The sequence below is a fragment of the Microcaecilia unicolor genome, chromosome 1 (genome assembly GCF_901765095.1).
Source record: "Microcaecilia unicolor chromosome 1, aMicUni1.1, whole genome shotgun sequence".
NCBI lineage: Eukaryota > Metazoa > Chordata > Amphibia > Gymnophiona > Siphonopidae > Microcaecilia > Microcaecilia unicolor.
Window position 1 is genome coordinate 378,862,522 of NC_044031.1, and position 144,179 is coordinate 379,006,700.

At 44.1% G+C, this 144,179-nt stretch overlaps 1 protein-coding gene across 1 annotated transcript; it reads right to left on the reverse strand.

Moving 5' to 3' along the window:
- Window positions 1–2,953: 2,953 nt before the first annotated feature.
- Window positions 2,954–118,870, reverse strand: TMPRSS6 (transmembrane serine protease 6). Its single transcript, XM_030210217.1, is given in 22 exon segments — window positions 2,954–4,614; window positions 9,426–9,536; window positions 9,538–9,563; window positions 11,290–11,561; window positions 12,966–13,045; window positions 13,047–13,135; window positions 15,641–15,667; window positions 15,670–15,742; window positions 15,744–15,757; window positions 16,510–16,623; window positions 22,373–22,471; window positions 28,052–28,194; window positions 30,928–31,037; window positions 43,111–43,223; window positions 44,032–44,168; window positions 45,439–45,643; window positions 46,495–46,536; window positions 52,565–52,746; window positions 62,198–62,265; window positions 91,508–91,644; window positions 104,704–104,857; window positions 118,586–118,870. Coding segments are annotated over 22 exon segments (2,436 nt in total). The 5' UTR covers window positions 118,667–118,870; the 3' UTR covers window positions 2,954–4,455.
- Between the last annotated feature and the right edge of the window lie 25,309 nt (window positions 118,871–144,179).

A 144,179-nucleotide genomic window follows, 5' to 3' on the forward strand; every position in this document is an offset into this window, starting at 1 on the left:
ACTGCATCTACCTACAGTTTTCCATCTGCTTTACCCCAGCCCTCCCAATCCTCTCTCTCTCTTTCCTTGGCCTCTCAATAACTCCCCCTTCCCCAGCTCCCCCTCATGCTTTGTGTCCAGAATTTCCCTCTCCTCTTCTCCCGCTCTGTATCCAGCATTTATCTCCCTTCCTCTTTCCCTTGTCTGTGTCCAGCATTTTCCATTCTCTTCCTCACATCCTCCCATGATCCAGCAACTTCCCTTCTTTTTCTTTCCTCTGCTCCATGTTCAGCATTTCTCTTCCCCACTTCCTGTAGTCCAGCAGTGTCCTTTCTTTACTCCTCCTATAGTCCAACATTTCTACTTCCCTTCCCTACTACCTGCAAGGTATCCAGCATTTTCTCTTTTTCTCCCTACTCCCCCCCCCCCCCGCCAGGTGTCCAGTATCTCCCCTTCTCTTCCATCCATCCAGGTGTCCAGCATCTTTTTCTTCCCTATTCCCCCAAGCCATATCCAGCATCTCTTCTCTCTTCCCTTTTCCTTGCCAAACATGTCCTTCCCTAGTCTACTACCATATGTGACTCTTTGTGACTCTAAGCAAGTCACTTAACCCTCCATTGTCCGAGGTACAAAGCTTAGATAGTGAGCACACTAGGGGCAGAGAAAGTACCTGTTATGTTATCTGAGTCTTATAACCAGCCAAATCTTCTAAAAGGAATTTGAGGCGGGGTAACAAAAGATTCAAAAGATTGTATATAATATGTAAACCATTTTGTTCTACATAAAGGCAGTATATCAAATAATATGACCCTTACCCCTCTTACCTTCTGCTCAGGCCTCTCCAAAGCATTTAAAAGCAGAGTGCATAGTGTGGGGCCTTTGAGCACAGTCTTGCACTGAAAACCTACAATGTTCCACCTCCTCTGATTTAAACATCCTGTTGGAGGGAGTGGGATATGGCAGGCCTGGAGCATGCACCCATGTTGAAAGGCCCCGTGATGCACACACTGCATTAAAGTACCCTGTTCTACTGCACTGGCTTTCAAATGCTGCTGCTCTTTAAACTCAGTGATTGTTGCTTGTATACTATGTATATAACATACATCCAAAGGAGCAGTCAACCTCTTGAATAGAGGAAGGCATCTGGGGCCATTCTCTCTACCCTTCTTTTTCAGTGCCAGGACTCAGGGAGGAGAATCTGGGCTTGTGGAGTGGGTCCTTGGACTAGGGAGGCAAGGCTTGTGAACAGAGATGTAGTTTGCCAGTTTACTTTGGATGGGCATGGGTTATGGAGGTCAAAGTGGCTACTGAAGGAGAGGGCCCAATTCAGCACCAGTGTCTGGGGTGCGTGTGTGTGTGTGTGTGTGGGGGGGGGGGGGTGCTGTCTCCCATGTTCTCGCTCTAAACTATGTTTATGCTTCTGAGTGTGTATATCCACAGGCTGAATTCTGTAATTCACAGAGTCCGTGAGGGCTCGGTAAACTAAGGAGTCAAAGAAGTTCACGGAATCATATCTAATGATGAGTGTGTCAATGAGGAAACTGCCAACTGAAAAAGCTGCTAGAAAAGTAGCAATGTACAGAGAAAAGAACCGCAGAGAGAAGTCAGTGCTTGAAGAGCAGGGACCCACCCAGAAGCAGGCAATTCTGTTGTCAACTAAACCGGTGGAACCAGAGACTGTCTTCACTTGTTTTGGGTAATATACCACAGAAATGTATCCTGAGTTTGCTCTTTTTTTATTTTGGAACCTATTCAGTATCCAACATAGTTCCAGGGGCAGGAAGGGAAAGGTTTGCCACTGTCCTGATCTGTAAGACTGGAATGGAAGTCCTAGCCACCCAGGCATTACAGAGAGATAAATACCTATACCTGTATCTATCTTATGTACAAGTCTCTCTCTCAATGTTCCCTCTTAGCTGTGCAGGAGTCCTCCCCTTACATTGCTGCCGGCGTGTGTGTGTTGGGGGGGCTGGCTTATGAAAAAATCTGTTACTTGTAATAAAATATACTAGTATATAATAAGTTCAATATTGTAATTTTCAGTATAAAGGCACTTTACAATATTATTTGACTTTCACTAGACACTCATGTGTTGTTTGTTTGTATATTGTAATTGTTTTGTTATATTACTGATTTGTATTGGTAAATTTCTACTTAAGAAATTACAATTTCAACAACATTTCCACACTTTTGTATTGTAATTTACAAACTTGAATAAAAAATTGAACTGAAAAAATATTGTGTTTTCAATCTCTAGAGACAGACAGGTCCTCTGGAGTCCTGCAGAACTCTCCTATCCCTCACTATTGAAAATGTGACATTGAAACAGCACCGCCACTGGCAGGAATGTATGTAGAGGACTCCCGCAGAGCTTAGAGGGAAGATTGCGCCCGCTTTCTCTTTTTCTGTATATATGTATGCATGCATGAGACATCTCAAATTTCTACCTTTTTACATTCATCAACCTGTCCTAGTTAGTTCTACTTACCCATTCCCTGCTCACTTTTTTCTGACAATTTAAATGATTCTTTATTCCAATTTCTACCTCCAGATTTTCCCCTGCTGCACAGCTATCTATGGAGATCATTGCAAATCTCTATGGTACCATCTTCCCTCAAAACTGTCTCCAAATACCCCGAGTAAGAGCTTCTGCTGGCCAGCACTACCATCTTCAGCCATTAACAGTAATTTTCAGAATGCACTTATTTGGATTTTGCTCACACCTTTTTCAGTAGTAGCTCAAGGTGAGTTACATTCAGGTACACTGGATATTTCTCTGTCCCAGGAGGGCTCACAATCTAAGTTTGTACCTGAGGCAATGAAGGGTTAAGTGACTTGCGCAGGATCACAAGGAGCATCAGTGGGATTTGAACTGGCCACCTTTGGATTACAAGACCAGTGCGCTAACCACTAGGCCACTCCTGAATAACATTCTGAATAGCCCAGAGAATGCTACAACTAAGATATCAGGTGGTGGTGTGAGCTCAAGGCTTTAAGGGGAGCTATGTCCAGATGGCTGTGGGCTGCAGTTTGTTTCACCAAAAAAAAAAGAGAATTTAATATCAATGTTATTACACTACATTACAATAGTCTTATATTTTGCAACATCCTCTAAGGTTCTGTGCGATCACAAAGTAATAAAAAAGAAACACCAGTCCATTCAGTTGAGAGAATACAACAATTTACATAACAGATCAGATTACAATTAACCTACATTTTGCTCAAGTAATACCGCTTTAAGTTGCTTATGAAATGTCAAATAATTAGATATCGAATGAGCAATTACTGGAAGAAAGTTCCACAATGAAGCAGCCTTGTAAGGATTCGAGGCCGAAAGCTGTCTGAAATATTTGACCAGCTTGACTGGTAGAAACTGTAAAAAAAAACTTGCTCTCTTAACAGCTGTATATTCAATAAAGGGGGGAAACCCCCCAACCAAATAGGAAGGCAGATTCCCCTGAAGAGACCAAAAGACTAATGTACATAATTTAAAATGAGATCTTGCAATAACTGGTAACCAATGCAATTTATGAAAATAAGGTGTCAACCTTTTCATTATTGATTTTGTGCAACCTATATACAAAATGTTGCAATAATCCACCTTTGAAAGCAACAGTGATTGCACTATTAATCAGAAAAGTTGTAATTAAAAAAAACTTAGGTATGGACCTTAACTTTTTCAATAGCAAAAAAGAATGCTTCACCACTTTTCAACTGACCATCCACCTCTACTCCTAAAACCCTTGTTACAAATTCAAATTTAAACTGCATATTGCCAAAAGGAAAAATTTTCCCTTCCTTAAACATCTCTCACAGATCCTAACCATAGAAATTTAGTTTTTTCCTAAGTTTTAATCGAAATTCTGTACAAATCTCAAACCATTAAAATGTATTTTTGTAATCCAAAATCAAATGATTCTTTTGGTGAAATAAAAAATACATTTTATGTACCAGCTTTCCAAGAAATGTTTTCTGCAGCTGAAGAAAAACATGAAAGGAGAGGGACAGAAGAAAAGACAAGCAAGGAGAGAGAATGTAGAAAAAAAGGCAGTGCAAGCAGGATGAAGAGAAAAGATGGAAGCTGTGACATGATTTTTAGCTGTTTCTACCCTGAACTTATTGATGGTATTCTGAAACATTTTTATTTATTTATATACCTTTAGGTAGTAACAGTCAGTGGACATCTGGACAAAAACGGGCAAGAAGTCATTTTTCCATACATTTTGACCAATATGCTTTTCCATGGATTATGTTTTTTTTTTTAAAGAAAGGCTTATTTTCAGAAGCAGGCAATAATTAACCCCTTCCACTTCTTGTAATAGGTGACCTAAAAGTCTTACAATGACTGCTAGCCACAAGCAGCTAGGCCTCAGCTGTGGCAGGTTTGCCAGTCCATTGCTGATAAGCATGACATGAGGCAGAAGGTGATGTTAGTCATCAGCAGGGGCTTCCCAGGATGACCACAACCAAAGTTCCTCACGATATAACTTGCTGAATCCAGTTAATCATCCTGGTAACTCTTGTGTACACACCATAGTATTTGGGAAGACCACAGCTGGCTCCCCAACTCACAATTCCTGCTAGAAACCATCTGCCACTGGGTTCCTTACAGACGAGGGGACCACCAGAATCTCCCTACAGAAAAAAAGGGACCAAGAAACTTCAGTGAAAATAGATATCCATCTTACATACAGTCTATCACCCTGACTCCTCTCTTTGTTCTTTTTTTCTGCTACTGCAGTTGTATTCTAACTTCATCTTTACATTTTTGTGTCTTCAGGTTAACCCAACAGGATTGATCCAGTCCTGGGTCACCGCATTGCATGTAGGGACCTGTAGTTCTGATTTTCCAGTTGTATTTCCTAAGAAATGCAAGCTCAATACCTATACCAGGGCTCTCCAGACTTTTCAAGTGAAGGGCCACATAGGATATTCATGACTGTTATGGCTGTAACAACAGGCTTCCAACAAATATTGAGTCAAAGGATGTGAAGACTTATAAATCAAGATATCTTGTTTTTTTTAATTCTTAATTACTTTTTAAATATTTCAATAAATTTTTTCACACTCTTACTTTAGAGGCCTTTATACTAAACCACTGTAAAATCTGCAGCTACCCCAGCTTAACATGGGATTTTAATGCATGGTAGCTACAAATTTAATGTTGCACCCATTGGGGGCATTCCCACTATTTTCTATTGCAGGTCATGCATAAATATTCATATTTGCCTGCAATACCTGCTCACGGTTAATGTGGAAGCATTTACCCTCAGATTCTATATATGGCTACTAAAATTGTGCATGCAGATTTGGCAGTGTGGCCAAACTGCATGCACAACTTAATTGTTTAACAAACCAATCGGCGCTGATAATTGGCCAATAACGAGCAATTATTGGTACTAATTGGAATTTACGAACGCAACTTTATAAGGGGTCCTTTTATGAAGCTGCGGTATAAGGGGGCCTGCGCTGTTGTTAGCATGTGTTTTTGACGTGCGCCGAGGCCCCTTTTTACCGCAGCAGGTATAAGGCAGGGAGGTGGCGGTAATGGCTCCCACGTTAACCCGGTGGTAACCAGGCAGCATGTGGTAGTGCCTGATTACTGCCAGGTATACACCGGCGCTACAAAAATTGAAATAGCACGCAGTGGGGTAGGGAACTACTGCCAGACTGCTGTGGTAGTCTGGCTGTACTTGCCTTTTAGCAAGCGGTAAGTCCATGTTGGGCTTACCACCACTTTGTAAAAGGGCCCCAAGTGTATTCTGTAAAGTGGTGCGTGTAAATTCTAATGCGTTGATATCAAAAGGGGGTGTGGCTATGGGAGGAGAATGTGTGTGCCTATAAACTACATGCACAGTTATAGAATATGCCCGATCTGTACCTAAGTTAGGCACAGGCATTTACACCAGGTTTTAGTTGGCATAAATGATTGCACCTAAATTTAGTTGTGGGTCTGGGCACTACATGTATTCTATAAACCATGCCTAAAGTTATAGAAGTGCTAAGCACGTTTTATTTGTGCTGATTATTTCAGTGCCATATATAGAATCTATTCCTTAGCGCCTCCTATTTAGGAAGTGGTAAGTGGTCCTGTATTAACTTCATCTAAGGCAGTTAGGGTGGAATTCAGTAAATGGTGCCTAAAGATGGGTGTCGGGATGATCTGTGCTAAGCTGGTATTCTATAAATGCTGCTCCATGCAAAGCGCCATTTATAGAATGCTAGCTTAATGTGGATTTCACGCCTAACTTTGAGCGCCAGCATTTATGCCTGCCAAAATCTGAAGTAAATGGTGGCACCCAATTTAAGGTAGCTGGACACACATTCTGTAATATAATTGGGCGCTAATTGTCAAACAATTTGAATTTACACGTGCATGTTGCTAGGTGCTATTCTATAAAGGTGAGCGTCTAAATTTTTGAGCATGCAACTGAAAAGGGGGCGTGGTCACAGGAAGGGCATGGATGGGTGAGGGACATTCACTCGAGATGTATGCAGTACTATAGAATATTGGAGATCTGTGCCTAATTAGGCGTGAAGATTTACACCAGGTTACAGTTGGTGTAAATCCTCGCACCCAAAATTAGGTGCGAATCCTGGTGCTAAGCATTATTCTATAAATGGCACCTAATTTGGTTTATTCTATAAATGGCCGTTTATAGAATAACACTCTGCTCATTTTTTATTAGCGCCCAAATTTGGGCGCCATTTACTGAATTTAGTCCTTTGTGCTCAGTGTGGTTTGGTAAAAGGGCCCCTTAATGCATTTTGAATTGAACGTTTTACACAGCAGAATGTGAAAAATGAACATGAATGTGAAGACTTTTGTGAGGGATTTGTAAATGCTTTAGAACAGGGGTTCTCAACCCAGTCCAGTCAGGTTTTTAGGACACCCACAATGAATATGCATGAGGCAGATTTGTATTCAATGGAGGTTGTGCATGCAAATTTAGTTCATGCATATTCACTGTGGATATCTTGAAAACGTGACTAGGTGTATCCCAAGGACTGGGTTGAGAACCATTCCCTCAATATGTTGATATGTTCACTGCAACTTCTATACGACAGCTATAAGTGCCATTCCTAATAACAAATGAAAAAGAAAACCAAAAAAGCAAAAGAAAAGCCAAGCTGTAAGTCAAGGAATGCAAAACAAAGTTACTTTCCTGTAGCAGGTTTTCTCTGAGGATAGCAGGATAGATAGTCTTACATGTGAGTGATGTCATTCTGAAGGAGCCTGTGGGGGATACTCCCCAACTTATTTACACAATTTTTAGGAACATTGCACCATGCGTGTGCACACTTATCCCAACCTGTTGCTGTTGCGTGGGAGCTAACCAATCACATTTTTTAGCTTATAGAATTCAACTCCAATAGGGGAGCAGAGCTGCTAAGTTACTCCGTTCCACGAAGGCAACTTTTTGGCCACTTCTGGTTTTATACTTACATTCCAAAGCAATATAGTATTTGTAGTTCCTAATTATATCCATTGAAATTAATGCAGCAGGGCTCATAATACATCATAATGAGGTTGTCAGAAATCCAGGTCTGATCTAAAATCTCCCTCCTGGAATTGGGTAACTTGGAAGCTCTGGGGGAGGAGGGAAGTATGTAAGACAGAGAACAGATGTTTTAGGTAAGTACAGGGCCACTCAGAGCGGGGGCAGGAGGTGGCAAGAGATTCCCCAGGCCTTTACACCAAGCTTCAAGCCACTTGTTGAGTTCTGTTTTACGTAGTCTTTTCTCTCCCTTTCCATATGTAGGAATAACTTCAAGAATAGCTGCAGTCCAAACCAAAGACTTGAGTCCTTCCCCAAGCTTCTGGAATGCTCCAAACTTGCTATTGTTGGCCAAGTAATTTGTCCCTAAATGGATTACAATATTAGTATTAGAATCTTTACTCTCTTCTCTGACCACATTCAGTGTTTGGTTTGTATTTCTGGTATCAGAAGATCCTGGAAGGTATTTCACTAGGTTGGGACCCTTGAACTGTGTTCCTAAATTAATGGCTCTTAAAATGGAGTCTCCCAGTAGTAAGAATTTTCTGCTTTGAGCTGATTTGTCATTGTTTTGTGAATGTCTTTTGGATTGAGTTACATTTCTTGTCTCTTCCTCCACCTCAGTACTTCTTTTCTGAGCATCATAATGCTCCATTGTAGCAAAGGAATTATATAGGGGCAAAGGCTGGGAGGGTGAATGCCTCTGTGACACAGGTCATAATCCTCCATTGCCCCAGGTATTAAAAAAAAAAAAACCAACTTAGATTTTGAGCCCACTAGGGACAGAAAAAAGTGCCTGTATAAAACTACCTCCTAAATAGGAGATGCTAAGTGACTCTGCACTAACTGCAACCTGATTATTGTGTGCTAATGCAAATGTTAATGCATGGCCTGCAGTGGAAGATGCTGGGCATGCCCCCAAATTGCCGCATTAGGTTTGCAGCTACCACACATTAATTTTCTCATTAAGCTGTGGTACTTGCAAAATGTAACAAATTTTAGAAAAGGACCCCATAGTTTTACTTATGCAAATGCCAGCTCTACAATGTGATCCAATATCAACACCAAGCTCCAGGCAAATTACAAATTCTTCTCGTAAATAACATTTATGTTAGTAGTACTACTGGATCTATCGGATGTGCAATGACACCACTACTATGGCTCAATATATCAAGCCGAACATTGCTTAGAGTGGGCATGTATTTGTCATTGATCCAAATTTTATTATTTTTTTACTTTAAATCTATCTATTATCAAAAAATCTTATTTTTCAAACTTCAAGTACTTAGCTTAGAAGGATGCCTAGTGTTAAGCACGCCCATGTGTTAAGCATGCCCCAGTCCCGCCTTTGCTTTGCTTCCGACACGCCCCTGTCAACTTTGGTCGTACCTGCGACGGAAAGCAGTTGAGGATGCCCCATCTTTCGATTTGTGTCGAAAGATGGGCGCCCTTCTTTTTCAAAAATAAGCCTGATGGGAGCCCCCTCCATTGAGAGAAGTTAAGGATACTTTTAAATTGGAGCTCTACAGTGTGAAGCATAAAGTAGTAGAAATACCATGGCCAGCTAGTCAACAGTAGCCAGAAATTCTGATTTGGCCATTGATTTTCAGCTATAGGTAGTCAACTAACCATTGTCTATCAGAAATTCCAGGGTGATAAGCCAGCAATGACCACAAACAGATTTGCTCACTGTTTTTCATCAGTAGGTGCCCAAATGGCCACCAGTAAAAGGAATTTTGATTTATAACAAAATATGAATCTTTTGCTGAGATGCAATCCTCAAACAAAAATTCTGCATCTCTTAGGGTAAAGAGGGATCCAAACTGCCTGCAAACATCAGGACATCTAGCCCTTCTTTCTTCTGTACAAGTCATTTAGATGGCAAACATAGACTCAGCATGTTCCATCAGAGAAGATACATGAGGCACAACAATCATGATGTATCACCTGACAGGCATCCTTTTTGCCTTCACGATAGCCAGCACAGAGCATTCTGGGAGAGATTTGGTAGTGATAGGCTTCAATACAGTTATCCTGATGAATCAGCTGAACATCCACCCTTTCTGAGAATGTTGCTGATGGGTCCTGTTCAGCACAAGACAGCACAATAAATAAACATAAAGCAAGGTGCCAAAGAGCACATAAAACATTTTTGTGTACATCCTCTCTCTTTCCCTCTCTGCCACTGAGTGAGAAACCCCACCTCACCTGACAGGGAGCTATAGGTTTACAGACAATCTTTGGTGCACTAAGCTATACACTGTCTGTGATGCAAATGCTCATTGCTGTCTGTGTCTTTTTCAACAAGTAGTGTAAGGTAACGTGCCTGCTTATTTTCGAAGGAGAAGGGCGGCCATCTTCCGACACAAATCGGGAGATGGCCGGCCTTCTCCTAAAGCCGGCCAAATCAGTATAATCGAAAGCCGATTTTTGGCCGGCTTTCAACTGCTTTCCATCGCAGGGCCGGCCAAAGTTGAAGGGGGTGTGTCAGCAGTGTACCGAAGGCAGGATGGGGGTGTAGTTAAGAGATGGCTGGCTTCGGCCGATAATGGAAAAAAGAAGGCCAGCTCTGACGAGCATTTGGCCGGCTTTACTTGGTCCCTTTTTGTTCACAACCAAGCCTCAAAAAGGTGCCCAAACTGACCAGATGACAACCGGAGGGAATCGGGGATGACCTTCCCTTACTCCCCCAGTGGTCCACCAACCTCCTCCCACCCAGGAAAAATACATTAAAAACATTTTTTTACCAGCACTCTAATGTCATACCCAGCTCCAGCACAGCACTATGTAGGTCTATGGAGCAGTTTTTAGTGGGTACTGCAGGGCACTTCAGGCAGCAGGCAGACCCAGGCCCATCCCCCCTACCTGTAACTTGTGGTGGTAAATGGGAGCCCTCCAAAACCCACCCGAAACCCACTGTACCCACATCTAGGTGCCCCCCTTCATCCCTAAGGGCTATGGTAGTGTTGTACAGTTGTGGGGAGTGGGTTTTGAGGGGCTCAGCACCCAAGGTAAGGGAGCTATGCACCTGGATCATTTTGTGACGTCCACTGCAGTGCCCCCTAGGGTGCCCGGTTGGTGTCCTGGCATGTGAGGGGACCAGTGCACTACAAATGCTGGCTCCTCCATGACCAAATGGCTTGGATTTGGCCGGGTTTGAGATGGCCGCCATTAGTTTCCATTATCGGCGGAAAACCAATGGCAGCCATCTGTAACGCCGGCGATTTCTAAGGACGGCCCAAATGTTGAAATTTGGCCAGCCCCGACCGTATTATCAAAATGAAAGTTGGTCGGACCATCTTGTTTCGATAATACAGTTGGGTACGCCACTTAACGGGGCCGTCATTAGAGATGGCTGCCCTTATAGATGGCCGGCCCCGTTCGATTATGCCCCTCTAAGTTATGCTGCATATTACTTCCTCTCATGTGAAGCTATGCAATAATGGCAACCAATGGATGCATTAAAGGCTTCAGACAGAGTGCTCTAGATGAACTGTGACTGCTCAAGATCAAAGGCTGAATGTCTTCACTACTCAATAGAAATGTGTCAAAATTCTTTGCTGAACAACTGCACTTTCTAAAATGATTTGTGCCCAACTTTTGTTCCTTCCCAACACAAATTTTGCTTTTAAAATAAGAAAGCAACTTTTAATCCATTTTTACAGAATGCACAATGGAATCAGATGAATTTCTGTGATTGTAGATCATGCTATCTCTCAGGAAGCTAGATGATAATGAGACACAGCTTGCAGTTAATGTTAGCTGTACTATTCTGCTTCTCTCTCCCTTTGAAGAATTTATTTTTTCTTACCATCCTCCTTGTCAGCTCCCCATCCAGTCACCCAGCACTGGATGCCTGACTTGAAGAGGTGTGTGCTGGCAGGAAGGCAGACAGGCTGGACAAAAGGTGAAATGATGACTGGGTGGTCAAGCTGCACTAGTGCCATGTCATAGTCATGGCTGTCTTCATCAAAGTATGGATGTACAATGATCCTGATCACCTTAAATGAAACCTCATTCTTGCTGGTTGCACTCTGCTTGAATTTGCCGAGATAGACAGTCCAGATTGAAGGAGACGCCAGACTGATGTGAGAAAAGAGATGTTGGTAAGACAGACAAAAAACAGGTTTCTCTTGTTTTCTTTCTGTACATGAAGCCTAGAATTATACCAATCTTTTTGCCCAAATCAGGGACAGACTGAGGGTGGTCTGGGGCCCCGGGCACTGAGGGTGCTTTGGGCCCCCCACCCGGCCTCTGCCCAACTCCCCTTGCCGCCCCCTTTGCCCTGGTCCAACCTGAGGGGTCCTGGTAGTCTGGTGGCCTCTGCGAGGGGGTATATTCTTTCCTGGCCGCTGAGCGCTGCCGCTATCTCCCCCCGCCTGTTCGCACCGCCATGTTTTCAAACTGGCAGCCGAAGACTTCCGCGGTAGTCTCACGGGTCTGACCATCTTGCGAGACTTCTACATGGAGTCTCGGACGCCATTTTTTTAAATATAGTGGTGCCGGGTGGGGGGAATAGCAGCAGCCAAGTGGGCTGGGCAGGGAAAGAACATTCCTCCCCCCCCCCCCTGCTGAGGCCACTTGATCTCCAGTGGTGCAACGGGCATCCGGGCAGAGACTCTGGGTCCCCTAGAGGCTCTGGGCTCTCGGGCACTGCCCGGTTTGCCTGAATTTTCAGTCCGCCCCTGGCCCAATTTAAAAAACAATGTTGTTTTTAGTTGATCAATATGTATTACTTAACACTTGTTTGGGTGCCGTTTATAGAATAGCGCATATCACCGGGATCCACATCCAACTTTAGGTCAGAGAATTTACTGAAACCGGGTGTAAATACGCCTAAATTAGACGCGGATCCCCCGAATTCTGTAACACTGTGTGCATCTTTAGTGAACACCCCTGACCTGCCCATTCTCTTCCCATGGTCATGCCCCTTTTTCAGTTGCATGCTAAGAGGTCCTTTTACTAAGCTGTGACAAAAGGGGGCCTGCGCTAGCATCAGCACATGTTTTTGACATGCACTGAGGCCCCCTTTTACTGTTGCGGGTAAAAGGCTGGCTATTGTTGGGGATAAGAAATGGCAATGCGGTAAGTAAATCATTTCGGGGGGGGGAGCACTTACCACCACCCATTGAGGTGGTGGTAAGGGCTCCTACGCTAGGGGCGTATCTGAACTTCAATGGTAGGGGGGCCAGAGCCGAGGTGAGGGGGCACATTTTAGCCCCCACCCCCGGCGCCGCTGACCCCCCCCCCACTGAAGACGACGACACCACCACCACCACCTCCAACTAGTTTAAACCCCCCTCTCACCGAAGACGACGACGACACACACCAACACCTGGCTCCAATTTTTGCCCAAATTTAATATAACAGATGAACGATGTCCCTTGAAGATTCAACTGCTTCCTCACCTCCAGCACTATTAACATAATGCAAATTGTTACCTGACTACCTCAACAAGGACTACCCAGCACTCCTCTGTATGCTTACCTGTCTTCATTGAGGCAGTGAGCAGCAGTCACTACCCACTGATCTGAGATTAGAGAGATCCTCCACATATGGCGACTCCTCGACCTGCAGGCTGGCCTGCCATGGCCACTCTCCTTCTACTGATAAGACCCCACCTACAATTCTATTCAATGGGGACTGAAGTCCACAATCTGAGAAGAGAATAAGGAAATGTAGTTGGTCTTGAATAGGAGCAAACGTACCCCCATACATTCACACATATGCACTTATCAACCCACCTTACACATAGGACTTGATCAGTCAGTTTTTAGTAATCCAGAACTCCATAGTGACTAAACATGGGATTTCCTGAGGGAGATATGACCTAGTGAAGTGCTTTCCAGATATGTTTTGATGATGCCACAGCTTTTCCAATATCCAAGAGGCAAATTTGCATTTGCTGAATCTACAACATATGTAAATATATCTCAATTGATATTCACTGTAGAAATATGAAAACATAACTGACGGTGGGGTCACCAGTACATGTTTGGAAAGCTCTATCCTAGTCATTAGGATAGAAATGGTGAATTTGGTGTTTGAGTGCAACAAACTGGTCTGGTTTTAAGGAAAGATCATGCTAATTAGATTATTGGATGAAAAATATAGAAATATAGCCATGAATATTCTTTAAGAAAAGCAAAGATCCAAAGGATGTCATCCAAGGATTATGGCATTGTATTACAACAGAGACACCCTCTGAGGAAGTGTGCCTATGCAAAACCAAATTAGGGGGCCTGTTTGCTAAGAGTGGAGGAGTGGCCTAGTGGTTAGAGCACTGATCTTGCAATCAGAGGTGGCCAGTTCAAATCCTGCTGCTGCTCCTTGTGATCTTGGGCAAGTCATTTAACCCTCCCTTGCCTCAGGTACAAACTTAGATTGTGAACCCTCCTGGGACAGAGAAATATCCAGTGCACCTGAATGTAACTCACCTTGAGCTACTACTGAAAAAAGTGTGAGTAAAATCTAAATAAATAAGATGCACTAGCATTTTTAGGCGCTCTTGGTACTGCTTAGTAAACAGTGCCCTAGGTGAGCTATTCCTAGAATGTGCTTTCTGGGGTGTTAGGTAGGGTTACCTACCTCCGAATTTCCCTAGACATGTCCTCCTTTTCAGGTGACTGTTGGGGTTAGATGGATTTTTTTCCAGCCAGCCCATTTGTACCAGGTTCTGGGCGGGTGGATGGATGGATGGATGGCTGGCCTTCTCTCCCCTGAGTATACCGTAGTGCATCCTGGTGGTCTAGTTGCCCCTTTTGGGATAGGGAAAGAACTCCACTCTTTCCTGCCCTGACCTCCACACTACCACCACTTCTTCAAAACAGCTGCTGAGACTTGTGGCCTTGTGAGACCACCAAGGCTGCAAGGTAGGCCTGGGAGGAGAGGGGGCAAGATGCTCATGGATGGGAGGGACAGAAGGGAGCCAGCTGCAGAAGGATGGGAAGGAAGTGAGAGGAGAGGGGGACATGCTGTACATGGAGGGGAGGGAAAGGAAGGGAAGGGAAATGGAGAAATGCAGCACATTAACAGAAGGGAATGGAGAGGAGAGTGGGACATGCTGCTCATGGATGGGAGGAAAAGGAAAGGGGAACATGTTGCTCATAGATGTTTGCTTTTTATGGAAATGTACATCTTTTCTAATGTTATATTTAGACTAAGGAAGAAAATGCATTTGTGTTACTTTTACCAGTATCTTCACTGTTTATTGAATCTGACTTTCTTGGAGGATCAAGGTGACTGTGCAGCAGGGGCGGGGCCAGGGGCTTGTTGCAGCGGGGCGGCATTTTATTTTTTGTATCCCTAGTGTTAGGTCCTGTCTGCTTCTACAGAATTCCTTCAAAGGTGAGCAGACTGGATATGAGAAACAATGAATATTTATTGTCCCTTCACAGGATAAAATTCAAAAGAAACGGGAAAAGAATACCAGAAGTCACAGCTGCACATGAGAGACTGGCAATATTCTATAGGGAAATGGTTGTGTTGTGGCACTGTAAAATTAGTTAATAAAAACATCTTTATGAAAAAAAGTTTATTTATTATCCGATATTCAAAGGCATTTATCCAGTTAGCTAATTGGATAAGTGCCAACAAGCAGGATATTCAACAGCACTAACTGGATAATGCTTCAGCATATTCCCTCTTGACCTACCTTGGAACTATCTGGACAGTGCTGTGGCAGTCCATGGGTGGAAATTATTGAATTTGTAATTGGTAAGCAAAATAATAAAGAATATACTTTCTCATATCCTGTTTAATTGGCATTGGTTTCTGTTACCCCTCCCAGTTGAGAATGGCTGGTTCATGCTAATTGGGAAGGGATAGAGCAGCCTTAACAGAGTACTGTATGACGAAATCATTAATGCAGAATTTCAGAGGTTATCCGATATAAATAGTGAAGATGGTCCATACTTCTTCACTTGAGAGAACATGGATCAGAGGAGGAATTGTGGAAAAAAATTGTTGCTTAATGGACTTTAAAATTCTTTTGTTCTCAGATGTGGCGCATGTAATAAAGTGATTCATCTTTGGACACAAGATGTGGCCTCAATAATTAAACTAATTCATTTACCTATTTAATTCCATAGTTTATCGGCTATGTTAGTTATCTACTTCTCTCCCCCTCCCATCCTCCACTAGTTCTTGACATTCCTCTTTACCACAGTGCTTCTCATCCGATGAATCTGGCAATCCACGGTAAGGTCACACTGGGGATTGACTTTCTTCAAGCAGGTCTTGTCTTCACAATGGTAAGTGAAAGGGGCCACACTGGACTCCTGCAAACATCAAAGGGCAAAAGCTGACAGCAACAACAGAATGCAGAAGATCTTCCTGTTCACTTTCAGGTAACCTCTTAACTATTTTATTTATTTTATTTTTGTTACATTTGTACCCCGCGCTTTCCCACTCATGGCAGGCTCAATGCGGCTTACATGGGGCAATGGAGGGTTAAGTGACTTGCCAGAGTCACAAGGAGCTGCCTGTGCCTGAAGTGGGAATCGAAAGTTCCTCAGTTCCCAGGACCAAACATTCATGTAGAAGTGGGCCCTTGCAGATCACCAATGTGGCCGCGCAGGCTTCTGCCTCTGTGAGTCTGACGTCCTGCACGTACGTGCAGGACGTGAGACTCACAGAACCAGAAGCCTGCTCAGCCTTCTAGGGAAACGAGACCAGTTTCCATACCACTGAAATCTGTCAAGTCTCAGTCGAGGGAGAATCCTGAGCCGGGACAAGATTTACAATATGTTTAACACCAGACCTGATTGTATTTATTACTTTTCCTCTCTTTTGGCATATCTTTCTATGTCTTTCTCTTACTTCAGTCTTTCACTTTAATTCTCACTGCCTCACTTTCTTTTTCCCTCTATCTCCCCGTCATCAGATGCAATAAAGGGACTCTACTTGCTAAATCTATGCAGACCCATCTGTGTTTCTTCTCCTTACCCTGTTCTTTCCTATTTTTCCTGGACCAATTTTTCTCTTGTTTCTGTTCTCTTGCTGTCCTAGCTTAATCTTTTCCATTCCTTACCTTCATTACAATGATCTTCATCACTTCCATTGCTGCAATCCAGATGCTTATCACAGACCCTATATAAATCCAGGCAGGTGCTGTCTTCTTCGCACTGAAATGCTGCTGAACAAACTGAGCAAGAAACAGGAACAAGAACATGAAATGAGAAAGAGGGTTTCCCCTGTGAATAAAGCCTGTTTGCTATGTTGAAGCTCAGGGATATAGAGAGCTGGCCTAGCGTTGACAAATATTTGGGACACTGGAGCCTCTTGACTATAATGAGGCCGTTTTTCAGCCGATGCAGTGACTAGATTAAATTAAATGCCAGGGCCACCATTAATTATCTATAGGTAATGGCATTGGATAACAAATACAGTCATTACTCCAGCACTATTCATTTAATTTAGATCAGTACATACGTATTGCCATACTGGGACAGACCAAAGGTCCATCAAGCCCAGCATCCTGTTTATCCAGGTCGCAATACCTGGCAAGATCCCAAAAAGTACAATACATTTTATACTGCTTATCCCAGAAATAGTGGATTTTCCCCAAGTCCATTTAATAATGGTCTATGCACTTTTCCTTTAGGCAGCCGTCCAAACCTTTTTAAAACTCTGCTAAGCTAACCGCCTTACCACATTCTCTGGCAACGAATTCCAGAGTTTAATTACACGTTGAGTGAGGCAAAACTTTCTCCGATTCATTTTAAATTACTACAGTGTTTCCCAAGTTGGTCCTGGAGTACCCCTTGCCACTCAGGTTTTCACGATATCCACAATGAATATGAATGAAAGATATTTGCACACAATGGAGGCAGTGTATGCAAATCAATCTCATTTGTATTCATTATAGATATCCTGAAAACCTGAGTGGCAAAGGGGTACTCAAAGACCGACTTGGAAAACACTGACTTAGACCTTCTGGGTATGTATAGGACCGAAAAATAGGCCCTGGGAAAAATCAATGCTATTCTATAAAGGCTGCTCCAGGATGAGCACCCTTTATAGAATAGCCCTTAGTGGGGATTCACATGCCCAACTTTGGGCATGAGGACTTCTACAATGTGAAATCTAGTATAAATCCTGGCACGCAAGTTGGGTATGTATCCCCAGAATTCTGTAACACTGTGGATATATTTTTGTGAATGCCGTGACCTGTTCATACCCTTCCCACAGCCATGCCCCCTTTTGGGTTGCACTCAAGAAGATTTGGGCACAGATATTTGTGGAATTGCATGCAGCCAGATCTGTGCACAAATCCAAATTAGTGCCAATTAACGTCAATAATTGCTTGTTAACACTCAATTATTGTTTGCTATCTAATTTATTTGTGCACAGATGTCAAAATCATAGGCAAATTGGGCACCCCAAATTTGCATGTCATTTATAGAATCCAGGGTATTGTGGCTGAATGTCGCTTTTATCTGAATAATTTTTTTAATCACTGTCCATTTTTTTTTTTATATTGGTTCATATTGAGGGCCATAATCGAACGGAACCGGCCATCTATAAGAGCGGCCATCTCTAATGCCAGCCCCGTCAAGCGGCGTACCCGACTGTATTATCGAAACAAGATGGCTGGCCATCTTTCGTTTCGATAATACGGTCAGGGCCGGCCAAATCTCAACATTTGGCCTGCCCTTAGAGATTGCCGGCATTAGAGATGGCTGCTATTGGTTTTCGAAGATAATGGAAACTAATGGCGGCCATCTCAAAATCCAGCCAAATCCAAGGCATTTGGTCTTGGGAGGAGCCAGCATTTGTAGTGCACTGGTCCCCCTCACATGCCAGGACACCAACCAGGCACCCTAGGGGGCACTGCAGTGGACTTCACAAAATGATCCCAGGTACATAGCTCCTTTACCTTGTATGCTGAGCCCCCCAAATCCCCCCAAAATCCACTCCCCACAACTGTACACCACTACCATAGCCCTTAGGGATGAAGGGGGGCACCTACATGTGGGTACAGTGGGTTTTTTTTTGGGGGGGGGGTTGTAGGGCTCCATTTACCACACAAGTTTAACAGGTAGGGCGGATGGGCCTGGGTCTGCCTGCCTGAAGTGCACTGCAAGTACCCACTAAAACTGCTCCAGGGACTTGCATAGTGCTGTGATGGAGCTGGGTATGACATTTGAGGCTGGCATAGAGACTGGCAAAAAAATGTTTTTATATTTTTTGGGGGGTGGGAGGGGGTTGGTGACCACTGGGGGAGTAAGGGGAGGTCATCCCCCATTCCCTCTGGTGGTCATCTGGTCAGTTGGGGCACCTTTTTAAGGCTTGGTCGTGAACAAAAAGGGATCAAGTAAAGTCGGCCAAATGCTCGTCAGGGCCAGTTTTCTTTTTTCCATTATCGGCCGAGCCGGCCATCTGTTGACCACGCCCCCATCCCGCCTTCGCTACCCTGCTGACACGCCCCCTTGAACTTGGCCGGCCCTGCGACAGAAAGCAGTTGAAGCCGACCAAAATCGGCTTTCAATTATACCGATTTGGCCGGGTTTAGGAGATGGCCAGCCATCTCCCGATTTGTGTCGGAAGATGGCTGGCCTTCTCGCTCGAAAATAAGCAGGATAGCAATTCAAATGGCCTGATACTGTCCAACTGATATTTAAGACCATTTAGCTGGCCAGGAATGGTTCTTGGCCAGTTAAAAGGCACTTAACTGGCTATCTGCCAATATTCAGTGGGAGAAAGCTGGCTGTCTCCCGCTGAATAGTGCCGGTTAGCACTTAGTGGATAGCCAATTATATCGCGCAATATAATTGGCTATCCGCTGATATTCAGCACATTGCGAGCTATGTTTGGTGGCCAAATTAGGCCACCAAAATAGCAGGCCTATCTTTGGCTGAAAATCAACTTGGCCAGTTAAGTTGAAACTGGCCAAAAAACACCCAAATACTCAGTGCCAGTCACCTGAAAGAGCCCAGCTTTGAATATCCAGGCTCAGCGCCGCCCACCAGAGGCAGCCCGGCTACCTTAAGTGGTCTGAATATCAGCCCCTGTGTGTATAAGTTTATAGATAGGTGAGTTAGATGTTCACCAGCTACTGGGGAATGTATAACTCATTTTGAATATTAGCCTGAATATTTTTTCTGGCTTTAAGTAGTAAGTGAAAATTTTGCATCTTTACTCAAATTAGTAGAGGTTAAAATGACCCCCAAGGATTAGCCAAATGGCCCAAATGACAGCTGTTCTTGCTGCCATGTGACCCCCATTTCATGAGCAGTGTGGTGCCCATCTGAATTACCTGGACAAAATGCAGCTGGTCCGAAGGGCAGAATTTCAGAAGTCAAAAATTTATCCAAAGCTACCTGGACAAGTCTTTTGAATACTGGCTTTTGAAACTTCTTGTGCTGTTTTCACCACAATCTAAACATACCCACAGAAAAACTTCTTTTTTATAATCCATGGTGGTGTATACTTGGAGCTTGGCAAAAAATGTCAGTTTTCAGCCAAAAATGCTCTTGCTGAGGCTGAAGTGTTAAGAGAAATAGAGGCTGCAGCAAATAAAAGTCCACGGCACCCAGCTTCAAATTCTAAGTGCAATCTGGGCATTCATTTGCAAGAATATGGGAAAATGTCAACACTGCATGTCATTATCAAACGAAAACAAGCAAACCAGAGAAATCCCACAAAAATTAGTGCTTCATCATTTGCCAATAATAGTGTGCACTCTTTTGAGAAAGTGTGCACCATTTGCAAAGAGGGTACCCATTGCACTTGCACAAACCACTGCACAAGCATGTATAGGAGTAAATTCTAGGCTGGAAGAAGAGGTAGATGAGGGGGTTTATCTGTGATATGGATGTTGTGAGATGGTGTGGAGAAGAAAGATGCATGGGTGAGATGAATGGATGAGGGGGGTATATGAAAAAAGCCGATGCAAACTGGGCTTCACATACTGTGTTGTTGGGTTCTATGGTTTAAATTAGATACATCGTATGTATTTGACAGTGTTACCAGAATTGTGGAATGTGGCCACAGTTTTTATTTGCGACAATAAACATAAAATAATTAAAAAAAAAAAAGTAAATTCTATAAATGGCGCCTAAAAAATCAGTGCCAAAACCTCTTGCTTAAGCGGTATTCTATAAGCCCCACCTAAAGTTTGGCGCGGTTTATAGAATACACGTTTAAGCGGGAAGTCACACGTAAATTTAGGCACGGCCATTTGCACCAATGAAAATGTGGTGTAAATGCCTGCAACTAAATTTACACATGGAGCACCATTATTCTGTAATTACATGGGTAGCATAAAGTCACACCCTGTTCCGCCCTGAAATGTCCATGACCCTCCCATTTTCGCACCCCCTTTTTTGGATCACGCTTAAATTTTATTTATTTATTTATTTTATTTGTTACATTTGTATCCCACATTTTCCCACCTATTTGCAGGCTCAATGTGGCTTACATAGATAGTACCGTAGAGGCGTTTGCCTTCTCCGGTAGAGAAACAAATACAAAGAGTTAATGTGGTCGAATAAGGTTCCTGTGTTATAGTCACATAGGGGAATCGGATAGAGGAAGAGTTGTACAAGGTCTATTACAAGCTTTGGTTTTGTTGTGTTGCAGGGTTTAGGCACTTAAGTTGAGTCGGTAGGGTATGCCTTTTTCGAACAGGTTGGTTTTTAGTGATTTCCGGAAGTTTAGGTGGTCGTACATTGTTTTCACGGCTTTCGGTAGTGCATTCCACAGTTGTGTGCTTATGTAGGAGAAGCTGGATGCATAAGTTGATTTGTACTTCAGTCCTTTGCAACTTAGGTCGTGGAGATTTAGGTATGTTCGAGTTGATCTGATTGTGTTTCTTAATGGTAGGTCTATGAGGTCTGTCATATATCTCAGGGCTTCTCCATAGATAATTTTGTAGACCAGGGTGCAGATTTTGAAAGCTATACGTTCTTTGATTGGTAGCCAGTGTAGTTTTTCCCGGAGGGGTTTGGCACATTTGAATTTTAGGCATGGATCCCGTGCTAACTTTACACACATAGGCCCCAATTATGTCTAATTAGTGCCAATAATTGTTAAAAGCCAGTTATTGGCACTAATTGGCCTGTTATTCAATTAAATTGTGTGCAGAAACTTTTTTATTTTTCTTACATTTGTACCCCATGCGGCTTACATATTATATACAGGTACTTATTTGTACCTGGGGCAATGGAGGGTTAAGTGATTTGCCCAGAGTCACAAGGAGCTGCCTGTGCCTGCAGTGGGAATCAAACCCTAGAACCAAAGTCCACCACTCTAACCACTAGGGCCACTCCTCCACAGGAACGCGCCTAAATTTGTGTGCGCAATTTTTGGCAACCTTTACAGAATCAGGGGGATAGTGTGTACTCTTTCAAAGCACGCCCTCTTTGCACATGTTGTGCCTTCTTTCTAAAGAGTGCGCATTCAGGGAGGTCTTTTGCTAAGGTACGCTAGCGTTTTTAGCTTGTGATAAAAATCAGCTGGTGTTAAATGCTGTGACGCCCATTATATTTCCGTGGGCATCTCAGCATTTAGTTCCAGCTAATTTTTAGCATGAGCTAAAAACGCTAGTGCACCTTAGTAAAAGAGACCCCCTCAATGACTGCTTCCAAGACAAAAAAAATGGTCAAACAAAAACAAATTAAACAAACAATCCTAGAAAACGTCATGGGAAACAACAAGAAATGAAAATTTTCTTGCTGCCCATCCCTAAGTTTGATTTCAGCATGTTCAAACTGTCCTAAAAGCCTATGATTCAGAGTTTGATTCAGGAATGGTTGGAACAAGTATAACGTAAGCTACATTGGTAATGGGGACGAGAGGGAAGTTCAAGGAAAGAGGAGAATGTCTTGGTGACGTAAAAATTAAGTGCTCTTCAGGGAACAGGGAAAGAAGAGGTGAGTAAGATAGCATACCACAATTTCTTTCATCAAGTCCATTTGAACAATCCTTTACTCCATCACAGGCAGGGACGCAAAGTCCATTCACAATACATAAGAATTCTCCTGGACAGGCTGCAAAAAACAGGTATATATACGTTATTAGACCCATCAACTCTATTGTTGCAGGGGTGATTGCCTCACAAGGGGGACAATCCCCCTCCAAACTATGGCATCAACATCTTGGACTAGATTCAGTAAATGGCACCCAAATTTGGGTATTATCCTAGGGTATTAATAACTTGTTGGTTTCCAATATTAATTGATAATAAACACCTGTAGTAACAGCTTACATACAATATTATATATTTTGTTTGTTTGCTTTTTTATAAACATAGGGCCCCTGTGTAAGGCTCTATGCACGCCCAGCATGCGCAAAAATAAACTTACTGCCCGACTATCGTGTTCCTCTTGCGGTAATTTCATTTCTGGCGTGTGTCTGCTATGCATGTCTGGAAAATATTCTTTATTTTCAGATGAACGTAGTGGACGCGTACCAAGTGGCATCTGATGTGCGTAGGTCATTACCGTGCAGATTCCTTACAGCCAGGTCTATGGCTGGCAGTAAGGTCAGACACCCCCTTACTCCCCCAGTGGTCACTAACCCCCCTTCCACCCTCAAAAACATCTTTCAAAATATTTTTTGCCAGCCTCTATGCCAGCCTCAGATGTCATACTCAGGTCCATCACAGCAGTATGCAGGTACCTGGAACAGTTTTGTGGGTTCAGTGCACTTCAGGCAGACAGACCCAGGTCCATCCCCCTCCCTACCTGTTACGTTTGTGGAGGAAACAGCGAGGCCTCCAAAACCCACCACAAACCCACTGTACCCACATCTAGGTGTCCCCTTCACCCATAAAGACTATGGTAATGGTGTACAGTTGTGGGTAGTGGGTTTTGGGGGGGGTGGGGGGCTCAGCACACAGGTAAGGGAGCTACAGTGGTGGAAATAAGTATTTGATCCCTTGCTGATTTTGTAAGTTTGCCCACTGACAAAGACATGAGCAGCCCATAATTGAAGGGTAGGTTATTGGTAACAGTGAGAGATAGCACATCACAAATTAAATCCGGAAAATCACATTGGTGGAAAGTATATGAATTTATTTGCATTCTGCAGAGGGAAATAAGTATTTAATCCCTCTGGCAAACAAGACCTAATACTTGGTGGCAAAACCCTTGTTGGCAAGCACAGCGGTCAGACGTCTTCAGTAGTTGATGATGAGGTTTGCACACATGTCAGGAGGAATTTTGGTCCACTCCTCTTTGCAGATCATCTCTAAATCATTAAGAGTTCTGGGCTGTCGCTTGGCAACTCGCAGCTTCAGCTCCCTCCATAAGTTTTCAATGGGATTAAGGTCTGGTGACTGGCTAGGCCACTCCATGACCCTAATGTGCTTCTTCCTGAGCCACTCCTTTGTTGCCTTGGCTGTATGTTTTGGGTCATTGTCGTGCTGGAAGACCCAGCCACGACCCATTTTTAAGGCCCTGGCGGAGGGAAGGAGGTTGTCACTCAGAATTGTACGGTACATGGCCCCATCCATTCTCCCATTGATGCGGTGAAGTAGTCCTGTGCCCTTAGCAGAGAAACACCCCCAAAACATAACATTTCCACCTCCATGCTTGACAGTGGGGACGGTGTTCTTTGGGTCATAGGCAGCATTTCTCTTCCTCCAAACACGGCGAGTTGAGTTCATGCCAAAGAGCTCAATTTTTGTCTCATCTGACCACAGCACCTTCTCCCAATCACTCTCGGCATCATCCAGGTGTTCACTGGCAAACTTCAGACGGGCCGTCACATGTGCCTTCCGGAGCAGGGGACCTTGCGGGCACTGCAGGATTGCAATCCGTTATGTCGTAATGTGTTACCAATGGTTTCGTGGTGACAGTGGTCCCAGCTGCCTTGAGATCATTGACAAGTTCCCCCCTTGTAGTTGTAGGCTGATTTCTAACCTCCTCATGATCAAGGATACCCACGAGGTGAGATTTTGCGTGGAGCCCCAGATCTTTGTCGATTGACAGTCATTTTGTACTTCTTCCATTTTCTTACTATGGCACCAACAGTTGTCTCCTTCTCGCCCAGCGTCTTACTGATGGTTTTGTAGCCCATTCCAGCCTTGTGCAGGTGTATGATCTTGTCCCTGACATCCTTAGACAGCTCCTTGCTCTTGGCCATTTTGTAGAGGTTAGAGTCTGACTGATTCACTGAGTCTGTAGACAGGTGTCTTTCATACAGGTGACCATTGCCGACAGCTGTCTGTCATGCAGGTAACGAGTTGATTTGGAGCATCTACCTGGTCTGTAGGGGCCAGATCTCTTACTGGTTGGTGGGGGATCAAATACTTATTTCCCTCTGCAGAATGCAAATAAATTCATATACTTTCCACAATGTGATTTTCCGGATTTAATTTGTGATGTGCTATCTCTCACTGTTACCAATAACCTACCCTTCAATTATGGGCTGCTCATGTCTTTGTCAGTGGGCAAACTTACAAAATCAGCAAGGGATCAAATACTTATTTCCACCACTGTATGTACCAGTTGGTGTCCTGGCATGTCAGGGGGACCAGTGCACTACAAATGCTTACTCCTCCCACGACCAAAGGGTTGTTTCTGAGATGGTCGTCCTTGGTTTCCATTATCGCCGAAAATCAGAAACGACCAAGTCTAGGGACGACCATCTCTAAGGACGACCTAAATTTCAAATGTATGCTGGACAGGGCTCACCATTCCTCCCCAATGGTTTGCAATTCCTAACGCCACCTCTGGGCTGGTGTAGGGTTTGCCGCGGACAGCGCGCCAATGTTTGGCGTGCTGCTTGCTGATCATTTGGGAGGAATACATTTAGCAAGCATTTGCATGCTACTTGCGCTAAGAGCCCTGTTTTGCATGCATTTGCATTCTAGTTGCATTCAGAGCCTTTGAGCACATTGTTTCACACGCTTGTGGGCTCAAACACAGGCGCTAATATGGTGCTAACAGCCTCTAGCGCCTGTGTTTGCTTCTGATCATCGACCCATGAATTAGAAGTGTGCCATGTTGCTACAGCAGCTCCTTAGGGAATACTGCCATACTGTTTTGATAGATCTATAAAAGCTAGGGACCTCTAGCAGCAGTATAGATTTCTTTTTTTAGCTGAGAGCTGGAGGAACAGGAGCTCAACTGTTAGTTTCTGTAGAAGCTGTTCCTTTGGCAGAAGATAGTGGAAATGTTATCCAAGTTTATGCTTTTGGTGTTAAGAAAAGCAGTTTTTGCCTACCACTCCATTCTTGAAAAGAAAGAAGGAAAAGAAAAAGAGGTTGCTCTACCTGATAAACCCATTTACATCATGTGCAAGAGGAAAAGAGGAAATTAAAGGTTGCCTAAGTGGTATCTGCAGGACAGGAGACAAAGATATAGAGCTGCAATAAAGGTATACAGCTACAGGAGAAGTTGGAGAGTCATCCAACGAGTGCCTCCTCTCTGAGGAAGGAGATCAGGAGACGTAATGGAAGAATCTGGAGGAGAAAGCACAGTACCCTAGGTATGAAACAGGAATTGTACCAGAACAGAAGAGTCAGAGCAAGATGGAGTACGAGTAGGAAGTCAGTGAGGTTGTTCCTCAGAACCACCTCAATTTCGCTGATTAGATTTCTATTTGAGATTTTCCATGCCCAAAAGAAGGGTTTTCCCAGCTCCCTCTACAAGATCTGAGTCGGGTCTGATGGATCGATTCACTGTCCGAGGAGTGTTGGTTGGGCAAGATGCTTTGCAGCAGGGAGGAGTGGCGAGAGGAAAACCGCTTTCCCCGTTTGAAGGGGACACCACACTGAGCCCTGAAGAGCGGAGTCCTCCGGTGATGCCGTCAACAGTGCAAGATGGACGCCCCAGATCGCTCAGACCCGATGAGGTGATGACTGATCTGGGAGCAGGGGCTGCCACGCGCAATGGATTGCCGAGTGCAGCAGTGCAGGGAGGCACTGCTGGGAGTTACACCGGCGGTTTTGGAATGGAAATGAGGGAGGTGGAGGCCGTGTGTCATGGGAGAGCCCAGGAAGAGACTCAGCTGCACGTTAACATTTCGGCGGTGAGGAAACCAGAAAAAATTACCCTGGAAAACATCTGGGATGCTTTGGTTAGTCTTGAAAATACTTTTACACAGAAAATTTCCTCAATATTGATGGTTACTCAGACACTCCCGGGCAAAGTGGTAGAATTGGAGAAACAGATGCAACGAAGTCAGATTTTTGAGCAAACAAAGAAGATATAGTTAAAACTAAAGAAATCCAAGTGGCATTGATTAAAGAAAACATCTTATTACAAAGGAAATAGAAAACTTAGAAAATCAACAAAAGATGAAAACTTTTTTATAAATTTCCCAAAAGTGCCAGCTGTGGCTCCTTTATTAACTTTTAAGAGGTATCTCTCAGAAGTCTTAAAAATATCAGAGGAACTCTATCCACCAGTTTCGAAAATCACCCTATACTAAGAAACCTTTGGATCAAATATTAACAAATACAGAGATACCATTTGAAGAGTTAAATTTATCTCAAATTATAGAAGAAGATTTATGGGGAGTACAACCTGCCATTTTAATTGTGGATTTTGTTCTTCAGCCGGACCGGGATTGGATCCTAAAGTCTTTTTTCAAATATAGACAGGAAGTTTTTCTGAATTGTAAAGTTAAAGTTTTTCCAGACATTTCCAGACAAACTCAAAAAAGACATCAGTCTTTTTGAAACTCCGATTAAGAGTTTTTCAATTGGGAGGAACTTTCTGGCTCAATTTTCCCTGTAAATGTGTTGTTAAATTGCATTCAGTTAAGTATGGTTTTTTTGAAAGTGAACACTTGCAGATTTTTCTGGACTCCTCTAAACAGGACCCAGCCGTGTCTCCCTTGTTAGAAGTTCCGGTAACAGCTACTCCGTAGGAATGTATACTCCGGAATTACTTCCTACTCTTATTTTTCTTTTTTTGAAGATAAATCCTAGAATTATGCCTTGCTCCAAATTGTGGACTTTACTTATAATTGTCACTTAAAAGATATCTTATATCAATAATTTCTTTAGGTGGTGTGATGTTACTCTTTTCCATACAAGTTTTCTTGTAAAAATGTTTGAAACTATAAAAAAAAAAGAAAAAGAAAAAGAAACAGGAGAGTCTCCTTTTCCATTTTTCCATTTCCAAGAAGCCTCCCGGAACATTGTGACTCAGAGAAATCTTCACTTAAATTCTGCTAATTTGAGTGGTTGTAATCGATTTATGCCCAAGATAAATTTTTATGTTACACCATGTAAACAGTAAAAGTGTAGTGGGATACTATTTGTGATTCAGCTTGCTTTAATGATTTCATAGCTTTAAGACTACACAGTCTACACCTGGGCTCTAGAGGCACAGACTCTGCCTATTTGAAGGACTCACCACAGGGATTAAGAGAAATAGCTGAGAGAAGATAGGAAAAGACTCAGCCCTGGTACCAAATTTCACTCTTGTATGGTTGGCTCTGGCATGAAGCAGGCCTTTCAAATACATCAAATGTATCTATATTCTTTGCACTGACTCAGAAACATTCCTTTCTTTTGTTTTCATTAGGATAGGTTTCCAAGAGCTCCTTAAACTGCAGAAAGCACTAGAAAGCAAACGGTCTTGATGGCAATGAAAGGACACACATTTACTCACGATCTGTTTGGTTGTAGAGGCTGTAGGAAGCTTGCACTCCTGGTCCGGTTAGGGTGATCTCAGAGGTGAAAGATATGGTTATACTGGCAGACACGATGGCTATCCTTTCAGCATATGGCTGCAGGATTCGTGTGCCACACAATCTGAAAACAAATAAAGATGACACTACTCAACTGAGTAAAAGAATTAACATCATGAAGTACCTCAGCAAAACTGTGATGAAATATATGCCATTGACAGGAAACACCAAGGATTACACTCCTGGGAAAGCCACTCAGGTACTCTGCTACATCTCAGACAAATAACCTCTGTCATTGCTTTTTCATATTATAATAAATAAGGAATTACAGGACATTTGTGCAGCCCTATCTTGTGACGTGTCTCTCACAGTGTGTTAAATGAGACAACATCTTGGTATACAATGAGGGGCATAATCGAACGGAAATGCCTATCTCCATGGGCGTTTATCTCGAGAACGGGTCCATAAAGGGGCGGGCTGAACCGAATTTTCGAAAAAATGGACGTTTTTGAGCTGGGCGTTTGTTTTTTTTAACGATAATGGAAACTAAAAACGCCCAGCTAAAAAATGTCCTAATCCGAGCTATTTGGTCGTGGGAGGGGCCAGGATTCGTAGTGCACTGGCCCCCCTGATATGCCAGGACACCAACTGGGCACCCTAGGTCAGTGCGGTGGACTTCAGAAAAAGCTCCCACATGCATAGCTCCCTTACCAAGGGTGCTGAACCCCCAACCCCCTCCCCCAAAACCCACTACTCACAAATGTACAACACTACCATAGCTCTTAGGGGTGAAGGGGGCACCTACATGTGGGTACAGTGGGTTTTGGAGGCTTCCCATTTACCAGCACGAGTGTTACAGGTGGGGGGGTTGGGCCTGGGGCCACCTGGCTGAAGTGCACTGCGGTACCCACTAAAAGTGCTCCAGGGACCTGCATACACTCAGGTCTCTAGGACTTGTTGCTGCTGTATAACATTGGCACACCAGTTGACACCTGAAGACTAATCTCTCCGAAAACGTCCTTTATTGGAATAACCGCGTTTACTCACAGTTAACTGCAGATCAGAGGTTGTGCCCCACTGGTAACGAGTCTCCCTGGTACTGAGATTAGCAGTAGGTCAGAGCTGGCAGAATGCTGTACAATGCCCTCTTTCAGCCACATTCAAGGGAAGAACTAAGTTGTCTAACATGGCTAACACAGGAAAGGGAACTAAAACTGGCTTACAATAATGGCCACTACCGCATGGACTACAACAGGAAACACAACAGGGCACACTCTGACCCAGTAGGCAGGGGGAAAAGCACCATGGGAGAAGAGCCTACCAACTACCAACATCGTGAGACTGTAACAAAGCTAATGAAATCACGGAGCCCAATACCCTACACCCAACACAATGCAATGCTGATGTGACCCTGTACTGCACCCGAGAGCCACATCTGACCCAGGGAAAGGCTGTGAGAGGATCGAACACATTCTGCTGTCATGGAGGTGGGTACGGCATTTGAGGCTGGCATACAGGCTGGAAAAAAAGTTTTTAAAGTGGGTTTTTTTTGGTGGGAGGGGGTTAGTGACCACTGGGGGAATCCGGGGAGGTCATCCCCGATTCCCTCCAGTGGTCATCTGGGCAGTTGGAGCACTTTTTGGGGACTTGTTCGTGAAAAAAAAGGGTCCAAAAAAAGTGACCCAAAGTCGCGGTAAAAATGCCTTTTTTTTCAATTATCAGCTAAAGACGCCCATCTCTCCTCGGCTGATAACCACGCCCCAGTTCCGCCTCCACCACGCCTCCGACACGCCCCTGTCAACTTTATTCATTTCCACGACGGAGTGCAGTTGGAAACGCCCAAAATCAGCTTTCGATTATACCGATTTGGGCGCCTTTGCAAGACAAACGTCTATCTCCCAATTTAGGTCGCACTATAGGCGTTTTTCTCTTTCGAAAATAAGCCGGATAGAGTTTTCTTATTTATCTCAAAGCATAAAATATAGGTTATTTCACAGTGCTCAGGGGCCCTTTTACTAAAGGGTTGCCGCGCAGCAACGGACTTACTGCACGGCAACCCGGAACTACCACCGGCCCAACACGGCTGCTGATGGTAGTTCTGCCTTGAGTGCGTGCCATTTCCGGCGCTATGGAAAATAATTCCGTAACTTCCATAACATAGCTAACCTGGTTATAATCAGGCAGCACCGTTACCGTGGGAGCCCTTACCTCCACCTCTCTCTGCAAGCATTAATCTCTAAATAAACCTATCACTCTCTATCTAGAAGATCTCAAATACCTGGCAATTATGGATCCATTTTGATTCTCACACCACTAGCTGCAGGAAAGACTCTTTCCTCCTTCTCCTGCTTGTACCGGATGGGTACATTCAGGGGTATGAGGTAGGTTAGTGACACTCTCTTGTCTCCTCATCAAACATTGAGACTGCTGCATGAGAGTTCAGGAAACAGCTGGGAATCCTATGCTAATCCTTTCTATCACTTATATTATCTCCCTCTCTTCCTGTTGTGGAACCAAGAATCTTTATTTTTCAGGGAGGAGAGTTCCTGAGCTTCCCTCCTCCCTATAAATTACTTAGTAGCGATGCTTCTGCAGTCCTCCTTCTGAGTCTGATCTTTTCCTGGTTTTGCTTGGAAATCACTATGGGTCTCCATATCCTTTCCTAAGAAAATACATATTCAGTTCAAAACAAAGGGTTGGTATTAGGAAAAATCATTACAGGTCCTGCACTAGGGACAAAAATGGGATCCCTAAAATGCTAAAGACCATTTTCTGGGTCTGAACAAAAAGTGACAGGAAGGGCTAAAACATAGAGGGAGAGGAGACGTGAGAATAAGAGGCAGAAAACCCTCTGTACCTCCTGCCTTGAATCAACCATTGTCCTTGAGTGCAAGGTGTGTTATAATTCCTTCTCTGCAGTTTATAAGCATCAAACCACAGGACGACGCCATAGTCAAGAGAAGGGACCTTGGAATGGAGTGAGACAAAGAAAAGGAGAATATGAAATATTAAACACACATGATTCTCCCATTAAGAAAAACTGGCAGTTTATACCATAGGCCCTGCTGAATACAGTCAATAATTTAACATATAAAGGAAATATTGTTATAACATATTAAGATATCAATACTCTTTCTCATTAAAGAGAGCACACTTTTTTCACTCTTTTTCAAACTTTGTTTATTAAAAAGAGCTGGCATGCAAACCCAAAGGCATCAGGAGAAGGGTAAAGCAACCTAAACATTGGCAGAAAGACCCCAGATCCTCTGGCAAAGAAGCACCAACAGGGTTAGATCCAGGTCAGACTTTTGTCCAGAAATGAGTTTGTTTGAAGAATCTTTGAAGGAGTATCCAAGTGTCTCCATAGAAAGACTGGAATACAGTCTAAAGATTTGTATGTACTGTTCCTCTGTCAAAAGGGAGCTAGTATTGACCACTCCTAAATACTGCTTCTGGGACAGTAGGATTGTAATGTGACTTTGGTACATTTTATTTATTTGGATTTTGCTCACACCTTTTTCAAATAGTAGCTCAAGGTGAGTTACATTCAGGTACACTGAGTCTGTCCCTGGAGGGCTCACAATCTAAAGTTTGTACCTGAGGCAATGGAGAGTTAAGTGACTTGCCCGAGATCACAAGGAGCAGCAGTGGGATTTGTCCTGGGCACCTCTGGATGTCAAGATTGGTGCTCTAACCACTAGGCCACTCCTCCATGGCATGAAGATCCCAACATGGGGTAAAGCCGCACCAAAATTGGCATGGAGACTTTAAGGCAATGATGCCCACCTACTTTTGAGTTCAACCCTGCCCTGCCCCCCTCCTTCCTGTCTGGTTATGCCAGTGAACACAATACAAAGACATCTGTGATACATATTTCCCAAAGTTAACATATTCCAGTTAATAAATTCAAACAAAAACATTTTTTTCTACTATTGTTGTCTGGACAATTTATTTTTCCATCATGTGGGTCCCATTTTCTCCATCTGTCTTCTGCTAATTCTCTTTCTAGCGGCTTTTCTCCATTTGTCTTTTCTTCTTTCTCCAGTCTTGTTCTATTCCTTCACTACACCTGTCTCTGACATACTGATCCTTCCTTTCTAGGTCTTTTTATTTTCTGCCTCTCTATCCACCCTTCTTCTTTTGACTTTTCAGCTACCTATTAACTTTCCATATTCTTATCTTATTCCCTAGTTATCCCATTTCATGTCTCATTCCTTCCCCAGCCTGCTATTCCCTTCCATCTACCCTCTATTACTACATTTCTACCACTCGTCCTCTAGATTGTTCACTTGTCTTTAGATTGTTCTCTTGTCTTTTAGATTGTAAGCTCTTTGAGCAGGGACTGTCCTTCTATGTTTAAATTGTACAGCGCTGCGTAACCCTAGTAGCACTTTAGAAATGTTAGTTAGTTAGTAGTTAGTCTGTATTCACTATCTGCCTCTCTGCCTCTCACTGATTATCTTGCCACCTCTTCTTGGCCTCTCCCACATGGTTCCACCTTTTCCACTATTTCCCTTTCCTTTCTCTCCCTCCAATCTTGTAGCTCAGAATCTCCTTTCCCTGTCCCTTTTCCTCCATACCCTCATCATCTTCCTATCCTATCTCTCTTCCCATCTGCTACCTCCCTCCTCTTTCCTGCTGTTGTTTCCCCACTCCACCTCCCTGGTGTTCACTGGGGGAGAGGAGTAGAAGTGGGGTTATCCCTAAAAGTTTGGGGTTCAGTAATAAGGTCAGCATTTTTAGTGGCTTCAGGACTCCAAGGTTTCCTGAGGTACCTGGGTGTACTCTGGTAATTGGGGACAAGGAGCAGCAGCGATCATTTGCCCAATATAGCATGGAGGGAAGAACACTCTAAGGCACTGCAGAAGGGATAATTCAACACCAGCAACAATGGAATGAAGACCAAAGACCCCAAAAAGGGTGAAAATAGGCAGAGCAAGAAGATTTGCATGTACCCACAAAGAGCAAAGCAGAAAGATGACTATTAGAAAGAAAATGAAGATTGTTAAGGACCCGGGGCCCTTTTACTAAGGTAAAATTATGTATAATCATACCTGATAATTTTCTTTCCATTAATCATAGCTGATCAATCCATAGACTGGTGGGTTGTGTCCATCTACCAGCAGGTGGAGATAGAGAGCAAACTTTTGCCTCCCTATATGTGGTCATGTGCTGCCGGAAACTCCTCAGTATGTCGATATCAAAGCTCCATCCGCAGGACTCAGCACTTAGAGAATTACACCCACGAAGGGACACTCTGCCCAGCTCACCACCGCCGAAACGGGGGAGGGGAATTAACCCAGCTCATCCCCACACAAGTGGGGGAGGGGAATCCGTCCAGCTCATCCCCGCGGAGCGGGGGAGGGACACCACACCCGCCGATGCGGGGGGATCTGGCTTATCCTGCAACCGCAACCGCGGGAGGAGCTGACTGACCCTAACACCGCCGAAGCGGGAGGGGTACAAAACTGCCCTACAGCCGCACGAAGCGGGAGGGAGTGCCGGCAGAATTTTAAGTCTCAATCCAGCCCCGTAAAACGGAGGGGAGAGGAATGCAGCAGCTCACTGTAACACAAACTCGTCTTAACTCTTGAAGAATCCAAGTGAAAAAACTTGAACACGAAGTCTTTCTGAAGTAACTGAAGACTGAACTTGAACCTGAAATGCAACCAGAATAAAAACAGTACAGATATCTGGGAGGGGCTATGGATTGATCAGCTATGATTAATGGAAAGAAAATTATCAGGTATGATTATACATAATTTTACCTTCCATATCATCAAGCTGATCAATCCATAGACTGGTGGGATGTACCGAAGCAGTACTCACCCAGGGCGGGACATAGAAATCCCTGACCGCAACACTGAAGCTCCAAACCGGGCCTCCGCCCGAGCAGCCACAGTCAAGCGGTAATGCTTGGAGAATGTATGGGCCGAAGCCCAAGTTGCCGCCTTGCATATCTCTTCCAAGGAGACGGAACCGGCCTCTGCCATCGAGGCCGCCTGAGCTCTTGTGGAGTGAGCCTTCAGCTGTACAGGCGGCACCTTCCCCGCGGCCACATAAGCCGCTGCAATGGCTTCCTTGACCCATCTTGCCACTGTAGGCTTAGCAGCCTGCAGACCCCTACGAGGACCTGCATACAGGACAAACAGATGATCCGATTTCCGGAAATCATTGGTCACTTCCAAGTATCTGATGATGACTCGTCTCACATCCAGATATTTAAGAGCAGAGTACTCCTCTGGGTAGTCCTCCCTACGAAAGGAAGGGAGACAGAGCTGCTGATTCACATGGAAGCGAGAAACAATCTTGGGCAGAAAGGAAGGCACTGTGCGAATAGTCACTCCTGCCTCAGCGAACTGCAGAAAAGGCTCTCGACATGAGAGCGCCTGGAGCTCGGAAACTCTTCTGGCTGAAGTGATAGCCACCAAAAAGACTGCTTTCAACGTCAGGTCTTTCAGAGATGCCCTCGACAAGGGTTCAAACGGCGGCTTCTGCAATGCTCTTAGCACCAGGTTGAGATTCCACGCAGGCACCACTGAGTGCAGAGGAGGGCGCAGGTGATTAACTCCCTTGAGAAAGCGCACCACATCTGGCTGCGAAGCCAGGGAAGCACCCTTCAGGCGGCCCCTGAAGCAAGCCAGAGCCGCTACCTGGACTTTAAGGGAACTGAGCGACAGGCCTTTCTCCAGACCTTCTTGCAGGAACGCCAACACTGAAGAAATTGGAGCAGTGAAGGGAGAAAGTGAGCCTGCTTCACACCATGCTGCAAAGATACGCCAAACCCTGGCGTAAGCAGTAGAAGTAGAGCGTTTCCTCGCTCTCAGCATAGTGGCGATGACCTTGTCTGAGAAGCCCTTCTTCCTCAGACGCTGCCGCTCAATAGCCAGGCCGTAAGACCAAAGGGAGAGGGATCCTCCATCACCACGGGACCCTGATGTAACCGGCCCTGCTCCACTGACAGCCGCAGAGGATCGTCGACTGAGAGCCTGATCAAGTCCGCATACCAGGGACGTCTGGGCCAATCCGGACCCACCAGGATTACCCTGCCAGGATGCTTTGCCACCCGGTCTAGCACCCTGCCCAACATGGGCCAGGGCGGGAACACATAGAGGAGCTCTTGTGTCGGCCACTGTTGGAGAAGAGCATCTACTCCCAGGGATCGAGGGTCCCGTCCTCTGCTGAAAAAGCGCGGCACTTGGCAATTGGCCGGTGACGCCATCAGATCTAGGCTCGGCTGGCCCCAGCGCTTCGTGATGTCCAAGAACGCCTGAGCAGATAGTTGCCACTCTCCGGGCTCCAAGGTATGGCGACTGAGAAAGTCCGCCTTGACATTCATGACTCCGGCAATGTGGGCCGCTGAAAGCTGCTCCAGGTTCGCTTCCGCCCACTGGCAAAGACTCATAGCCTCCTTGGCTAGAGGGGCGCTCTTGGTACCTCCCTGGCGGTTGATATAGGCCACAGCCGTGGCATTGTCCGACAGGACCCGTACAGGCTACAACACCAGTACCGGGATGAACTCCAATAACACCAACCGAATGGCTCTGAGTTCCAGGAGGTTGATAGACCACTTGCCTCTGCAGGAGACTAGAGCCCCTGCGCTGTCCTTCCCAAGCAGTGGGCTCCCCAGCCCATCAAAGAGGCGTCTGTCGTGACGACAATCCACTCCGGGGTCACCAGAGGCAATCCTGCAGACAACTTGTCTGTCTGCGTCCACCAGCTCAGCGCCTTGCGCACTGCTGGGTCCACGGGAAGGCGCACAGCATAATCCTCCGACATCGGAGTCCAGCGCAGCAGCAGAGATAGCTGTAGTGGTCTCATATGAGCCCTGGCCCAGGGCACTACTTCCATCGTGGCCGTCATAGAGCCCAACAGCTGCACGTAGTCCCAAGCCCGAATAGGAGAGGCTACTAGGAACTAGTCCACCTGAGCCTGAAGCTTGACAATCCGATTGTCTGGCAGGAACACTCTGCCCACTTGGGTGTCGAATCGAACTCCCAGATACTCCAGGGACTGAGTCGGGCGCAGCTGGCTCTTCTTCCAGTTGATGATCCATCCCAGGGAGCTCACAAGAGCAACTACCCGGTCCATAGCTTTGCCGCACTCTGCATAAGAGGGGGCTCGGATCAACCAGTCGTCCAGAAAAGGATGGACTTGTACTCCTTCCTTTAGCAGGAAGGCCGCTAAGACCCCCATTACTTTGGAAAAGGTCCGCGGAGCAGTAGCCAACCCGAAAGGGAGGGCTCTGAACTGGAAGTGTCGTCTCAGGACTGAAAAACGCAGAAAGCGTTGGAGAGGAGGCCAGATGGGAATATGCAGGTACGCTTCCTTGATGTCCAAGGAAGCCAAGAACTCTCCTGCCTTCACTGCCGCTATAACAGAGCGGAGAGTCTCCATGCGAAAGTGCCTCACTTTCCAGGCCCGATTGACCCCTTTGAGGTCGAGGATAGGCCGGACAGAACCTCCTTTCTTTGGAACCACAAAGTAAATGGAGTAACGTCCCTTGCCAATCTGATTTTTTGGCACCGGAACGACCGCACCCAGGCGGATCAGGTTGTCCAAGGTCTGCTGCACTGCCACAGCTTGACCGGAGACTTGCAGGGAGAGAGTACAAACCCGTCTCTTAAGGGTTGGCAGAACTCTAGCTTGTAGCCGTCTCTGATGACTTCCAGCACCCACGCGTCTGAAGTTATAGCGGTCCACTCGCCCAGAAACGAGGACAGCCGTCCTCCAATCTGCACTGGGGCGTGGACCAAGGCCCCGTCATTGGGTACGAGACCCTGGGGGAGGACCGGAGGGAGCACCTCCGGGACGGCGGTCTCTGCGAAAGGAATGCTGCTTGGGGGAGAAATTCCTCTTGAAGGAAGAGGGGGCAGAGGAACCCGACTTGCCCGGGCGGTACCGACGGGCTTCCAGCAACCGTCCTCTGGAGGTACCGGGACGAGTACTAGCCCGAGCCCTGACCTCTGGTAATTTCTTGCCCTTAGACGTGCCGAGATCGGACACGATTTTGTCCAGCTCGACCCCAAAGAGCAGCTTGCCTTTAAAAGGCAATCTAGCCAGGCGGGATTTAGAGGCGTGGTCAGCAGACCAATGTTTCAGCCAAAGCCACCGCCGCGCAGAGACTGTCTGAGCCATGCCTTTAGCTGAGGCTCTCAAGACATCATACAGCAAGTCTGCCAAATAGGCTAAGCCCGATTCCAGGGCCGGCCAATCAGCCCTCAAGGAAGGATCCGAGGGGGAAGCCCGCTGCACCGTAGTCAGGCACGCCCTGGCCACATAGGAGCCGCAAACTGAGGCCTGCAAACTTAAAGCAGCTGCCTCAAAGGACGACCTTAAGGCCGCCTCCAATCTTCTGTCTTGGGCGTCCTTTAGGGCCGTGCCACCTTCCACCGACAACGCCGTTTTCTTAGTCACCGCAGTGATTAAAGAATCCACGGTAGGCCACAGATAGGCCTCACGTTCACTCACAGCCAAAGGATAGAGGCGGGACATAGCCCTAGCCACTTTAAGACTCGTTTCCGGGACATCCCATTGAGCCGCAATTAAGGTGTGCATGGCATCATGCACGTGGAAGGATCTAGGCGGGCGCTTCGTCCCCAGCATAATGGCAGAGCCAACAGGGGCTGAGGGAGAGACGTCCTCCGGAGAGGAAATCTTCAAAGTGTCCATGGCCTGTAAAAACAGGTTGGGCAAATCCTCTGGGCTAAAAAGCCGCGCTGCAGAGGGGTCATCCGCTCCATCCGAGCGGGGATCTATCTCCTCCAAGGAATCCGCAAAGGACCGTTGGGAGACCTCAGACACGCTGCCCTCATCTACATCAGAGGAGACAAAGTCCTCCAAGGCCTGGAAATCAACCCGAGGGCGTTTACCTCTGGGAACCTCAACCTCTTTATCAGAAGAGGGAGCAGGGGCAGCGTTTTGCATGAGGAAAGCCTGATGCAGCAGCAAAACAAACTCAGGGGAGAAACCCCCCAGACTGTGCACTTCCGCAGCCTGGGCAACAGCCCTAGACGCACTCTCAACCGGCGCTCGCAATAGCGGGGGAGAGACATGCTGCGCATCCAAAATGGCGTCCGGCGCGAAACTCCGCGAAGGAGCCGCGCGGGAAGAACGGCGCTTAACTTTAGCCGCTTGTGCCGTCGCCCAAATTAAGGGCGTTCATGGCATTAATGTCTCCAACCTCAAGGGCGGCCCACGAAGAAGCCGTCCGAGCCGCGTGGCCGGCCAAGATGGCGGAGGCGAGGAGCGGGGGATGGGCGTTTATGGCGGGAAAAAACCGCCACGCCGGAGGAACGACCGGGACATTCATCGGTCACTAAACTGTCACCCATCAAGGGCGAATCAGGTTGTAAAACCCCCGCATCCCCTCTAGAAGCGCTCCAGCGATCCGGGGAGCGACCCTTTGCGCCCTCGCCCTCCGACGCCATATGCCACGAGGAGAAGAATCGGGGAACCCCCTGCCCGCTATAAAAGGTAAAATTACCTGCTTGCCGCTCCGAGCTGTAACGAACTGGTGTCCCAGTGAGTAGCTGCAATGAACGTTTAAAGAAACGTCGAATTAAACGCCTTTAAAGACGTTAAAATTTTTTTTTTTTTTTTTTTTAAACGGAGCCAGCGGGAGGGGGGAGAAAAGGAGGGACCTGGCACCACCAGGTTTGCACTTGCTCAAAAGAGCCCTCAACCCCAGGCCTCAACAAAACCTAAGGATTAGGCTTGGAGGCCTAGCCAGAGCTGCTGCTGTGTGTGACCACCACCTGCTGAGATAGAGAACATACTGAGGAGTTTCCGGCAGCACATGACCACATATAGGGAGGCAAAAGTTTGCTCTCTATCTCCACCTGCTGGTAGATGGACACAACCCACCAGTCTATGGATTGATCAGCTTGATGATATGGAAGCCGCGTAGGCGCCTATGCATGCCCAATGTTGCCAAATTGGAGTTACCACCCGGTTACCGCGTGGCCCTTGCGGTAATTTCAATTTTGACGCGTGTCCACTACATGTGTCCGAAAAATATTTTTTATTTTCTGACACGCAGCAGCTATGCGTATCAAGTGGCATTTGATGCGCATAGACCATTACCGCCCGGTTACCGCGTGAGACTCCTAACATAATTAACCAAATTTTGTCATCCTAGGTAGGAACTGTAAAATCACGCTTGTGAGGAGGCTGAAAATATTAGAGAAAAATAGGAGTATAGGTCCATGTAGAACACCCAGTGGATTTAAACTGAAAGCACGGTTGCTTGAGTAGTAATGGCAGATTACCTGGGTCACATGCAAGCAATGTAAGGACGTGGCAGTGATGGCACACAGTGGAAGCTTTATTCCAGGCACCTCCCCAGTAACATTAGCATCAGGCAGCATAAAAATTGTTATCCAAGTATAAGCCAAAGCATATCCAGATTTACTAGCTGTTTCATGAGAAAAGCCTGGAAGTAAACACAGTGCTGTGATCTTGTGCCTTTACCATAGTCAGTTCCAGGTCTACCGTTTCTTTTTCTCATTGTAAGCTAATTGTGTTATTTCTATGTTTTTTTTTCTTTTGCTGCTAGTGAGTCAGCACTCAAGAAAAAGATCTAGGTGTCGATAGTAGAGAATATGCTCTGCCCAGTGTGCGGTGGTGGCCAAAAGAGCAAACAGAATGGTAGGAAGTATTAGGAAAGGGATGTACAATAAGACCAAGAATATTATAATGCCTTATATTGCTCCATGGTGCAACCTCACCTTGTGTATTGCGTTCAATTGTGGTCGTCGTATCTCAAAAAATATATAGCAGAATTAGAAAAGGTTCAAAGAAGAACGACCAAATGATAAAGTGGGATGGATCTCCTCCCATATGAGGAAAGGCTTCAGAGATTAGGGCTCTTCAGCTTGGAAAAAAGATGGCTTGAGGGGGGATATGTCTATAAAATCCTGAGTGCTGTAGAACGGGTAAAAATGAATCAATTTTTCACTCTTTCAAAAAGTACAAAGACCAGGAAGATGGATAAGGGGAAACTACTGCTTGCCCCGGGATTGGTAGCATGGAATATTGCTACTAAGTGGGTTTTTGCCAGGTACTTGTGACCTGAATTGACTACTGTTGGAAGCAGAATACTGGGTTAGATAGACCACGGGTCTGACCCAGTATGGCTATTCTTATGTTCTTATGTTATGTTCTTATTGGATTTAGCTGAAATCCACAAGCTCGTGTATGATGCAGACGAATAACAGTATTTTTAAGATGGCAATAGAGATCACTGGAATAAAATGTCATTAATTTCTACAAGGTCCTGACATAAACCTCTTCCTTTGTGTATGTATATGAAGGGTTTCTCATACTCTCAAGGACCTCTTCTGCTTAGTGTTCTGCTCTCTGCTCTCCAAGCACTCCATCCTCCAAAAGTAGGCTGTAGCTAACAGTGCTCTAGTTACCGATCACAGGAGACAGACATTAGGTTTCAGCAGAGAGAGAATGATGCTGTAACTTATTCCCTTGGATGTAGGCCCATCAAATGTTGATAACAAGTCTACAATTGGAATTAAGCTAATGGAAGATTGGGTAGCTACTTATAAACTAAAATTAAATTTGGACAAATCAAAAAAGTTTCATGGCTTCTAATCCAAGACAGAATATTTGATTTCATACAATTACTATAAACAATATTTCTTTTCTAATAGAATCAGAGAGCAGGCCCAGTTGAGTATAGCCTTAATAATATGTCATCTCTCCTGCCACGGGACTAGCCTCATGATAAGAACTGTGAGATGTTGCACCTGTTCTTATCATGAGACTGGTCCAGTGGCAGCAGGAGATGACTTCTTATTAACACAACTCCTGCTGCTGAAGGAAGGGGAGCAGAGATACATCATGGTTGGCACAGCTGGAAATTTGCCACCGATATGAATAAAATTCTCTCTTTTTTCTACTCTTGTCTTTCTACTCTTGTCTGTCATTTTATTTTCTAACTCAGTCTGTCATTTTATTTTTCTGGTTCAGTCTCTAGTTTCTGCTTTTCTCTTAACTTTCATGCCACTGTCTCCTTGTCCATTGTAACATTTTTTTCTCTCCATGTCCACCATCCATCTTCCCTCTACATTCCTATCTGCCCTGTCCAGATCTTCCTTGTGTCCCTGTCCTATCTTCCCACCATGTTCAGCATCTCCACTCTCTCTGTCCCTATTCTTAGCCTGTCCAGCATTGCCCTTCTGTGTCCCTGTCTCCCTCATGTGCCCAGCATCACCTTCTGTGTCCCTATACCCCCACATGTCCAGCATTGCCCCTCTGTGTCCCTTATCCCTCCCCATGTCAAGCATTGCCCATCTTTTTCCCTCATCCCTCCTTATGTCCAGCTTCTTCCCTCATTTCCCCCAAAGTCTCCTGCATCACTGCTACCCCCCTTCTAGGCCAGCATGTCTGTATCTCTCTTCCTCCCCTCCCCTGGGCCAGAAGGTCACCTCTCTTCTTTCCCTCCCCCTAGAGCCAGCATGTCTCCCTCTCTCTTCCTTGATGTAAATGGATGCGCCATAGTGCTAGGTGCAGTCATGGCCGCTAGGTGTATTCTATAAACCCGCTAAGTGTATTGTATAAACTGCACCTAAATTAGGCCTAGCCAGAAATTTTTTTGGCTCCAATTTTACAAGTGCCATATATAGAATTTAGTCCTAATAACCTATAAAGAAAGAAGAATGCCAAGATGATCCCACACAACGCAAACACAGAAGAAACACAGCGGGAACGACCCAATGGTTGAACCAGGATTTCATCAAGGATGCCCTTTATTCAGCAATGGTGTACAATTCACATATGCTCAAGATTAATAATTGTAGTGAGACAACGGGACTCAACACAGGCCGTGTTTTGGCATCAGTGCCTTCATCAGGAGTCCTAGTTGAGATGTGTTATATGCTGAGCTGCTAAGTTACCCATTCCAAGAGGTAGACTTTTCAGCCGGTCCTGGTTTTCTGCCAACCTCATCTTGGTGCATTATGGGATTTGCAGCACTGATTTCAATGGACAGAATCATGGACTACAAATACTACATTGCTTTGAGATGTAAGTTTAAAACCAGAACTGGCCAAAAAATCTCCCCCCTGGAATGATTAACTTGGCAGCTTTGTATATGTTAGAAGGATTAAAAGTTTTTGCTCCTGATGAAGGGCCCCCTACACACACATACTAGGGATGGGCAGCCAGAACATTTTGTGTCGTTTCCTGTCATTTACAGGAATGTTTGTTTTATTCATTTTTGTTTGGCCATTTTGTCAGTTGCTGATAATAAGGTGTATTATTTGGAAGTAGTGCATACTATCCCCCCCCCCCCCCCCCCGGTTCTTTAAAGGATGCCCAAACTTGTGCGCCCAAATCTGAGCTTGATCCTGAGAGGCACGAATAAATAAACTGGGTAATGAGCTAATTAACAGCAATAACTTGGCACTAGCAATCAATTATTGATGCTGATTGGCGCCAATTTAGATTTGCATGTGCATCTCACTATACACTATTCTATAACACTGCGTGCCCAAATCTCACAGTGTGCAACCCAAAAGGGGGCGTGGACATAGGAGGGGCATGAGCATTCCAGAATTCTCTGTGCAGTGTTATAGAAAACCATGAATGCGTGTCCAAATTGGGCATCAGGAATTACACCTGTTTTTTTCAGCAGGTATAAGTTCTGGTGCTCCGTTTTGGGTGCAGAATTGCATTGGATGTTGATTTGGGTACCATTTATTGAATCTGGTCATATGTGGAAACAGGGCATACATTTTTCCCAATATATTATGTGTGAGTAATATTTCACACCTGGACAGTGGTTCCACTATCTGGAAAGAGAACAATCCTTTTTATTGGATTAAGTGCATTTTTAAACTAGCTTTCAGGAGCTAAAACCATCTTCCTTAGGTCATTAAAATATAAGCAAAAGATGATGATACTGGAATATATAAGTGAATCACAAATGTATTGCAATAATAATCTGGAGGAAGGGCAAGGGGGGAGGAGGGCGAGATGGATGGGTGATCAGAAGGTGACATGCATGAAGCAACTGAGAACTCACCGTGATGTACCAGGTGCAGTTGGTCTTTGGAGAATAGTAACTTGGATAGTATGGGGTGCTGATGTTACCCTGCAGCTCAAGTCCTGCTTGCAACGTTATATTTTCATCACAAGCTGACAACAAAGAAATGAGTCAAAATTAGTTCCCCTCAATGCTATGAAATCTGTAAACTTTAAAGCTAGAGATAATTACTATACCAAACAATAAAAGTAACAAGTTACTGTATTTAAGTAAAAGTTTTGTCACTTTTACTTGTAAAAAAGTACAGGAAATATTTGTTACGCTTACTGAAGTAATAATTTCACCAATTTTTACTGCTTTTACTTAGTCTTACCTGATGCTTGCAGTTAAAAGTAAAAAGTTAAAGCAGAAGCAAGATGTAAATGATGATTCCTTGCCAGTGGCATAGCTACAGGGGGCCACGGGGGCCTGGCCCCTCAAATTGGCTCTGGGGCCCCCCAATTTAGCTCGTGCATGCTCAGTTTCATTAAAACAAGTGTGTACAGCGACTGAAAACGGAACAGGGCACCAGGCAATGTGAGGTCAAAACGGGACAAACGTTTTAGCTGGCGGAGGTTGAGGACCCCCGACAGCCAAGGTACCTTTGCAGTGGGGGGGGGGGGGGGGGGGGAGCGGCAGCGGGGGGGGGGGGGGGGCAGAAGTGGTGGCAGGAGGGCGGCAGTGGGGAGGAGGGCCAAAATGTGTCCCCCCCACCTTGGGCTATGCCCCCCCCCCTCCTGTTGAGGTCTGGCTACGCCCATGCTCTTTGGTAAACCAAATAAAGCAGCAAAAACTGGAACAGGATTTTGCTAATGCAAACCTCTGTGCATATTTCTATATCCTCTATTTATCCAGTTTATTTCTATATTTAATCTATCATCAGTGCTCCACCATTTTCTCTATCCTGCTTCCATCTCTTACCTTGATAGTGTACGACCTTGGCTGAAAGGATAAAGGGGTCATAGTAGCTGTACAATCCCTGTTTCCAAACCACAGACATGGTGTTTTCTGAAGATAGGACTTCAACAACTGGCTCCTGACGACTGCATCCATAATGCCTGGAGGTGAAAACAGACCAAGAGACAGCAGATGGTAAAAGAAAAGAGAGATGAAAGAAATATATACAAGAAGAGATTATGGATGTGAATTTTGAGATTGAGGAAAGTGATGATCAGTGTGTTTTTTTCTAGCGAAAAAGGTGCCGGTACTCAAATGCCTGGCCACCCTCCAGGGGTGGGGTAATCAATGAGGGACCCACCCCACAATAGTCATGCCCCCTTCAACTAATCACAGAATCTATGACAAAAGGCAGAATGGGTCTGTAGAGCCTGAGCTCGTTCATTCAAACTTGGGGACCACAGGTCAATTTTAGCAGACAATGGAAAAGGTGCTGGTACTCAGTACCCCCAAGTACCCCCTCAAAAAAAGCCCTGGTGAAGATACAAGGACAGGCAGAGAGGAAGAATAAGTGATGTTGGGAGGAAGAGGAAGATGGAAGTTAGAAATAGAAAAAAAGAAAAGAACAAGAAAAAGAAAAATATATAAGACCTCAATTGACATACATGCTTCTCCCTAACTCAGTGATTCTGAACTCAGTCTTTTGGAAATTCAGTCGTCACATTTTCAGGATACCCACATTTATTTATTTATTACATTTGTACCCCGTGCTTTCCCATAGATAGCAGGTTCAGTGCGGCTTACATAGTAAATAGAATTACAAAGTCTTGGAGGAGGATATTACAAGTTGTAGTAAACATAGTAATAGTAGGGTTGTGAAGATATATGGATTGAACATGGAGAGGTAAACAAGGATAGGATGAGCAAAGGAAAAGAGGTTGGGAGGGGTAAGGAGTAGGAAGGATGGAGAAGAAAAGATTGAGGGATGAGCGTAAGGAGATAGGGAGGACTGGTCTAAGGTGTGATTATTGCCAGGACAGAATCATGTGGGTGTGCTGAAAGTTAAGTTGAGTCGTTAGGGTAAGCTTTCTCAGGAAAACTTGGGCACCCCTTTCGATTATGCCCCTCCACGTGACCCAGCATGACTTAGCAGAAAATCAGTGCTGCCAGTGTACCTTGGGTTCTAAAACTTTGGATTTCTATAAAATCAGGACTGTAAATATTAAAATAAATTGGCATAAAATTTTAAAAACTAGGAGCAAACTGCAATCTGATAGCCAATGTAGAAATCAACTATAGCTTCTCCCCACGTTACTTCCACATGTTCTGATCAATATATAACATATGGCACATATAATATATGACACAAAGAAGAGCTTTTGTCAGTGTTCTTTGTTTGCTGTAAACTTGGCATGACACAGAGCTACCTACGAGGTCAGAAGATGACTCTCAAGTGGTACAGGTGCATCATACATAGCCAGTCGGTCCCTGCAGTCCCAGCGAGTCCACTCCAGATGTAGCTTGATCATATGGGTATTAGGACCCTGGAGATGCCACAAGCAGCTGGATGACAAATAGTCTGGGCCCTTCAGCCTTAGGACCTCATTTTCCCTGAGGTAACTGTATCTATAGCAACCTGATCGGGACAAAAATATCGATCATCAGGGATAACTTATGGAGAGATCAGTAGAGGTCAATATTCAAAAGGCTTGTCTGGCTCACTTTTTGAGTGAATTGGACAAATCTACATGGTTAAAATTTCACTCCTATCTCCTGCTGACCGGCTAAATTTTGAGCATACAAATTATAATGCAGGCACAATTTACCTCAACAAAAATGACAGCATTGGGGATGTTCTTGAAGCATTGTTTCAGTTTAAACCAGGAAAAAATTTAGCTGGGTAACTCTCAGCAGGTAAATAAAATCAGTTCTAGGGTTAACTGGACAATAGTACCTGATTATCTTTTATTCTGGTATAGTCAGACCATATAGATATGGGCTGAATATCTGAGAAAAATTGTCTAGTTGACTTTCTCACTCAGCACTTTATGAAGATTGACCTCATAGTGTTCCAAAGAACCTCTGATGTTATATTAATACCTCTAAATATTAGTGACCTCGTCAGTGTGTATTATGTTTTTGCTGATGTTACTCAAGTATTAGCATATTTTAGTGATTTCACAGCAGTGGATGCCTATTCTTTTATGACATCATACTTACACATTATCTCATTTTGACATGAAAGCATCATATTTAGTTATCACTAGTTTTAGGTGATAACACAGCTGTGTATTATTGTCATGGTGTCACGGTTATTTATATTAACATTGCCTTCATGAAAACCACTTATCACTCCTGTTGAAGCTAGTTACTATCAGGCTTGTTCTCCTAAGGCTTAAAGATAGTAATTATTAAATTAAAACAAATGACAATGTACACATAAACCAATAAACAAACAAAAATATAAAATAAAACAGAATTTCATACCCAATGCAGAGATCAAAAGGCTTTTGTCTTTCAAACTTGCTTCTGAAAAAGCAATTTAAAAAAATAAAAAAAAACCCAAAATGAAACAGAAGAAGAAAACAATATGAAAGATTTATCCTTTGCCTCCCCCACTTCAGCATCACGTGTTGGTTGGCCTCCATCTGATCATATCAAACATATAAATGGCAAGTGGCGTACTCACTCGCAAATGCGCAGTAGAGACCCTCTCTGTCCCGCCCCCGCGTCAATACGTGATGATGGGGGCGTGACAGAGGGAACCTGCGCACCTGCGAGTGAGGGAACCGCCATCGCCACCGCTCCCCCCACCCCCCAGGGTTGCCGCTACCGCTCCCCCCACCCACCCTGAGTCGCCGCCGCCACCCACCCTCCACCCGGCCGGGTACCTGGCTTCACTATTCAAACTGCCGGAACGCAGCACACAGCTCATCTGAGCTGCCGTTGGCCTTCCTTACCTGCCTGTGTCCCGCCCTCGCCAACGTTATGTCACACGAGGGCGGAACACACGCAGAGAAGAAGGAAGGCCGACGGCAGCTCAGATGAGCTGTGTCCTGCGTTCCAGCGGTTTGAATAGTGAAGCCAGGTACCCGGCCTGGGTGGAGGGGTGGTGGAGGGGACTCCGGGGGGGGGAGGGGCGGCGGCGACCTATCCGGGGGGGCCTTTCAACCCCCCCTTCCTTTACTAGCCCGTTTTTACGGGCTAAATGGCTAGTCACATAAGGAAAGAACATAGTTTGAGGGTCACAAACTTTCCCCAAAGTATTTCAGCAAAGAAGTAATCTGTGTGAGGTACCTTTTTTGCTGTTATTTTATTTAGAGCACTTATATCACATGAAATTGGTAGAAATGCTAAACAGTAGCCAATTAAAGAACAATTTTCAAAGCAATTTCCACAACACTACCACTGGGGGTGGGGATTTTAAAACCTAACATACTTTTGTATGGTCAAAACTACATTCATTAATGTGACTGGATAAAGTACCCGTGGAAAAAGCAATATGGCAGTTTTCAAAATGGAAGTTCACATCTACTTCCACTTTGAAGATCAGTATACTATACAGCTCTTTGGGCATTGTGATATTGCCCCTTGATAACTAGAAGAAAGGAAGAAAGATCAACGAGCAACAGAATACAGTTTTAAGTAAGCCCTGAAGATTGTACAACCATGGGTGAGACATTCTGAAGCTGGAAGACAGTGATTAAATGAAGGAGCAAGGAGAAAAACAGCAGTGGTTAAGAAGAAGGCTCGGATCATGAAATTGGGCTATCAAGAGAAGCAGATTAGGGAATGATGAGAAGACGAAGTGTAAAGGGAGGCAGCTGCTTGCAAGAAATCTGAAGGCCTGAAATGCATGGTATACTTTGCAAGGCACAGAATATGAAGGTGGATGTTCTGTGCAAATTAAAAGAGAGAAATTAAGGAGCCACAAAATGATGGATGCGCCATTAGTTTTTTCCTTGATTTCCAATCTTTACATACTGCCTTACATGCACTGCTCGTGTCCCGCCTGGATTACTGCAATGTGATCTATGCTGGTTTACCAGAGTTCCAGTTAAAAACACTTCAAACGCTTCAGAACTGTGCTGCATGTTTTCTCTTTAAGGCGAACAGGCGAGAACACGCTTCGCATTTACTGTACCAATTACACTGGCTCCCAATTAAATTTAGTTTTCTTTTAAAAATCTTAACCTTAACTCATAAAATATATTATTCTGGTGTCCCATCATATCTTGCTAATCTGGTTATCCCCGTCAACTCAGATCTCTTGCTTCACGTAGACTAGTTATTCCCAGTGCTTTTTTTGTGCTGGTACGCAACGGTACGGCGTACCGGCACCTTTTTCTCCCCCTCTACTTACTTGGTCTGTTGTCAGTGACGAGCGTCGGACTGAGCGAGTAGCAGCGTGAACGCCGGTGCAGGTAGCGAATCAGCGAGTGAGAGAGACTGTCAGCGTCAAGCTTCCCTCTGCCAATCCCGCCTATGCGGAAACAGGAAGTTGTAACAACATAGGCGGGACTCGCAGAGGGAAGCTCCGACGCTGACAGCTTCTCTCACTCGCTGATTCGTTACCTGCACCGGCGTTCACGCTGGGAGGAGGATGGGCTGTGGGAAGAATCGCTGCGCTGGACATGGGAGAAGATGGGAGAGCAGGGGAAGAGAGTAAAATCGCTGGAAATCATGGGAGGGAAGGGCAGGGAAGAAAGAATTGCTGGACATCGATGGGAGGAGAAGGGAGGGCAGGGAAGGGAAGAGAGAATTGTTTGGCATCTGGGATGGCAGGGGGAACAGGAGGGTCACTGGACATAGGTGGATGGCAGGGGGGACAGGAGGGTCACTGGACATGGGTGGATAGAGGGGAGGGGGTTTCTGGACATAGGTGGATGGCAGGGGGGAACAGGAGGGTCGCTGGACATGAGTGGATAGAGGGGAGGACGTTTCTGGACATTGGTGGATGGCAGGGGGGACAGGAGGGTCGCTGGGCATGGGTGGATAGAGGGGAGGGGGTTTCTGGACATAGGTGGATGGCAGGGGGGGACAGGAGGGTCGCTGGACATGGGTGGATAGAGGGGAGGGGGTTTCTGGACATTGGTGGATGGCAGGGGGACAGGAGGGTCGCTGGGCATGGGTGGATAGAGGGGAGGGGGTTTCTGGACATAGGTGGATGGCAGGGGGGACAGAAGTGTCACTGGACATGGGTGGATAGAGGGGAGGGGGTTTCTGGACATAGGTGGATGACAGGGGGGACAGGAGGGTCGCTGGACATGGGGGGATGGCAGGGGGAACAGGAGGGTTACTGGACATGGGTGGATAGAGGGGAGGGGGTTTCTGGACATAGGTGGATGGCAGGGGGACAGAAGGGTCGCTGGACATGGGTGGATAGAGGGGAGGGAGTTTCTGGACATAGGTAGATGGCAGGGGAGGGCAGGGGGACAGGAGGGCCGCTGGACATGGGTGGATGGAGGGGAGGGCAGGGGGAGAGAGAGAGAGAGAATAAATGCTGGACATGGGTGGGTGGATGGAGGCGAGGGAAGAGTGAGGAAGGGGATGAGGTGAGGGAAAAGGAAGAGAGGAGAAAAACTACACATGGATGTAGAAAATATGCAGAAGCTGGATCCACTGGACCGTCAAGTCTGCAGAGGACCCAACTTTTACTTACGGATGTAGGGCAAGAAATGAAGAAGAAAGGCGGAAAGTAAAGAAATATATGGAAAGGAAACCCTGGAAATGGAGTTAAGAGGACAGATAGCAGCAGAATCGGATACTGGGCCAGCATGATCAGAAAAACAAAGTCACCAGACAACAAAGGTAGAAAAAATCCTTTTATTTTCATTTTAGTGTGTGGAATATGTCCAATTTGAGAATTTACATCTGCTGTCTTATTTTGCACTGGGTATACTAGAGCTGTAACAGCTTACAGAAATTATTTATAATGAAAAAAATCACGTTATTTTTTTCTCCTATACTAGTATAATATTTTCAATGATGTCGGTTTATATGCGCTATAAGGGGCGTGGCTAATGTGGGTGTGGCTATAATAGGGGTGGGGGGTCATATGTGATGACTCCGCCCACAATGAGTACCGGCACCTTTTTTTTTTTACAAAAAAGGCACTGGTTATTCCTAACCTGAGACAGGTCAATCACAAGGTTACTAGACGTTCAACTTTCTCTTGTCTTGTTCCTTCACTCTGGAATTGCCTGCCAGACACCTTGAGATCTGAGATATCATTCCAGAAATTTAAAGCTCTCTTGAAGGCTCATTACGTTCATCATGCTTTTGATTAATTTGCCTGCTTCTGTTCATGCTTTGGTCCTTGGCCATGCAGCTCTGAAGCTTCTCAGTATATATGGATTGTAAGTTTGGTTTTGTACAACTGCCAGTCTATTGCCCTATCTGCAAATGGAGTTCTTTTCGTTTCTTATAATTAAAAAAAAATGTATGTAAACCGCTTTGATAGATACTTCTTCTAAGTATATTAAGCCTAATAATAAATTTTTACCAAGCTGCGGGAAAAAAGGCCATGTGCTAGCTGTTTTTCCCGCATGCCGGAGCCCTTTTTACTGTAGCGGGTAAAAATCCCCCAGACACACATGACCATGTGGTAAGAAAACTCTTACCTCATGGCATGCGGCGGGGAGCCCTTACCGCCACCCACTGAGTTGGTGATAAGGACTCCCACGCTAACCCAGCGGTAACCGGGCAGTGTGTGGCAATGCCAGATTACCGCCGGGTTACCACTGCGCAAGCCATTTCTGTGGGTTTTCTTTTTTGCACGGAAATGGCATGCACTCAGGGCAAAACTACTGCCGGTGGCCATGTTGGGCCGCGGTAGTCCCTAAAGAAAGAGCGGTAATCCACATTGGGCTTACTGCCGCTCTGTAAAAGGGCCCCTTGGAAATTTGGAAAGATAAATTTTGCAGCAACAGTTTTAAAAATTTTGCAAAAATCGTGTGACAGATGTGCATAAATCTACGCATTACATTGCAATAATTTTTATATTACTTTATAAAAATATTTTCTGATATTTCTTGTGCACCCATTTAATTTATTCAGTCCTTTCTAAGGGGATAAGAGGGTGGAAGGGATCTTAGGGGCCTTTTTACTAAAGCTTAGCGTGTGCTAATGGATATTAGCGTGCGCTAAGTGCCACGTAGCCCATAGGTATAAAATAGGATGCATAGCATTTAGTGCATGTTAATGTTCATTAGTACATGCTAAGCTTTAGTAAAAGGGCTCCTTAATGACTGGTGTTAGAAAGGGAGGAGAGGACAGACAGTGGACCTCAAAGGAGAGAGATACAGAAGGGATCTTAGGCAGAAAGGACCAAAGGATAGGGGATGGAAGGGGAGATGGAAGTGCATGGGATAGGAGGATAAGAAGGGTTAAGGATCAGAGGAAAGAGAAGAAAAAGGAATGAGAAGAATAAGGAGGAAAAACAGCACAGAATCAGGGATGGAATCTGAGCTCAGGAACTCAAGACTGCTGAACCAGCCTGTCTGACGTGGCTTCCATTATTCTTGCATTTGCAAAGATACATTAACAATATCACCTACAAATTGCTTGTTATCCCTTATTGCTACATTCGGAAGCACCAAGGATCTCAGCACTTGATCAAATAGTGCCCTCCTTGCCTAGACGTATACCAGGAAGAAAGATTTCAACCCCCCCCCCCCCCCAAGGTGTAATTGAATATAACCAAAACTGACTTGGTTTGTCAGGGTTGATTTGATTCAGATGGCAATCCAATCCACCTAAAGACTGCTCTTATTTACAAAAAGTGATGCGCATGTCTAAAGGATGGGAAGGAAGGTAAGTAGAAGAAAGGGAGCAATGAAAAGAGTAGGCATAGCATTGAGGAACACTGTTTTAGTGCTTAATGAGCAAGTTGCTCTAGAGTCTACCTCTATTTCATATACATTGTCCCAAATTTCTCAAGAACACCAGAAAGTAATGATTGTCTCCTTCAGTAGACCCAATGGTCTTCTCCTAGGATTATCAGAGCCTGAACTATAGATCCAATGATACAGACTCAAACCAAAGACCGATAACAACTCTACTGCAGACCCAATGAAACAAACAAAGGATAGCAACTATTTTCAAACCTAATCATGCAAATCTAGGATGAATACAGAGGCATAGCACTCCCATTCCACCCTCCTTAGATGCATTATACTATTATTATTATTAGCATTTGTATAGCGCTACCAGACGCACGCAACGCTGAACACCTGATACAAAGAGACAGTCCCTGCTCAAAAGAGCTTACAATCTAAATAATACAGACAGACAAAACAGTTAAGGGTGAGGGAAGTAATGGGTGAGAAGGAAGGAAGGAAGGGACAAGGGGAGGGCAATTGAGTAGTGGCTAGGAACTAAAAAGCAGCAGTGAAAAGGTGGGTTTTCAGCATAGATTTGAAAACAGGTAGAGATGGAGCTAGACGTATAGGTCCAGGAAGTCTATTCCAGGCATAAGGTGCCATGAGAGAAAAGGAGCGAAGTCTGGAGTTAGCAGTGGAGGAGAATGGGGACGACAAGAGAGATTTATACTGACCGAAAATAACCAGTGAGCTGGGATCAATCTTGTAGTCTGTCTGGAAGAGGGTTTCAGTGCTATTGCTGCTAGCATATAGTACGTCAGACAGTGCTGTTTTCATCCGGGCCGTACTGACTTCATCTAGTCGATTCTCTGGGACTAGCAATTCAATCCAGAAGAAGGCTTTCAGGCTCCCTTCCCTAATGAAAGAAAATCAAAAGCCTCAGTTCTTAATGATTTATTCACTTTTTTTCATTATGCTTATAACTCAACATGTATGAAAAAATAAGAAAGCGAAGGAAGGCTCTTTGATAATTGTACCTGAGCATATGCCGCAGCATAGGAAAGCAAAATGATTTGTCCATGGGTCAGACACAGAAGGAATATCTGGAGATAGAACTGGAGCTCAAGAACTCCAGACTGCTGGTCCTATGTTTTACCACGTAATAAAACTTTGAAGAAATGTGTTAACAGACAGTGTGATGATACAAAAATAATTTTCAAAAGTAATAATGAATGCGCACTACTTTATAGTATACGCTTAGCGAGTAGTGTGTGTAAATTCTAATTAGTGCCAATTAGTGTTGATAATTGCTTAACATCCAATTATCGGCGCTGATTGGCTTGTTACTTAGTTAATGTTACACATGGAAATTGGCTACGCATGCAAACAACAATGTGAATGCAACAAAAACTGAGAGTGAATGGAATCTACTCTCACATTCTCAGGATCACAGATAGAGCTAAATATTAAAGAGAAACCCGAACCTCAGGAACATTCTAACCCTTGCTTCATACCAGGGATATCAGGAACCCAGATAGGCTTCTGGAATAGTGTAAAGGACTAATGGAAACAAAATTATCAGGTAATACATAATTTCTCCTTCTGTAGCATGGGATTTCCAAAAGCAATCCCTAAAGAGGGCAATAACTTGGCGCTACTGCCTGTGGAACTTCAGTACCAAAAACCATACCAGAGTAGGCCACCACATCTACTTGATAATACTTGGCAAAAATGTGCAAGGTTAACTAAGTTGCAGCTCTACAATTCTCAGCTGGCGAAACCAACTGTGTCTCTGCCCCAGTGGCGTAGCCAGAAGTCAATTTTTGGGTGGGCCAACAGGTTGGATGGGTGGGCACTAGACAGTGGTTTGCTGGTAAATGTTTAACAACAGGCTCTCTCCCCGGTCCACCTCTGCGCCCCCCCCCCCTCAAAATTGCAGAGCTGGCTATAGCCGGGGAGAGAGCCTGGGGGGGGGGGGGGGGGGGGGCGGCAATGCATTACTCTCTCCAGGAAAAAAAAATTAAATGATCCCAGGTTCCAATCTAATTCATGTTTAATGTGGGATAATATGCCATAAATAAGTAAATAAATAAATATAAACTTTTAATGTTGAGCACCTGATTCTCAAAGTGGACATATTCCAAACACTATAATGAAAATAAAATGATTTTTTTCTACCTTTGTTGTCTGGTGACTTTGTTTTTCTGATCATGCTGGCCCAGTATCTGATTCTGCTGCTATCTGTCCTCTTATCTCTGTTTCCAGAGCTTCCTTTCCATTTCTCCTTTCTTCTTCATTTCTTGCTCTACATCCGTAAGTAAAAGCTGGGTCCTCCGCAGACTTGACTGTCCAGTGGATCCAGCTTCTGCCTATTTTCTCCATCCATGAGCTGTTTTTCTCCTCTCTCCCTTTTCCCTCATATATCCTTCCTCTCTCTTCCCTCCCCTCCATCCATGTCAGCATTTCTTCTCTCTCCCTTTCCCTCCATCCATGTGCATCTCCTTCCTCTGTCTTCCCTACCCTCCATCCATGTCCAACAATTCTCTCCCTGCCCTCCCCTCCATCCACCCATGTCCAGCAACCATCCTCTCTCCACTGCCCTTCCCTCCATCCATGTCCAGCAACTCTCTTCTACCCTCCCCTCCATCCACCTATGTCCAGCAACTCTCCTCTCCCCTGCCCCCCCTCTATCCACCCATGTCCAGCAACTCCCCTGCCCTCCATCCATCTATCCATCCATCCATATCCAGCAATTCTTCTCTCTTCCCTGCCCTCCTCCATCCATCCATATCCAGAAATTCTCCTCTCTCCCCTGCCCTCCCCTCCATATCCAGCAATTTCTCCTCTCTCCCTGGTCCTTGTCCTCCCATCCATGTCCATCGATGCTCCTCTCTCCCCTTTGACCATCTCCCTCTCATTCCCTCTCAGCACTCCCATTCCCCCCTCTGTCTCTCCCTTACCCAGTCTCCTAAATTCCTCCCCCATCTTTCACCCACTTCATTAGTCCCCCATTCCCCATACTCTGTACTTACTACCCCTCCCAGTGCCATCTATCTCCTGCTCCTTCCCTCTGCTCACCACCCCTCCCAGACCCATCCTTCCCTCTGCTCACCAACCCTCCCACTCCCGTCCATCTTCTGCTCCTTCCCTCAGCTCACTACCCCTCCCAGTTTCATCCTTCCCTCTGCTCACCACCCTCTGCTGAATAAAGAAGACAACGTGGATGCAGGCAGCACAGCAGCTCACTGCTTTGCTTGCTGTGCTTTAAGTGAATGGCGACGGCTGCGCAGGGGAGTAGAAAGAGATTTTAAATCAATGGCTTCCTTCTGTAGTCGCAGCAGCGAACTGGCGGGTGGCGGCACTAAAAGCATAAAGCAGCGAAGCTCTTCGATTCCGTCCTTCGCTTTCCGTTTCCTGCCCTCTCAGCGTCCCGCCTTCCTTTGATGTCATTTCTTTTTGGGCGGGCGGGACGCTGAGAGGGCAGGAAACAGAAAGTGAAGGACGGAATCGAAGAGCTTCGCTCGCTGCTTTATGCTTTTATTGCTGCCGCCCGCTAGTTCGCCGCTGCTGCCAGTCTGGAGAGATCAGCTGGGTAGGCGGGCCTGAGCTGAAATTGGGTGGGCCTGGGCCCACCCAGGCCCACCCGTAGCTACGCCCCTGCTCTGCCCAAGAGGATTATACATGTCTTGTAGAGTGAACTTGCAAGGAAGGCAGTGGCTGCTTGCCTGACAGAAGTTACGCTGAAGAAAATAGCCTCCTTCAACCATCTCACATTTGTGGGTTTAAATATGGTCAGGCCCTGCTTCTGCTTATCGAATGTCACAAACAGCATGTCTGATTTCCTAAACTCACTTGTGAGTTCCAAATACCTAATGAAAGCCCATCTTGCACCCAAGAGTTTTAAGGTGAAACTAAGAAACCACTTTTGCAAAAAGAACAGATTTACCCACAAAGAAATTCCTGTTTCTGTAAAATGAAGAAAAGGGTCCTCTTAGGAAAGGGCCTGGAGTTCTGAGATATGGTGAGCTAAAGCAATTGTCACCAACAATGCAGTCTTCAACATCAGATCTTTCATGGGGCCTTCTTTAAAGGTTCGAATGGCAACCTTTGCAGGGACAAATGGCAACCTTTGCAGGGAATGACTAGGTTTGAGATTCCATTCTGGAAAAACAGGATAGAGTGGAGGTCATAAGAACATAAGTGTTGCCATACAGGGACAGACAGAAAGGTCCATCAAGCCCAGTATCCTGGCTCCAACCATGACCAATCCAGGTCACAAGTACCTGGCAAAATCCCAAAACAGTAAAATAGAATTTATGCTGTTTATCCTAGAAATAAGAAATGGATTTTCCCAAGTCCATCTTAATAATGTATTACGGACTTTTCTTATAGGAAGTTATCCAAACCTTTTTAAACTCTGCTAAGCTAACTGCTTTTACCCCACATAATCCCAAACATACTCGAGTTCAATGTGGCTAACAGTGAATATACAACAGACAAGGTTTACAAAGCCATAAACAAAATTGTGACATCATCCGCATAAATAAAAGTGCAGGACCCTGCTGCCTCTAGCCATTCACCTAATGGAGACATCATAGCATTGAATAGGATTGGAGAAAGCAGTGAGCTCTAGTTTTTAAGAAGCCACAGAACCACTGGTGGACCTTCCCACACAATCCAAACTGATCCAACAGGCCTACAAGCAACTCAAGATCAACAAGGTCAAAGGAACGACATATCGAATTGCATCACTAAAAACTAGAAGCCTAGGCTGACTGCTTTCCTAAAATCAGATATTAACGTAGTCACGACCATCTCAGTACTATAACAAGACCTAAAGCATTTCTGGGATTTATGCAAGAGGAAGAAAGAGGAAAGATAATTCATAAGCTGAGTACCAACTATTCCTTCCATTACTATAGTCAACAATGGGATATAAGTGACAGGCCTGTAATTAGTAACGTCTCCCAATGAAGCTGATGTGCTCTTAGGGATTGGGGTAAGTATAATGGAACCTTTCCGCTGAGGAAAAGCCCCTTGAGTCAGCATAAATGAGATATGAGCTTCAAGAAGGTCAATCAATCCTGCTGGTGCAGTTTTTAATAAATAGATCATACAAGCATCTAGAAGGCAATGTGAGGAAGAATATGTTGTGAGAAAGGATTTGACAGTCTCATTTGTTTCAATTTCTCTGGCTCATCAGCATTGAATACCAGTTCTGGTACTTGTATCTCTCCCACATCTTCTTCAGTGAAAACCGAAGCAAAAAATTCATTTAATCTCTCCGCTGTTATCTTGTCTTCCCTAAGTGCCCATTTTACCCCTCGGTCATCTAGTGGTCCAACTAGATCTTTTACTTGCTTCTTGCTTCTAATATACATAAAAAATTTTTTACTGTTTTTGCCTCCGACGCAATCTTCTTTTCAAAGTCTCTCTTTGCCTTCCATATCACTGCTTTGCATTTGACTTGCCATTCCTTATGCTGTTTCTTATTATTTTCAGTTGGATCCGTCTTCGATTTTCTGAAGGATTTTCTTTTAGCTGTAATAGTTCCCTGCACCTTGAAGATGACCCACCCCTTTTAAAAACCACACAATGTCTAGATGTGTTGCTACAGAACAAAGCTGCAGATGGCCTCTAAAGCAGGCTAAGGCCACCACCTGAACTTTCAGAGATCCAAGAGCTAAGCCTTTTTCCATGCCTGATTGAAGGAAGGCTAAGATGTGAAGAACTAAGTTTGATAAGGGAGAAACTCCTGACTGGTCACATTAGCTTTCAAAAGTACTCCAGACCCTGGCATAAGCCAAAGATGTAGACTGTTCTCTTGCCTGCAATAAGGTAGAAATGACCAAATCAGAGTACCCTTTGTGCTTTAGAAGCACCTTTTCAATGGCCAAGTTATAAGACCAAAAGAGGATGGATCTTCCATCAGCACCAGACCTTGCTGGAGTAATCCCTCATTCTGAGGAACCTGAAGCGGGTGGCCGTCCAGAAGATGGATCAAGTCTGCATACCATGGTCTTCTCAGCCAGTCTTGGGCCACCAGAAGGACCTGCCTGGAGTGTACAGTGACCCTTCTGACAACTCAACCCATTATCAGCTAAGGAGGGAAGATGTATAGGAGTTTGTCACACAGCCACAGAAGAAGAGCATTGAGACACTGAGCGTCAAGGTCTTTGCAGTGGCTACAGAAGTGGACCACTCTGGCACTCCTCTTGGTGGTCATCAAGTCCAACTGTTGGGCATCCCACTTTGATCACACTTCACCTCTCCTTTAGCAGATTCACTGGTTACCTATCGATTTCAGGGTCAAATTCAAAATCCTTACTTTAACTCACAAGGTTCTTCACAGTGGTTCCCCTGAATATCTTACTTCACTAGTGATTCCATACACACCTTCTTGTACCCTACGCTCACTAAAGATAACAGATTAGTTCTCCCATGCCCCCCTAAAGCCAGAAGGGAATTCGCAAGATCCAGCGCATTCTACTTTATTTCACCAGCACTGTGAAACTCATTGCCAAAGTGCCTTCAACTTGAAACATCCTATATATCATTTATTCCAACAAGCATTCCATGCATATGTCTGGGCTGATTCTGCAATGGGAAGGCAGGGTTGGGTTTAACTGTGAGGAATATTGAGTATGCCCATGTTGTCTTGTTTGTGCTTGTATGTTTAATCACATTTTTTTCTTTCGTGGTCTGCTTGTCTTTAGATGCATGTGTGTGGTACTGTTCTCTGTATGATTGAGTTAGTGCTTAATTTAATAAGGTCAGTCTGTCTTGTCCTATCTACAATTGGCGATCCATTTTGTTTGATTGTTTTTGAATGATTTTATTGTAAACCATCTGCTTACACATTCAGAGAACCTGCAATGTGTGCCGCTGACAAGCAGAGGAGCTGTTTCTCCACCCAGTTCATCTGCCTGGCAGCCTCCATCGCTAATTGTCAGCTGCAGGTCCGCCCCCTGCTTGTTGGACATACACTAGTGCCGTAGCCAGACCTTACTTTTTGAGTGGGCCCAGAGCTAATACGGGTGGGCACTATGTATATAGGTATGAGTAGTGTTTCTTGGGATACTACAAATAATGCCTTAGAATGCACTTAATGATGGATTTCTAAGTAGTATGCCCAACAGCTGCCCTGCATGAATATAAACCATGTACATACTTAATGGAAAAAACACTATTTGTAAATATAGTTACATTACAGACATAAGTCTACTATAATGTCAAACATCTTAATGCACATGACAGGATCCTGTATTATAATTACAGCAATTACATATAACAATGTATTCAAATTCTGGAGGCACCTCAATAATAGCACCAGTTCACATTCCATTGGAAAAGCCAGACAAGTCAGACACATAGATCCCCACACAAACCACATGCCAGCAGAATTTCTCACCTACTCAGTCACATGCAGAACACAGACCAACCCTCATCAATTACAAAATGACCAAAAACTAGAAATTGTCCTGTAACTCAGCATCTGCACTTCCCTTCCCTACCTTACCCCCCCCCCCCCCCCCCCCCCCCACCCATCTATCCCCATAGCCTGGTATCAGCCTTTCCCTTCTCCACCATTCATCCCATAGCTAGGCATCAGGTCCTCCTTGTAGCCCAGCATCAACCCTGTCCTACCTCTTACCCATCCCTCCCATCCCCCCCATGGTCTGGCATCTTATTACCCCACCTTGCTTTATATTTCTTTTTTTTTAATATCCTGGGCATATAGAGCCCACCTTCACCCAGATAGGTGGAAAAATGTGGGATACAAGTGCAATAAATACATAAATAAGCAAAGAATTATTAGTTTCACAGCTGATATGTATGAATACAGCCTGCATCCTACAGCAAAATTCAATTTTCAATACAATTTTCAGAGATTGAAGCAATGTAACCCTACAATATTGAGGCTACTTCTCAGCATACATTTTAGGGGGATACGTCTGATAGAAACCCTTTTATCCTTAACTGCCAATGTCCCCTTACCTGTAAAACTCCAGATCACGTTAATGCTTCAGTTCTCCTGAGCTGTGCAGTTTTCATGGCTAAGCATCCTTGTGCAGGGAACAGAGGCTCGATCCCCCTTGCTTCATGCTTTCTCTGATTTCCTCCAAACCCTGGCCTGCCCGACTCTGCCTTGCTTCACGTCCGTGGGAGATGCATTTAGAAACCAGGGGGGTAAAGCTTTACCCACATTCCCCAGCTCTGCAGGTGTCTGTTGGAGCCCCGCTTATAATCCAGAAGCTTGAACAGATTGAGGTGCAGGGCACGTGGTGAAAGAATCGCAGTCGGCGAGCACTGTGGCGCCATTGTGCAAGCAAGGGAAGCAAGCGAGACATAGCTGAATCTGGACGGGGAATAAGTGCCGAGTAGGAGCACCGGCAAGCAGCGCTGCGATGGTCTACACTTCCGCTTCAGGAACCGGCCCGCATTAAAAAAAAAAATGTAAACAGGAGGAAGAGGACCGAGAACTGCCGGCTACCTGGGCGGGCCTGAGCCGAAATTGGGTGGGCCTGGGCCCACCCAGGCCCACCCGTAGCTACGCCCCTGACACTACTGCTATCGAATTGTCAGAGTACACTCTGACTGGAGAAGCCACGAAAAACTGAACAAAGGCCTTCAGGAACAGTCAGATCGCTCTGAGCTCCAGACGGTTGATTGACCACATCGCCTTCATCTCAGACCAGGTTCCTTGCATCAAATGACTCTGATAATGCGTCCCCCAGCCTAAGAGGCTGGCATCAGTTGTCACCAGCCCCCTTCCCTCAATGTGTTATGGGCAACGGAACTCCCTTGCTCAGATTCTGCACTGACAGCCGCTGTGGCCACGTCTGAGAGCAGAAGGGTGTGAAAGGAACACATTTCAGTCCGCTCCTCCAAAGGTACATGCTTAGGGGCAGGAGGGGTGGCCTGATAGGATAGGTAGATCCTGTACAGCATGAGGCTATCTCTGTCTTAAAAGATATTCGTGATGGAGCAACAACACAAAATCGGGGGAAAACATAACTTCCGAATCCTGAGGATGCCCTGCTGGGCCTAGGGGCACTGAATCAGAAGCAGAGAAATATGCGGTAACTGCTGTAGTGCAGTCCTCAATATTTCCCTGCAGCTATCTCATGGCTAACATTCCCACGCTCTTCTGTGAAGAAGGGGAAGCCAGTGTGTCAGTAGAACAGGACTGTCGCAGCAATACTAGAGGTGGCAAAAAGTTCCGCGCCATGCCTCCCCCGGGATTGCATGCCACATCCTGCGGCTTCTCTAATTTGCAGGTGAGACACTAAATGGAAGACTGGCACTTTGCATCAGGAACATGTTTTAACTGCCTCTATTGGAGACGTCATCTAGTATCACCAGTGCCTGTCCTGCAGAGAATCACCACAAGCAAAACAACCCCCCCCTTAACTGCCAGAGATGCTCTAACAAATCCAGCACAGGCTTCAGGAGACAGGGACCTGGAAAACCTCCAGATATGTGCACCTGAGAAGACAGAGACCCACTGTGTTCAACTGAGATCTAGTTGACCAACTGGACCAGGAGCAACCACTTTCAAAACTTGGAGCTGCTAACCATGATCATCTACCTGGTGGAGATAAAAAATACTGAAGAGCTACGGAGCCACACATGGCTTATAATTCACAGCTTAGTTCTGTGCCTTCTACAAGTACCTGCTGATTGATGGGCACAACTGCCTACAAGTTCTAGAATAGTGTGAAGTAACGCTATGAAAACTATAATTTACGTGCACATCAGGACACAATTAGACATCAAGAGTTACAACTGCCATCGATTTGGTGCAATTTTTGATGCTTAACTTTAGGCATGCCAATGTCCACATGCTAATATTTTATAATAGAATCTTAGTGCAAAGATGATGTTATAGAATTGGCACTAAACGCAGGGCATTGGGGCACCGGCATCTTGGTGTCAATTTATAGAATTTCCACCATAGGAATTAGTCCTGAGTTCTAGCCACTAAACTATGCTTCTCTTGTAGAATATAAAGGAAAACAAAGAGAAAACAAAATGGTAGAGTATGCTGAATATGCAGTTGTTGGTTGTCATTTAAATCCTTCAAGAATCATGAAAGCAAAGAGGAAATTTGGCCATCTAAGACCACCATAGATGTATAAGCATTGTTAAATAAGGTCTATTCTTCACAACGTAAAGTACCTTATGGCAGCAAAAAGGCTATGGGGGTCTTTTACTAAGGCGTGCTCATGATTTGGCGCACGCTAAAATTGTAGGCGTGCTAAACGTTAGAGACGCCTATGCATTCCTATGGGCATCTCTAACGTTTAGCGCGCCCACAGTAAAAGACACCCTGTATTATCAATAACATAAAAACAGCACCTTACCCAAATGCATAGACTGTAGAAGAATTGAAAAAGGAAGACAGCGCTGAGGACTGGACCAGATTCGTCACCTGTAATATATTTATGAGTTATTGTTATTCTGTTTTGACAATATCTCCCCTATTGACCGATTGGTTAAAGGTCAAAACAATTGACATTTAATACAACTATTAACTATTTTATACAAAAGTAACGGACAGTGTTTTGTCAGTGTTTTTCTTATTTATTTGTAGCCTGATAGTCAAAGGAGATACTCTTGCACACTTAAAACCCATGGAGCTGACCAGCTGCCGTATTCAGTTGCATTTACTACTACTTAACATTCTAGAGCGCTACTAGGGTTACGTAGCGCTGTACAATTTAACAAAGAGAGACAGTTCCTGCTCAAAGAGCTTACAATCTAACTGGGTAGTGCTGCTGAATATCTCTGCTGAGTCCAAAAACCAGAAAAGGCACAATGAGCCTTCAAAATCAGGACAAATCCTTTATTTCCATAACATGGATCAGTCTAGTACTGTAATACATCAATCTTGTACATCATTGACCCAACAAGGGCCGTGTTTTGACAGTGCCTACGTCAAGGATTATATTAAAATAAATGAAAATATAAATATTACATATAAACAAAATAAAGTTAAGAACTGACACAGAAAGGAACCTAAAAAAATACACATTTAAAACATGAACACGCAAATCATACAAACTGTTTCATGACCAATGTTTCATGGGTAAAACAGTAAAAGGTAAGAGTGAATAGTGCCCTGAAAATAAAATATTGTATGAATACGAAATCAACTTTACACATAAGCATGCTAATAATAACGATACACAGTGCCCAAAATATAGTGTGTTAATAAACTATGCTTAGCGCATGTGAGTGGTAAATGTGTCAATACAGAGGTGTGTATAATGCCAAACAGCTCTAAGCTGAAAAGACTCACCATTCAATATTTGACACTTAATACGAGAAAACCAGCTACAGAGCTGGATACACAGCAAATGGGGCTTTGTCCTTGAAAAGTAATGACATTATGAGCCATAAGTAAATTTATGGAAAACTAGAAAAACTAACTGGTTAATATTGATGCGCTATTAACGAATCGGTAACAGCCAAGACCAGTAACAACCAATACAAGCTTGTCTGATCTTAAATTTCTCTTTTGATAAATGTCTATAGCTGTGCCGGTACCACAGATTGCAAGGCTTTATCATCTAAATAAGTGACATAGAGCTTCTAACCACATTTAGGGGCCCTTTTACTAAGCCACAGCAAAAAGTGGTCGGTGGCAGTGCGAGCACGTCTTTTGGGCGTGCACCGGGTCAGTTTTTGCAGCGTCCTAGAAAAAGGGCTTTTTTTTTCAAGGGGCTGGAGAATAGATGTGCGGCAAAAAGAAAAACATTGCACGTCTATTTTTGACCTGAGACCTTACCGCCACTCATTGACTTAGCAGTAAGGTCTCATGTGCTACCCGGGTGGTAGGCATGCAGCGCATGTCCACTGCAATTTACTGCCAGGTAAGCGCCACATGGTAGAAAATAGAAAATATTTTCTACTGCGTGTTTTCAGCGCACTCCAGGTTCAGAATTACCTCCCGGGGCACGTGGTAGCTGGGTGGTAATGCCAATTTGGTGCACGCTGGATGTGAGTAGACCCTTATGTGCCTTTGTAAAATGCTGACCTGGACTAAATCCAGGAAAAGAAATATTAGATTAGAGTTTGTCAAATAATTTATTAGCGTTGCAGTACCATAAGACTCATCTAAAACCATAAATGAGAAAGAAACGATACCTCATTAATAAAAGTTAAAAAGTGGTGCCAGTGCCACAACTTGATTAACAGAACCCATATAACAAAATTCTAAATGTCATAGACTTTAAAAAAATAAACAAACCACTGCAGGTATGAAGACCCAGCATTAATTTAATAGTCAGTGAGATCGGGTCTGAAGACCCGGTGTTAATTTGAAAGTCAGTGAAATCGGGTTCAAGACTCCAAGCAGTACGCAATGGTCTAACATAACTAAGCTGCATATTAAACTTTGTGCCTAAACCGGGGGGGGGGGGGGGGGGTGAATGTAATAGGTTTATAAACGTATATGATGAGCACCATCTCTCCATCCATTGCGCCGGAGTAAACTTTGGTTGCCTGGTAATCCCCTTGAAAACAATTCTCATCAGTGATGCCATATTGTACAAGCGCAAATCCAGCAGGTTGAGTCCTCCTCGCTCCTTTCCAAGGACCAGCATTTGATGCCCTTTACGTGACCCCTTTTGCCTCCATATAAATGAGCACAGTATGGAACGAAATAGTCTTTCATCTTGTCTTTTGATCCAAATAGGCATAGCCTGCAAGGGATGTAGCAATTTAGGAATTAATATCATCTTGGCCAACGCTATTCGGCCCAGCAAGGAGATCGGCAAGTCCTTCCACCATAAACAAAGTCGCTTGATTTTATCTATCTGGTCCAGAATATTACGCCTGTACACCACAGCTGGATTAGTGCTGAGATAAATGCCAAGATAACGCATAGGATGCTGCACCAGTGGGATAGACAGGCCCACAAATCGAGAACTTTGATGGCTTCCTGACAGGGGGAGAAGTTCAGATTTATCACAGCTCTTAAGCCCAATATAGCCCCGAACTCCATGGCTAAGGTTAATGCTCCATCAAGGTATGATGGGGCATCAGTAAGGTAAAACAGAATGTCATCAGCAAAGAGATTGATACAGACCTCCTGCCCTCCCACTTGAAGACCTTGAATCCTATCACTCTGACGCAATTTAATTGGAAGTGGTTCTATAGCTAACAAAAACAGCATTGGGGAGAGTGGGCACCCCTGTCTGGTACCCCTCTGTAAATTAAAACTTTCCGTCAATTTGTTGTTGACCAGTAATCTCGCCAGCGGTTGGGTGTAGGGAGCCTGAATCCAGTCAATAAATCTTCCCTGTAGCCCATACTTCTCCATAACCCACAATAAGTATTGCCACAAGATACTGTCAAGTGCTTTTTCCATGTCCGATCCTGTAATAGCCTCTGTTCCCCCCTTCCCTCGATATGCATGTATTGCAGCTAGAGCTCATGTAAGGTTTATAGATGCATACCGGCCAGGGACAAAACCCACCTGGTCTTCATGGATAACATTGGGAAGACAGGTATTCATCCTCCGCACGAGAATAGCAGCTAAAAGCTTGACATCCTGGTTAAGCAGGGATATTGGGCAGTACAAGCTCACCTGTGTGGGGTTCTTCCCTGGTTTAGATAGCAGTATAATGTGAGCTAGATTTTGATGGAGGTCTACCCCTCCCTGTACTAAGCTGTTATACATCTGACAGGATTCGGTAATACTCTGGTCCAAAACCGTCGGGCTCTTGAGCTTTTGTCATCTTTAATGATTTAATACCTAATCTGATCTCCTTTGCAGAAATTGGACAGTTCAGAGTTTGTACTTGATCTGTGGTGAACCTAGGGACAAACAAATCCCCAAAAAATGCATCCCTCTTTTCTATATCTAAGTCCCTCACCTTGTATAGAGATTGGTAATACTGAACAAACTGGGTTTGAATTTGGGATTCTTTATGATAGCTCCGCCCAGACCCATCCTTAATATAGGCAATGACCTGTTACATAAGTACATAAGTATTGCCATACTGGGAAAGACCAAAGGTCCATCAAGCCCAGCATTCTGTTTCCAACAGTGGCCAATCCAGGTCACAAATACCTGGCAAGATCCCAAAAAAGTACAAAACATTTTATACTGCTTATCCCAGAAATAGCGGATTTCCTCCAAGTCCATTTAATAATGGTCTATGGACTTTTCCTTTAGGAAGCCGCCCAAACCTTTTTTAAACTCCGCTAAGCTAACCACCTTTACCACATTCTCTGGCAACGAATTCCAGAGTTTAAGTACACGTTGAGTGAAGAAAAAGTTTCTCCGATTCGTTTTAAATTTACTACTGTTGTTTCTTGTAAGGACACACTAGATTGGCCAAACGTTTTCCAGCCTTTCTGCCCCACTTAAACAATTTAAACCTTTGATAGTAAATATCCCTCTCAGCCCAACTAGTGAGTAAAAGATCAATCTGCCATCTGATCCCCAGCATGGCATCCTTAGAAGATTTGTCTAAATGACGCATATGTTGCCGATGAAGGGACTGGTATTCCTGCGATAGTCTTAATATCTCAGCCTCCAATTTTTTCTTCTTGCTCGATGTGTACGCCAATAAAAGTAAAAGTACTGCCAATACAATGAATGTATTTTTTATGTTAAAGTTTATATCCCAACAACTTCATTGCTGTACAGCTCAATCTACTTTGCTTTTAGTAAAACAAAATTTTGAAAATGAGTATCACTCACGTGGGTGCGCTTGTGAGTTATTATTAAACCAGTGTAACCATAAAGCTGTTCAACAACTTCACTGGCAGAAAGCACACTAGAGTGTTCAGTTTGATAAAAAAAGTTCCTTCAAAATCAGGCCAGGCTGCAATACTACTGATTTATTTGCATTTATTTTGACATTTCTATCCCACATTATCCCAAGGGAAGTTTAAGTTCTATAATGTTTTGTTTACATAGCAAAACATTATAGAATGGTACATAATATGTAAATTAAGCAGATTTTACATTATTCAAATATAAACATCTTGAATAGAACTGATATAGTAGGTAATGATTAGACAGAGACGTAATAATTTTATGGAAGTGTTGAAGGTTAGAAAAGGAAGAGCCTGAATTGAGCATAGCATAGCTATTAGATATTGTAGCAGTAATCTGTAATGTAGGGATGGTGAAATGGGATTCAGTTCTATGGCAAGGGTTTGTTAGAAAGGATAAAGGACTAGTAGGAAGGTGTCAGATGTAGAATTAGTTCAGATCAAGTTCATTGGTCAAAAGATTGAACCAGGAGATTGTATCAAAGGCTTTTCAAGATCAAACCCTATAAGCATCAATTCTATCTGGTCTCTATGTGCTCAGTCCATAGCCGCTAACAAGCAGTGGACATTCACTACTATGTTCCGTCCCTTGACAAAACCAGCCTGATGCTGACCTACAAAACTGAGAACTATATCAGCCAAGTGATTTTCCAGAAATTTTACATAAAGCTTGACATCTACATTTAGAAGAGAGATGGGTCGGTATGAAGATGTCAGTTGCAAGTCTTTGCCCAGTTTAAGAATAGGTATAACTGTAGCACCCATCAAAGTTTCTAGTAAAATGCCACACTGCAATGCAATCTCATACACTGCAAATAAGGTAGGGGTGACTTTGGTGAGCCAAAAGTTTATAATGTTCTACTGAGTGGCCATCGGGACCCGGAGTCTTACGGGAAACAGTAGTTATAATTGCATAACCAATCTCACCCTCTTGGAGAGGAGAATTAAGAATAGCCAAATTATCCTCCCATATTTGTAGAACATGGATACTCTGCAAAAAGTTTATCTGTGGTGAAGAGTCCATCTGCTGCACAGTTTATAGTATCTTATAATAATTGGAGAGCAGTTTGCAAATAAAATAATTATCTGCTACCAGATGACTTCCTGGATCTCTGATTATAGGAATAAATTGAGGACTTGCATCCATTTGGAGCAAACGTGCCAAGCAGGCATTAGGTCAGTTACCATATTTATAGAAATGATGATGTTGATATTGAAAGCCCTGCACAACACGCTGGTGTAGATGTTCATTAAGGGAGCATTGGAGATATAAATATTGTTCTTTATGGGTTGGCATTAAACATTTGGCTAATTCTTGCTGCACTTTAATTAGTCATGAAGAAGTAATATGTCTCAAGTTGTTTCCTATGATGTAAATAAGAAATAATTTCACCTCTCATGACTGCTTTGCCCGCCTCCCAAAACAAACCTGGGTTATCTAAATGTTGTTGGTTATTCAAGCTATACTTTTTCCACTTACTGATAATATCTTGGTAGAAATCCACATCATCATGGAGGTGTGATGGCATATGCTAAAACGGATTATGTTCTTTTGGACTATAGCTAGAATTAGGTGGATCTTGGCATGATCAGAAATACCACCCAAAACAATCTTCATACCTTCGACCACCGAAAAGGCCGTATCAGAAATCAACACATAATCCAACTGACTCACTAAGATGAGCTCTTGAAATATGGGTGAAATGAAATTCATCCGGGCGAAACACTCGCCAAACATAATTAAATTTAAACGAGGACATAATAAATCCCTCCCCCCCCCCCCCCCCGCCCCAAGAGATATGTCAGCAGGGATTGTGGTAGCTGTTTTCATGTCCCACTTCAAGTCCAATGTGGAAGATGAAAACAAAGGGCATAAAAAGAAGATAGTCTTTATTTAAAATCCAAAGCTCCCAGAGATTTACATATCTGTGCCCGACATGGCCAAATGAATCTAGAGGAAGGAGCATTGCTTTTAACCTTGTTATCTGTTGGACTAGACATGGTGAAGTTTGTAATTTTCTACCAGCTGGTAACTTAGCCCCTGCCGCAGCCGTTTCAAGGCAAACCATGGCCATGTCAGGCACAGATGTGTAAATCTCTGAGACCCTTTGGAGTTTAAATAAAGACTGTTTATCTTCTTATTATGACTGCCTTTTGTTTTTCTCTTCCACTTTGGATTTGGTGGAATGTTTGCCTTGCTTTCCCACTTCAAGTCCGCCACTGCATTAAAATCCTCCTTCCCCCCCCCTCCCCCAGGAGGACAGGACAAGACAAGTAAAGCAAGAGAATATTCAACAGGGAGGGGAAAAAAGAACTGTCTGGGATATTAGGGGCAAACAAGGAAACTAAGACAAAAGGCTTCCTACATAGCCTGCAGTGTACCACCAATGTAAACAATGTAATTGTAAAGATCCCCTTTTCTGCATGCAAAATAGGCTTTACATATTGAAAACCTTTTCTCCATGGATGTGCAAGATTGCTACAGGCACACTATTAGTGACCATGAAGCCAACCGGGTGTGCTCTGCCAGAGCTCAGAATATTTGTAAAAAGCTTCTGAGCCTGCTGCAGGAGTTGCTGCGTTACATAGACACACTTCTTGTCAGTTTTTGTTTTGCTGCAACTGCATTCTGGCACATCGTGCTTTCCCCTTTCCTATCATAAATATTTCTGTGACAAAGATCGTCACAACTGAGTTTGACTTAGCAAATAACATATTTAGCTTGCCAGATAAGACATTGGGCTTTAAAAGATGCCATGAAAATGTCACTTACTGATAATCACAATTTATGCTTTAGATGTCTTTGATCCTCACATGACATACTAAATTGATTGAAATGTGCCTAGATGTCTCTCTATGCCAGAAACAGCAGGAGCATTAAATTGAAGGAATATCTCACTGATAGGCTTGCATCTTCAGTAAGGGAGGTAATTCTAATGTGACAACTTGCCAAAAAACTCTCATGAAGAAACTTCTTGTAGGAGAAAGAAAACAGATTAAAAAACTCTTTGGCCAGGCATTGCAGCCATTCTTTGTCCCCCTTTAAAGTGGTCAAACAATTGTGATACTGAGCTGCAAGAGCCTTTGCCTAAGACCTTGAAGTGCTCCAAGTTAATACAGACCTCTCCAGCACAGAAATACTGACAAGAAGAGTCCAGCAATGTTACACTAACATGCTGAAATGGAGGCGTGGTTTCACGAGCACAGCAAATCAGAACTAGATATTGTCAGCATTGGTGCTAAGGCTCTTCCCTTTCTTGCAGTGTCTTGATTTGAGGGCAGAATCTCCATGATGCCTATGCAGAAGAAAAGGACATCATAGGGCTTTTCCAAGATCAGCACATCATGAGAAATCTCCATTATGTCAGGCCAGTCATAGCTCCTCCAGCTCTCCTTCTATGGGCGAAACAGCAAACAGGTTTCCCTTATCAGGGATTATTTTGAAAAAGTCTCCTTCTCTGTAATTCAGAGTTGACGCCAAACCTCTACTGGTTTAAAAAGAACTGTTAGATTGCAGTTCTTCATGCTGAGTACGCCTTACCATACCTATGAGATTGCTTTTGTCATGCTCCTCTCAGTGTCGAGGGAGAACTCCTTCATGTTCTTTGCTAGCAGATCACTCCCTGAACAGAAGGAAACATATTTCCAGATTTCTTTTCACAATCTCACCCTGTGGTCTGCCAAAAGAATGCTATAAATTTCACACTCTAAAAGCTCCCAAACTATCAAGAGTGAAGTACATGGAGGATCAAATTTAGTCGTCTAAAAAAATCTAATCACTCACCGGTGAATTCACCAGTAGCATTGTTTCTTGAAGGATTGGATTCAGATTCTGATCAATGACATGATTCAATTGAGTGGGGATCAGATGTTTTGTTAAGCCCAAAATCACCTCAGTGGATTATCTCCCCAAGCATGTCATCTGACCCTCCACCAAAACAACCAAAAATGAAACTCTACCACAAGGTACCATATATTCAAATTTTTTTTTACAAAAGTTATTCTAGCAGCTGTCTCTGTCACCTCAAGAAGATCCAAGTAAAAGTTGGGCAAACTCCCATGTCAGTCCAGCCATCTTAAAAAATATTGGGAACAAATTAACAAGTCTGCCCAGTAATGAGCCATGATAAGCCACAACTGACACACCAATCGGTGATGTTTGAGTCTGCTCTCAAAAAGCAGGAGCTCAAGATCTCATTGAAATTCTCCTCCAAAAAAAGATCCAGATTGCTAGACACAATAGGTAAAATATTATATGAAAATGCTGTGCTATCTGTGCACATTGCAGTGCATCAATTGGTTCAGTATTTGTTTGATATGTTGGCTAAATCCCAATCCACGTTTCCCAAGCTTAACACAACCAAAAAGAGGAATAGGGGTCAAGCTTAAAGGATGCAAAAGAATGTGCAATATATTTAGTAAGATCAGCTTAGGATGTCTATGACTCTGCTTCAAAAGGAGTAACAATATTGGCTAAAAGCATCAGGATTGAAAGAAGATGTCCATGATAGGTTGGCAAATGCTTCTTGTTCAGGGGAAGATTTGTTTGGAAATAAAGGAAACAGTGACCATGATTGAAAACCATTGCTTCACCATTCAATCAACATCATGCCAAGAAAACCATGAAGGAAAGCCCCTCTCTGCCCAGTAACCAGGAGGGTACAGCTGGATCTGGAACATTGATCAACACATGTTCTCATGCACACCTCACTATCAATCATACAGAAAGATGACCATACCACATGTATAAGAGATATCATAAAGCTTAGTTCTGAAGCATATGGATGTCTCAAAATGCCCAAATGGACATCCATGTGCTTGAAATATCCAAATCATGGTTTTGAAAAGGCAGAAAAGGGACGTCCAAAACTGTAGTACGTCCAAATAGCAAGGGGGCATGTTATGTGTGTGTTTTGCTTCAGACTAGGGAGGGCCTAAAAATAGGGCATCCTACAGCGATTACCGAACATTTCCATTTTTTCCATTTTCCATTTATTTAGACTTATATCCCACATAATCAAAAATCAGGTTTGGTTCTATGTGTCTTACAGGTTTAGTTAATGTGGCTTAAATGTTATTAACGATCTGCAGAGCATGTAACTAACAAACGTGTGTAAAGAACTACTATTATGATAACAAAACAGGTGGGTTATGGTCATCAGGTTAACATAGTAATAGGTAGTGGGTCAAATTAGTAGCAATTACTGTGTAGTAGAAGGTCAGCAGTCATAGGGTGATTGGCAAAGATTAGGGCAGTTGCAACTGGTGGTTTGCTGTATGGGACATAGCACCAAGTAACTGTGTGGCAACATGGCCTTCACAGTCTGGCACATGGGGGTACATCATTGTTGGTCTGGTTGAAGAAAGAGTGGGAAACATTGTCGGATTGTGTGCTAGGTCTTTGGAGGTTTGTCCTGTGTTGGTAACAATTGTGTGAAGAGTTATGATTTTAGTATTTTGCGGAATTTGAGGTGGTCAGTTATTTTCTTGATGTATCAAGGTAGGGAGTTCCATGATTGGGATGCAAGGTAGAAGAACCTTGTGCCGTAGAGAGATTTGTATATTATGCATTTGCAGTTTGGGAAGTGGAGTAAGAGGTAGTTTCGGGTGGTCGTCAGTGCATTTTTAAGTGGGAGGACGATTAATGTGGTCATGTAGGTGGGGGAATAGACCCTGGAAGACAGTGAAGTCAAGTGTAAGGATCTTGGAACTTATTCTGGCTTTTATGGGCAACCAGAGAAGAGTTTGTAGTAGGAGAGAGGCTCTCTCATAGTGGGGAGATCTGAAGATCAGGCAGGTAGCTGTGTTTTGGACAGTTTGTAGTTTTTTCAGGTTCAGTTATTTGCAACCTGTGTATAAGCCGTTGCAATAGTCTAGCTGGAATAGTATCAAGGTTTGGACTAGGAGGTGGAAGGTTTTGATAGGGAAGAAGTTTCTAATTCTTCTGAGCTTCCAAAGCATTCTGAAGGCTTTCATTGCAATCAAGGTTGTGTGGACATTGAGTGTCATCTGCTAGTCAAGGGTGACTCCCAGATTTTGAGCTTGCTTTATAAAGGGAAGCTTGTTTGGTTGATAGTGAAAGTGTGGAAGGAAGTGGAATGAAAGGAACTCGAAACAATTAGGAATTTGGTTTATCTCTGTTTAGTTTTAATTTAAAAGTGGAGGCCCAGGTTTCCATTGTCTCAAGGCTGATATGGATCCTGTCTGTGATGTTGGTAAGGTCATTTGAGAAGTGTATATGTGGAGGGGCATTTTCGAACGGGGCTGGCCATCTCTAAGGGCGGCCATCTCCGAAGACGGAGCTGCAAAGGGGCGGGGCCTACCGTATTTTCGAAACGAGATGGCCGTCTTTTGTTTCGATAATACGGTTGGGGGCGCCCAAATGTCAGCGATGGCTGGGTTTGAGATGGCCGGCCTCGGTTTTTGCCCATAATGGAAACCGAGGCCAGCCATCTCAAACCCGGCCAAATCCAAGGCATTTGGTTGTGGGAGGGGCCAGCATTTGTAGTGCACTGGTCCCCCTCACATGCCAGGACACCAACCGGGCATCCTAGGGGGTACGTCTAAAAAAAAAAAAAAAAAATAGCTCCCAGGTGCATAGCTCCCTTACCTTGGGTGCACCTACATGTGGGTACAGTGGGTTTTGTGTGTGTGTGTGTGTTGGGGGGGGGGGGGGTTGGAGGGCTCCCATTTACCACCACAAGTGTAACAGGTAGGGGGGAGATGGGCCTGGGTCCACCTGCCTGAAATGCACTGCACCCACTAAAAACTGCTCCAGGGACTTGCATACGGCTGTCAGGGAGCTGGGTATGACATTTGAGGCTGGCACAGAGGCTGGCAAAAAAAGTTTTTAAAGTTGTTTTTTGAGGATGGGAGGGGGTTAGTGACAATTAGGGGAGTCAGGGGAGGTGATCCCCGATTCCCTCTGGTGGTCATCTGCTCAGTTCGGGCACTTTTTTGGGACTTGGACCTGAAAAAAAAGGGACCAAAAGTGGACCAAATTCTCGCCAGGGACGCCCTTCTTTTTTCCATTATCAGCCGAGGGCACCCATCTCTTAAGCACACCCCGGCACGCCCCTGTCCCGCCTTCGCTACCCTTCTGACATGCCCCTGAAAACTTTGGCCGGTTCTGCGACGGAAAGCAGTTGGAGCCAGCCAAAATCAGCTTTCGATTATACCGATTTGGCCGGCTTCAGGAGATGGCTGGTAATCTCCTGATTTGTGTCGGAAGATGGCCAGCGATCTCCTTCGAAAATAAGCTGTATATTGTCACATCGTCTGCGTAGATGTGTGATCTCAGCACCAGCTCTTCTAGCTTGTTTCCAAGCGGTGCCATCATGATATTGAAAAGAGTGGGAGATAATGGAGAACTTTGTGATACACCACAGCCTGGAGACCAGGAGCTTAAGATGCTGGTGATGATTTAACTTGGTACGATCTGGATTTGAGGAAAGTGGTGAACCATTTGAGTACCTGGCCTCCAAGGCCAATGTTTTCCAGTAGGAAGAGGAGTATGTCATGGTCAACTGCATCAAAAACGCGTTGAATTGGAGTATCAGTACTTTCTTCCCTTGCTGGTCTCTTTCTTAATGTCATCAACCAGTGCTAGAAGGACAGATTCCATGCTGTGGAGTTGTCTGAAACTAGATTGGGAGCAGTGGAGGATGGAGTGCTGAGATAGGTAGTTCATTGTTTGTTTTGTGACTATCCCTTCTATGATCTTGATTAGGAGTGGGAGGGAACCGTCGGTCTGTAGTTTGCTATGTCATTTCTTTTGGCTGCAGTGTTTTTTTAGGATTGGGGTAAGCATTATGTTATCTGTAAAGTAGCCTTCTTATAGTGAGAAGGAGATTTGTTTGGTAAGTAACTCTATGAACCAGAGAGGGGCATCTCTTATTAGTGGGGTGGAGCGGGTGTCCAGTAAGCAATGAGATTTCGTGTATTTTGTTAGATATGTTTGAGTTTCAGAGGCTGACTGAGTTGTGAAGGATGCGCATATTCCGTCTGCTTGTACTGCTTCGTTTTGTAGGGTCTTTTGGCTTAGGTAGCATTCTAGTGGAAGAGTGGTCAATGGGAGGCTTGATCTAATGTTGCACACTTTCTGTTTGAAGTAGTGGGCTAGGTCTTCGGCATTAGGAGAAAATTTGGTCGTGGCTGTCATGGTCTGGGTGTCCAGGAGGCTGTTTATTAAGCCATAGAGTTTCTTAATATTGGGGCAGCCTGATCCTATGTAGGTGCTGTAAAACTTTGATTTTGCTTGTTTGATGTGGTGTTTGTAGGATTGTTGTTTTTTTTTTTTTTTATTATTTGTTTATTAATTTCAGTATAATTAACAAGCATAACTTGTTTATGAAATACAGCCAAAGAGATTATGCCATATAATTAATTAAACAAAGGGGAAAAAATAATTAGCTTCTTCAGACCACAATTCAAAAATGGAGGAACAAAAGAATAGAGAAGATTACAAGTAGAAATAGATATTAAGGAAATATTCGCTGCATACTGTCAGACTGGAGCTCCTCTCCGGGCTGTCTGCGCGCTAGTGGCACCTCTCCGTGCTGTCTGCAAGCCCGCTGCACCCCTCCGTGCTGTCCGCACTCCAGCCGCATCAATGTCCGACTTCGGCTTCTCTCCGAGCTGTCGGTGCTCTAAGTGCCCCGCTCCGGGCTGGCTGTAATCTTTGTAAGTTAGGCAAACCTCACTCAGGCTTACTCCGTTGTGTCCTTTCCAACCAGTAGCCCCCCCCCCCCCCCCCCTTTGTTCAACCCCCTCTTGCTACTGGCAAGTCTCTGTTTCCAGGGGGAAGTCCCCCTCCTTGTAGACTAGCCGCCTAGAATAATTCCAGTCCGGCTATTAAGTCCCCGCCCTGGCCTCTGGCCTCTGGCCCGGGCCCTGTTCCTGGCATGGGCCCCTTTCTTTAGGGCCACTATTCAAAACCAAATGTTCAGCACACAGTTCAGCTTTTCTCAAGCAAGTCTATAAAGTTCCAAAGTTTTCTCCTATGGCATGAATTCCTCTAGGTTAGCACTTCCTACTGGCTACACCTAGAGACCCACCTCCCTCATTTGTCAGCACAAACTCCTGACAACCACCCACTGGGTTAAGGAATTCATACCTTTTGTTTTCCAGTACACACAGCCCTCTTTCTCCTCCCCCTATGGCCCTGAGCAAAGGCTGATATATCCATTTCCTCTGATTCCCCTCCCCCCTCCCCTCCCTGCCAATCCATCTGTTCCTCCACTCCCTGCTCCCACAGGTGTTCCTCATCCCCTTCCTCTGACTTTCAATAGTGGCATACCTCGTTTCATGGGGGAGCAACTTCCGGCTCAAATACAATACTGGGTGTTCCTCCCCCGCAAACACCTGTGATAGCACTGCCCCCAACCCGGTGCCCGAAGCGTCCGTGTGTAGGATAAATTCTCTGTCAAAATCTACGGCCCTAAGCACCGGTTCCTCACACAGGGCTTGCCGTAGAGCCACAAACGCTCCCTGCTCCACCTCCCCCCACCTTAACCGGTTGGGCCTATCCTTCTTTAACATCTCCGTCAAAGGAGCAGCCAATGTAGCAAAGTGAGGAATGAATCTTCGATAGTATCCCACTAGTCCCAAAAAACCCCTCATCAATTTTTTTGTCTCCGGGCGAGGAAACAATTGAATGCTCTCGACTTTACCCTGTAACGGTTTTATCTGACCATTTCCCACCTGGTAACCCAAATATTTCACCTCTCGTTGTGCAAAATAACATTTTTGGGGATTCAGTGTAAGCCCAGCTTTCCGAAAAGCGTTTAATACCTTCCCCACCTGGAGAAGATGAGACCCCCAGTCCTGGCTATGTATGATGACATCATCTAGATATGCGGCGGCATATGCCTGATGAGGCCTCAACACCTGATCTAACAGGCGTTGGCAAGAGGCCGCCGCCGAATTCAAGCCAAATGGCATCCGCTTGAACTGAAACAGGCCCAGCGGAGTACAAAAGGCTGTCTTGGCCTTAGCTGCAGTAGAGAGCGGAATCTGCCAATAGCCTTTTGTTAAGTCAAGCGTTGACAGAAACCGGGCTGACCCTAAGCGGTCTAGTAGTTCCTCTATCCTCGGCATCGGATAAGCATCCGGGTCTGATAGAGCATTAACCTGCCGAAAATCTATGCAAAACCGCCAGGTTCCATCAGTCTTGGGCACCAGCACTACCGGGCTTGCCCAGGGGCTGTGTGATTCCTCAATCACCCCATATTCCAACATTTCCATAACCTGCCGATTTACCTCTTGCTGCTTCATAGGGGATAACCTATACGGTCTTTGTCTTACTACCTTTCCTTCCCCCGTTACGATATCGTGCGTAATCAAGCTCGTTGCCCCTGGGTAAGGAGTCAGCACATCCTTAAATTCCCCCAAAAGAGCCCTTATCTGCTCCTTTTGGGGTCCCTCTAAATCCTCTCCCACCTGCAACCCCCCTTTAGATTCCATCTCCGATATCTGGGGACCTAGATCCTCCTCCGTTAAATCCTCTACAGTCGCCCAACAAACCTCCCGGGCCTGCCAAGGTTTGATCAAATTTATATGATACGTCTGCCTCCTCCCCCGTTCATTCCTCACTTCATACGTGACTGGGCCCAAACGCCTCGTAACTATCATCGGGCCCCTCCAGTTCCCACTAAATTTATGAGGACTATCTGAGACCATGATCAGCACTTTCTCCCCTATCGCCACCTCCCGGTCCCGGGTCTTTTTATCATAGGAGACCTTCTGATACTGCTGAGCCGCCTGCCATCTGTCTCTGGAGTAAACCCCCAACCGCCTCAAGCGCCCCTTTAAATCATGAAGGTAAGCTATTACCGTGTTATCCTCGGCTTCCGGGGGTACCCATCTTTCTCTCACTATATCCAAGACCCCCCTTGGTGCTCGCCCAAAGAACAACTCGAAGGGCGACACCCCTAGGGAGGCCTGCACACACTCCCTCGTAACATACAGGACAAAGGGCAGCAATTGATCCCATTTCTCCGGGCAAGAGCCCACTCCCTTCCTAAGCAAAGCCTTCAGGGTTTTATTAAATCGTTCTACCAGGCCATTGGTCTGCGGGTGATATGCAGCTGTACAAATGTGAACAATCCCAAAGGCCTCCCATACCTGTGCTAGAACCCGTGATCTAAAATTGGACCCCCGGTCCGTTAGCACCTCCCGAGGAAATCCTACTTCACAAAAAATGTGAATAAGTTCCGCAGCAATAACCTTAGCTGAAATGCTTCGTAAAGGAATGGCCCATGGGAACCTGGTGGCCATATCCATAATGACTAAGATATAGGAGAACCCCCGAGTCGATTTTGGGAGAGGACCCACTATGTCCATCGCAATCCTCCCTAGGGGAGTCCCTATGCGGGGCAAAGGATGTAAAGGGACTCTCCCTGGGCCCTGTTCGGATACCTTCTGACATAGAGGACAAGACTCACAATACTTTTCCACTTCTTTATATATCCCGGGCCAATAAAAGCGCCGTAACAATTGTGAAACCGTATTCTGAGCCCCTTTATGCCCCCCCAGAGGGTGATCATGAGCTACCCGTAACAGTAGGTTCCTAAATCCCCTCGGCACTACTAACTGGCTCCGTCCCCCCTCCCTTCCGTTACCTGCAGGTCTCCGAAACAGCAAGCCCTGCTCTATCACAAACCCGGGTCCTTGCACCTCCCTGTCCCCCTCCCTTGCCCGCGCCCAAGCATACTGCAGGGTAGGGTCGGCTTGCTGCTCCCTCCCAAAGGAGGGGAATTGTTCCTGCACCTCCCCTGCCTCCTCAGGGAAATCCGCCGCCTGCTCTAAGTCTTTCATAGACTGAGCCCGCTGACGCTGCCCCGTCTTCTTATGCCCCCCCGAATCTCTGGTTTTCCCCGGGATCCCCAATATCTCCATCTGAAACGGAAATATCTGGGCTAAAGCCTGCTCCTGTTCCATCCCCTCCGCCCCCCGTTGGGACCGGGTAACCACTAACCCCTTTCTCCCTTCCAAATATTGCGAAAATGGGGGCCAATCCCTTCCCAAGATAAGAGCCTGAGGTAACCTAGGTAGTACCGCCACCCAGACCCAATGAGCCCCCAAAGGACCTACAATCCTCACCTGCCGCAACGGGTATCTAGTAGAAGCCCCATGCACACACTGTATGGTGACCTCTCTCCCTCCCTTCCCCCCTCCCCCAACTCCCTTTTCCCTGATCTTCTCCCACAAGGACTGGGCCAGCATAGTTTGGTCCGCTCCTGAGTCCAACAGCCCCTCCACCCCCACCCCCATCACTTCTACCCGTTGGCAAAACTCCCGCCTGCCTCCCTTCCCCCCTCCTGCCACCAATTGTAACTTCACAATACAGTCTCTCCTCACATGACCCTTCCGCCCACAACGATAACACATTCTTTCTTCCCCTTTGCTCCCTTCCCCAACTCTCAGGCCCTTACCTTCTGGAACCTGATGCCCTTTTAGAACTCCCAACCCCCCTCCCGGCGGGGTTCCCTTGTGGGCACAATGCTGCGACTCCAGGAAACAATCCAAGCTCTGGATTGCCTCCTCGAGGGTACTGCAGCCCCGTTTAATCAAATCAATCTGGAGCCCTCTAGGTAAGGACTCCAAAAACTGCTCCAGCACCAGATCTTCCATTACCTGCTGCATGGACCGTCTTTCCGGCTCTAACCATTTTCCCGCTAAATCACTTAGTTTCTGAGCAAGTACCCTAGGTGTCTCTCCCTCCACCCACTTGAACTCCCGAAACCTCCTGCGGTACGTCTGCTTGCTTAGCCCAAACCTATCCAAAATAGCGGCTTTCAGTCTTGGGTAGTCTGTTATTTGTCCCGTGGGTAGGGCCCGAAAAGCCGCTAAAGCTTCCCCAGACAGCGCAGGAGCTAGTCTTAGGGTCCATTGCTCCTGAGGCCATCCTGCTGTCACCGCCACCCGCTCAAAGGCCCCCAGATAATCTTCAATATTATCCACTTCAGTTAATTTTCCCCAAGGTAACCAGTTCACCCCCACAGGTCCTACCAGTCCAGCAGTCCCTTCGCCCCGCAAGGTTGTCCCACTTTCGCTAGGTCCTGCCATTCTGCCTCCCGATCGCAGGAGTTCCTGAAATAGGTCCAAAAGTGGCTGCTGCTGTGCTCGGGAGGCTGCCAACGACTCCTCCATAAGTTTATGTGCCATCTCTTGTTGCTTTTGGAATTGATGAGTCATAAAAGCAAACATCTCTTTTGGATCCATCTTGCTAGCTTTAATCTTCTTCCTATAAGAAACACAAGAGAAATACAAGACCCAAGTGTGGACTTTCACAACACTTCCGCTTCGCTCTCCAATTCCCCCTCCCCCCTGCTCCCACTATGCTCACCGGAAGCAGGAGGTTTATTCGCCTCTGGGTTCAAGCTCCCCAGCTTTCTGGTCTGGCTCAATCCTCCGCCGTCCTCCTCGGCTTACTGGAATCAGGGCTCGACCGATCCCACCACTGCCACCAAATGTCAGACTGGAGCTCCTCTCCGGGCTGTCTGCGCGCTAGTGGCACCTCTCCGTGCTGTCTGCAAGCCCGCTGCACCCCTCCGTGCTGTCCGCACTCCAGCCGCATCAATGTCCGACTTCGGCTTCTCTCCGAGCTGTCGGTGCTCTAAGTGCCCCGCTCCGGGCTGGCTGTAATCTTTGTAAGTTAGGCAAACCTCACTCAGGCTTACTCCGTTGTGTCCTTTCCAACCAGTAGCCCACCCCCCCCCCCCCTTTGTTCAACCCCCTCTTGCTACTGGCAAGTCTCTGTTTCCAGGGGGAAGTCCCCCTCCTTGTAGACTAGCCGCCTAGAATAATTCCAGTCCGGCTATTAAGTCCCCGCCCTGGCCTCTGGCCTCTGGCCCGGGCCCTGTTCCTGGCATGGGCCCCTTTCTTTAGGGCCACTATTCAAAACCAAATGTTCAGCACACAGTTCAGCTTTTCTCAAGCAAGTCTATAAAGTTCCAAAGTTTTCTCCTATGGCATGAATTCCTCTAGGTTAGCACTTCCTACTGGCTACACCTAGAGACCCACCTCCCTCATTTGTCAGCACAAACTCCTGACAACCACCCACTGGGTTAAGGAATTCATACCTTTTGTTTTCCAGTACACACAGCCCTCTTTCTCCTCCCCCTATGGCCCTGAGCAAAGGCTGATATATCCATTTCCTCTGATTCCCCTCCCCCCTCCCCTCCCTGCCAATCCATCTGTTCCTCCACTCCCTGCTCCCACAGGTGTTCCTCATCCCCTTCCTCTGACTTCATTTCCCAATCCACCTCCCCTCCCTTTCCCTTCTGAGAGGACTTCTCCTCCCCCTCCTGCTTCCTGCTCAGCTCGGGCTTCTGGGACTTGTAGTTCTTATAGACCCACTTTTTCTTCTTTTGATCTCTGGTGGGCACAGGTAGCCCTTTCGTCCCCCACCCCTCTGATCTGCCACCCCCTTTCTCACAATACTCCCAATCAAAATTACTTATTAGATGTTATTTAAGTTGCTTTAAATCTAAAAAAGATTTTAACTGATCTGGTGAATAGAAAACATACTTATTTAAACCCAACTTAACATTACATTTGCATGGATAGGCAAGAAAAAAAGAACCCCCTATCTACTACTACTACTATTTAACATTTCTAGAGCGCTACAAAGTGTACGCAGCGCTGTACAAACACAGAAGAAAGACAGTCCCTGCTCAAAGAGCTTACAATCTAATAGACAAAAAGTAAAGCATTTAAATTTAAAATATTTAAGCAGTCAAGCACAAGAGAACAGTCACAGAAGGACAGAAGATGTTGAAGGGTGGTCAGTGTGATTAGGTGTAACTCTGGTTGGAGTAGTGGGAGAAGGTGATAGAAGAATAGAAATGGGTGAGGTAAAGTAATGAGTGGGTTGATAGGGAGGTTATATAAGACATGTCACTCTAGGGGTGGGTGGGTAGAGGGGTAGGGTGGGTGGAAGCAGGAGAAGGTATTCTCTGCAGCCTATCTGTGAGATGGAAAATGCTCTCTGAAGCTGCTGCTATAAGTTGCAGGGTTGCCAGGTGGAAAATTTTTTTCCAGCCCGATCGAGCCCAAAAAACAGCCCAAAACCCGCCCAAACACAAACCCCGCCCCTGACACCCCCACCCCCGCGTCATCACGCCCGCCCCCGCCGTCATCAACCCCGCCCCCGCCGTCACTGGCCCCGCCTTCCACGTCACCGGCCCCGCCTCCCCGTCATCGGCCCCGCCTCCCACGTCATCGGCCCCGCCTCCCCGTCATCGGCCCCGCCTCCCACGTCATCGGCCCCGCCTCCCCGTCATCGGCCCCGCCTCCTACGTCATCGGCCCCGCCTCCCACGTCACTAACCCCGCCCAAAACGTCATTAACCCCACCCAAAAACGTCACTAACCCCGCCCCCCCGCGGCCGAAAAAACCGCACTGAAGGCCAAAAACAGCCCAAAAAACCGCAACCCGCCGCGGGCAAAAATTTCCCGCGGCGGGTCGCGGAAAACCGCCCAATTGGGCGGTAAAACCGCCCACCTGGCAACACTGATAAGTTGTTAGTTTTCTCTCCCTGAAAGAGATCCAAGCCACACCCACGAAGTTCAAACTGTCAGTGGGGAGGGTGAGGGGAGGAAATGGCAGTGCTTGATGAAAAAGAGAGCTCAGTTTGATAGGAGATATACTATAGGATGTCATTCTGAGGCCAGGCTAAGTCTAAAGCAGGAGAAGGTATATCTCCAATGTCCTTTTTCTCATTGCCAGAAAAAGTTTTCTTTTTTGCTGGGTTTGCTTTGTAACGTCCGGGTATATCCATATCCTTTCTCCTCCAAAAGGGGTAGTGGAATTTTTGAAGTAGTTGTAGGATTGTACTGCTTGTCTCCATGTGTCTTTTGTTTTCTGTTGTGTTTTCTTTGATCCATTTTCTGCCTAGTCATCTGTAGTGTCTTTTGATGGTCAGTATGTCTTCACTGAACCAGGGGGATGAGTGGTGGTTATGCTTTGTTTTCAGTTTTACAGGGGCAATTTCTTCTGGTAGTCCCAGTTTTTGAGGAAGTCTGTGTTTCTAGAGTCCAATGGTGGGTAAGTGGAGGTCTTTTCCCAGAAGTCAGAAGCTTTTATCTTGCTTCTTGTTGGAATCTTGATTGGCTGTGTGGGGGTGTTTGTGTTGTTCACTGCTTCTTTCCAGTTTAGGGTGCAGATGAGTTTATTGTGGTCTGACCATGACAAGTGTGTGGTCTGACACAAATATATCTTTATAAGTTGATAAGCTATGTGTGAAAAGGTCTAGTAGGTGGCCCTTACAGTGTGTAGAAGACTTGACTGGTTTAGGGATGTCCAAGAATTTTAAGAAGTTGAGAATTTCCTGGGTGTGCTGCTCTTCTGGATTGTCTAAGTGGATGTTTATGTCTCCTGAAAGTAGTACATTAGAGTGTTTTTTTTTTACATTTGTACCCTGCACTTTCCCACTCATGGCAGGCTCAATGCGGCTTACATGGGGGCAATGTAGGGTTAAGTGACTTGCCCAGAGTCACAAGGAGCTGCCTGTGCCTGAAGTGGGAATTGAACTCAGTTCCTCAGGACCAAAGTCCACCATCCTAACCACTAGGCCACTAGTGGTTAGTGCATATGTTAGAAATGAATTCCACAAAATCATCTCTGGCTTTAGCCCAGCTGAGAGGTGGTCTGTAGAATAAAGTGCAGCAGAGTGCCAGGGTGGGATCATTTATGGTGAATGCTATGATTTATAGGGATGAACCGGAAAGATTTGATACCTTCATTACATTTAGGTCTCCTCCCCTTTTTGAGAACCGTGTCCATCTTGTAGATCCTCCCAAATGGGCAGGGGTCTGGCCATTTGTTTCTTCTCTAAATTGCAGATAGTTGAAATTTCTTTTCCTACCGCCTACCCTGAGGTGTTATCAGTTTGCCTCTGCGGTCCAAATCCTGTTGTTTTTCTCTTATTTTATTGTCCTCCCTCCCTTTCTCAGGTGCAATGGGAATTTTCTTACCATGCCATTGCGGACGCAGTAATTTGTTTTCCAAATGCTCTTATCCTAGGCAATTTTAATATTCATTTTGACAACCTTGAATCATTCTGCTCTAAATACTTTCTGTCTTACTTAAATGACCTCAGCCTTTCACAATGGGTTCCTTTCCCAACTCACCAAGCGGGTCACACTCTCGATTTAGTGCTTGCCTCTCCTAACTCATCTTTTTCTCCATCTTCATATTCTTCATTAAAGATTTCATGATCAGATCACCTGGCCATTTTTCTCCATTTGTCTTCCATTTCTTCAGTTTTGATCCAGGCACAATTCCAGAAATGGATCAGAAAACTGGCCAGGATTGTTCCTCATGAGCTCTCTCCTTCAATATTCTCATTCCCTAATGATTTTGTCTTGCTCTCCCTAGACTCACAAACTGATTCCCTACATACTACACTTACAGATGCTCTAGGATTGCTCCACTTAAATCTATATCACCATTCCAACTTCGTCAAAGCAAACCATGGTTTCATAGTGGCTTGTGCTTACTTAAGCAACAACTCTCTAAAGCAGAATGGACCTGGAGGAAAAACCAATTAATAGCACATTTGAGCAACTATAAGAGGTTACTCAGACTTTAATTTTCATCTTAGAAAGGCGAAGAAACAATATTATGCTAATCATTTACGTAAAGCATCTAATCCATTGAAATAACTTTATTCTATTTTTTATTCTCTGACCACCCCGTTAGCAACGGGCTCATTTTCAAAAGAGAAGGATGTCCATCTTTCAACATAAATCGGAAGATGGACGTCCTTCTCCCAGGGACGTCCAAATTGGTATAATCAAAGCTCGATTTAGGACGTCTTCAACTGTACTCCGTCGCAAGGACGGCCAAAGTTCAAGGGGGCGTGTTGGAGGTGTAGCGAAGGCGGGACTTGGGTGTGTCTAAAACTTGGATGTCCTTGACCCATAATCAAAAAAAAAACAAGGACATCCCTGACGAGCACTTGGACGTTTTCACCTGGACCTGTTTTTCTTACGACTAAGGCACAAAAAAAAGTGCCCAAAATGACCAGATGACCACCGGAGGGAATCGGGGATGACCTCCCGTTACTCCCCCAGTGGTCACCAACCCCCTCCCACCCTCAAAAAACATCTTTAAAATATTTTGTGCCAGTCTCAGATGTCAGACTCAGGTCCGTGACAGCAGTATGCAGGTCCCAGGAGCAGTTTTAGTGGGTGCAGTACACTTCAGACAGGCAGACCCAGCCCCCCCCCCCCACCTGTTACATTTGTGGAGGAAACAGCGAGCCCTCCAAAACCCACCACAAACCCACTGTACCCACATCTAGGTGCCCCCTTCACCCATAAAGGCTATGATAGTGGTGTGCAGTTCTGGGTAGTGGGTTTTGGGGGGCTCAGCACACAAGGTAAGGGAGCTATGTATCTGGGAGCAATTTATGAAGTCAACTGAAGTCCCCTAGGGTGCCCAGTTGGTGTCCTGGCATGTCAGGGGGACCAGTGCAGTACAAATGCTGGCTCCTCCCACAACCAAATGGCTTGCATTTGGTCGTTTTTGACATGGATGTCTTTGGTTTTGAAAATCGCCGAAAATCAGAAATGTTCATGTCTAGGGACATCCAAATCTAGGGAAGACAAAATTTAAAGATTTGGATGCCCCTGACGATATTTTTGAAACGAAAGATGGATGTCCATCTTGTTTTGAAAATAAGGGTTTTCCCGCCCCTGGATTTCACCGTTTTGCAAGGACATCCAAATCGCAACTTGGACGTCTCTTTCGAAAATGCCCCTCCAAATGTCCAGACTACAACAGCTACTACAACAGCTCCTTCTGCTGAAACCCTTGCACAAGGTTGCTAATCTCCTTCAAACCTTTCCTCTTTCCCCTCCCCTTCCTTGCCTTCTCCTTTACTTTCTCCCACACAGATTATCTCTTCTCCACAGTTATGCTCTGCTTTTTCCCCCCATACAGATTCCCTCATCTTCTCAGATACCTTCTTTATCTCTTTCTGTCATTCCCTTATTTTCTTTTTCATCTTTCCTACTCCAGACTCCAGTATGTCTTTCTAAAGTTCTTCAATCAATGAAGATTACTACATGCTCACAGTGGTTTAAAATACCAGAATTGGAACTCATCCCAAAAATTCTTTTTATCAATCAGAGTCTATCATCTGGTCAAATTCCCACACTTTGGAAAATGGCTATAGTCCGCCCGATCTTTAAAATCATCCTTGGATCTCCAATTTCCGGAGCACTACCTTCCAGTCTCTAATCTCGATTTCTTATGAAAAATTTAGAAAAAAATTTCCATTCCCAAGTATCATCTTTTATAGATAAAACTCTTGCACTTTACCCTAAACAATCTGGTTTCAGATCCCACTTCAGTACTGAAACTGTTTTTTTTAACCATTTATTTTATTATTTTCATATATAAACATGCCAGTGTGTAAAACATTTCTAATACAACCAAAATGCTAACCAATGATTTCCATATCAGTTTCACATTGCTAGGTCTTATCTTTCATTTCAAACCCCACCCTCCCTCCCCCCTCTATCCCTCCAAGCATTCAATCAGCTCTATCCTTCTCAGTATATTACCTTATACATTATTGTCCAGAAGTATGCTGTGAGGCTAACCATTGTTCATAAGACTTCCAAATTTTCTGATGTTGCACTAGGTGGCCAGTCCGTAGTGCTGTAAGTTTTTACATTAGGCAGATATAATCCAGTTTCTGCAGGACTCTCCGAAGGTCAGGTAGCATCGGTTGTTTCCAGGCCGCTGCTAGTACCAGCTTGCTTGGCACAAATAGTTGTCCAGCAAACTGATGTATTGGACTCTGGATTCCTTTTGGTTTAAAGTGTAGCAAACAATGGTCCATTTTCATTGGGTATGTCACCCCAGTAACCTCATGCAAGAATTTCAGTATCTCAGCCCAGTAGGTCTGAGCGTGTGTGCAGGCCCACCAAATGTGGAACATATCTCCTATTGCATCACATTGTCGCCAGCATTTAGCTGAGCCTGTCCGAAACATCTTTCAATGCGATGTGGGGTATAGTACCAGCAATATAATATTTTATGTCCATTTTCAATCATGCTACTAGAAATTGAAATTTTAAGCAGAGATCTAAATGCTAGTTTCCATTGCGGGAGCATGTATGTCTCCCCTAGGGCTTCATTCCATTTAGCCAAATAGTGTTCTACTGGGTTGAAATATAAAAGTAGCGCTCCATAGAGTCTAGTTATACTGCCCTTCCCCCCCCCCCCCCCCCCCTCACCATTCCATTTTCTATCTTAGTTTCCGGTAAGCTAAGCTCTCCCTTTGCCCTTCGATTTATAAAATCCCGCACTTGGTAGTACTGGAAGGCTTGTAGGGGGGATAGCCCATGTTCTTTACAGAGCTCCTCGAAAAGTATTGTCTTATCCTCTTCCCACATTTGGCCTAGTGTACATAGTCCCATATCCTCCCAATTACAATAGGCCGTATCCTGCCTACCTGGTCCAATGTGTGGAGCAAATCTAAGATACATGTGCCGATAAAATCTATGCCCCGGGAAAAACTGTTCCCAAATCTTGCTCTAGGTAAGCAGAGGCCACCGTATCAATGGCGGGCACCTTTTGATTAGTTCATCCAACTCCTGTTTAGCTAGCCATGGTATAGCCCTAAGCGGGAAGGGGCCCATCCAGCCTTGCTCTATTCTTATACCTAGTTTCTCCGTATCTGTAAACCATGCAGCTATTGCTCTGAGATGTGCTGCCTGGAAATACGAAGCAAAAGAGGGGACCCCCATCCCACCTCGCTCTCTTGGTTGATACATGACTTCCCTTCTAACTTGTGGGGGTCTCGTTTTCCAGATAAATGAAAAGATGTTTCTCTGGAGGCCTCATAGGAAGCTATCAGGGATTGAGATCGGCAATGCCATGAAGAGGTATAGTATCCTCGGGAGTATTACCATTTTTACTGCCGCAATCCTCCCAATCCAAGACAACTGTAAACCCTCCCATCTCTGCAAATCTTAGAGGAACCGCCGTACTGTCTCGGGGAAGTTAAACTGGAAAAGTTCATCAATACGTCATGGGATATTGATCCCTAGGTATCGAATGTATCGCGGTGCCCATCGGAATGGGGTTGTATTTTGCAATCGGGATTTTTGTTCAGTGGGAATGTTTATATCTAGTGCCTCAGATTTGTCTAGATTAATCTTGAAACCCGAGAATCTCCCATAGGCGTATAATATCTCTAGTACTTTCGGAAAGGAAGTCTTAGGGTCTCTCAGCAGGAGCATAATGTCATCAGCAAAAAGGAGAGCTCGTGTTTCCAATCTTCCCAACCGTGGCCCCCTAATGTCAGGATGTGTCCTAAGCTTGACTGCAAGTGGCTCCATTACTATAGCAAAGAGCAGGGGAGACAGTGCACATCCCTGTCGTGTCCCTCTATGTAAAAGAAAGGGTTCTGTAAGCCTTCCATTTATTCTGATGGAAGCTTTGGGGGTTTTATAGATTAGGTGGAGCCAGTGAATAAATCGCCCCGAAAATCCCAATTTATCTAGCACTCCAAACAAGAAGGACCAACTCACTCTATCAAACGCCTTTTCGATATCTAGCAACAAGATACATAATGGGGACTGTGTGTCCTGCGCATGATATACCATGTGCAGGGCTCTTCATATATTATCGAATGTCTGTCTCCCATGGACAAAGCCTGCCTGATCTTCGTGGACCAGGGAGGGTAAGTGTTTCTGCAGTCGCGTCGCCAAAATCTTAGTAAAGATCTTATAGTCTATCCCTAATAGTGAGATAGGCCTATAAGATCCGCAGAGCTGCTGGTCCTTCCCTGGTTTGTGAATAACCGTGATATTGGCCAGGTTCCATGTTGGTGGAAGCCCCGGACTAGTCTCCCAAGAATTGAACACCCGCAGTAACAATGTACTGAAACTGTTTTAACCGCCTTACTTAGTGAAATTTATTCCCATCTTGACAAGCACGGTGTAGTTTTGGCTGTCTCACTTGATCTATCTGCAGTTTTTAATTTGGTTGATCACTCTCTTCTTCTTTCCTGTCTTGAGGCTTTACGTGTGTCCAGTACAGTTCTTGCATGGTTTACCTCCTTCTTAACAAATTGCTCTCTTCAGGTTCAAATGGCTTCCTCCTCCTCCACTGCTCACTCGCTTGGGTGTGGGGTTCCGCAAGGTTCTATTTTTTCTCCTCTTCTCTTCAACCTTTTCTATCAGCCTGTTGGCAACCTTTATTCAAACTTCATGGGTGTCTTTTAATTTCTATGTGGATGACATCCTGTTGATTTATTCCACTAGCCCATTTCCCCAACTATCCAACCACTACAGAACTGCCTTACTTTTATTTATGATTGGTTTCTCTCCCACAGATTAGTCTTAAAGAAAAGACAGTAACATATTTGTTCACTGGTGGTATCCCCCCAACTTCTCTACCCTTAACACTTTTGGGTCAGACTCTGTCCCTGATAACCTCTTTCCGCTACCTTGGTGTCATTTTAGACTCTCAATTAACTTTCTCTCAACAAGTTTCTGGTGTATGTAAAACAGGTTTCCTTATTCTTCGCCAACGTTGCTCAGTTTGGAGATACTTTGGCTATGACACTTTTCATGCTTTGATTCTATCCCTCTTTATTATAGTACTAAACTTGACTATTGTAATATTATATACTTTGGCTGTTCACATTCACTTGTTATGAAATTTCAGACACTTTAGAACACTGCTATCAAATTGCTTCATTATGCTCGAAAATATGATCATGTTACACCACTCTTCAAGAAATCTCATTGGCTTCCTGTTGAGCAAAGAATTGTTTTCAAGACACTCACTCTTGCTTTCAAAGCGTATCGCATGGGTCATCCTTCTTACTTAGCAAACCTTACTGTCCTTTACTCCCCTGCACGTCTCCACCAATCATTAAATGACCATCGGTTATATCTCTCTAGTCCCCATTTCAGTCATCTGGAAACTATTAGGTATAAGGCTTTGTTTTTTGTAGCCCCATTTCTATGGGGTTCTATGCCACTCTCTGTGCAGAACCGTCATTTAAAAAATTCAAAAAAGCTCTCAAACCTGGTTGTTTCACCAAGCATATAGTCCAACCTAAGGCATGACTATCTCACACCTTGTTTTCTGTAATATCCTCCCTCCTCTCCCTTTCTATGACTACATATTGGATCCTTGTATTGAGTGATTGTGTTGTCTCTATCCTATAAATTTATTGGAGTTCCTTTCAACTTTCTTGTGTTTTTGGTTTTAGACTTGTACACCGCTGTAATCTATAAGTTAGCTAACGGTGGTATAACAAATGTAAATAAACTATAAACTATCTTGTACCCTGGAGGGCATAGATCATTTGGTATGGGGTCATCTTGAGTGTGCAGCCAGTCTCTGTGATTACAGCTAGACCTAGGTCTTCTTCCACCCAAGCTCTGATGAGCTCTACTTTGTTGATGACAGAGTGGGCATTGATGTAGGCTAGTGGTATTGGTAGGTAGGAAGTGGGGTCCTCGATGTCACATTTGATAGTTATTACCTGGCATTTGTTGTATTTTGTATACCTGTGTTGGCTCTTTGGGGGTGTTCCTTTAGAGTGGTATCCTGTGTTGGGGTGTGAGATGGTAGGGGGTATTCTTCCAGCTAAGCCTAGGTCTCTAGGGTCTGGTCTGAATATATTCAGTTGGTATTTTAAGGGAGGCAGGACAGGGATGTGGTATTTTGGTTTAGGTGCCCATGTTAGATTGTTGGTTAAGCTGAATGTTAATAGTGTGAGCAGGAGTTGTTTTTGTACAGTCATCATGGTGAATAGTCTGGGTAGTCAAGTGTCTTGCTGGTTGCTGTTCAGGGAGAATATATTCAGTTGGTATTTTAAGGGAGGCAGGACAGGGATGTGGTATTTTGGTTCAGGTGCCCATGTTAGATTGTTGGTTAAGTTGAATGTTAATAGTGTGAGCAGGAGTTGTTTTTGTACAGTCATCATGGTGAATGGTCTGGGTAGTCAAGTGTCTTGCTGGTTGCTGTTCAGGGAGACATTCAGTGGTTTGGGTCTGGTGATAGGTGAGTAAAGGAAGCCTAGAGTCTATGGCAGTGACATGTGGTATCTCCTGGTGCACTTGTCGAGTGGGGGCTGGTATTCCAGGTGTTCTTGTGGTGTGCGTCCTGTGGGGTGGGTCTGTTAGTGATTGATGAGGGAGCTGGAAGGCTGTGCATTAGGAGGCCTCTTCATACAGTGTGAGTAGCAGTTCTTCCAAGTTATGTGGGTGCTTTAAATCTGGTGTTATATCGGAACCCTGTTTTTTTTTAGCATGTGATGGTCCTTTTGAAGGGGCATGTAAGATGGAGGGGGGGGGGGGGAGCTGCTGTTCTTCCTGGGGTGATACAGCTTAATTTGAAGAGAGGGAGAACAGTGCAGCAATGGTAGCTTTGCACAGGAGGAACAGGGTACCAGTGAGGTCCAAGAGTCGTGAGACGGGCTATGGTCAATTTGGGTGAGCAACCCGTATATCCGTAGCTTGTCCAGGCTTACCCCAGTATGAGATCTCCCTCCAATGGTCAGAAATGTCATGTCCTTCAAGCATGTAGCTCTTCCCCCCATCCACTTTCCCCTTTCTGTCCTGAGCCTGGGTAGAGAATCAGAGTAGCAGGGAAAAAACCCCAGAAAATGATGGGGCCACTCCAGAGGTCTCTGGGAGCCAACCTTGCATTGAAGAACACTGTTCTATTCAATCTCTGTGTATCCATACAAATAACATGCTGAGAACTTAATCATAGTAATTTCTTAACTGATAAGAGAAATAAGCAGGCTGCTACTCCTTAACAATGATTACCCCTAATGCATGCTCTTAGATTAAATGTAAAGGGGAATCAGATAGAAAGACCATTCTGTAACATACCATTTTCTGGACTTTTGCAACCTCGGCCCGGAAAGCACTGGACTCTTGGCGACCAAGATCCTGGGTCAGCTCCCGATTTAGGATACGGAGGCTGCCAGCAAACGTTTGACTGACAGTGGGCACCACATGGTGGTATTCTGTTTCCAAAACAAGAAAAGAATGAATAGGGAGTGAGCTCAGATGATAGAAGATCTAGACAGAGAAGTTTTAGCAAAAGACTCCTTTAACTCTTGTGGATTCTTGGCCAGTCTCTTTGTGTTTTTCAACTTCTCTGACTTCTCTATCCCCTTTTTTTTCCATTTGATAATCTTTATATCTATGCATTCAAGCGGATGTAAGTTGATATCTTTTACTTACACACACACACACACCCTTTTCTATCTATGTAAGTTGATATCTTTTTGTTTGTTAATCTTTCTTGAGTCTTTTTTTCCTGTTGTTCAAGTTTCCCCCATTCTTCTCTTGGTTTAGGTACAGTAGGATCCTGCCTGTAGGTAAAAAGATAGACCAGATGACCTCTTGATATCCCTCGCAGCCCTGCTTTCTTAACTTTGTGCAGTCCCCATAACCCAAAGATGTTTGTTATCATTGTATTCTGAAACCATGGACTTCTTTTTCTCTTTCTCCTACTAGCACCTCCTGTCCTCCCCAGTTTTCATTCATTCCTCCTTCTCCCCCCCCCCCCCCCCAGCTGAATGATACTTCTTTCCTGCATCCCCTCTACAAATCCTAGGACTCTATCCAAAAAACTCACTTGGAGAAGGAGAAGGGGGGTCATAAGACCAAATGCTACAGTTTTTACTGACGCAAGAAAATTGGGAATGTAGTGTAAAATGGCAAGGGATTGTCTGGCAAATGTGACATCCTGGTTAAAATTGAATCTTTTCTACTTAACTCTACAAAATGTGAATCAATTTTATTCTGCCCGAATCATAACTTTGCTTCACCTGCACCCTCTCTGTTTATGCATACAGTTCAAACTCCTCTTATTGACCTATAAGTGCATTCACTCTGCAGCTCCTCACAGTACCTCTCCACTCTCATCTCTCCCTACATTCCTCCCCTGGAACTCTGTTCACTGGGTAAATCTCTCTTATCTGCACCCTTCTCCTCCACCGCTAACTCCAGACTCCGTTCCTTTTATCTTGCTGCACCATATGCCTGGAATAGACTTCCTGAGCAGGTACGTCAAGCTCCATCTCTGACCGTCTTCAAATCTAAGCTAAAAGCCCATCTTTTTGATGCTGCTTTTAACTCCTAACCCTTGTTCACTTGTTCAGAACCCTTATGTTATCATCCTCACTTTAATATTCCCTTATCTCTTGTTTGTCCTGTTTGTCTGTCCTAATTAGATTGTAAGCTCTGTCGAGCAGGGACTGTCTCTTCATGTTCAAGTGTACAGCGCTGTGTACGTCTAGTAGCGCTATAGAAATGATAAGTAGTAGTAGCATTATAGGGATGGGCTGATATCTGCAATGAGATAGAAAATGTAAATGAAAAAGGCTAAAAAATGGGCAGAAAAAACATAAATGTTTGTGTGTTTTGTTTGCTGATTATAGTACACTATTTGGAAAAAGGGCACACTCCTTATGACAGAGTACACACTTTTCTCGATAGTGCATCATTGAGCATGCGCAAACACTACACTTGCTATCAGGAGAGTAGTGTGCACTGTATCAGAAAGAGTGTGCCCTTTTTCCAAAGAGCGCACACTCGACGGCTTTGTCCCCGAGATGAACAAAATAGCCAACGAAAACAATCGAAACAAACATTCCCAGAAATGACAGGGGAAATGACACAACATGAGAATTTTCTGGCTGCTTTACCTAAGAAGGAGTGAGGCATGTACTGTATGACTGCCCAGGTGGTGAAAGGGGAGATCCTGCCTCTTGTTACTGTGAGGTGCTGAGAACAGATGCCACATGCTACTCTGCTCCTGAGCAACTGACAGTAGTGACTTATTTTCTAGGGCACATCTGAAGGCACACTGGTTGGGAAATATTTGAAACAAGCTGGGTAGCTCTAAAGAAGGTATAACAGAATGTACATTTTTTTTTTTTTTGGGGGGGGGGGGGGGGGGTATCAGCTAGATACCTTCAGTCATCCAAGACTGTGGGTTACTGCAGAGGCAGTACATAAGTCAATAGAGTGGTGTCTACAGCCAAAGTTTCCCTTCTACTCAGCTTAATAACTCACGGCACACAGGTTATAATGGGTTCCTCTCTCATGAGCTTTAGAATGTACTATGACTTAGGACTATTGAGGAATACAAAGTAAATCTCCAAATGAGAAATGGAGGCAATCTTTGGTTCTAAATAAACTCCCTTTAATGGGAAAGTGTGTACACATCTGTACAAAAGAGGAAAGACGAAAAGCAAAAGGCAATTAGTTCATAAAATCAATATGAAATAGTTGCAACATAAATCCTAGTATTTCATCAAAGAAACAGTTCTAGCTCTCCTCTGGTTGTTTTCATTCACTTTCATCTCCAGCATCATTCATAGACTTTCTCAGACAGTATAGTAGGGAACAAAGGAAAAAAAACAACTCTTCTTATATGGAATCTTATTTTAACTCTGTGTTATGGGTTGGATGGGGGTGGGGTGTGTGTATGTGTTGGGGGGGGGGGGTCCTCCTTAAACAATGCTTAAGCTCCTTGTTTCTCCTTTCCCTCTAGTTATAGATAGCCACAGGTTTTCTGTGCTCTAATCCCTTTTAATGCTTCCTCCTGCCATTGTAAGTTCTCTGTGTTGCCTGACTGCTGTAGTTGCCTTAAGAACATAAGGACAAGCGTTGCCATACTTGGACAAACCGAAGGTCCATTAGCTCATTATTCTGTTTCCAACAGTGGCCAATCCAGGTCACAAGTACCTGGCAAGATCCCAGAACAGTAAAATAGATTTTATGCTGCTTATCCTAGAAATAAGCAATGGATTTTCCCATCTTAATAATGGTTTATGGCAATGGTTCCCAAACCTGGTCCTGAAGGCACCCCAGCCAGTCAGGTTTTCAGGATATCCACAATGAATATTCATGAGAGAAATTTGCATGCAGTGGAGGCAGTGCAGGCAAATCTCTCTCATGAATATTCATTGTGGATATCCTGAAAACCTGACTGGCTAGGGTGCCTCCAGGACCAGGTTTGGGAACCACTGGCTTATAGACTTTTCTTTTAGGAAATTATCCAAACCTTTTTTTAAACCCTGCTAAGCTAATTGCTTTTACCACATTCTCTGGCAACAAATTTTAGAGTTTAATTACACTTTGAATGAACCTGTTGGAACAGGTTGAGGATAAGTCTCTGAATGGATGCTTTATCCCCTGCTGTTTAAGGTTAATTGCGTTCACCAGATCTACTGCTTCCATCTTTAAGTCCCTTCCCTGACAGGAACTCTATGGTGTCAGCAGATTCTCAATATGATATCTCTGACTGAGGATTTGGATGTAGTCTCTCTCTGACCAGACCTTCTTATTGTGACAGAAGCACCTGTAGATCAGACTGACAAACTCCAAATCACATCTCTTAGGGTGGAACTAATCTCTGTTTCTCTGTGCTCCCAGGGTACAGCTGAGGATTAGGCTGGCAATCCTTGTTCTTCTATCTTTGTCTCTTTCTCCTCCTCAACTCTTTGAGTAAGATGCCAAGGTTCCAGCGGGCCCCAGAATGAGGTTCTCCTCCTGCTTCTTCTTTACATCACTCTTGCTGTGGGGGGAGGGATGGGTAAGGACAGGCTCCTTCCTTACACTTAAGGTTTGTATACTTCTTTCCAAAAGACTCAAGCTTAAATGTTATTGGGTTAATGTCTTTGCATAGATCTCCTCCTATTTAGATTTAAATAATACCTTACTGGAGCAGGGGGCTCAGAATGTTCATCCTGCAACTGCAGGAAGAGAAAGGGTAGTGGACGCCAGGAATGCCCTTCCAGGAGAGGTGGTAGAATCAAAAACGGTGAGTGAATTCAAAAATGCATGAGATAGACACAGGGGATGCCTAAATATAGAAAGAGGATGGAAATACAACATGGCTGTTGAGGTATTATGTTGGGCAAGAGTAATGGAAACTAAAACTGAAGCCAGACATACACCTATGGTCTGTGTCCCACAAACGGCAGAATACTGAACAAGATTCCCCAAATCCAGCATAGGGGAACTAACACAGATTCCAGACAGGCTTCTATGGTCTGTGTCCTACAAATGGCAAAAGACAGGTGAAGTTTTAGAAACTCCAGTGTTGTAGATCAGTTTATAATAGGCTGAGAGTGAGGGTGCTCTGCAGCTTAGGGAGAAGGGGAAGACATTTTGACTGGTAAGTTGAATACTGTCGGCAATACTTGGTTATTTATATATAATGTATATATCATCGCCTAGACTCCCATCATATTTGGCTGCCTATATGGTTAGCATGGTGGAAACTTGACAACTTGGGCCCAGACAGAGTTGTGGGCATGGCTCTGGTCACCTTTTTGGGCAGACTGGATGACCGTGTGGGTCTTTATCCGGTGTCATTTACTGTGTTACTGTGCACGGAAAGAACATTTTTTGTCAGCCTGCTACATGATATATTACTATAGTACATGCTCTGAAGTGTCTTACTGTGGTTATAAAATGATTTTAAGAAATAATAATTGCATAACTTTGTCAAAGAAGAGACTAAACGACTGTCCATCAACTATGAAAAATAGTTCATAGTGGCACAGGGTAAAGATTCAAACTCTTCGTCTCCCAGGCCTTAAGAATGGCATTTTAAAAGTTGTTTTCAAAGCTTAATACTTAACTATTTTCAAGGCAACTCCTACTATTTCCCCCTTCTCGTTTCTACCCCTGGTCCTACCCCCTGTTCCCAGTCCCAGTCTGTATTTCAGCATGTGTAGTTCTGGATATCAGCATTTCTTCTGTTTTGCTGGAACTTAGGGCCAGGGTTGGCTTAACAGGCGTTAAGGGTTGCAGCCTGTGCAAAGAGAGTTCTGCAGTCTGCACCCTTATCACAGATTTAAATCTTTTATATTTATTGGAATTCTCCAGCTTCAAGAGTCTATTTCCAGCTCTTCGACATGAGGGCAGATAAAAGTGTACTAACTCTCTAAAAGGAGTTTGCAAAGTTTATATATAGTTAGTTTGTGAGTGTCCCTTTAATTGTGGAAAAACCTCCACTTTAAATATATTACAAAACAATTGAAACCTCAAACCTCCAAACAGGAAAAATACAAAAGTATTTATTATATCCTTGTTTTATCAGGAGTAGGTTAATATCATTGGTTCCCTAAGAAGGAAAAAGAGAAAAAAAACCCAGACGCAAAAAACTCACATTTAGTGAGAAAAAGCAAATGAGATGAAAAACTCTCTTACCTTCTTATATTATAACTAATAAAGGGGCACTCACCCAAAACTAAACTATCACAGACTAATCCCAGCCCAAAACATGCAAAAAAAGGCTACCTACGGAAAACAACCCCTTTCTGTTTAGTTATACCTACAGGACTAAACAGAAACATTGAATAGAATGCCTACTACTGATGGTTTGTAGGAGTAGTTTCCCTTGTTTTTTAAGTTCTGATTGGATACGCAATTATTTAACGACGTGATGACGTCACCTTAAGAGTATAAGTAGATCTACATTCAATTTCCTGTTCCATCTTTGTTATTTTTTGACAACACAGATTCAGCTTTTATTGTTGTTTGTTCGAATATCAGATGGATTTTCTGAAGCGCCCTTCCTGATGCAGCCACAAGGTTGGCGAAACAAGGCGCTCTTGTTGAAGGGCTGACGTCTTCTTCATTGGTGGAAAGATTTTTTGTAGGGCTCCGGAGCCCCCAGGAGGAGTGACGGTTTTCAGCATTCACAGCAGCTCACAGGAACTCTCAGCGATTTGTAGCCCAGAGCTGCTTATAGTAATTTACAGCAGCAGATGTCCTCAAGATTTGTGGACTAGAGACTGTCTGCTTAATCAAAGCTAAGTACCAGCCATTTAGGGGTTAGTTTGCTGTTAGATAGTAAAAGCTAGTATGAGGATGTTTAACATAATGCCTGTTTAATGAACTGTAAGGATTGCTGTGCCCTCCAGTAGGGGTTGTTTTCTGTAGGTAGCCTTTTTTTTGCATGTTTTGGGCTGGGATTAGTCTGTGATAGTTTAGTTTTGGGTGAGTGCCCCTTTATTAGTTATAATATAAGAAGGTAAGAGAGTTTTTCATCTCATTTGCTTTTTCTCACTAAATGTGAGTTTTTTTGCGTCTGGGTTTTTTTTTCTCTTTTTCCTTCTTAGGGAACCAATGATATTAACCTACTCCTGATAAAACAAGGATATAATAAATACTTTTGTATTTTTCCTGTTTGGAGGTTTGAGGTTTCAATTGTTTTGTAATATATTTAAAGTGGAGGTTTTTCCACAATTAAAGGGACACACAAACTAACTATATATAAACTTTGCAAACTCCTTTTAGAGAGTTAGAATATTCCAATAGAGTTTGTTTTTCTCCTGTTCAATATTAGAATGGCAGATAAAAGTGGCAACATATGGAAGATATGGGGTAGTGTCAGAAGGGAGCCTGGACAGAGATAAAGGGCTTCTCTTTCTCTCCATGCTCTCCAGTTCCTGATTCTCACTATATTCCTTCTTTCTTTTCTTCACAGCCAGCTGAGCACAGAGCTGCCATGTTACTCTGTTCCACGAGGGAGATATTTTTGGCCAGTTCTTAGGGGTGGGGGGGGGAGGGTTTACTTATAATTGTGGTCTTTGTTTTTACCCATTTAAATTAATGGTGAATATCCCATAATGCACAAGCATAGGGTTGTCAGAAATCCAGGACTGGCCAGAGCCAGCATTAGGGGTGGGCAAACAGGGCAATTGACCTTGGCTCCTATGTCACTGGGGGCTCCAAACCTGCCTGAAGTTGAAAGAGGGACAATCTGCCAGCAAGCTTTGGGGTCCCACCCCCAGTATCTGCCCTGGGCCCCATCAAGTCTAGCACCAGCCCTGGGACTGGCCCAACATCTGCCTCCTGGAATTGGGTAACTTTGCAGTTCTGTGAGCAGCACATCCTACCTGCATTTCTACAAATCCATGCATGCAATAGAGCATACATAAGTACATATGTATTGCCTTACTGGGACAGACCGAAGGGCCATCAAGTCCAGCATCCTGTTTCCAACAGTGGCCAATCCAGGTCACAAATACCTGGTAAGATCCCAAAACAATACATTTTATGCTGCTTATTCTAGAAATAAGCAGTGGATTTTCCCCAAGTCCATTTTAATAATGGTCTATGGGCTTTTCCTTTAGGATGCCATCCAAACCTTTTATAAATCCCGCTAAGTTAACTGCTTTTACTACATTCTCTGGCAACGAATTCCAGAGTTTAATTACATGTTGAGTGAAAAAATATTTTCTCGGATTCATTTTAAATTTACTACTTTCTAGCTTCATTGCGTACCCCCTAGTCCTAGTATTTTTGGAAAGAGTAAACAAGCGATTCACGTCTACCCGTTCCATTCCACTCATTATTTTAAAGACCTCTATCATATCTCCCCTCAGCCGTCTTTTCTCCAAGCTGAAGAGCCCTAGCCGCTTTAGCTTTTTCTCATAGGGAAGTCGTCCCATCCCCTTTATTATTTTCATCACCCTTCTCTGTATCTTTTCTAATTCCATGATATCTTTTTTGAGATACGGTGACCAGAATTAAACCCAATATTCAAGGTGCGGTCGCACCATGGAGCGATACAAAGGCATTATAACGTCCTTATTTTTGTTTTCCATTCTTTTCCTAATAATATCTAACATTCTATTTGCTTTCTTAGCTGGCGCCGCACACTGAGCAGAGGGTTTCAACGTATCATCAACAAGGACATCTAGATCTCTTTTCCAGTCAGTTACTCTTAATGTGGAACCTTGCATTACATAACTATAATTCAGGTTCCTCTTTCCCACATGCATCACTTTGCACTTGCTCACATTAAACATCATCTACCATTTAGACGCCCAGTCTCCCAGTCTCGTAAGGTCCTCTTGTAAAGTTTTCACAATCCTCTTGCGATTTAACAACTTTGAATAACTTTGTATTGTCAGCAAATTTAATTACCTCACTAGTTACTCCCATCTCTAGATCATTTATAAATATGTTAAAAAGCAGCGGTCCCAGCACAGACCCCTGGGGAACCACACTATCTACCCCTGCTCCATTGAGAATATTGACCATTTAACCCTATTCTCTGTTTTCTATCTTTTAACCAGTTTTTCATCCACAATAGAACACTACCTCCTATCCCATGACTTTCCAATTTCTTCTGGAGTCTTTCATGAGGTACTTTGTCAAATGCCTTTCGAAAATCCAGATACACAATGAGGGGCATTTTCGAAAGGGACATCCTCGCAAAATGTCCCGATCCAGGGTCGGGGAAACCCGTATTTTTGAAACAAGATGGACGTCCATCTTTCATTTTGATAATACGGTCAGGGACGTCCAAATCCTTAAATTTGGTCGTTCCTAGATTTGGTCGTCTTTAGACTTGGTCGTTTCTGATTTTCGGCGATAATCGAAACCAAGGGCGTCCATCTCAGAAACGACCAAATGCAAGCCATTTGGTCATGGGAGGAGCCAGCATTTGTAGTGCACTGGTCCCCCTGACATGCCAGGACACCAACCGGGCACCCTAGGGGGCACTGCACCTACTAAAACTGCTCCAGGTACCTGCATACTGCTGTGATGGAGCTGAGTATGATATCTGAGGCTGGCAATCAATATTTTGAAAGATATTTTTTGAGGGTGGGAGGGGGTTAGTGACTACTGGGGGAGTAAAGGAAGGTCATCCCCGATTCTCTCCGGTGGTCATCTGGTCATTTCGGGCATCTTTTTGTGCCTTGGTCGTAAGAAAAACATGACCAGGTAAAGTCGTCCAAGTGTTCGTCAGGGACATACTTGGTTTTTTCGATTATGGGTCGAGGATGTCCAAGTGTTAGGCACGCCCAAGTCCCGCCTTCGCTGCGCCTCCAATACGCCCCCTTGAACTTTGGCCATCCCTGCAACGGAAAGCAGTTGGGGACGTCCAAAATCGGCTTTCAATTATACCGATTTGTACGACCCTCTGAGAAAGACGCCCATTGTCACAGTCCCAGGCTTTCATGAGCCCTTGACCTACTGTCGTCGAGCAGTAGCAGGAGGCAAAACCTCCCAACCAGGACTGGACTAACAAGCAAGAATGGAGCTGAAGCTGTAGGCAGGCAATGCTAGAACAGAATTCAGGATACTCAAGCAGAATTCAAGATTCTCAAGCAGGATTCAGGATTCTCAAACAGGCTTGGCTGGAACAGGATTCAGGATAAGATTCCCAAACAGGCTTGGCTGGAACAGGATTCAGGATACTCAAGCAGGATTCAGGATTCTCAAACAGGCTTGGGAACTGAAGCTGAAGACAAATAGGGCAGACACAAGCAGGATGGGAACTGAAGCTGAAGACAAACAGGGCAGACACAAGCAGGATTAGAACTGAGGCTGAAGACAGACAGGGCAGACACAAGTAGGAAGGGAACTGAAGCTGAAGACAGACAGGGCAGACACAAGTAGGAAGGGAACTGAAGCTGAAGACAGACAGGGCAGACACAAGCAGGAAGGGAACTGAAGCCGAAGACAAACAGGGCAGACACAAGCAGGATTAGAACTGAGGCTGAAGACAAACAGGGTAGACACAAGCAGGATTAGAACTGAAGCTGAAGGCTTGCAGGGCTGGAACAGCAACAAACACACACAGGTGAAAACTCATCAGAAGACCTCTGTTGCAAAGGCAAGCCTGAAAGTTCCCAGGTGCTTAATAAAGGCAATTACAGATGAGGTCACAAGTGAGGCTTGGCTGCAGGAACCCCAAAGCAAGTCTGGAGTGCTGGAACATCAGAACAGGACTGGAATGAACTCTGGAACATGTTTGGGAAACAGGAAGAAGACAGTCCACAGCAGCCATAGGGCTTGGTCACCAGGAGGCAAAGTGAGTGTAGGCATGGGATACAGTCACAACCATGACACCCATCTTCCGATTTATGTCGAAAGATGGGCATCCTTCTCGTTTGAAAATGAGCCCAAATATCAACTAACTCACCTTTATCCACGTTTGTTCACCCCTCCTTATCTTGCTTAGTTTAATCTTAGTGGGTCAAGGAAACTGTCATTAAGCACATGATCCCCCTAATTCTAAAAGTTATGCGTCCACATTTCTGACAAGTGTGCAAATTTGCAGGCACAGCTTATAGAATAAGGTCCATTGCGCATTTAACTTAATGAATGAATTAGCCACGAATTGGCCTTAGTAACTAATTATTGGGGGTAAATGTTCTTTATTGGTGCTAGTAGGCACTAATAAGTTATACACGTAACTGCCCTTATGCTATATGTTGAACACTCAAATTCTATAGAACGTAACACCAAGGGGCATGGGCGGATCAGGGGCATGAAAGACAGTTAGCTGTGTAGGTTCAAAAATACTAGCTTTTATGCGTCTATCTGTCTACAGTTAGGCGTGAGTCATTGAGTTAGCGTAAGTACTCATGCCTAAAGTTAGGCAAGGAAATGTGGACTTACACTAGCATCATCCCAGGGCCTCACTTTAAGCGAGCTATATAGAACTACCCGTATCCTCCAGATTCTATATAAAATGACCAAAATTGCAAATGCAAATTTTGTCGTATTCTGAATTTGCGCATGCAATTTAATTCCTTAACAAGCCAATCAGCACCGATAATTCCCACTTAACAAGTAACTATTGACACTAATTGGCATTATTTAGAATGTACATGCACAACTTGCTAGGCGTATTCTGTAAAGTGATGCATGTAAATTCTAATGCGCACTGCCAAAAAAGAGGGTGTGGCCAATGGCATGGAATGGGCAGGTCATGGGCGCTCAGAAAATTTGTGCACAGGATTATAGAATACACCTGCTCCATGCCAAGTTTTACTTCACACAAATGGATGTGCCTGGAGCTAGGCACAGGCATGGCCACTAGGCATAGGCATATTCTATAAACCACGACTAAATCTAGGTGCAGTTTATAGAATACAAATAGGTGGGAATTGTTTCAGTGCCAATTTTTCAGGCGCCATATATAGAATCTAGTCCTTTATGGGTAATTCTGTAACTCAGCATCTCCAGTAAGGCACGCTGATTCTATAACACTACCTGTGCACCAAGATGTCATAATACATGCCTTTTCAACCCAAGGATATCCACAATTAATATGCATGGGATAGATTTAGATACCAAGGAAGAAGTGCATGCCAATCTATCTCATGCATATTCACTGCGTATATGTGGAAAACCCAATGGGACTTAGTGTGCCCCGAGGATCGAGTTGAGAAGCCCTGCCATAATAGAATACTAGTGCAAACCTGAACTTATGTACCAAAATTTAGGTGCAACCATTTACTCCAGGCAAATGGCAGGCATAAGTTCTCGTAGAACTTTTCTTGGTGAAAATAAAAGAAACAACTTAGAGGAGCAGCTGCGAGGGTCAAAAATTTACATCAGGTGTGAATGATATTCAAAAATACCATCCTAGAAGCCCAGACCAAATATATTCCGTGTATTAAAAAAGGAGGGAGGAAGACCAAACAACAGCCAGCATGGTTAAAAAGTGAGGTGAAGGAAGCTATTAGAGCTAAAATAAAATCCTTCAGAAAACTGAAGAAGGAACCGACTGAAAATGATAAGAAACAGCATGTCAAGTCAAATGCAAAGCACTGATAAGGAAGGCAAAGAGGGACTTTGAAAAAAAGATTGCATTGGAGGCGAAAACACATAGCAAATTTTTTTTTAGGTATATTAAAAACAAAAAGCCGGCAAAAGAATTGATTGGATCACTAGATGACCAAGGGGTAAAAGGTGCAATAAGGGAAGACAAAGCCATAGCGGAGAAGTTAAATGAATTCCTTGCTTCGGTCTTCTCCAAGGAAGATTTGGGAGAGATATCGGTGCCAGAAATGGTATTCAAAGCTGACGAGTCAGAGAAACTGAATGAAATCTCTATAAACCTGGAGGATGTAATGGGGCAATTTGACAAACTGAAGAGTAGCAAATCTCCTGGACCAGATGGTATTCATCCCAGAGTATTGATAGAATTGAAAAATGAACTTGCAGAACTATTGTTAGTAATATGTAATTTATCTTTAAAATCAAGTGTGGTACTGGAAGCTTGGAGGGTGGCCAATGTAACGCCGATTTTTAAGAAAGGTTCCAGAGGAGATCCGGGAAATTATAGACCGGTAAGCTTGACGTCACTGCCAGACAAAACGGTGGAGACTATTATAAAGAACAAAAGTACAGAACATTTTCAAAAGCATGGATTAATGAGACAAAGCCAACATGGATTTAGTGAAGGGAAATCTTGCCTCACCAAACTATTATATTTCTTTGAAGGGGTGAACAAACATGTGGATAAAGATGAGCCAGTTGATATTGTGTATCTGGATTTTCAAAAGGCGTTTGACAAAGCACCTCATGAAAGACTTCACAGGAAACTGGAGAGTCATGGGATAGGAGGTAGTGTCCTCTTATGGATTAAAAAATGGTTAAAAGGTAGAAAACAGAGAGTAGGGTTAAATGGTCAGTATTCTCAATGGGGGTTTACCAATAGGGAAAAAAGAATGAAAAGAACACCAAGGTATGCATCACAGCCAAAATGTATATAATAAGAATAATAAGGGACCTACAAGAGCATATAAAAGGTCCCAAACAGACAATTATTCAACAAAGGAACTCACAACAAATATTGACATCATTCTACATTAACATGTTAATACAATTTATTCACATTAGTGTAAGACGTGTGTTAAATAATGTCTATGAAATTGTAGTAAGATATGGTAACATGTTATAATGGAAGATCAGATATCCCTGCAGCATGGATGAACTCCAGAGGAGTATAACCTATACCAGTCATCTACTGTAGAATACCAGTATAAGACGAAACCTTCATCAATCACAGCATTCAGAGTGAGCCCTTACCATGTTATAATGATAACTTGTTATGATTCTTAAGAATTTTCGGGGCTCATTTTCAAAGCATTTAGACTTACAAAGTTTCATGGGGTACTATATCATTTTGTAAGTCTAAGTGTTTTGAAAATATGCCTTTTTAAAGTTTGCCAGACAACAGTAAAGACAAGGGGAGAACAGAGAGGAGAAAGGAAGCAAAAAGAGAAGGACTACATGGATGTTACCTAGAAAATACCAGGTGAGGGACCCAGCTCCAGCCGTCAGTACAACTATCCAGATTGGAGCAAAGCGTAGTAAATCTCTGGATTTCCTTGGTGTCTTGTAGAGGGATGGATTCTTCAGATCACCTCTCTGAAAGTGTTCTTCTTTTACAGATATCTAATCAAAGTCATATGCACAGTTGAGTTTGTCTCATCATTTACCTCTTTTATCCAGCCACATTAACCAAGTAAAATGTTTACGTTTATGTATTACTTCCTATACTACCCTTAAACACAAATATGAAAGTAGTGAACATCAGGATTATAGCAAACAAAATGAAACAAGCTTAAAAAAAGGGGAAAAGGAAATATCATTAGGCAGACAGGTACCACTAGGCTAGCCGGCTAAACTCAAAGCAAAGGTAAAGAAATGTCTTAAGAAAGACCCAATTTAAACTTAGAATACACACTCTCCAGCTGTATGTTTTTGATTGCTATCACTAGCAGGAAGGAATATGTGCAGACACAAAAGTATTTTAGGACGTTGTGCAAATCACAGTGGATGGTATAATGTTAAATGAAATCTCAAAAATTCAAAAAATACTGCACAGAGTAATTAAATTAGAAACTATTAAATTACCAAATACCCTGAACATAGATTGCTATTTTGGCACTTACATCCACTGTCACTTTATTTGTTCTTAAATTAATGTAGCCTCATGAGCCCAGGGTACCATCTATTTAGGACACCAACTGTAGTGGTTAACATCATTGGCTCCTCCACCTTCCGAAAACACCTGCAGAGTAAAAACTCCCCAAAACTTTTTAACATTGGGAGAAAAAGTCTGCAGTAAAAAATGTAGGGGGAGGTTTTAAATGTGACCAAATTTTGATTTAAGTGCTCAAACACCAACCATGATTTATCATTTAAACTTTAAATTGAAATTGAAAAACTGATATAAAAAATAAAGTGTCATGAAAATCTCAGAACGGGAATAAACACTTCTTTTACTTAGCTTTTCAGTGGAAGTGCAAACAGCACATATTACACTGTTGTTCTTGATTATGTTGAACCCGAACGCGTTATAGTCTTCAGTCCACTCCAAATATCAACCGGATATATACATCTTCTGTTATATCATTCTCAGTCCAGCATACGTATTTTTGATTTCTCAATTTCTCAACAGTTATAGGAGCCCATCTGTTTCGCTACTTCATCAGGAGAAAGTCAAAATAACAAATATCTGTTTTTCATTTCAATCAACACGAACATTTAAAGTTTAAATGATAAATCATGGTTGGTGTTTGAGCACTTAAATCAAAATTTGGTCACATTTAAAACCTCCTACAGTTGGTGTCCTAAATAGATGGTACCCTGGGCTCATGAGGCTACATTAATTAGTATACTAATACATTGTTATGAATGTGTAAAATTTGGTTTTATTTATTTTTTCAAATATCAGTGTTTTTAATATTTATTCTTATAATATGCTTTTTTATATATTAATGTATAGATAAGAGTTTTTTTATATATTAATAAATTGATCAGAGTGTTTTTAATGGTTTTTAAAAATACATGGGTTTCTAATTTGATTTTATTATTATTGTTACCACAGAGCCCCTGACGCAGCCCTAGTGGGCGAAACACAGTCTGTGTCGGGCAATAACTCTAGAATAAAGTTTTGAACCATATCATTGACTGATCTGCTGTCTTTGTTTCCACATTGGATTTTGCGGATCGTTTGCCTATCTGTTTTTTGGCACAACCCGCCCATTCCATGCCCATGGCTACATCCTTTTTTCAACTGCGCATTAAAATTTACACGCATCACATTATATAATACACATAGAAAGTTGTGTGCATAAATTCTAATTAAAGTCAATTAGTGCTGCTAATTGTTTGTTAAGTACCAATTATTGCTGTTGACTGGCTTGTTAATCAATTAAGTTGTGCGTATAATTTGACCATGTGGCGAAATTAGTGGGCATAACTTAAGGCATCATATATAGAATTTGGGGGATAGTGTGCACTCTTATCAGTGAATGACATTTATTGGAAATGACTGCTCATCCCTATTTATTACCCGCTGTCAATGAAAAAGGAGGATCATAACCTTTTTCACAGTACCTGATCATCAGCTCTGTTTATCTACCTGTCACAGTTGATGCTGGAGTAAATTAAAAAAAAAAAAAACCTTTACCTACATATAACCAAAATTTGACATTTGATGCATATAATTTCCTGCAAAATTACATGTTTCACTCTATGAAGGACAGCAGAAGAGGAGCAGACCATATGAAAAAGCAAACTTAATTCACCGCTTTTGGCTCACAGGTTTAAACAGATGCGCCCAACTTGGCCATGTTTCACCAGTACAGCTGCCTCGGAGGCAGATGAATAGCAGCTGGTGTAAAAGTTCAAGCTTCACCAGACTGGTAAAAACTGTGCCTCTAACCTGGGTTAACATGTAATGAATAAATGAAAGGTTCTCAGTGCTCATAGTAAACTAGTAAAAAAGGCCCGTTTCTGACACAAATGAAACGGACGCTAGCAAGGTTTGCCTCGGAGTGTGTATGTTTGAGAGAGTGTATGTGAGAGTGACTGTGTGTGAGTGTGTGAAAGACAGTGTGTGAGAGTGAGAGAGAGAAAGACATTGACTGTGTGAGAGAGAGAGAGAGTGTGTGACAGAGTGTGTGTGTGACAGAGATACCTCCCCCCCTCTCTGGTGTCAGGCCCCCCTCCCTCCCTCTCTCTGGTGTCTGGACATTACTGTGCAGGACGCTGAGCTCTGGCTGTGCTTCAAGGAACTGACCAATCCTATTTAATAGAATGCACCTCCAACATTCTGAAGCCGAGAAACCTCATGTGGTTGGTCACTTCTGCTTGTGACGAACCCGGAAGTATGTGATGTCAATTCAGGAGATGGATACAGAGAGCAGGAGTGTCTCAGCCATGCAGTCAGCTTCAGAATGTTGGAGGTGCGTTTTATTATATAGGATACTCTTAGGAGTCCTCGGAGGAAAAGGCCTCGAGAAACCCCTTGACTTATAAAAAGGTCTATAGGGGGTTGGACTTCCTCATCATCGGCCAGAAAAACCTCCGTATGAAATGCTAATTTATTATAGTTTCAATTCAAACTTTTAAACTTAACAAGCCAAAGATTTAATGAACTTAGCTCGAATAGTCAATCTCTGTAATCTCTTGTTGACTTTGACCGTGATCAATGGCGGCCAGCGTTTTGAATTCGTATGTTCTGCTTCAGGATCACTGGACAAACAATCTGAAAATCAGCATAAGAAAACAACTTGTAGTAAGGCTTGTTCATGTTGTTCAAAATTATCTTAACAGCGTACTTACTGCCGCTCAGTATTGCCGGCGGACGCAACAGAGACAGCCCCTGGAAAAATGGTGTGGCTTTTAAAAGCCCAGCTGACGTCAGATGCCAAAAAAACAGTTAATTAATAAAACAATAGTAATCATTGATCTTATTAGTCTTATAAAAAATGGATCCATTCAATTTTGGAGTTTAGACCTGTTGGAATAAACACTTTCAATTTAAAAACCCATCTTTGTTCATTTTGCAATGTTGTAAGAGCGGCATATAAGAGAGCCAAATTCAACAATAGAGAACTGTTATTACATCCCAATTCTAGAATTAACGAGGATAAGGATTTGCATACTTGTGTGCTAAGATACACACAATACTCAAATAAGATAACACAAATCTTTAAAGAACATTGGCATGTTGTTCAAACTTTACCAGTTTTTGCAGACTCAAGAGTGCGTTTTGCTTTTACTAGAGGAAGGAATTTAAAGGAGTTACTCTGTCCAGCTGAGCTTCCGTCGATTCTGCCCACTATACCAACCTATTTGGGACATAAAAAATGCAATGATTGTTTGATGTGTGACATAATAATCGAGACGACTACCTTCACACATCCCAACACATATGAAGAGTTTGATTTAAAGATTAACACTACCTGTAAATCCAGTTTTGTGATCTACTGCATCATCTGCCCTTGTAAAAAGATTTATATAGGGCAGACCTGTCAAACTCTGTATGTGTGGCTGATAGAGCACAAAAATACAATTAAGACCCAAAAAAGCAAATCACCTTTATCACTCCATTGTAAAGAGTTTAAACGTCAGTTTGATTCCTTAATGTGTCTCGTGTTAAAACAAATTTTGACACAAGGAAATAACAAATATCGTATTTTATTGGAAAATGAACAAAGATGGATTTTTAAATTGAAAGTGTTTATTCCAACAGGTCTAAACTCCAAAATTGAATGGATCCATTTTTTATAAGACTAATAAGATCAATGATTACTATTGTTTTATTAATTAACTGTTTTTCGGCGTCTGACGTCAGCTGGGCTTTTAAAAGCCACGCCATTTTTTCCCAGGGGCTGTCTCTCTTGCGTCTGCCGGCAATACTGAGCGGCAGTAAGTACGCTGTTAAGATAAGTTTGTACAACATGAACCAGCCTTTCTACAAGTTGTTTTCGTATGCTGATTTTCAGATTGTTTATCCAGTGATCCTGAAGCAGAACATGCGAATTCAAAACGCTGGCCGCCGTTGATCACGGTCAAAGTCAACAAGAGATTACAGAGATCAACTATTCGAGCTAAGTTCATTAAATCATTGACTTGCTAAGTTTAAAAGTTTGAATTGAAAGTATAATAAATTAGCATTTCATATGGAGGTTTTTCTGGCCGATGATGAGGAAGTCCAACCCCCTATAGACCTTTTTATAAGTCAAGGGGTTTCTCGAGACCTTTTCCTCCGAGGACTCCTAAGAGTATTTACTATAAGCACTGAGAACCTTTCACTTATTTACATTTACCTGACTGATTTAGGTATCTCATCCCCACTTTTACGGTTAACATGTAGTGAGCCATACAGTCTGCTCCTCTTCTGTTTTCCATATTGGATCTTGTGGATCATTTGCCTTGTTGCTTCCTTCACTCTATGAAGGACAATAAAGGGGCAACTACATTTCTGTGAACAAATTTTACAATTTAAAAGTACTGCACATATTGCAGCAGGACATGCTTTTCCTACCCTAGCTGAGATAATATTTAACCATCTCTCTGACCTCATGTGCACCTGTCTTTAAATTAGTCACCTTAATTTCTAACTCCTCTTACTCTCTTACCTATCTATATGTTACATCTTTGCTTTACCCTTCACTATTGTTAAGGTTGGGGATTAGGACAGCTGTAATTGGAGTGTATTAGCAGGTTATACTATTAGCAGACAGAAGTTTTCTTATTTTTGTATGTTTAAATGTTTTGTTATTGTATTTGATTTTAATACAGATGTGTATGTGATTTGTAAACCATTTAGACAAAGTTTAACCTTCCATATCCTACCCTTCCCTCTATCTATCTATCTATCTATCTATCTATCTATCTATCTATCTATCTATCTATCTATCTATCTATCTATCTATCTATCCCTATCTTGCTTAGTCAAAGTAAATGGGCCGTATCGGCATTACCACACAAACAGCTGCTAGCATGGCTTTGTAAATGGGTGGGTTCGAGGGGGGGGGGGGGGGGGCTAGTTATTTTGGATTTTGAAAACTTGAATTTTTGAAAAGGCTTTCAGCAATATATAAGTTGCAATAAATTGATGACTTGCGTTACCTAAGTTTTAATATTGTATTTTTAAGTTGAGTGTAATGGGTATTTTTTTGTTATCTTTTAAACGCCAATGTATTTTTTAATTATTTGCTCTTTTTCTTGTAAACCATTTTAAAACTTATAGTAAAAAGCAGTATATCAAATCAAATCAAATCAAATCAAGATTAGTGACCTGAAAGGAAGCTTTCTTGCATGTCATTCTCCTCAAGGCTGCTGGTGAGTACTAGTAGGTAAAGAAATGTGGCAGTGGGTTTATATTTAGGTTTATTACTGAATCTGAAATATCACCTTTTATACTAGAAAAGTAGTTCGCAATCAAAATATAAGAAAAAACAAAAACAAAAAAATCCCATAGCACTTACAGGATAGCCTACTAGCATAGAGAAAAGTAATGGGGGAAGAATACACATAACTAGTCCACTCCACTGGAGTCCAACAAGCACCAACCACTCCAGGAGCTTTATTGATGTACCGCCCGACGTGGCCACGTTTCTGCTTATGCCTGCATCAGGGGCATGCTCTCATATCCTAGATGCACACTCATGATAACAGTCCCTACAATATTCGGCTGGTGGCGGGCAATGCTTCCGCTGTCTGCCACCGGCGTTAAACCCAGGTATTCAATGCTGGGCCGTTTTTGGCGACCGGCGTTGACTATCCAATTCCATTTTTTACTGCCAATATTCAACCGTAACTGACCCAAGGTAGTTTTTTAGCTTGTGGGAGAGATCAACTGGCGGTAAACGCTTAGACGCCCATTATATTCCTATAAGCATCTCAGCGTTTACCACCAGCTGATTTCCACTGCGAGCTAAAAATGCTACCGTGGTTTAGTAAAAGACCCTTTAAGTGCTTAGCAGTGAAAAATAGGCCTGCTATTTATGTTACCTATTTTAACATAGCTGGTTTTGGCTGAATATCCATGTCTAACTGGCTTTGTCACATGATATAGCCAGTTAATGGCTAGCTGCTAACCGTGGAAATTCAGCAGGAGATGTTAGGCGCTAAAATGCTATTTAAACCAGCCAGGAGTCATTCCTGGCTGGTTAAATAGTTTTAAATATTGGGCTCAGTGTGCTTAGTGCATGTGGAGTGCCATTTTCAATCTGACGTCTAAGTCTTAGTTTGGACGTTTTGCTCAAAATGTCCAGAATCCAAGTGCCGAATATAGTGATTTTTGAAAAAGCAAAACATCTATCTTTGTTTTTTTTTTAAATGGCCACTTGCTAGATGTTTTTGTGCTCTGTGTGTTTATCTTATAAGAATATTCCCTTCAGCCCTTCTTAGCCCCTCTATTATCCTCCTAGCTCCCTCATAACATTTCTCAGTTCCTTTGATTCTTCTTAGTATCTACCTGTAGCTCCTCCACTTCCCACTGGCAGTAGCAGGCAGGAAGTAGGAGCTGCAGTGCCTTCCTCCCTCAGCGGTAGACTGCAGAGAGAGGCAGGAGCAGTAGCTGGAAGATAAAATCACTTTCTTTCTGCCCTCCACTGAATGCAACATGGACCATTCAACTCACCATGCAGGAATGTACAGAGTATTGAGGGTGCTGAAGCACCCACAGATCTGGTATCTTTGAGTGGATGGACCATACAGGTCTTTATCTGCCATCATCTACTATGTTACTATCCCCCCCGTTACCTAAGCCACGCTTGCGACTGCTACGCGGCAATGCAGACATAGCCCATTCAAGTGAATGGGCTGTGTCGGCATTACCATATGTTTGTTACATATGTTTGTCATATGTTTGTCATCTATTTATTTATTTGGATTTATCTCAGACCTTTTTCAGTAGCAGTCGAAAAGGTGTGAGCGATATTGTTTAAGAAACAGTCAATTTACCTTGGTTGCATTGCAAGAGCAGAAGGATTTGTGGTGCTTTAGTTCTGGAGTTGGTTATCCCTGATATGTAAGAGAGTTATCTATCATAAGGAACATAGTCCCAAGTTTGTCTACCACTGAATGCTTGTTTGGATTTTCCTTAAAAAACCATCTGGACGATATTCAGCAGCAGCAGCAGCAGCAGTCAACTTTATTTCTGTATATTCAATGCTGGATTGTGTCCGGCCACTGGCATTAAATATCAATACGTAGCCAGATAACACTTATGCACTGAAGTGCAATATTCAGCATTTAACCACATAAAAATAGAACAGCTTTTTATGCAGCCTGATTTATGTGGTTACCTTATGCGGTTAAGTGCTAGATATTGGCTCTTAACCACATAAGTGCGGACACCTCCTCAGGACTGCTCACAAATTAGCCAGTTTCAGCTTAGGTGCTAACCACGGATATTCAGCAGCACAGTCCAGTTAAGTGCTGCTGAATATTTGCAGTTAGCTTTGGACAAGCGATTGGACAGCCTGGAGCTGCTCCTGGCCATTTAAATCACCTTGAATATCGGGTGGCATGACTTTAGGACTATACTTACAGCAGGGGGAGGTTTAATTGACAGAAGATTGCAGGAACATGCTTGGCCCATTATCTGGCCTGAAGCCAGTAGGCGGAGCTCGCTGCCATACAAAGTAATGTATTTTGAGTGTATCAACATGGTGGCTGCTGTGTAGGGAAGCATTTAAACCTCCTTGGGTGTAGACAGCTTCAGCCATGTCACGTGATATCATTTCCTGTCAATCAAACCTCCTTGGGTAAAACCAGGCCTGAAACAGAGAAGTTGCCAAATCCATGGTAAAACCATGGAATTGGGCTATTTCTCGCTCCTCCCCATGGGAGTTTGTGAAAGCCCATGAGTTACGACTTTTTGGCCTATTTTTGTTGTGGGTTGGGTGATTTTTTATCACCACGACCGTGGGTTGGCTGCTCCTTAACTGTTCGCCTTCCTAATGGTTCTAATTGGACCAATTGGAGGCAAGATCTGGCCCTCTTTAAAATGCTGCTCGCGTGTGCCTTTTTTTCTCTCTCTCCCTCACCTCAACTCTAAGATAAACTCTCTCTGCGTGGCCTGCCACTCCCCTCAGTGGCTGTGCTTCTCAGCCGGAGGCAACTGCAAGGCCCGAGGTGTTGGCTCTAGTGGTGGGTCCCCTCCTGATCTGATCTCCGAGTCAGAGAGCAGATCGTCAGGAGAGGGGGACCCGAGGCTACCACCAGAAAGGAGGAGGCAGAAGACAGCAGTGAGTGAGTCAGGTCAGGAGGAGGTGGAGGGAGCCAGAACAGAGGGGGAGGGAGCCCGGCTATGAGCTGCTGAATCCACATTGTCGTGCTTTATTGTTGGTAGCATTTTTATTTAATCTCTTTTATATTTTCAAACATGCCAGCTTGTGCAGCATACAGATGTACACAGAGGAAGTATAATAATGGAATAACATTTTATAGGTAGAATAGTAATTTGTTACAAATCGTAATCAGTGTGTCATTTGTTAGGGACACTCTAGCATGCGTTGTATTTGTCAAGAGATTTTTTTCTCCTGGTAAAAGGCCACTAAAACAGACATCATGTTATGAGAATCAGGTGCTCAACATTCAGGGTTTCTATCTATCTATTTACTTATTTATAATGTTTATAACACACATTAAACATGATTTAGGTTGAAACCTGGGAGCATGTACAATCTTTTTTTTTCCTGTGCCAAGATCAAAAGAGAGAGTTGGTTAATGGGAACTTGCTCCTTTTGTTTTGTGAGTGGGTGGGTGGATAGATGGATTATGAATTTGTGCTAATTATGATTATGCTGCTGCCAATGCTTATGCTGATGATGACTATATTTATACCAACCTTATTAATATTTATATATTGGGTTATTTTGGGGCTATTTTGGGTTGGTAAATTTTTCACCATCTGGCAACACTGCAGAGCATGCCTTATAACATAGAGCCATCTGACAACCTGTAGCTTAGCCTCTGCAAATTCAGATTGGGCTGCAGCTGAGTCACTCATTGCTCCTTAAGATATAATTGAGGGTAAACAGATGAGAAGATGCTTAAAAACAGCATGAAGAGAGAGAGAGAGAGAGAGCGAGAGAGAGAGAGAGAGAGAGAGCGCACAATCTTCATGCCACAAGGGAAAGCTCATTTTCCAGTAATTATATTGGATTTTACATCTAACGAGTCACGAATAAGACACTTTAAGCTCAGTAGTTTTATTCCTTTGGGCTTCCAATCAGAACAGCCTCTACTAGGCTACAGTGTCACAAGCCTTCATTTCTTCACTATCCAGGGGGTTTCCCCTATTTTTATATCCCTCTTCCAGTTCAGCACATTGTAGCGACAGTCCTTAGCCAGGGCACACAGATCCAACCGCTTAAAATGCTGTGTATATCCAATAGTGCCACAAAAATGGTAAGTATTATAAACCATGACTCCCTCTGGAATCTGTCTAAGACGGATGACGAGTCTGGCCACTAAATGTCACTACTGAGCAATGGCTGAGCTCTCTCCCCACAAGGGGGCCCTGCAGCATCCTCACCATCCCCACCCCTGGTAAATCCAGGGAACAAAAAAATTTTATTTTTCCAAAAATAGAGAGAGAAAAAACGTATCTATAGCGATAGACCACTGTAAGGGGGCAATTCTATAATTTAGGTACTCCAGTTAGGCACACCGATGCTGTGCGCTGAGAACCAGTTCTATAAAAACATCTATACACCAAGATGCCTTTTATAGAATACCCAAATTGCTGTGCCTAAATTTAGGCATGACCATTTATGCCAGGTCAATGGCAGAAGTAAATGGGTTTGCCTAAGGGTGCCGTGCAAAACATGAACTTAAAGTATTCTATAAGTTGTTTGCATATGTTTGAAACATACCCATGCCACTCCGATGCTCCGCCCGTGTACACCCCCCTGCAGTTACATGCTATCTTACAGAACAGCACGTAGTGCACATATACACTTGACACTTTTCTTTGCACTTATACTCCTGGGGAAATTCTGCACACAAAAAAAAAATCATAATTTAGTGTACCATATTTGAAAATTCTGCAAAATTTTGCACAGTTGATTTGTAATTTTTTTGTACAAATTTCCGCCATTATAAGGGCTGGCATCTCCCCCCAGGCGCACACATCCTCCAACCTCCTTTTCTAGCCCTCCACTCCATGACATACACACAAACACTATCCACATTTCTCCAGCCCCTCCCCCCCCATGGCACACATCACCCCATTCACCTTGCTTCAGCCCTCCTTCCTCCCATCATACACACCACCCCATCAACCTAGCTCCATCCTCCTCATGGCATACACCACCCCATCCACTTAGCTCCAGCCCCCACCCATGGTACACACCACCCCATCCACCTTGTTTCAGCCCCCCATGGCATACACCAGCCCATCCACCTAGCTTCAGGAACCCCCCCCCCCCCCCCCCCTCATGGCATACACAACTCCATGCACTTTCCTAGAGCCCTCCACCTCCTTTTCATGGAGCGTGCACACACAGCTCATCCACTTTTTTTTCCAGCCCCCTCACACTCTATCCACCTTTATTTCAGCCTCCCTCACTCCATCTACTTTTCTGCACTCCCCCCACACACTCCAGTCACCTTTTTTCTAGACACCCCCTCCCTCCCTCCCTCCCTCTCTACCTACCTGCACATGCAGCACTACAGCACGGAAAGTGAACAGAGCAGTACAGCCACACATCGGGCTTTTTCCTCCTCCTCCTCCTCCTCCTCCTCTGCCATCCTGGGCCAAACTGTTCCTTTGAACCACACGGCCCTCCATAGCGCCAGACAGCTTAAAGGAACTACTGGGGACCAAGGTGGCCAATGATAGTGAATCAGTATTCCATCAGAAGAGGAGTGACATGAACTGCCTTTTTTTTTTTGCCCTATTAATTATTTTAACCATTGTATTTTAAATGAGTTGATGGTGCTTCAAATTAATTTGAGTCACTCCTAAAGACAGGGAATTGCAAGAATAAAGCTTATTAGTGATTAAAGCATGCATCAGAGTCTTCAGAACTTTACCCCCGGATTCTATAAAAAAAAAGGGCGTGCAAAATGACGCTTACCACCCACAGTTGTGCATGCTGTTATAGAATAAGGCCAGTTGTGCATGCAATTTAATATAAGAATAGGCTGTTAATTGGACTCAACTGCAAATTATTGGTATAGCTGGAGTTAATTGGCAGCAGTCGCTATTCTATAACCTGGACGTGTAAATGTAAGAATCAACATCTTCAATGGATGTGTTGATGTGGGAGGGGAATGAGCGGGTCATGGATGTTCCTAAAATATGCATACGTATGTTACAGAATACCATTTGCATGTGCATTTGGCATATTTGAGCTGATGCAAGGGGGGAGGGGCCTCCTAAATGGGTGCAATAAATGCAGATTTAGTTGCTATTCTATAATGGAAAGAATGCACATTCTTTCCATTATGGAATAGCTGCTTAGCACACATTTTCCCGGTGCCTAAATGTGGATGGCCTATAGAGAATCTATCCCTTAGTGCAGGGCCAGCTCAAGGGATCGTGGCGCCCTGAGTCAAGTTTTGGTTTAGCGCCTTCCCATTGGTATGCCCCTCCAGGCCATCCTCCCGCCCTCTCCCCTCGGGCTACCTGTAAAGATATTTTTCCCCTCCTGAATACTGACAGCATTTCATCTAATGCTACCCGCAGCAGCCGTTGTGTCTTCCCTCTGCCACACCCCTGTGGAATCAAGAAATTATGTCAAAGGAAGGGCCAGGGTGTGGCAGAGACAGAGGGGCTGATGTGGGTGGCATTAGGTGAAACACTGTCGGTATTCAGGAGGGGGAAAAATGCCTTTAAAGGTAGTCAAGAAAAGGTGGCCTGAGATAGAGAAAGGAAGGGGGTTGCTGGCTCTTTTTTCCCTGTGCATACAATGCCGCCAGGTAAGCTCTGGGCCAGCTAGCTATAGGGCCAGTGAAATCACAGGCTCAGGTGTTTGGCAGCCGTTATCTCCGGTGCCCTGGGTCAGAGCCTCACCTGGTCCATAGGTTAAGCGGGCCCTTCCTTAGTATCTAAGAAAGGTTATAAAGAATGAATGTTTCTGAGGTTAGAAAAGGAAGCTTGTACTATGTGAAAGATATGCTGGCTTTAAGAGAGAGGACAGTAGAACCATACTCTCAGTGAGCTAACGGTATCCTTGACATAGATCCCTTAGCCTGCAGTAGTGAGCTGAGAAAAAGGGAGGTGTTCACTTCTGGGGTAACTAAATGGCTTCAGATTCTGAGGGTTCAGCTTCAGTTTTGATAAACTAAACCATATGTTAGGCCACGGGTCACATATTTCCTGAACAGCTAGGCCCTAGGAATCACTAGTTATTAAAAGTTGAATGTTAACCATAGCTTTTGAGCTTGACTAAATTCACCCACTTAACTTATGCGGGCCTCTGCTGAATATTGCCGGCACCCGCATAAGCCCCAGCTCCTTCCTGGCACCACCCCCTGGCCCGTCTCTGACTGGTCCACTTTTTTGGGGGCTAGTAAGAGGCAATATTCATTGGCGCTTTAGTACTGCTGAATATTGGCAGTTGGGTGGTGACAGGTGATTCGGTGGGCAGGAGAGGCTCCTGCCTGCTTAAATCACATATATAAATAAATGTTCTTAGTATGGAGCAAGTGTTCTAAACCAGCCTAAGTAAGAAAAGAGAAACTGGAGAAGGAACACATGGCCAAGCTATTTCTGATATATATTTCACCTTGACCTTTTTCCCAATTCTTCTCCACTCACATATATAATAGCATATAAAAAACTGTGTCTTGGAGAACTCAATCTTTCTTCTTTATCACCACTGTTACACTGTTCAAGGCAGCAGGTGAGAATAAATGAGGAATTGGGGGCGGGGTGGAGGGGGAAAGAACAGTGTGAAAATGGTAGCATTTTTGGGCTACACATTAAGAAGTCAGCTATCTAAAAAAAAAGAAGGGTTGCCAATTCTGTCACCAGGACACCTCTGAAGGTTCTTATGGGGTGCTGAAAGTCTGTATCCACAAGTGTCAGTGTCAGAATGTTATATGAGGTACATTATGCAGGCAAAATAGAGTATGCCATTACCTGCAAAAGAATCCTCTTTATCCTAGGCCCCACATGGCAGCAAACAGCCTGAGAAAGAGCCAGAAGATATGCACATCTTTTCTATTATCTATGATCCGAAAAGGACAGGATCTGTTTACCATGTCACTTCCCTATTCCTTCCAGAAATAGATATGCAGCGTATCAAGCAAAGGAGCAGGCAGTGCAGAAGGTGTCTTAAAGCAGCTTAAATAAAAGAAAAAGAAGGGGAAATCATCACAAATTAACAGAACAGTTAAAGGGAGAAATAGTGCACCCACCGACTCTCTTCTTTCTAATTCCTCTATATTGCTTCCGCTGTCTTGCTCCTCGGAAAAGGAGGCCGAGGACTCAGAAGCCATACTGCTTGCAGTTGCAAAATAAAATCGAAATTCTCTCTCTCTTTTTTTTTTGTTTTCTCTTAGAAACGCAAATGTTCTCTAATTCCAAAGCTGAAGGCAACCTTTGAAACCTGCCATGCACTTGAATGGTGTATGCACGTATGCAGGCCCATGTTTACTGAACTCCAAGGTCCTCCCGGATCAATAATTTTGTTCTCTTTTGGCTGCTGGATTCCTTCTCCTCTGTTACAGCTGCAGCAGCAGCACTGTCCATGCTTTTTAGGATTTGGCAATCAATTCCTTTGCCTGTTGTGTAAACAGGCTGGTGTGTGGTTGTGGTTGGTTGAGAGAGAGATGGGCGTCCTGAATGTGCTGCACTTGAAGGGCAGGTGCTAACAACCTCACCTGGGATCTCATTAGCCAAACAGGCCCATGCATTTATTACAGTATCTTGGTTACAGGAGTATAACATGCACAGAATAATCTGCTGAACAGAATGCAGAGTGCTGCATGATGGGATTTGTAGTGATGTGTTGTGAGGTAGCAGAGTATCAGGTCATCAAGCAAAAGTCACACAAGTTTACTGGCCGCAAGGTGAACCTGGTGAATTCTGGTAGTTTTGCTTGTTCAAAAATATTACTGAACTGAAAGTAAGTTTGGCTAATAATTTTGCTTCTACATTCTGCCTTCATTTATGTGATTATTAGATTACAGTGGAACTGGCTCGGTGGCTCCGGTAGTGTTCTACAGTGCCATATGGAAGGTCCTTGGTTGAGTTTCTGGACTAGACCTTCTGCTGCACAGATTGACTGAGGATGCTGTGAGACAGTACTGATAACCCTTGAAGGAGGGAGCCGTGGTCATTGCCAGACCTGCAAAGTCTCCCACATTCTGCAGGTCATCTCTCATGTTCTCACTCAGGAAGCTGAGACCCCTGTTCAGGCAGGAGTTTTATAAGATATCAGGCACCCATTGCAACAGTGCAGCCAGCCAGGGCCTGTGGGGTGTGTTGTGCTACTATATCTATGTGTATCCCCTCCAATAGGTGCTAAGCACAGCTGCAGAGCACAAACGTGAGCAATCTCCTCTCATGTCTTTTCCTATCACCTCCATAAGGTGCTGCAGCAGGCAGCCATGCTCATGTAGGCCAGTGGCATAGCTACGTGGGCCTGCCCCCCCCCCCAAGTTTCCTCTGGGCCCCTGGATTTTGCTGGTGGGGGTTCTCAACCCCCGCCAGCTGAAGCCTTCATCCAGCGCCGGGCTCTGGCGCTGCCGCATTGCCTGCCCTGCTCTCTCTTCCCCTCACGTCTGGCAAGCTTCTTTTAGTGAAATTGAGCTCAATTTCACTGAAAGAAGCTTGCCAGACGTGAGGGGAAGAGAGAGCAGGGCAGGCAACATGGTGGCACCTGAGACCATCGCTGGACGAAGACTTCTGCTGGCGGGGGTTGGGGCCTCCCGCCAGCCAAGGTATTTATGGTGGCAGTGGGTGGCAAGGCGAAGGGCGGCAGCGGGTCGGCAGACCAAAATATAACCCCCCCCCCACCTCGGGCTCTGGCCACGCCCTGATGAAGGCAAAGCCAGATCAGGACATAGACAGGCTCCGTGGTCAGGAGAAGAGTGCTGAGCAGGTTAAAAAACAGCAGTGTGCAGTGCACACTACACACCACACCTGATCTGACCTGCCTTGAACAGACTGCAGCCATAAGGTCAGGATTCCTCACAGAAGGACAGCACCAACAGCAGCAGCCCTGCCCCCATTCTAGAGGGCTGCCACAGGCAGGACCAGAGAGACAGTCACAGCAAGCAGGCAGCAGCATTCAACTTGTAGTAGACTTTGACTACCCAGGAGGAATCAGGTAGAAAGAGCCTGGGGCAAGGTCAGAGGCCAGCACTTGAAAGCAGCAGGGTCTAGCCCAGTGTTTCCCAATTTCTTCAAGTCAAGTATCCCCTAAGTCAAACAAATTTCAGCCGAGTACCCCAGAGCTCTGATTAGCTCTAGCAGATGTACAATTCAAAAACCAACATATTCTAATTATGAAATAGAAAATAAAATGACCTTTTCTACCTTTGTTGTCTGGTTATTTTATTTTTCTAATCAAGTTGGCCCCAGTAACTGGTTTGCACTATCCGTGTCTTCAGAGGGTCTCCTGCCCAGACATTTCTCTCTCCATGCCCATCATCTATTTCCATATCTCCATTATGTTCCTATCTTTCCTCATTCCCAATATCTCCCCTCTCTCTGTATATCTCACTCTCTCCACAGCTATACAGCATCTTCTCTCTCTCCATGAGTGTCTCTCTCTCCCCAACCATGCTACAACTCCTCTGTTTGTGTGTGTGTCTCTTTCCCCAGCCATGAAGCATTTCCTCTGTGTATGTCTCTCCCTGCCCTCAATCATACAGCACCTCCTCTGTGTATGTATGTGTGTGTGTCCCCTCCCCCCCAAGCCATATAACATCTTCTCTCTGTATATCTCTCTATTTCTCTGTCCCCCCTCAAGCCAGCCATGATATCCCATCCCTTTTTATGTCTTCCCTCCAGCCATGCATTTCCTTTCTGTCTCCCCCCCCCCCCCCCACCATCCAAAATCAGCCCTCTTTCTCTCTCGCTCTCTCTCTCTCCCCCACATTCAGCATCATCCCTCTGTCTCTCTCCCTCCTGGGTCTCTTTCCTCCCATCCCCCACTATTCAGAATCATCTAATTTCTCTTCCCTTAACCCCACCATCCAGCATTACTCCTTCTCTCTCTCTAGCCTCCCACATCAACCATCGCCCAACTCTCCCATCCTCCCTCCACTACTAACATTGCCCCATCTCACTTTGTCTGTCTGTCTCTCTCCTATCCCACCACTGATCACGCATTACTTCAGTTACTCCACTCATCTGTTTGCTCACCTACTTGCTGCTGCCTTCCTCTCCCTGCCACCATTTGCTCACCTGCTGGGCTGCTGCCTTCCCATGTCTGTAGCAGGAAGAAGAAATGGAAACTGTATTCTCCCCTTCCCTTCCACCTACCCGTTTGCTCATCCACTGCCTCCTCGACACTGTGTCTGCAAGCAAACCATTACAATGCACCAGTGTGTTTTTTCTAGTGAAAAAGGCACTGGTACTCAAATGCCAGGCCACCCTTCAGGAGTGGGGTGACCACTGAGGGACCCATCCCACAATAGCCAGGCCCCCTATAACCAGTCACAGAATCTATGACAAGGCAGAATTGGTGTGTAGATCCTGAGCTCTTTCATTAAAACTTGGGGTCCATGGGTCAATTTTAGCAGACAATGGAAAAGGTGCCGGTACTCAGTACCCCCAAGTACCCCCTCAAAACAATTTCTGCAAACACAGGGCCATAGTCTTGTAAGTGCTGCTGCTGACTCTTGCCAGTCCTGCCACTTATAATGTAATTTTCTGCTTTGGAAAGTCAGGACTGGTAAAAGAGCACAAGACTATGTCCCTGCATCTCGCTTCAGTTTGCTTGTAGCCATGATGTTGGGGAGGCAGCAGGTGAGTGAATGGGTAGGCGGCAAGGAAGAAAAGGATGCAGTTTCCATTTCTTCCTGCCACTGCAGACACGGGAAAGCAGCGGCCCAGCAGGCAAGCAAATGGTGGCAAGGAGAGGAAGGCAGCGGTTGGGCACTGGGTGCCATGTAACCCCTACTGAATGTACTCTGGGTGTTGGAAGCCTATGGCCTAGCCTTAGATGGGGAAGGTGGCCCAGGGATTACTGTAAATGAGCTTTCTGAAAGATATAAGTGATATGCATCAGAATGTAATATGTAATGGTACTCATTTTCAATACATAGACATAGTCTGACATACATCACCCATTTAACCTGGCCGTTTAAATGGCTATCTCCTACTGAACATTGCCGGTTAGCACTTAGCGGATAGCTAGTTATATCGTGCGATATAACCAGCTATCTGCCAATATTCAGCACATCGGTGTCTAAGTTTGGTGGAAAAATTAGGCTGCCAAAACAGTTGGAATATCTTTGGCCGGTTTAAACTTAACCAGTCAGTGCTGATTATTGGCTTGGCTGGTTAAATTTAAATCAGAAAACAAACACCTGGATATTCAATGCCGGTTACCAGAAATGGCCTAACATTGAATATCTGGGCTCAGAACCGAACACTGGAGGGACTTCTTGTGGTCTGAATATCAGGCCCACAAAATTGCATACAGGCTCATTTTCGAAAGAGAAGGACGTCCATTTTCTGACCCAAATCAGTATAATTGAAAGCCGATTCTGGGCGCCCCCAACTGCAGTCCGTCGCGGGGATGAACAAAGTTCCCAGGGGCGTGTCGGAAGGGTAGCGAAGGCGGGACGGGGCGTGCCGGGGCGTGCTTAAGATACAGGCACCCTTGGCCGATAATGGAAAAAAGAAGGGCAGCCCTAGCGAGAATTTGATCCGCTTTTTTTGGACCCTTTTTTTTTTAGGTCCAAGTCCCAAAAAAGTGCCCAAACTGCCCAGATGACCACCGGAGGGAATCGGGGATGACCTCCCCTGACTCCCCCAGTGGTCACTGACCCCCTCCCACCAAAAAAAATGAACTTTAAAAACATTTTTTTGCCAGCCTCTATGCCAGCCTGAAATGTCATCCCAGCTCCATGACAGCAGTATGCAGGTCCCTGGAGCAGTTTTTAGTGGGTGCAGTGCACTTCAGGCAGGTGGACCCAGGCCCACCTCCTCCTACCTGTTCCACTTGTGCTGGTAAATGGGAGCCCTCCAACCCCCCCCCCCCCCCTAAAACCCACTGCACCCACATCCAGGTGCCCCCTTTCACTTATAAGTGCTATGGTAATGGTGTAGAGTTGTGGGGAGTAGGTTTTGGGGGGGGGATTTGGGGGTCTCAGCACCCAAGGTAAGGGAGCTATGCACCTGGGAGGTATTTTAATGTTTTTTTATTTTTATTTTTAAAAGTGCTCCCTAGGGTGCCCGGATGGTGTCCTGGCATGTGAGGGGGACCAGTGCACTATGAATCCTGGCCCCTCCCACGACCAAAGGGCTTGGATTTGGTCGTTTTTGAGATGGCCGGCTTCGGTTTCCATTATCGTTGAAAACCGATGCCAACCATCTCAAATCCGCCCAAATCCTAGGCATTTGGCCGGCACCAACCGTATTATCGAAAGAAAAGATGGCCACCCACCTTTTTTGATAATACGGTCTGTCCCGCCCCTTCGCACCCCCGTCCTCAGAGATGGGCGGCCATGGAGATGGGCGCCCCCGTTCCATTATCCCCCTCATAGTAACCTATGTAACTTTGCAAGTCCATGTGCTTTGTGTGAAGAGGCAGGGAACTATAAGGTCCAGAATGCACTGCAGCAGCAAGGGAAACAGAGTCAAGGGGAAAACTCCAGGTAGGAAAGTGAAAAGCCAGCAGTTGATTGGGAAATTGAACCAGGTGTGAGAGGGTTGCAGGCAGCTTTATTAAGAGAGTGGTGGAAAGCTGTAGGAGGTAGATGGAAACACTGGGGAAGCTCTCTCTGGAAAAGGTGACAGCTGGAGAGGGAAAGTAAATGCTTGTGTTTGACTGTTTGAGTTTGAGGAACTGTCTTAAGTTTGAGAAGGGTTTAAGTAGCAGGTTCTGAGTAAAATGCTGTGATCCCCCCAGGCAGAAACAGGAAATTGAGTCAGAGGGGAGTGGATTGCTGCAGTGAGGGAAAGCTTCAGGGCTGCCGCTGGCAGCTTGTGAAAATGGCTGCCACGCTGTGGCCCCTCTGAGAAAGGAAATACTTTTTTTTAAAGAAGATCAAGAAAGGAGGAGGAGCCGGACTGTGGTGTGGAGAAGAGGAAAAGATGCCTGGACTGCGGGGCCCCCTAAAGCTATGGGGACCACGGCAGCTGTCTGTTCCCCCCTAACACTAGCCCTGTGAACAAGTATGTCTTAAGTGCAGTTTTAAATGTATTCATGTACATGTAGAACCCCTGGGAGGAGCATCTGCTCGAGAGCTGTTTCTGGGGTCACACAAACAAGAAAAGTTGGCGGATCCTTTGGGGTGAAAGGAAGAATTTTCTTCAAGGCTTTCACTCTTTACAAATGTCCTGGTATTTGATTACTACATTTCCCACCAAAGGATATTAGTATAAAACAGCGCATTCCATACACTGGCAGGTAACTTAAGAACATAAAAATTGTCAGACTGTGTTAGACTACAGGACATCTAGCCCAGTATCCTATTTTCAACAGTGCCAAATCCAGGTCACAAATACCTGGCAGGATTCCACAAAGTAGCAAGATTCCATGCTACTGACCCTGGGGATAAGCAATGGTTTTCCCCAAGACTTGAACTCCAATTTATTGGTAACCCAACAGCTTTCCCTCACTGCCGCAATCCACTCCCCTCTGACTCAATTTCCTGTTTCTGCCTGGGGGGATCACAGCAGAGAGGGAAAGCGGGACAGTGGGAGGCAGATTGTGAGGATGGCTGCCGCACTGGGGCCCCTCTGAGAAGGGAAATAAAAATTTTAAGAAGACAACATGGTCTGAGGAAGGGAGGGAGACAGACTGTAGTAGGCAGAAGGGGAAGAGATGCGGTAGGGCAGGGCAGAGAAAATATTGTGCCCACCCACTTTGGGCTCAGGCCCATCCAAAATTGGCTATCTGGCTACACCACTGTGTTGCATACTGGCAGGTAACTTTCAAGTTTGTCCTGTTCAGGGTTGTTTTTCTTTAGCAAAGGGTGAACCACTGCCCTTTTTAATGCTGTTGGTAGTTGCCCATTAGAAAGAGAGGAGTTCACAATTTTTGTGGTGCCTTCTGTGAGGCCCATACTTGCCTGCTGCACTATCTTTGATGTCCGGCTATTGTAAGCGGCCACATCAGACTGCTTTAATATCTGGTATATTTTTAGCCAGTTTAAAATTAACTGGCTATCTTTGAATATTAACGTAGCCGGTTAACTGTAACCTGGCTAAAAATAAACCGGAGACTCGATGCTGGTCACCGGAAACAGCCCGGCATTGAATATCCGGACTGACCGCCGACCATAGAAGTTGGCCGGGCTCCCTCTCGTGGTCTGAATATCGACTCTTATAACTATAAATCTCTATGGAAAAGGGAAATACTAACTGTACCTTGACTCCTGCCAAAGAAGTTGTATACCAACTAGAATATTATTTCTGTGGAATCCAGTAGATATTCAATAAGTAACTTTTTATTCAAAACAACAAAATCTTCAGCAAAATACTTTCACTTTTACCTAATTTTGGTGACCTCAGCGGTGCTCATTGCTCAAGATGTACAAGTAGCAATGTAATTAGCACCAACTTCTTCATCGGCACACCCGATTATTAAATTTTTTATATATTTTCACTACTTATTTTTACTTATCTTTTTATATCAGACCCAGGGGCTCTGTTGTCCGACATGCATGTCTCGCTCAAGTGTGAGCTGTATCAAGGACATTCCCCTATAATAAAAAGAAGAAAACATCAATTTTTCTCTTCCCATTGCCAGACAAACCAACATTACCAGCTTCTCAAGCAAGGGTAGCTTCGAGTCCATTCTATCAAAGTTCTTACCTCAAGTCTCCCTTAGCGCCAGCTCTGCTATTATTTATTGGGACCAAACCCTTTGCAAAGATGGTGTCGGCATTCCTTATACCCCATTTAAATATACTAACTGTCAATGATGTAATAGACCCTCCCCTTGACTCCTATTGGACATGAAGAGCTGTACTTCCTCAAATCAACGATTTGTATATGCAGTTTTTGATGTATCATACGCAATATGTATTTCAGCTGTACATCAAAGGGGGGAAGGAGACATGAACAGACGTGTGCAGTCAGGGCTGGCTCAAGGGGTTGTGGTCGACAGTTCTTTTGTAGCCCTGTCAAATTGTTCCAACACCATAACAACTTCTGGCAGCAAAGAGTCATCAAATGTGCACAATTTTTTCAGGAACTGCTTGTTTGTACCTGGTTCTGTGATAATTGCATATAACTCCTCCATATTCTTTGCCACAGATTTCAATGTCAGTAAAATGCTGTTCCACCGAGTCGACATGCACTGTTGAGTATTTTGTTCAGTGAACGGTTGACTTTTGTTCGCTTAGTGAGTGTAACCACCTCCTTGCACAATGTTATAAGCTCACTTACCTGACTCAGGAGGTCATTCGGATCAACTTTAATTTTTGATGGCTGGAGTCCATGAGGGAGTACGAGATTGAGATTATGAACGCCCTCATGGACTCCAGCCAACAAACTAAAGTTGATCTGAATGACCGCCTCAGTAAGGTAAGTGAGCTTATAACATTGTGCAAGGAGGTGCAAGCATCTTGAAATGCTGCTTTCATCATAGTTGCATTATTAATAACATAGATGAGACTAGCTCAGTGGAGATTATATCCTGCCAAAATGCTCGAAACAAATTGACAACTATTCTCCCCAGTTTGTTTATCAATGGATTCCTTCATTGCCCAAATTGCTGAACACATGCACCAGTTTTCATCAAGGTGAGCTCCTCTTTCAATTTTTTTTATTTTTTTAGCTGAGGTGTTGGTGTCAACACACACTGATTGCATACTTGCAACAGGGTGAAAATGATGATGGATACCTCTATTATATGAGGTCCCCCTTCATGTTTATTTAATTGATCTGTGCATTGCGGCTATCAAAATCCTAAAATGTATTGATTTAATTGGTCTGTGATTTGCTGCTATCAAAGTCAAGTAAAAGTATTCAAGCCTGAAAATACTTATATTAAAAAGACTTTGTATAATTCAGATAATATTCAATTGGCATCCATTTTGTGTTCTATAACAGAAAAACACTTATTGGACATGATGAGTCTGTTCTAAAAATATTTCAGCACTGAAATGCTAACACTAATTTTGCCTGCAGAAGAACGAGCTTCCCTTTTACACCTTCTCAGACCCAGGGCCACCAAGAGGGGGGGCAGGGGGGAAAGATTCCCTCAGGCCCAGCCTCCAAGGGGCGCACGGCACCAGCAAGGCTTCCGGTGACAGGCAGGCAGGCATACATATGCAGAAGAAGGCTGGATTGCTCTCCTGCTCCTGTGTGCCGGGCCTGGGACCCGGGTTATTGCGTTAACACATTAACTGTGCTCTACCGCCACAGGTCCTTCTTCCTGCCTTGTCCCGTCTCGCCCTCTGTGAAGTATTTCCTGTTTCTGCGTAGGTGGGAGGAGACGTGGAAGGAAGAAGAACCAGTGGTGACAAAGCAGAGAACGCGCTAATGCGTTCACCCGGGTCCCGGCACACAGGAGAAGGAGAGAGAAGACAGACCAATGGAGCAGATGCAGTAAATGACATCAAACCGGTGGGGGTGCGGGATGCAGGGTGGGCCCTGGGGTGTGTGTGTGTGTGTGGGTGCAGTGGGCCCTTGAGATTGTTTGTCCCAGGCCCTGCCTTATCTCTTGACAGCCCTAGTGTTAAAGCTTCAGCATAGCGCTCAGCTTTTTGGTTTTTTTTTTTGCATGCTTCTCTGTATCGGCACAGAATAGCTAACAGCTTTATTAGTGTGGATTTTTTTTTTAACTCTCTTTATTAACAGTCAGTATATCAGACCATTTGGCCAGAAAATGTTCTACTGCTGATGTTATAATGTAGTGTGGATTTAAATGTGTTGTGTTCTGGTGTCTTCTACACAAGGCTTTATGCATGGTTAGCTTGTGTCCAAAACCCGCTCTGCATAGGGCACCCAGAAAATTGCACACTAGAGATGAGTTAACCAATGTGCAAAACATAGCATATTAGACTCCTACACCCAAGACAAATGAAAGGAAAGAGCTGGGGTCTGGTGAGTTTGGCATTTGATAGGGGTTTCCTTGAGAAAGTCAATCGGTGAAACATGGGACATGTTGGACAAATCTTCCCCCAGCCGATCTGGATATTGTTTTAAAATAAGTGAATGGGTTTGAGAAATCTTTAAAATTGATGATTCATATTAATACTACTACTACTTATCATTTCTAAAGCGCTACTAGACGTACGCAGCGCTGTACACTTGAACATGAAGAGACAGTCCCTGCTAACATTTATATTTGCAAATAGAAAAATGAATATTTAAAGAGTTGATGACGAAGTGCGGCTTAGAGCCATGAGAAGTTTGAGCTCTGAGTGGCACTGCTGAGGTCTGAAGAAAATAAAACATTGAATTTTGAATTATATTTTGTTTTTGGACTTTGGCTATTTATAATTCTAAAAATAGGGCATAACATCTATGCTTCAAATGTAGGTGAATTTTCGCCTGAAAACTTAGGTGTCCAACTTCGTCTGAAAATAGGGATTACATTGAGGGAACCACCTTAGGCTAATTAATTTAGGGGCTAAGCTTTTTTAAAGTATGAGGTCCTATGTTTTTCAGAAAAGGAAACAAGATTATAGCATAGTTATACTGACAAAGCAATGTGGATTGTCATCACTAGATGGCAGTAAACAGAATGGAATAAATATTTCCTTAAAGAAACAGACAACATGACAGCAAGCATGCATTTCATTATAACAACCAAAACACTCATGCTCTGTAGTGATGCACTAAAGAACTGCACAGTCGTGATTCTTACTGTGAACAGACCAGGTTTGATATCTAACCACGCTATGCACATTAATTTGGTTTTCAGACCAGAGAATTTTGGTAAATGTGTTGACCTTCTTAGATATGTGGAAATAAGGATCAACAAAGCTTAACAATATATTTATGATAAGCTTTTGAAAGTTGCCCTATTTTCATCAGGTCAGTGAAGAAACTACACTGGCTTAAAATAGTACAAATTTATCTAGGCCTCAGCTGTCCGCTTATGTTTGGACAGCTCAGTGAAACAGGGTGAGGGTAGAGAGTGGTGATGAGACAGGAATTTTTTACGATTCAAAGGCCCTATATTATTATTTGTAGCATTTATACCCCGCTCTTTCCCGCTCGATAGCAGGTTCAGTGCGGCTTACAATGTGCGAGTATAAAGTATCATAGAGATAATACAGTTATATAGAGTAGGACAAAAGGAAGAGATGTGGGGGGAAGGATTGAGATATGGATATGCACTGTTGCTCCAGTTTTGGGGAAAAAGAAAAGTGTAGCAATAATGACACACAAATTGCTCTTTATCATTATCTTAGTGCAAGCCTCTGACAGGCGGACATATCTCCAATTTCTTTTGATATCTGATAAATACTTGATCTGCACCATTTATACCCCTACTGCAGACAATCCAGAGTCCTTCCACCAATTGCAAGAGCTCTTGCTGGGATCCTTTCTCCTACTTCTGGAGAATCTGCCACAAACCCCTGTTGGATTGTCAAATACCAGGTGACACATCAACCTCCAAGGGACAGACAAGGCCCTTTTCTCTAGTATAGAGTCTAGGATAGAGAGTTGCACGGGGACAGAAATCTTACCCATCCCCGCCCGTCCCCGCTGGAATCTTACCCGTCCCCATCTGTCCCCGCTGGAATCTTACCCATCCCCACCCATCCCCGCAAAAATTTAACCCATCCCAACCCGTCCCCGCAAGAATTTAACCCATCCCCACCCATCCCTGTAAGAATTTAATGGTACATAAAAGAAAATTCCAGTCAGCTCCCTCAGTCTCTCTCTGGATTTGAGCCACAGCACTGTAGGCAAGGAAGGAATGGAAGTTGGAAATTGGAACACTCTGGTGCGCACATGTAAGACTTGTCTCCGATTCACTTGCACTGTGTGCTGAGAGGTCGCCACATGCATGTGCCAGTAAGTCAGGTGACATCTGATTCTCGTGCCTGTGTCAGAGCTGAGGTCTGTGCACCAGCCTGGGAGCAAAGAGGATTAATAGTAACATAGTAAGTGACAGCAAATAGACCTGAACGGTCCATCCACTCTGCCAATAGTCACACTCATGATCAATTCATCATTAAATCAACAAGTGTGATATTATATACTTGATTATGGTCTTTCTTTCATGTTTCTGGAACAAAGACCACAGAAGTCTATCTGGCCCTATCCTTATGTTCCAAATACTGGAGTTGCCATTGAAGCCCACTCCAGTGTATTCATCTTCTCATTTGTGGGACACAGACCGTAAAAGTCTGTCCAGCACTGTCCTCATGTTCCAGCCACTGAAGTTGCTGTCTAAGCCCTTTCCAGCCCATCCTAAACCAGATTGCCATGTATGAGCCACAGACCATACAAGTCTGCCAGGTATCAGCCCTAGTTCATCACAGCCAGAGTCGCCATCTAAGCGTCACTTGACACATCCACACACATGCTGCCATTTAAGGTTAGGTTGTATATAACTTCCATTTTCTAATTAGAGATCCTCTGTGTTCACCCCACGCCTTTTTGAATTCCATCATCATTTGTGACTCTACCACCTCCTTAATGGAAGACTTTCCACATTTGTGCTGTTAAAGCAAGAAGAAGAAGAGGAGGAGAAAACAGCACTCAAAGAAATTGGTATTCGGTAGATGAGAGGCTGGTGCAGCTTACACTTCTACGAGAAGACCGCAGAACTGCTTCCATCCCCGCGGGAACCCCGCAGGAACTGCCTCCGTCCCCACGGGACCCCCGCAGAGCTGCTTCCATCCCCACGGGAACCCTGCAGGAACTGCCTCCGTCCCCGCGGGAATCCCGCGGGTTCCGCGGGATTCCCGCGAACCCCGTTCCCGTGCAGCTCTCTAGTCTAGGACTCTCGGATCTCTGGAGCTTATAGCACCCTACTGCAAAAGATTTTATGTACTATTTCTTCCCCCATCATTCCCACTCCCAAATTGATTAATTTCTAATCTCTAACCATTTGGTTCCATCAGTGTTGCACACTGGAATTAACGGCATAGTTTTCTCAGGCCATGGAGTGAGCACTTTAACATTGCAACTTCCAGAGGTTGATTCAAAAGTACTCTTATGGAGTGGAGGAGTAGCCTAGTGGTTAGTGCAGTGGACGTTGATCCTGGGAAACTGGGTTTAATTTCCACTGCAGCTCCTTGCGACTCTGGGCAAGTCACTTATCTGATAATAAGTGAGAAAGCCAATGTCTCTATTGAGTCTTTCTATGTTATTTTCAAAGTGATTATTCTGTTTATTGTAAGATCATTACAGGGGCAATCCTTCCTTTGAGAAATGTACTACACTATTTCTCTACCATTTAACAGTATGCCTATGGAGGTAGATATGTCCTTAATTTGTGGCTTGATTGCCCAATATTGCATTGTTTGCATGTTTTTTTGTTTTGTTTTGTTGTTTTGGGTTTTTTTGTTTTTGCATTGCATTCACAGAAAAGCATGAATGTGAGCTTTATTACTACTACTACTACTACAACTACTACTATTAAACAATTCTGTAGCGCTACTACACTTACACAGCGCTGTACAAATCAACATGAAAAAAACAGTCCCTGCTCAACAGAGCTTACAATCTAAATTGGACAGATGAACAGACAAGCTAGGGGTGGGGAAATTGCAGTGGTAGGGGTGATAAGTGAGGGTGTTGAGTAAGAGAGTCATGGTTAGAAGTCGAAAGCAGTAGCAAAGAGGTGGGCTTTAAGCCTAGACTTGAAGACAGCCAGAGACTGAGCCTGACGTACCGGCTCAGGGAGTCTATTCCAGGCATAGGGAGCAGCGAACGGAGCCGGGAGTTAGCAGTGGGGGAGAAGGGGGACGACAGGAGACATTTACCCAGCGAACGGAGTTCACGGGGAGGAGTGTAGAGAGAGATGAGAGCGGAAAGGTACTGAGGAACTGCGGAGTGGATGCACTTGTAGGTCAAAAGCAGAAGTTTGAACTGTATGCAGAAGCGGATAGGGAGCCAGTGAAGTGACTTGAGGAGAGGGCTAACGTGAGTATAGCGACTCTGGCGGAATATAAGACGCGCAGCAGAGTTTTGGACAGATTGAAGAGGAGATAGATGGCTGAGCGGGAGACCAGCGAGAAGCAAATTGCAGTAGTCTAGGCGAGAGGTGATAAGGGTGTGGGTAAGGACTTTGGCAGCGTCCTCGGAGAGGAAAGGGCGAATTTTGTTAATATTAAAGAGAAAGAAACGACAGAGAAGGAGAGAGCGGAGTCAAAGATGACTCCAAGGTTGCGCGCAGACGGGACAGGGAGGATGAGAGTGTTATCTACCGAAATAGAGAACGGGGGAAAGAGGAAAAGCTCGGTTTTGGTCATGTTTAGTTTCAGGTGGCGGCGAGACATCCAGGCAGCGATGTCAGACAGGCAGGCCGATACTTTGGTCTGGATTTCAGCTGAGATATCCGGTGCGGAGAGGTAGATCTGGGTATCATCAGCGTAAAGGTGGTATTGAAAGCCATGGGATGAGATCAGAGCACCAAGGGAAGAGGTATAGAGGTATAGAGCTTTGTATGATGAATGTGTATTCCCCTTGTGAGTAGCTGTAAATGTGGTAAGCACTGACCTAACTTGCACTGTGCTATCTTGCAGTCTGTGCAGCTTACTTCTGTTTTGTGATTCTGTTTGGAATTTGCTCCTTGCAAGTTTTTGTTTGAGGTTAAGTGGTTGCAGTAAGACTAGAACTTGTTGAAGGTGGGGGATCAGATGAGTCAGGAAAGGGAATATTTATTTCAGTAACTCATCCTTCAGAAATAGGAGTTAAAGATCTTTCATAATATTCCTTATGTTTTCTAGATTTCAAACTGAACATGGCTATGGAAATATTAGGGACGAGCAGTTGTTTGCAACAACATGGGAAATGTCAATGATATATTGCATGTTGTTGCACAGTTTAAAAGATTTGGGGGCTCATTTTCAAAATAGAAAACATCTAAAAAGTGGCACAGACCGGCAGATAGAAGGTGTTTTGCCAAAATGTCTAAATCGCTATTTTCAAAACCCATTTTTCAAGATATTTTTTGATGCAATTCGTCTTGGGGCGGGATTTGGGCATTCCCAGACCTTGGACATTTTTTGGCCATAATGGAACAAAGCAAAAATTCCATGACTCAGGGGCGTGGCCAGACAACAGATTTTGGGTGGGCCTAGACAAGAAGTGGGTGGGCAGCAAGTGTTCTTCCCTCACCACCACTGCCACCAAAACAATATCTCAGCTGGTGGGAAAATGCTTCTTTCCACCTTAGCACTCTGCAGCAGGCATGTGCTGAAAACTGAGAATGCGCAGGTGTCGGTATCGTGGAGAGTAGCATTTTTGTTACCATCAGGGGAAAGACTTCAGCTGGTGGAGCTTGGAATCCCCACCAGCTACTGCTAAAAGCATATTACTGTTGGGTGGGCTTGAGCCCTAAGTGGGTGGGCCCTGGCCCACCCAGGCCCACCTGTGGCTACGCCACTGCCATGACTAAAAGATAGACATTTTGGTCTAGATCTGATTGAATCATGACTATGTCACAAAATGGTGCCCTAAATGACCACATAACCACTGAAGGGATTAAGGCAGGCCCCCCCTTACCACCCTCCAGTGGTCACTGACATACATACCAGCCTCTATGACAGATTCAGACGTTATGACCAGGACTATTAGAGCAGCAAGCAGGTCCAGTGCAATGCACTATACTGAAGGGAACCCAAGGCCCATATCCCACTCTAACTATTACACTTGTGGTGGAAAGTGTGAGCCCTCCAAAACCCACCCAAATCCTACTGTACCTACATATAGGTGACACCTGCAGACATAAGGTCTATTGTAGTGGTGTACAGTTGCATACAGTAGGTTTTTTTGGGGGGGCTCCCAATTTAATATAAGGGAGTATGGTGAGATTTGTATCTGGGATCTTTTATGTGAAGTCCACTGCAGTGTTCCCTAGGGTGCCCCATTGCTTTCCTGGGATGTCTGTGTGGCCAGTCTGCTAAGAATGCTGGCTCCTCCTATATCCCAGTGGCTTGTTTTTATGCGTTTTTTCCTTGGATGTTTTTTTTCCCCAAAAAATGGTCAAAAAAGAAAAATGCACTGAGTACAAAATGCCTAGGAAATAGCCAATTTTGAAACAAAAAGATAATCTTTTTTCTGGTTCAAAAATGTCCATGTTTGCCAATTGATTTTTGGACATTTTTCAGCAAAACATCCAAAATTGTATTTAGAAGTCATATTGAAAATGCCCCTTTTGATATACCCAGAGTGGTTTACAATAAAATAAATGTAATAACAGAAAATAATACAAAAGCAAAAAGCCTCTCTTGTATAAACTGCAAAGTACTTAATATGATACTATATTCCTATGAAGTGCAAAAAAATTAGAAAGGGAAAAAAGCCTCTGCGCCCCAACCTCCACCCAATATATGTTTTTTAGGGTATGAAGGAAATAACATGGGTCCAACTTTCTTCATCGGCATAAAAAACCCTTTTCTCTTTGAACCTTGCTAAAAACACAGGAAAATCATATTTTCTCATGGATCCGAAAAAGAAGTGAAAAAGAGCACTTAGCTTTAAACTTCTAGGTTAGCAGTAGACACAGACGTGCAGGAAAGTCAGTCACACCGACTGTGGCCAGAGTTTCGCTATCGTGGGCTGTCTCAAGGCATGCATGACCAATCAGTAACCCTAAGCACAACGCGTCTTCAATACACCAAGGTAGCGAAACTCTGGCCACAGTCGGTGTGACTGACTTTCCTGCACGTCTGTGTCTACTGCTAACCTAGAAGTTTAAAGCTAAGTGCTCTCTTTCACTTCTTTTTCGGATCCATGAGAAAATATGATTTTCCTGTGAAGTTTTTAGCAAGAGTCAAAGAGAAAAGGGCTTTTTATGCCAATGAAGAAAGCTGAACCCATGTTATTTTCTCCATACCCTAAAAAACATATATTGGGTGGAGGTTGGGGCGCAGAGGCTTTTTCCCTTTCTTGTGTTTTTGCACTTCACAGGAATATAGTATCATATTAAGTACTTTGCAGTTTATACAAGAGAGGCTTTTTGCTTTTGTACCTTTATAAACTAAACACTCTCTTATCCTCTTTTTGAATAACAGAAAAGAATGCCATAAAATTATAGAACAGGAAATATTCACTCAAAGGTAACACTCACCCATCCCATTCCCTGGTTTCCCTGATCTTTATGTTGTTGTTGTTGCTAATATTGTGTCCACTTTGCAAAAAGCGTGGGTCCTGTTTGAAAAGAGGGCAAAACTCTTCCTACAGAGTGCACACTGTCAACAAAGAGTACACTCTCTTTTCCTGACAGTGTACACATACATGACGGGTTGCATATGCACACTCAAAGACTGTGCACATTTTTTGCTAATAGTATGCATTCGTTAGGAAGAGTGCATCCTCTTTTCAATAATACACACCCCTTAGGAAGGGTGAGTCCTCTTTCCAACTAATACCCTTTAGGAGAAGTGCACCCTCTTTCCAAATAATTCACACCCTTTAGGAAGAAAGAATGTGTCCTCTTTCCATCTTTAAGAAGAGAGGTGTGGTAGCCGTGTTAGTCCACTCTTAAAGGTTATCAATAGAAATCAAACAAAAGAAAACATGGAAAAGAAAATAAGATGATACCTTTTTTATTAGACATAACTTAATACATTTCTTGATTAGCTTTCGAAGGTTGCCCTTCTTCGTCAGATCGGAAATAAGCAAATGCGGTAGCAGATAGTATATATAAGAGAAACATCAAAGCATTACTTTGACAGTCTGATAGAGTGGGAGGGTGGGGGGTATGCCTGGGGACATCAAAGCATTTTGCTTTGATGTCCCCAGGCATACCCCCACCCTCCCACTCTGTCAGACTGTCATAGTAATGCTTGAATGTTTTCACTTATATACACTGTCAGCTAGCACATTTGCTTATTTCCGATCTGACGAAGAAGGGCAACCTTCGAAAGCTAATCAAGAAATGTATTAAGTTATGTCTAATAAAAAAGGTATCATCTTATTTTCTTTTCCATGTTTTCTTTTGTTTGATTTCTATTGATAACCTTTAAGAGTGGACTAACACGGCTACCACACCTCTCTTCTTAAAGATGGAAAAAATAAATAAATAAAGTAAGCAAATCAAATCAATTAATGTGAACGGGAAGGAAGAGAGGAGGGTAGGTGGAGGCGAGTGGTTACAAGTGGTTACGAGTCAAAAGCAATGTTAAAGAGGTGAGCTTTCAGTCTAGATTTAAAGGTGGCCAAGGATGGGGCAAGACGTAGGGGCTCAGGAAGTTTATTCCAGGCGTAGGGTGCAGCGAGACAGAAGGCGCGAAGTCTGGAGTTGGCAGTAGTGGAGAAGGGAACAGATAAGAAGGATTTATCCATGGAGCGGAGTGCACGGGAAGGGGTGTAGGGAACGACGAGTGTGGAGAGATACTGGGGAGCAGCAGAGTGAGTACATTTATAGGTTAGTAGAAGAAGTTTGAACAGGATGCGAAAACGGATAGGGAGCCAGTGAAGGGTCTTGAGGAGAGGGGTAGTATGAGAAAAGCGACCCTGGCAGAAGATGAGACGGGCAGCAGAGTTTTGAACCGACTGGAGAGGGGCGAGGTGACTAAGTGGGAGGCCAGCAAAAAGCAGATTGCAGTAGTCTAAACGAGAGGTGACAAGGGTGTGGATGAGGGTTTTGGTAGAGTGCTCGGAAAGAAAGGGGCGGATTTTACGGATGTTGTAAAGAAAGAAACGACAGGTCTTGGCAATCTGCTGGATATGAGCAGAGAAGGAGAGAGAAGAGTCAAAGATGACCCCAAGGTTTCGAGCTGAGGAGACAGGGAGAATGAGAGAGCCATCAACAGAAATAGAAAACGGGGGGAGCGGGGAGGTGGGGTTGGACGTTTTAGATCTCTAATCTATGGAATCTTGAATTAGATCTCTAATCTATGGAATCTTGAATTGCACAATTTGGAAATCTTTTTCTTTTCTAGCAAACACTAAGAAGAGGTTTTACTACCTTGAATGTTATTTTATTTGACTTTCTCCTGGATTGCACTGTAGGTAAAGCTGTTAGGCAATCAGAAAATGATGGGTTCAGTTAACTGACCTGTGATCATCTCTGAACCTAATTGAATTTGACATATTCCCCAGAGGGAAGACATTAAGTAAAGCTACTGCAATTGCTATGGTTAAATGAGAACATTATTTAGAAGAACGAAAGGCACATTTAAGAAGGTTAAAGTTTTCATGAGGTGTAAAAATTGTTTAAAAACATCAGCTTGAAAGCTCAGATAAACATGTTCCATGCATTAAAAAGTTCAGAGGAAGATCAAGTGATAGCCAGTATGATTACATGAGGTGGTGAAAGAAATTTATAAAGGGAAAAAGATATATTAAAAAAAAAACATGGAAGGCAGGTCCAAGTGTGGAAAATAGCAAAGCATGTAAGCACTGGCAAATCAGATTTTTATCACGGAAAGGGTGGTAGATACGTGGAATGCCCTCCCGTGGTAGGTGGTGGAGATGAAAACGGTAATGGAATTCAAACATACATGGGATAAACACAAAGGAATCCTGTTTAGAAGGAATGGATCTACGGAACCTTAGTGGAGAATGGGTGGCGATGCCGGTAATTGGAAAGCAAAACCGGTGCTGGGCAGACTTCTTCGGTCTGCGCTCTGAGCGTGACTGAATAGATATGGATGGTCTGGAGTGCAAATTTTAAGGGGCTTCGACGTTAGCTTCAGAACTTTTAGTACAAGAACCGTGCTGGGCAGACTTTTATGGTCTGTGCCCTGAAAAAGGCAAGGACAAATCAAACTTGGGTATACATATAAAGTATCACATACCATGTACATAAGTAGATAAGTAATGCCATACTGGGAAAAGACCTAGGGTCCATCGAGCCCAGCATCTTGTCCACGACAGCGGCCAATCCAGGCCAAGGGCACCTGGCAAGCTTCCCAAACGTACAAACATTCTATACATGTTATTCCTGGGATTTAGGATTTTTCCAAGTTCGTTTAGTAGCGGTTTATGGACTTGTCCTTTAGGAAACCGTCCAACCCCTTTTTAAACTCTGCTAAGCTAACCGCCTTCACCACATTTTCCGGCAATGAATTCCAGAGTTTAATTACACGTTGGGTGAAGAAAAATTTTCTCCGATTTGTTTTAAATTTACTACACTGTAGTTTAATCGCATGCCCCCTAGTCCTAGTAATTTTGGAAAGCGTGAACAGACGCTTCACGTCCACCTGTTCCACTCCACTCATTATTTTATATACCTCTATCATGTCTCCCCTCAGCCGTCTCTTCTCCAAGCTGAATAGCCCTAGCCTCCTTAGTCTTTCTTCATAGGGAAGTCGTCCCATCCCCGCTATCATTTTAGTCGTCCTTCGCTGCACCTTTCCCAATTGTACTATATCTTTCTTGAGATGCGGCGACCAGAATTGAACACAATACTCAAGGTGCGGTCGCCCCATGGAGCGATACAACGGCATTATAACATCCTCACACCTGTTTTCCATACCTTTCCTAATAATACCCAACATTCTATTCGCTTTCCTAGCCGCAGCAGCACACTGAGCAGAAGGTTTCAGTGTGTTATCGACGACGACACCCAGATCCCTTTCTTGGTCCGTAACTCCTAACGTGGAACCTTGCATGACGTAGCTATAATTCGGGTTCTTTTTTCCCATATGCATTACCTTGCACTTGCTCACATTAAACGTCATCTGCCATTTAGCCGCCCAGTCTCCCAGTCTCGTAAGGTCCTCCTGTAATTTTTCACAATCCTGTCGCGAGTTAACGACTTTGAATAACTTTGTGTCATCAGCAAATTTAATTACTTCGCTAGTTACTCCCATCTCTAAATCATTTATAAATATATTAAAAAGCAGCGGTCCTAGCACAGACCCCTGAGGAACCCCACTAACTACCCTTCTCCATTGTGAATACTGCCCATTTAACCCCACTCTCTGTTTCCTATCCTTCAACCAGTTTTTAATCCACAATAGGACATTTCCTCCTATCCCATGACACTCCAATTTCCTCTGTAGCCTTTCATGAGGTACCTTGTCAAACCTTTCATGAGGTACCTTGTAAAATGAGATTATCTTGTTGGGCAGACTGGATGGACCGTTCAGGTCTTTATCTGCCATCATTTACTATGTTTTTATTTAGATGTGTAAGGAAGATCCCTTGCTAATGCCCGGAGACTATATGGGAAGAGCGGCTGCTCATATAACTGATTTGTTGGTTTTGAACTAGGTCCCAGACATGTAAAGACTGGGAGGCCTTAGACAAGTACTTCACACACACTGCACTCAGTCAATAAATCAGACAACTGAAGAGATGGTATTCTGAACCAAATTGCTTAATTAAATTTATTTTGTTAGCAAATAACTAAGGACAACAACAATAGTAGAGGCAGTAAGCAAAATATATTTACTATGAGGCTCATTTTCAAAGCACAAAGTTCCATAAGTTACAATGGGGCTCATTTTCAAAAGTGGCCTAAAAAGCAGATGGACATATTTCTCGCAGAAAAACGTCCAAAGAGTATAATCAAACAAAAGGAAAGAACTGGTCTAAATTACTAGTACATTTAGATCAGGACATCTTCAAAGGGGGTGTTTCAGACACGTGATGGGTAGTCTTATAGAATGAATGTCTCCACTCATGCTGGGCCTCTCCCACAGTGTCCCCTTGTGTGGCTGCAGATGATGGCATGTGCCCTCCACCTGTGCCATCAGGTGCTGCTGTATCGGACCACTGGTCCCTGCCTCCACCTCAAACTCTGTGTCATTTCCTGCATAGGGAACATTGATGAAAAGTCTACTGTTGTCTAATATCTGCCATACTTCTACAGACTTACCAAACACAGCCCTCCATGTGCACCTCTAGACCCCAGCTAACAAAGAATCCTATTGTCAACCAAACCAAAGATGTGTGCCTTAGCATGCAACACTGCTGGAACCAAGGAGTAAGATGCACTGTGTACCTGAGAGAACACCGTGGCAGACAGCCACCCAGGCAGCTGGTTTTGGAAAGAAGGGTTGTAGCAGGGGTGCAAAGGGCACAATGATAGGTACACAGAGGTGAGGACAGTAGATAGATACACTGGTTGGTGATGGGTGAAGGTGGAGTGGGGGAAAGAAGGCATCAAAACATGACAGATACTGGAGCCCTCCATCCATCTGGTTGAGTGTCCCCCGAACTGTCACCTGAGCACTATATGGTACTCCCTGTTGGCGTTTTGGGTAATGGCCACTGCTAACCAGGCTTTCCGTATGTCCCCTAGTGTGCTTTCTTACCCCCTCCCCCACCTACCAGAGAACCTGGGCTACACATGGGAGTGGTATCAATGAGCCCCCACACTAACCCTACCTGTGGAAGTCAGACACAGGCAGATAGCATGGACCACACAGCTGTTATGTTCCAAACGTACCAGATTCCTCAGCCTGGGCAGACATATCCTGGCTCTCAAAGTTGTGGATGCCCTCCTAGGGGGAGACAATGAACCGTCTTGGTGGAGTTCTGGTTAAAGTTATCATGATTTGTGGGTGGGAGAGGGAGTTGGTGGGCTTTGGCTCGATTCACGATGGTGCAGGTGAAGGTTAGACAAGTGAAGGCGGGGGATGGTGCAGCGGTTAGGTAGGGGAGGGGGGTTACTGAGACTTGTGAGGACAGCACTGTTGTGGGAAGTGTGTTTGGAATGGAAAGCTTGTGCGGTTTGGTTTTGTGGAGTACGGATGTAGTCAGTATGTTTGTGTTACATGTGGATGTGGAGTATGAATCTTGATCCTGTGCTGGTTCTCCATGTGACCAATGTTTTATGGCAGTACTGAATTTGTACAATACAGACAGAGAGGGCACTACAGTATACAAGCAGACAAATCCAAAGAAAAAAGCAACACTGGGCCTTCAGAACTAGGACAACAGGAGTACTTTATTGATCAATGACCCGACACGGGCCGTGTTTCGGCGCTAACAAAGGCGCCTGCTTCAGGGGTCTAAATAAACATATAAATACATATATAAAAATTAATAATTAATATAATAAGACATAATGGACGCATCGTATTAAATTTAAAACATAGACAATGTGTCAAAGTGAAAATGATATCAATAAAATATCAACGATATATCATATTAAGAGTAGAATAACAACAACCAGAGAAAACAATATCCATAATGCAAATAATTAGAAATTAAACATCATATAGATAAGAATGAATTTCATTTTATAATTCAAAGTGTACATTTAATTTTCAATGAAAAAAATATATATTTTAAATTATAGAATGTGAAATGCTTTTTGTGTGCGTATAACTAATCCCAAAATGTTTTACATGTATATACATATACATCCACATATATAAATAAATATAAATTTATAAATATATACCTCTCTCAGATCATTACTAGAGATGTATGTGTCCAAAGGTGTAGCGGAAACTTTTAGTGTTAGTATATTCACTGTGTCGAATACAATATATATGTCTTTAAATAAAAAGTTTTAACTTATTTGAAGTGAACTAAGGCTGATTTACAGGAAACTCATTTAAATGCTACAGAGTCTGGTAAACTGTAGGGTGGCTGGGATGAAGCATGTCACTATACTGCTGCTAACAAAAAGAAAAAAGGAGTTGTAATTTTAATTAGGCATGATACATTCAGATGTAGAAGGCAGATGGATACAACTGGAGATTTCTGTGGCCAGTGTTAGATTTTTTTTTTTTGCTCAACATCTATGCGCCCTCTTTCAGGGCTTGCAAACTCTGCTTATTCAAAATGGTGCTGTGCCAACAATAGTAGCTGGGAATTTTTATGATCCAATGTTAAATAAGCAACCCTGTGCCCGGCTTATACCCACCGTCCAGGCTGTGTATGCGTTAATGGAGGCTTGTGGGTTGGTGGATATCTGGCGTTTATGAAATCCATGCGGCCAGGAATTTACTTTTTACTCCCAAGTCCATAAATCTTTCTCTCGTATCGATTTCTAACATCTAAATGTATACTCCCTCAGATACAGCATGTTTCTATTGAAGACATTGATCTTCCTGATCATGCAGGCCTAACTTTATCGCTCATGGTTGGCCCAGTGGAACAGGATAAACCTCTTTGGTGATTTAATAATGGCCTTTTGGATGATGCAAATTTTGTTAAATAAATAAGTAATGTTATTCAGGATTACTTCTTGTTTAATGAGCTGGCCCCAGTAACCCCAGTTACCAGGAGGGATGCTTTGAAAGCTACCTTACGGGGGGAAATTCTGCGTTACTCAGCACATTTGAATAAGTGTCGTAAGACTGGAGGCAACTATACACAAAGCTGAATGGAATTTGATAAGGTGATAGAATCAGACAGATTTATATATATATATATATATATATATATATATATATATATATATATATATATTAATGTCTTGAGTTCTAGAGCTTGAGTTTAAAATTATAATGTATCATGTATAATTTTTAATTTTTATATTTGTTTTAGTGTCTTATTGTGCATATATTAATCACCATATCAACATGTTAATGATTTGTATATGAATCTAAGTTATTTTTATGCAAACGTTAGATGTAATAATAATTATGATTTCATTTATTTCATATACATGTATAACTTATTGTTTGATTTCAAAATATTGTATGTATCATATAGATTTCACACCACGTGTTCTAATTGTTAACCCATTAAGTATTATTTTTGTACAATATTTTTGTATGTTTGTTCTTACTAGTGATAGTTTTAATTATTTTTAATTATTTCTAACAAACACTTAGGGTTTGATATTTATGCGTCATTTCATAATATATAATATATTTTTTATTATGTTTTGTTTAGATTGTTCAAGACTCCTGAGGCAGGCCTTAGGGCCGAAACACGCCGTGTCGGGTTGTTTTCTAATACAATAAAGTGTTTTTTGGTATCCTCACTTGGTTTTTCCTCACTTTTTTTGTTTCACATTTGTGGAGGAAACAACGAGCTCTCCAAAACCCACCAGAAACCCTCTGTATCCACATATAGGTGCCCCCCTTCACCCATAAGAGCTTTGGTAGTGGTGTATAGTTGGGGGTAGTGGGTTTTGGGGGGGGGCTCAACACACAAGGTAAGGGAGCTGTGTACCTGGGAGCATTTTATGAAGTCTACTGCAGTGCCCCCTAGGGTGCCCCATTGTTGTCCTGCCATGTCAGAGGGACCAGTATACTACAAATGCTGGCTCCTCCCATGTCCAAATGGCTTGAATTTGGACGTTTTAGACTTGGACGTTTTTGGTTTCAAAAATGGGCGAAAATCAAAGACGTCCAAATCCAAGGACGTCCATGGTATTTTCGAACACAAAGATGGACGTCCATCTTTTCTCGAAAATGACCTTTTCCCTGCGTCCGAATTTGGACGTTTTACAAAGACGTCTAAATTCCAACTTAGACATTTCTTTCGAAAATGCCCCTTTATTTGTTAGCCGCAGTGGCATAGGAGGGGGCGGGGGGGCGGTCCGCCCCGGGTGCACGCCGCTGGGGGGTGTCGGTTCCGCGCTGGTGCACTGCCCTCTCTGCCCTGGAACAGGTTACTTCCTGTTCCGGGACAGAGAGAGCAGTGAACCAGCGCAGAGCCGACACACCCCAGCAACGTGCAGTCGGGGCGGATCGGCCCTCCCGCCCGTCCCTCGCCGCAGGTATGCGCTCCGGGGGGGGGAGGTATGCGGTCCGGGGGGGGTTCGCTCCAGCGGGAGGAGGGTGCGCCGTGCTGCACCCAGGGGGGTGCGCAGCGGCGACCCGCCCC